Raw genomic sequence first — 137,500 nt, 5'->3', positions numbered from 1 at the left:
TATTACGCTCTACCACGGTATCGAGCACTATTTTTTGGATAATGTAATTAAGACATATATATATATATATATATATATATATATATATATACATATATATATATACTTGTCATTTTGAAACGTACAGTAAAGAGACGCTATGGGTCTGATCTACTAAGATCCAAATAAGAAGTACTATAAATAGTGTGTACAAAGTATGAATAGTGTGTATTATTAGTGTGTGTGTTGCGGGTGATCTACTAAGACTGCGTGTGTACAACTGATAACACAGTTACAAAAGTGATGCAGACGCATAAACATTGAAGTGAGAATTGTGTCACCATGGAGACACTCATTTACTGCACACACATGCGCCAATTGTGTCGTGAACCAACTTTTCTGGGCGAGTGTGATCCAGGCAACAGAAGTTATTTTTAGCGTGGTGCGTTGTTGTGACGGTAGAAAATACATATTGCGAGACGTTTTTTTTCCCAATTGGCGGTATATACCTTATATGGAAAAAATTAACAAAATAAGAAATTGTTTTAATCAGCCACTTAAATCCGAAATCATCTATGATGAGTCTAATATTTTTATTTTTGACAATCCAAATATGTCGGCCCTTAAGTCATAAATCATCTTTGATGTGTTCAATATTTTTTGACTACCGTATTTTCCGGACTATAAGTCGCAGTTTTTGTTCATAGTTTGGTGCGACTTATACTCAGGAGCGACTTATGTGTGAAATTATTAACACATTACCGTAAAATATCAAATAATATTATTTCGCTCATTCACGTAAGAGACTAGATCAGGGGTGTCCAAAGTGCGGCCCCGGGGGCCATTTGCGGCCCACAGGTCATTTTTTAACGGCCCCACGGCACATTCTAAAAATACGATGAAAAAAAACCAAAAAACATACCAGTAAAAATTTTTATAAAAAAGCAAACAGGTGAAATGTAACAAGAAAATGTTGCATTATTTACTCTAATAACACCAATCTGCCATGCGGGCGGTTTCTTTCTTTAAAAAATAATAATGAATCAAAATCAATGTCATTATGAATTATTGACCTATTCAAGGCTCCATTTACTTCACATTAAATATTCTACTTTGAGATATTTTGGGGGGGAAAATGTTGCATATTTTTTGGTTGCCATTTAAAAAACAGTTTTTTTAAAGAAGGGCCTACAAAGAACAACCAAAAAACATAAACAACAATAAAACTTATAATTGACGGATAGATCTGAAGTTGATCTTGAGACTATTCTGGTAAAAGCAAAAAAAAAATGTTGGATGTATTTTTTTAAACTTTACTGAGCAGTACCCTTATGGATCCCCAATCATTTTAGTGGGACTTTTTTTTTTTTTTTTTTTAAGTGTCATTGCTCAAAAAACTAATGAATTAAAATCAATGTTGTTATGAGTTATTGACCTTTTTAAGACTCCAATTATTATATAATCTCAAATATTCCACTTTAAAATTGCATATTTTGTGTTTTTTTTTTCCATTAAAAAAACACGGTTGTCCTTGACAAAAATGGCATACAACTTAAATCTTTAAAAGCGTTATATTGACAGATAGACCTAATGTTGATCTAGAGATTTAAACCTTGAATAATAATAATAATAATAATAATAATACTAAATAATGACACATTTGTAATATTTTTTTTGACCAAAACCTTTTGGGGTCTCCGGGATCAAGCCTGAGTGGAGGCCTATATGTATATTTTTTATACATATATTGTATTGGTTTTTAAAATAAAAAATATCAAAATGGCCCCCGCTTGCTTTGATTTTTCACTGTGCGGCCCTCAGTGGAAAAAGTTTGGACACCCCTGGACTAGACATATAAGGTTTCATGGGATTTAGCGATTAGGAGTGACAGATTGTTTGGTAAACGTATAGCATGTTCTATATGTTATATAGCATGTTCTATAACAGGGGTCACCAACGCGGTGCCCGCGGGCACCAGGTAGCCCGTAAGGACCAGATGAGTAGCCCGCTGGCCTGTTCTACAAATAGTTCAAATAGCAGCACTTACCAGTGAGCTGCCTCTATTTTTTAAATTGTATTTATTTACTAGCAAGCTGGTCTCGCTTTGCTCGACATTTTTAATTCTAAGAGAGACAAAACTCAAATAGAATTTGAAAATCCAAGAAAATATTTTAAAGACTTGGTCTTCACTTGTTTAAATAAATTCATAATTTTTTTTACTTTGCTTCTTATAACTTTCAGAAAGACAAATTTTAGAGAAAAAATACAACCTTAAAAATGATTTTAGGATTTTTAAACACATATACCTTTTTACCTTTTAAATTCCTTCCTCTTCTTTCCTGACAATTTAAATCAATGTTCAAGTAAAACAATTGTTTTTATTGTAAAGAATAATAAATAAATTTGAATTTAATTCTTCATTTTAGCTTCTGTTTTTTCGACGAATATTTGTGAAATATTTCTTCAAACTTATTATGATTAAAATTCAAAAGAAATATTCTGGCAAATCTAGAAAATCTGTAGAATCAAATTTAAATCTTATTTCAAAGTCTTTTGAATTTATTTTAACATTTTTGTTCTGGAAAATCTAGAAGAAATAATGATTTGTCTTTGTTAGAAATATATCTTGGTCCAATTTGTTATATATTCTAACAAAGTACAGATTGGATTTTAACCTATTTAAAACATGTCATCCAAATTGTAAAATTAATCTTAATCAGGAAAAATGACTAATGATGTTCCATAAATTCTTTTTTTTAATTTTTTCAAAAAGATTCGAATTAGCTAGTTTTTCTCTTCTTTTTTTCAGTTGAATTTTGAATTTTAAAGAGTCGAAATTGAAGATGAACTATGTTTCAAAATTTCATTGTCATTTTTTTTCGTGTTTTCTCCTCTTTTAAACCGTTCAATTAAGTGTAAATATCATTCATTATTAATAATAACAGAGTTAAAGGTGAATTGAGCAAATTGGCTATTTCTGGCAATTGATTGAAGTGTGTATCAAACTGGTAGCCCTTCGCATTAATCACTACCCAAGAAGTAGCTCTTGCTTTCAAAAAGGTCGGTGACCCCTGTACTAAATAATGACACATTTGTAATATTTTTTTGGACCAAAACCTTTTGGGGTCCCCGGGATCAAGTCTGAGTGGAGGCCTAAATGTATCTTTTTTTTATACATATATTGTATTGGTTTTTCAAATAAAAAATATCAAAATGGCCCCCGCTTGCTTTGACTTTTCAGTGTGCGGCCCTCAGTGGAAAAAGTTTGGACACCCCTGGACTAGACGTATAAGGTTTCATGGGATTAGGAGTGACAGATTGTTTGGTAAACGTATAGCATGTTCTATATGTTATAGTTATTTGAATGACTCTTACCATAATATGTTACGTTAACATACCAGTTGGTTATTTATGCCTCATATAACGTACACTTATTCAGCCTGTTGTTCACTATTCTTTATTTATTTCAAATTGCCTTTCAAATGTCTATTCTTGGTGTTGGCGTTTATCAAATAAATGTCCCCAAAAAATGCGACTTATACTCCAGTGCGACTTATATATGTTTTTTTTCCTTCTTTATTATGGATTTTCGGCCGGTGTGACTTATACTCGGAAATATACGGTATATGTCGGATGGATTCTCCGTCCATCGTCCGCTTTCTCACGACCGTTTGTGCGTAGCTGTGCCAGGTTGCGCCGACATTTCAGAGGCGCTGTATAAAGACGCCAAACAGTCTTGATAAATCACATGGCGAGTGCTAAATATATAGTGTGTGGTAAATACTCATGGACACTCTGCATGTAACAAAGACCAACACACCAAGTGGATTACCAGCGGTGTGGATTATTTGGGGGACACGCAAACTTGGTAGATCATCTTCGTGTGCCACCAAGTTGGCGCGTGTTTGAGTAGGTGAGACTAGAAAGATGACCCGTGTATGAAGAACTCACCACGACCACCTCACAAACTACTTCCTGGATGCTTTCCTGGCTTGTGGCTTCCTTGGCAGCCTGTAAAAAAAAAAGGAAAAAAAAGGAGGTTTGTGGATAAAAAATGGTAATAAAATTAGAATTTGAACATCTTCTTAATCTTGACTCAAATGGGAATGAAACTAGATTTTTTGAACGGATTCTGGCCTCCTCTTCAACTCGCTGGTTGGGGACTTTTGCATGAGCACGCTTGTAGTACACCACATAGTACACCACATAGTACACTGTATAGTATACAGTATAGGGCTTGATTTACTAAGACAGTATCAGTGTGTGCAATCTAAAAAATAGCGTGTACTGTTAGTGGTTGTGTGATCTACTAAGACTGCGTGTGCAATTGAAAAGTGGTGCAGATTGCCTCATTTAAATGATGGTATTGCGTGTACTATACGGGGCATCACCAGGTATTGCGTGTACTATACGGGGCATCACCAGGTATTGCGTGTACTATACGGGGCATCACCAGGTTTTGCCTGTACTATACGGGGCATCACCAGGTATTGCGTGTACTATACGGGGCATCACCAGGTTTTGCCTGTACTATACGGGGCATCACCAGGTATTGCGTGTACTATACGGGGCATCACCAGGTATTGCGTGTACTATACGGGGCATCACCAGGTATTGCGTGTACTATACGGGGCATCACCAGGTTTTGCCTGTACTATACGGGGCATCACCAGGTATTGCGTGTACTATACGGGGCATCACCAGGTATTGCGTGTACTATACGGGGCATCACCAGGTATTGCGTGTACTATACGGGGCATCACCAGGTTTTGCCTGTACTATACGGGGCATCACCAGGTATTGCGTGTACTATACGGGGCATCACCAGGTATTGCGTGTACTATACGGGGCATCACCAGGTATTGCGTGTACTATACGGGGCATCACCAGGTTTTGCCTGTACTATACGGGGCATCACCAGGTATTGCGTGTACTATACGGGGCATCACCAGGTTTTGCGTGTACTATACGGGGCATCACCAGGTTTTGCGTGTACTATACGGGGCATCACCAGGTATTGCGTGTACTATACGGGGCATCACCAGGTATTGCGTGTACTATACGGGGCATCACCAGGTATTGCCTGTACTATACAGGGCATCACCAGGTATTGCCTGTACTATACGGGGCATCACCAGGTTTTGCGTGTACTATACGGGGCATCACCAGGTATTGCGTGTACTATACGGGGCATCACCAGGTATTGCGTGTACTATACGGGGCATCACCAGGTTTTGCGTGTACTATACGGGGCATCACCAGGTATTGCGTGTACTATACGGGGCATCACCAGGTATTGCGTGTACTATACGGGGCATCACCAGGTATTGCGTGTACTATACGGGGCATCACCAGGTTTTGCGTGTACTATACGGGGCATCACCAGGTATTGCGTGTACTATACGGGGCATCACCAGGTATTGCCTGTACTATACGGGGCATCACCAGGTATTGCGTGTACTATACGGGGCATCACCAGGTTTTGCGTGTACTATACGGGGCATCACCAGGTATTGCGTGTACTATACGGGGCATCACCAGGTTTTGCGTGTACTATACGGGGCATCACCAGGTTTTGCCTGTACTATACGGGGCATCACCAGGTATTGCGTGTACTATACGGGGCATCACCAGGTATTGCCTGTACTATACGGGGCATCACCAGGTATTGCGTGTACTATACGGGGCATCACCAGGGAGACACTCATTTACCGCACGGCCATGTCATCATGGGGTGTTTTGTCATCTTTTCAAATGTGCAGGAGACATCTGCAGTACCACTTTTTATGGGCATTTTACATGCCATGTTCTACAATGAAACCACTTTGTTAAAAGTGCTCTAGGTGCATGGGAGTTAGGCCACGCCTACCTAAGTTCTTTTCCAGCAAGGAAATATTTGAATAAAATATATTCTATGTGAAAAAAAACAAACATTAAAAAAATACTAAAGGACAACAAAACGCATCAGTTGAATTTTTTTTTTATCAGCCCCTTAAGTCCTCTAGCAGTGATGCAATTATGAAATAATGTTGCTGAATAGACGATGTGTCCAGTATTTTTTTAATTTCTGACGGTCCAAAACGTAGACACTTTGCACACTTTAGTAGACCAGCTTTGCATGTGCTATCAGGTTTGCACCTGTTTTGGTATACGCACAACTTTAGTAAATCAGACCCTTAGTACGCGACATAGTACATGACATAGTACGCGACATAGTACACAACATAGTACATGTCATAGTTTACAACATAGTACACGACATACAGTAGATAACTTTACCACTAAGTGCATGCACTAGTACACAACAAAGTACATGTCATAGTTTACAACATAGTACACAACATATTACACGACATAGTACATGTCATAGTTTACACTATAGTACACAACATATTACACCACATAGTACATGTCATAGTTTACAACATAGTACAAAACATATTATACGACATAGTACATGCCATAGTACATGTCATAGTTTACAATATAGTACACAACATATTATACGACATAGTACATGCCATAGTACACAACATAGTACATGTCAGTTTACAATAAAGTACACAACATATTACACGACATAGTACACAACATAGTACATGTCATAGTTTACAACATAGTACACAACATATTATATGACATAGTACATGCCATAGTACACAACATAGTACATGTCATAGTTTACAATATAGTACACAACATATTACATGACATAGTACATGTCATAGTTTACAATATAGTACACAACATATTACACGACATAGTACATGTCATAGTTTACAATATAGTACACAACATATTACACGACATAGTACACAACATAGTACATGTCATAGTTTACAATATAGTACACAACATATTACACGACATGGTACATGTCATAGTTTACAATATAGTACACAACATATTATACGACATAGTACATGCCATAGTACACAACATAGTACATGTCATAGTTTACAATATAGTACACAACATATTACACGACATAGTACATGTCATAGTTTACAATATAGTACACAACATATTACACAACAAAGTACATGTCATAGTTTACAATATAGTACACAACATAGTACATGTCATAGTTTACAATATAGTACACAACATATTACACGACATAGTACGCAATATAGTACATGTCATAGTTTACAATATAGTACACAACATATTACACGACATAGTACATGTCATAGTTTACAACATAGTACACAACATATTACACGACATAGTACATGTCATAGTTTACAATATAGTACACAACATATTACACGACATAGCACATGTCATAGTTTACAATATAGTACACAACATATTACACGACATAGTACATGTCATAGTTTACAATATAGTACACAACATATTACACGACATAGTACATGTCATTGTTTACAATATAGTACACAACATATTACACGACATAGTACATGTCATAGTTTACAATATAGTACACAACATAGTACATGTCATAGTTTACAATATAGTACACAACATATTACACGACATACTACATGCCATAGTACACAACATATTACACGACATAGTACATGTCATAGTTTACAGTACACAACATATTACACGACATAGTACATGTCATAGTTTACAACATAGTACACAACATATTACACGACATAGTACATGCCATAGTACACAACATAGTACATGTCATAGTTTACAGTACACAACATTGTTGCTTTGACTCTTGGACCGACTCTTCCTTCATGTCTTCTAACTTGGAAGATGTTTTATTTGAAATTCTCTCTGGGATGTGACACAGTTTGAATAATTTACACTAAGTGACACACACACACACACACACACACACACACACACACACACACACACACACACACACACACACACACACACACACACACACACACACACACACACACACACACACACACAGCAGTAGGTAGTTAGTCTGAATGGATGTGGTGTCGGCACACAGATGTAACATACAGTAGATATAATGTAGATGTAACAGATATAAGATAGAGATATAAATATATAGGACATAGATTGTTCTTTTCCTTCCTCCGATGTCTTTTTTTACAAATCTTTATCTCTCTCGCTTGATGGATGCCAGAATGAGCTATCAAGATCTCTCTTTTGCGTGTGTGAGATAGCAGCAGCAGAGATATCATTCCTATCTACAGTAGATATAGATACTATACATGTATGAGAATGCCATTGTGTATTATACTGTATGTAGTACTTGTACATAAATATACTGTATGTAGTACTTGTACATAAATATACTGTATGTAGTATTTGTACATAAATATACTGTATGTAGTACTTGTACATAAATATACTGTATGTAGTACTTGTACATAAATATACTGTATGTAGTATTTGTACATAAATATACTGTATGTAGTACTTGTACATAAATATACTGTATGTAGTATTTGTAAATAAAGGCAAAGAGTGGCTGCAGTCTTCCTTCCTGATCAAATCACACTGAGATGCATTGTACTGACGTCAAGGTTATCCGCGGAAGTCGTCCCCGTGGCTCCGCCCCCTTTTGTAAATGGCGCCACGTGGCGCTTATCAGAGGTCAGACAAAGTCAGCGAGCGTTTGGCCGAGCACCAAGACGCGACTTTTGTCCGCCGTGGAATGGAAATAAAAGCTCGATGGCTGGCCCCGCGGGATCCAAGACGCGCGCCGTCTCACCTTGTTGCCGCCGGCAACACAAAAACATTCGTCTTGGCTGTCAATTTGCAAACATGTCCAACAATTCATCTTCAAACTTCCACTTTCAACGAGCTGCCTCTACACAGCACTGGGAAATATAATGTATACACTTGAAATATATACACTACTGTATATATCTACTGTATACATACACTACACTAGTGTAGTGTATGTATACAGTAGATATATACAGTAGTGTATACAGTATATAGTGTATGTATACATACATTATATATAAACTAGTGTATATATAGTGTATATATATATATATGTGTATACATACACTATATATACACTAAAGTATATAATGTATGTATACATACACTATATATACACACTAGTATATATATATATATATATATATATATATATTGTATACATACACTATATAAACACTAGCGTGTATATATACACTGTATACATACACTATATATACACTAGTGTATATATAGTGTATGTATACATACACTATATATACACTAGTGTATATATATACACTGTACATACACTATATATACACTAGTGTGTATATATTTACTGTATACATACACTGTATATACACTAGTGTATATATATTTACTGTATACATACACTGTATATACACTAGTGTATATATATATATATACACTGTATACATACACTATATATACACTAGTGTATATATATACTGTATACATACACTATATATACACTAGTGTATATATATACTGTATACATACACTATATATACACTAGTGTATATATTTACTGTATTCATACACTATATATACACTAGTGTATATACACTGTATACATACACTATATATACACTAGTGTATATATAGTGTATGTATACAGTAAATATATACACACTATATATACACTAGTGTATATATAGTGTACGTATACAGCAAATATATACACTATATATACACTAGTGTATATATATACTGTATACATACACTATATATACACTAGTGTGTATATATAGTGTGTATATATTTACTGTATACGTACACTATATATACACTATATAAATATATACATTATTAATATTTACACTATGAATATATACACTATTGTATATCCATCCATCCATTTTCTACCGCTTATTCCCTTTGGGGTCGCGGGGGTCGCTGGAGCCTATCTCAGCTACAATCGGGCGGAAGGCGGGGTACACCCTGGACAAGTCGCCACCTCATCGCAGGGCCAACACAGATAGACAGACAACATTCACACTCACATTCACACACTATATATATATATACACACTATATATAATGTATACAAACATCCATCCATCTTTTCCACTTATCCGAGGTTGGGTCGCGGGGGCAGCAGCCTAAGCAGAGAAGCCCAGACTTCCCTCTCCCCAGACACTTCGTCCAGCTCATCCCGGGGGATCCCGAGGCGTTCCCAGGCCAGCCGGGAGACACAGTCTCCCCATTGTGTCCTGGGTCTTCCCCGTGGCTTCGTACAGGGCCTAAAGTTTAGGGGGCATCCTGACCAGATGTCCGGAACCACCTCATGTGGAGGAGCAGCGGCTTTACGTTGAGCTCCTCCCGGATGACAGAGCTTCTCACCCTATCTCTAAGGGAGAGACCCGCCACCCGACGGAGGAAACTCATTTGGGCCGCTTGTACCCGTGATCTTGTCCTTTCGGTCATAACCCAAAGCTCATGATCATAGGTGAGGATGGGAACGTAGATCGACCGGTAAATTGAGAGCTTTGCCTTCCGGCTTAACTCCTTTTTCACCACAACGAACCGATACAGGGTCCGCATGACTGATCCGATCCGCCTGTCGATCTCACAGTCCACTCGTCCCTCACTCGTGGACAAGACCCCGTTGTACTTGAACTCCCCCACTTAGGGCAAGATCTCCTCCCCAACCCGGGGATGGCACCACACCCTATTCCGGGCGAGAACCACGGACTCGGACTTGGAAGTGCTGATGTTCATCCCAGTCGCTTCGCACTCGCTCCGCTACGAAGCGATCCAGTGAGAGCTGAAGACCCGGGTCAGGTGAAGCCAGCAGGTCCACATCACCCGCAAAAAGCAGAGACCTGGAAACAGGTCCCACTTACTGCCAGCGATGCGGACCAAGCTCTGACACGATCATACACGGAGTGGACCGTATATATTCAGTGCTCAGATTATCGAGGTCCAGTTCGTTGGGTGTGGGAAAGCTGGGGCACTCGTGGACAATTTCCAGTTTCTCTTTTCAACATGTTCGAAAAGGAGTAGGAAGAAGCAGAGCTTATTTAATCCCACCCCTTTTCTTTACATAACAGTTGCTCAAACTTTTTGTTCACTTCCTGTTCACAATTTATTCACAATAAACTCCATAAGTAATCACAATAAAAATAAGTAAATAAATAATAGTAATAATTCTAATAATAATAATTGGTGAAGAAAGTCATATTTCATATGATGAGATAAGTAAGATTACTTTACGAATGAATGAATGGATGGATGAAATAAATTGAGAATGTTTGTCATGGTTCTTCTTCTTTGTACTTTGTAAACACTTTAAGTTTGAAGAGTTTCTTGAAGTGGATCATTTTAGTACATTGTTTGATTGCTTTGCTTCATCCATTCCATCATTTAATTCCACATACTGATATAAAAAAAAAATGTTTTAAATTACGTTTTTCCTCTCAGATTATATTTCTCCTCTTTCTTTGAGAAGAATTGTTGTATATTCTTGGGTAGCAGGTTATAGTTTGCTTTGTGCATAATTTTAGCTGTTTGCAAATTCACTATGTCGTGGAATTTCACTATTTTTGATTCAATAAATAATAAAATTCAATGTACTTTATTACATAAGTTTTTTTTTACACTGAATTTAGGGTACTTAATTTTTTTTACATTAAATTATGCTGACATATTAATTGAAAAATAATTTGTGAGCAAAATGCGTTTGTTTTAAAATTCAGTGTTTAAAAATAAAGCGTTTTAAAATTCAGTGTACTTTATTACGAAGGCTTGTTTTGACACTGAATTTAGGGAACTGAATTTTTTTTATATCAAATTATGCTAAAAAAAATTTAATGACATTTTTAGCATAATTTGAATGCATGTCTTAAAATCCATTTTTTAAAACATCTGTGTTTTAAAATTCAGTGTTTTGAAATTCAATGTAATTTATTACGAAAGCTTTTTTTTGACACTGAATTTAGGGAACTGAATTTTTTGTGTTTGCATTTTGTGAACGGAATTTGTTTACATCAAATTATGCTGAAAAGTTAATTTACAAAAAAAATGTTAGCAAAATGCGTGTTTTAAAATTCAGTGTTGAAATAATCAGTGTTTTGAATTTAAGTGTTTTATAATTAAGCGTTTTAAAATTCAGTGTACTTTATTACGAAAGCTTTTTTTTGACACTGAATTTAGGGAACTGAATTTTTTGTGTTCACATTTTGTGAACGGAATATTTTTACATCAAATTATGCTGAAAAGTTAATTAACAAAAAAAAATGTGTTAGCAAAATGTGTGTTTTAAAATTCAGTGTTTAAAAAAATCAGTGTTTTGAAATTCAGTGTTTTAAAATTCAGTGTACGAAATTATTACGAAAACTTTATTTTGACACTGAATTTAGGGAACTGAATTTTTTGTGTTCGCATTTTTTTAACTGAATTTTTTTACATCAAATTATGCTGAAATTTTTATTTGAAAAATTTGCTAGCAAAATGCTTGTTTTAAAATTCAGTGTTTAGAAAATCAGTGTTTTAAAATTTAGAGTTTTGAGATTCAGTGTTTAAAAAAGTTGTTTAAAAATTCAGTGTTATAAGATTCAGTGTTTAAAAATTCAGTGTACTTTATTACGAATGTTTTTTTTACACGGAATTTTTTGCGTTCGCATTTTGTGAACAAATGATGCTAAAAATGTGTTAGCAAAATGGGTGTTTTAAAAAATTGTGTTTAAAAATTCTGTGTTTTGAGAAACAGAGTTAAAAAATGTTGTGTTTAAATATTCAGTGTTATAAAATTCAGTGTTTAAAAATTCAGTGTACTTTATTAGGAATGCTTTTTTTTTTTCTTGACACTGAATTTTTTGCGTTCGCATTTTGTGAACAAATTATGCTAAAAATGTGTTAGCAAAATGGGTGTTTTAAAAATTTGTGTTTAAAAATGCAGTGTTTTGAAATCCAGCGTTTTGAAATTCAGTGTTTTGAAATTCAGTGTACTTTATTACGAAAGCTTTTTTTTGACACTGAATTTAGGGAACTTAATTTTTTGTGTTTGCATTTTGTGAACGGAATTTGTTTACATCAAATTATGCTGAAAAGTTAATTTACAAAAAAAATCTTAGCAAAATGCGTGTTTTAAAATTCAGTGTTGAAATAATCAGTGTTTTGAATTTAAGTGTTTTATAATTAAGCGTTTTAAAATTCAGTGTACTTTATTACGAAAGCTTTTTTTTGACACTGAATTTAGGGAACTGAATTTTTTGTGTTCGCATTTTGTGAACGGAATATTTTTACATCAAATTATGCTGAAAAGTTAATTAACAAAAAAAAATGTGTTAGCAAAGTGCGTGTTTTAAAATTCAGTGTTTAAAAAAATCAGTGTTTTGAAATTCAGTGTTTTAAAATTCAGTGTAGGAAATTATTACGAAAACTTTATTTTGACACTGAATTTAGGGAACTGAATTTTTTGTGTTCGCATTTTTTTAACTGAATTTTTTTACATCAAATTATGCAGAATTTTTTATTTGAAAAATTTGCTAGCAAAATGCTTGTTTTAAAATTCAGTGTTTAGAAAATCAGTGTTTTAAAATTTAGAGTTTTGAGATTCAGTGTTTAAAAAAGTTGTTTAAAAATTCAGTGTTATAAGATTCAGTGTTTAAAAATTCAGTGGTTTAAAATTCAGTGTACTTTATTACGAATGGTTTTTTTTACACTGATTTTTTTGCGTTCGCATTTTGTGAACAAATTATGCTAAAAATGTGTTAGCAAAATGGGTGTTTTAAAAAATTGTGTTTAAAAATTCTGTGTTTTGAGAAACAGAGTTAAAAAATGTTGTGTTTAAATATTCAGTGTTATAAAATTCAGTGTACTTTATTACAAATGCTTTTTTTTTTCTTGACACTGAATTTTTTGCATTCGCATTTTGTGAACAAATTATGCTAAAAATGTGTTAGCAAAATGGGTGTTTTAAAAATTTGTGTTTAAAAATGCAGTGTTTTGAAATCCAGCGTTTTGAAATTCAGTGTTATAAAATTCAGTGTTTAAAAATTCTGTGTACTTTATTACGAATGTTTTTTTTACACTGAATTTTTTGCGTTCGCATTTTGTGAACAAATTATGCTAAAAATGTGTTAGCAAAATGGGTGTTTTAAAAAATTGTGTTTAAAAATTCTGTGTTTTGAGAAACAGAGTTAAAAAATGTTGTGTTTAAATATTCAGTGTTATAAAATTCAGTGTTTAAAAATTCAGTGTACGAAATTACGAATGCTTTTTTTTTTCTTGACACTGAATTTTTTGCGTTCGCATTTTGTGAACAAATTATGCTAAAAATGTGTTAGCAAAATGGGTGTTTTAAAAATTTGTGTTTAAAAATGCAGTGTTTTGAAATCCAGCGTTTTGAAATTCAGTGTAATAAAATTCAGTGTTTAAAAATTCTGTGTTTTGAGATTCAGAGTTGAAAAAAATTGTGTTTAAAAATTCAATGTATATTAAATTCTGTGTTTAAAAATGCAGTGTTTTGAAATCCAGTGTACTTTATTACCAGTGCTTTTTTTGGACACTGAATTTAGGGAACTGATTATTTGTATTTTGTGAACTGAATTTCAAATCAAATTATGCTGACAATTTCATTTAAAAAAAAATGTGTTGCAAAATGTGTTTTGCTTTTTTAATTCAGGGTAAAACATTCAGTGCTGAAAAATTCAGTGTCTAAAAATGTGCTGCTTTAAAAGCAAGTGTCACTTCTAGGATGTTAGTTAGTGTGTGGTAATAAAGAGCAAATCCAAGTGTTGAGTGACGTCTCACCAGCAGCGTGTCTTCATGGTCACAAACGCACTCGGTCCACTTCCTGCGACTCCATCCACCAAGAGAACTTTTCTTTGACACCTGCGGCACAGAGAGACTACAAAATGAGATTAGTGATGGATGACGGCGGCGAGGCCTGCGTTTGGACGATGGATGGCGGCGTACACTCATCCATTGTTACGTCATCCCTCCTGACAGCCAATTAAGGCCGGCTGGGATTGTTCGGACAAAGATGGCGACGTCAACTTCAGCTCAGCGGCCATTTTTCACCACGTTACGCAACACGTTTTGTCAGCGAATCGTCATTTTTGTTAGCGCGGGAAAATCCATCGACTTAGTCGGACATGAAATATGTTAATTTTCACAACGCAGCTGACAAATGACACATTTGAACAAGTATTACCTCGCTCTATTGTTTCATTCCATCCGTTTTTGGTGCCTTCATTAGCACGAAAAGTCAACGTTTATTTCAAGACAAAAGGTGTTATTCCAAAACTAAAAGTTTGTTATTTCAAGGCTAAAAGCTTATTTTAAGACCAAAATGTATTTCAAGGCTGAAAGTTTATTTCAAGACTAAAAAGTTTTTAATATTTCAAGATTTTGATTATTTCAGTGCTAAAAGTTTGATATTTCAAGACCAAAATGTATTTCAAGGCTGAACAGTTTAATTCAAGAGTAGATGTTTATTTCAACGCTAAAAGCTTATATCAAGACTGTAAATTTTATTTCAAAGCTGAAACTTTATTTCAAGGACAAAACGTTTATTTCAAGGCTAAAAGTTTGTATTTTCAAGGCTAAAAGCTTATTTTAAGACAGTTTATTTCAAGGCTGAAACAGTTATATCAAGACCAAAAGTTTATTTTAAGACTAAAACTGTTATTTCAAGGCTGAAAAGTTTATTTCTAAGCAGAAACTTTATTTCAAGACTAAAAACTTTTTAATATTTTAAGACATAGTTATTTCCGTGCTAAAAGTTTGCTATTTCAAGACCAAAATGTATTTCAAGGCTTAACAGTTTATTTCAAGAGTAAAAGTTTATATCAAGACTGAAAAGTTTATTTCAAGACTAAACGTTTATTTTAAGGCTAAAGGTTTATTAAAAGTTGATTTCAAAGCTGAAACTTTTTTAAATGTTTTTTTCAAGACTAAAAGTTCGTAATTTCAAGGCTGAAAGTTTATTTTAAGACAGTTTATTTCAAGGCTGAAAAGTTTATTTCAAGACTAAAAGTTGATTTTAAGGCTAAAGGTTTATTAAAAGTTGATTTCAAAGCTGAAACTTTTTTTCAAGAACAAAATGTTTTTTTCAAGGCTAAAAGTTTGTAATTTCAAGGCTGAAAAAGTTGTTATACCAAGACCAAAAGTTTATTTTAAGACTAAAACTGTTATTTCAAGGCTGAAAAGTTTATTTCAACGCTAAAAGTTTATATGAAGACTGAAAAGTTTGTTTCAAGACAGAAAGTTTGTTATTTTAAGGCTAAAAGTTTATATAAAGACAAAAAGTTGATTTCAAAGCCGAAACTTTATTTCAAGGCTGAACAGTTTATTTTAAGAGTAGATGTTTATTTCAACGCTAAAAGCTTATATCAAGACTGTAAATTTTATTTCAAGGACAATACGTTATTTTCAAGGCTAAAAGTTTGTATTTTCAAGGCTAAAAGCTTATTTTAAGACAAAGTTTATTTCAAGGCTGAAACAATTATACCTAGACCAAAAGTTTATTATAAGACTAAAACTGTTATTTCAGGGATGAAACGTTTATTTCAAAGCAGAAACTTTATTTCAAGACTAAAAAGTTAATATTTCAAGACTTAAAGTTAGCTATTTCCATGCTAAAAGTTTGCTATTTCAAGACCAAAATGTATTTCAAGGCTGAACAGTTTATTTCAAGAGTAAAAGTTTATATCAAGACTGAAAAGTTTATTTCAAGACTAAACGTTTATTTTAAGGCTAAAGGTTTATTAAAAGTTGATTTCAAAGCTGAAACTTTTTAAAATGTTTTTTTCAACGCTAAAAGTTCGTAATTTCAAGGCTGAAAGCTTATTTTAAGACAGTTTATTTCAAGGCTGAAAAGTTTATTTCAAGACTAAAAGTTGATTTTAAGGCTAAAGGTTTATTAAAAGTTGATTTCAAAGCTGAAACTTTTTAAAATGTTTTTTTCAACGCTAAAAGTTCGTAATTTCAAGGCTGAAAGCTTATTTTAAGACAGTTTATTTCAAGGCTGAAAAGTTTATTTCAAGACTAAAAGTTGATTTTAAGGCTAAAGGTTTATTAAAAGTTGATTTCAAAGCTGAAACTTTTTTTCAAGAACAAAATGTTTTTTTCAAGGCTAAAAGTTTGTAATTTCAAGGCTGAAAAAGTTGTTATACCAAGACCAAAAGTTTATTTTAAGACTAAAACTGTTATTTCAAGGCTGAAAAGTATATTTTAAGACGAAAAGTTTATATGAAGACTGAAAAGTTTGTTTCAAGACAGAAAGTTTGTTATTTTAAGGCTAAAAGTTTATATAAAGACAAAAAGTTGATTTCAAAGCCGAAACTTTATTTCAAGGCTGAACAGTTTATTTTAAGAGTAGATGTTTATTTCAACGCTAAAAGCTTATATCAAGACTGTAAACTTTATTTCAAGGACAATACGTTATTTTCAAGGCTAAAAGTTTGTATTTTCAAGGCTAAAAGCTTATTTTAAGACAGTTTATTTCAAGGCTGAAACAATTATACCTAGACCAAAAGTTTATTATAAGACTAAAACTGTTATTTCAGGGATGAAACGTTTATTTCAAAGCAGAAACTTTATTTCAAGACTAAAAAGTTTTTAATATTTTAAGACTTAGTTATTTCCGTGCTAAAAGTTTGCTACTTCAAGACCAAAATGTATTTCAAGGCTTAACAGTTTATTTCAAGAGTAAAAGTTTATTTCAAGGCTGAAAAGTTTATTTCAACGCTAAACGTTTATATGAAGACTGAAAAGTTTGTTTCAAGACAGAAAGTTTGTTATTTTAAGGCTAAAAGTTTATATAAAGACAAAAAGTTGATTTCAAAGCCGAAACTTTATTTCAAGGCGCAAAAGTTTATTTCAAGACTAAAAAGTTTTTAATATTTCAAGACTTAAAGTTGGTTATTTACCAAAATTAATTTCAAGGCTTAACAGTTTATTTCAAGAGTAGATGTTTATTTCAACACTAAAAGTTTAAATCAAGACTGTAAGTTTGTTATTTTAAGGCTAAAAGTTTATTTCAAGGACAAAATGTTTTTTTCAAGGCTAAAAGTTTGTAATTTCAAGGCTGAAAGCTTATTTTAAGACAAAGTTTATTTCAAGGCTGAAAAAGTTGTTATACCAAGACCAAAAGTTTATGTAACGACTAAAATTGTTATTTCAAGGCTGAAAAGTTGATTTCAAGCTAAAGTATATTTAAAAGCTGAAACTTTTATTTCAAGGCTAAACGTATATTTAAAGACTGAGAGGTTTATTTTAGAACTAAAAGTATGTTATTTCAAAGGCTAAAAGATTATTTCAGGAGTAAAGGTTATTTAAAGACAACAGGTTGGTTATTTCAAAGCTGAAAAGTTATTTCAAGACACAAACTTTAACACTAAAATTTGATTTCAAGACAGAGATTTATTTCAGAACTAAAGGTTTGTCATTTCAAAGTTTATTTCAAGGCTTAAAGATTTTTATTACTATACTAAAAGTTATTTAAAGACAAAAAATGTTATTTCAGACCTGAAAAAAATATTTCAGGGCTAAAAGTTTTGTCATTTCAAAACTAGAAGTTTGACATTTCAAGACTAAAAGTTTATTCCAAGACTTAAAGTTTGATATTACAAGACGACGTTTATTTTAAGATTAGTTTGATATTTGAAGACTAAAAGTTTATTTTAAGATTAGTTTGATATTTCAAGACTAAAAGTTTATTTTAAGATTAAAGTTTGATATTTGAAGACTTTTTTTAAAAAGTACATTTTAATATTAAAGTATGATATTTCAAGACAAAGTTTATTTTAAGATTAAAAGTTTGTCATTTCAGGACTAAAAGTTTATTCCAAGACTAAAAGTTTAATATTTCAAGACCAAAAGTTTATTTTACAAACCCCGTTTCCATATGAGTTGGGAAATTGTGTTAGATGTAAATATAAACGGAATACAATGATTTGCAAATCATTTTCAAGCCATATTCAGTTGAATATGCTACAAAGACAACATATTTGATGTTCAAACTGATAAACTTTTTTTTTGTGTGCAAATAATCATTAACTTTAGAATTTGATGCCAGCAACACGTGACAAAGAAGTTGGGAAAGGTGGCAATAAATACTGATAAAGTTGAGGAATGCTCATCAAACACTTATTTGGAACATCCCACAGGTGAACAGGCAAATTGGGAACAGGTGGGTGCCATGATTGGGTATAAAAGCAGCTTCCATGAAATGCTCAGTCATTCACAAACAAGGATGGGGCGAGGGTCACCACTTTGTCAACAAATGCGTGAGCAAATTGTCGAAAAGTTTAAGAAAAACCTTTCTCAACCAGCTATTGCAAGGAATTTAGGGATTTCACCATCTACGGTCCGTAATATCATCAAAGGGTTCAGAGAATCTGGAGAAATCACTGCACGTAAGCAGCTAAGCCCGTGACCTTCCATCCCTCAGGCTGTACTGCATCAACAAGCGACATCAGTGTGTAAAGGATATCACCACATGGGCTCAGGAACACTTCAGAAACCCAGTCAGTAACTACAGTTGGTCGCTACATCTGTAAGTGCAAGTTAAAACTCTCCTATGCAAGGCGAAAACCGTTTATCAACAACACCCAGAAACGTCGTCGGCTTCGCTGGGCCTGAGCTCATCTAAGATGGACTGATACAAAGTGGAAAAGTGTTCTGTGGTCTGATGAGTCCACATTTCAAATTGTTTTTGGAAACTGTGGACGTCGTGTCCTCCGGACCAAAGAGGAAAAGAACCCCCCAGATTGTTATAGGCGCGAAGTTGAAAAGCCAGCATCTGTGATGGTATGGGGGTGTATTAGTGCCCAAGACATGGGTAACTTACACATCTGTGAAGGCGCCATTAATGCTGAAAGGTACATACAGGTTTTGGAGCAAAATATGTTGCCATCCAAGCAACGTTACCATGGACGCCCCTGCTTATTTCAGCAAGACAATGCCAAGCCATGTGTTACATCAACGTGGCTTCGTAGTAAAAGAGTGCGGGTACTAGACTGGCCTGCCTGTAGTCCAGACCTGTCTCCCATTGAAAATGTGTGGCACATTATGAAGCCTAAAATAGCAGAAGGGAGACCCCCGGACTGTTGAACAACTTAAGCTGTACATCAAGCAAGAATGGGAAAGAATTCCACCTGAGAAGCTTCAAAAATGTGTCTCCTCAGTTCCCAAACCTTTACTGAGTGTTGTTAAAAGGAAAGGCCATGTAACACAGTGGTGAACATGCCCTTTCCCAACTACTTTGGCACGTGTTGCAGCCATGAAAATCTAAGTGAATTATTATTTGCAAAAAACAAATCAAGTTTATGAGTTTGAACATCAAATATGTTGTCTTTGTAGTGCATTCAATTGAATATGGGTTGAAAAGGATTTGCAAATCATTGTATTCCGTTTATATTTACATCTAACACAATTTCCCAACTCATATGGAAACGGGGTTTGTAGTTTAATTTCCCTGAGGGAACTCTCCTGTAGGACTCAATAAAGTACTATCTATCTTAAAAATGAATAATGACATCAGTGACGCAATCACCAGTCACTGGAAATGTTGGGTGGTGGTCCAAAGTCTGAATGAGTGGGGACGGGGTCTGCGCCAGGAAGGACATCTTACCTAAAAAATAAACATGACACAAAAAGCTGGACAACAAAAAAGATCAACTGTATGTACACTACCGTTCAAAAGTTTGGGGTCACATTGAAATGTCCTTATTTTTTAAGGAAAAGCACTGTACTTTTCAATGACGATAACTTTAAACTAGTCTTAACTTTAAAGAAATACACTCTATACATTGCTAATGTGGTAAATGACTATTCTAGCTGCAAATGTCTGGTTTTTGGTGCAATATCTACATAGGTGTATGGAGACCCATTTCCAGCAACTATCACTCCAGTGTTCTAATGGTACAATGTGTTTGCTCATTGGCTCAGAAGGCTAATTGATGATTAGAAAACCCTTGTGCAATCATGTTCACACACCTGAAAACAGTTTAGCTCGTTACAGAAGCTACAAAACTGACCTTCCTTTGAGCAGATTGAGTTTCTGGAGCATCACATTTGTGGGGTCAATTAAACGCTCAAAATGGCCAGAAAAGGAGAACTTTCATCTGAAACTCGACAGTCTATTCTTGTTCTTAGAAATGAAGGCTATTCCACAAAATTGTTTGGGTGACCCCAAACTTTTGAACGGTAGTGTATATTTAAAGTCACTCAAATAAACATTTAAATGATTGTTTTTAATAACAATGAATTTATGCAAAGTTCAGAAAAATATCAATTTTCCAACAGATACAAAAATGTTTGACTCATATTTAAATAGGATATTTCAAAACATTGGACTTCTGCATGATGCTATGATCTGCTGTGATACCCTCTCTATTCTTGCCTTTTGACCAATAAGAGAATATTCAGCAGTGATTAAAAACCATCAGTGTTTCTGCTCCGGCCTCCAAAAGATGAAGTAAAAGTTGCACGGCACACAAAAGGTGCATGCAAAGTATTTATTGTGTTTCCTAGGAATGATGGCGTTACAAGGTCAGCTGATGGAAAAGTAAAGAAAAAAGCTATTGTTGGCGTCCATGTGAGATAAAAAGAAGGATTTAAATTTGTCCTCCAGCACCTTTTTTCTTCTTCTTCTTCTTCTTGTCTGGCTGCGTCTTGCTCTTCTTGGCCGGGCCTCCCTGCGACGCCGCAGCGCCATCCGCCTTTCGCTTTTGTTTTCTCTTGTTGTTTTTGCCCTTCTTGTTGTCTCCTCTTGGCGCCGCTGGGCCAGAGGTGCCCCCCTCCCCCGCCGCCGCCGCCATTGCCATTGCAGGCTCCAAGACGGGCTGCGGACGTTTTTTCCTCTTTTTGCTTTCTGGCAGGAAGCCCTTCCGCTTTTTTTTGGCAGGCGGTGGCGGCGGCGTCGGCTGGCTGGCGTCCTTGACGGGCTTTGTCTTTTCCGCCTTGGGCTTTCTGTGCATGTGGGAGATAAACACGGTGACTTTGAAGGCACCTTCCAACCACTCAGGGTCTGCAGGGCAAGAAGATGACATCATCCACTACGCTTCTGCCGCAGGCCAAAGTGGCACAAATCAGATTATTGATTTATTTTTTAAATCTGATTTTTTTCCCAGCTGACCGTTCACACTGCAAGTAAAATGTGATCTTTGTCAGACTCCCGTGCAAATTAAGGCCCGGGGGCCACATGCGGCCCGTTAAGCTTTTCAGTCTGGCCCGCCGGACATTCCCAAATCATTTTTTTTAGATCTTTAAGTTAAAAGTTAAAGTTAAAGTACCAATGATTGTCACACACACACTAGGTGTGGTGAAATTTGTCCTCTGCATTTGACCCATCCCCTTGATCACCCCCTGGGAGGTGAGGGGAGCAGTGGGCAGCAGCGTAGCCGCGCCCGGGAATCATTTTTGGTGATTTAACCCCCAATTCCAACCCTTTTCCAACCTGTTTAAGATGGAAAGTGTAGCTGCCATTATGATGTGCAGTAGGGATGTCCGATAATATCGGCCTGCCGATATCATCGGCTGATAAATGCGTTAAAATGTAATATCGGAAATTATCGGTATCGTTTTTTTTATTATCTGTATCGTTTTTTTTGTTGTTGTTTTTTTTTAATTAAATCAACATAAAAAACACAAGATACACTTACAATTAGTGCACCAACCCAAAAAACCTCCCTCCCCCCATTTCTTTCTGTTATTAATATTCTGGTTCCTACATTATATATCAATATATATCAATACAGTCTGCAAGGGATACAGTCCGTAAGCACACATGATTGTGCGTGCTGCTGCTCCACTAATAGTACTAACCTTTAACAGTTAATTTTACTCATTTTCATTCATTACTAGTTTCTATGGTTTACTTTCTTTTTTATTCAAGAAAATGTTTTTAATTAATTTATCTTATTTTACTAATTTTTTTTAAAAGTACCTTATCTTCACCATACCTGGTTGTCCAAATTAGGCATAATAATGTGTTAATTCCACGACTGCATAAATCGGTTGATATCGGTATCGGTTGATATCGGTATCGGTAATTAAAGAGTTGTACAATATCGGAATATCGGATATCAGCAAAAAGCCATTATCGGACATCCCTAATGTGCAGTGATGTTTTGTAATGACCGTAAGTCTGCAACTATACAAAGTATTTCAGTGGTTGGAATCTGCACTTTTGCATGATATAAATGATAAATGGGTTATACTTGTATAGCGCTTTTCTACCTTCAAGGTACTCAAAGCGCTTTGACACACACTTTGACACACTGATGGCGGGAGCTGCCATGCAAGGCGCTAACCAGCAGCCATCAGGAGCAAGGGTGAAGTGTCTTGCCCAAGGACACAACGGACGTGACTAGGACGGTAGAAGGTGGGGATTGAACTCCAGTAACCAGCAACACTCCGATTGCTGGCCCGGCCACTCCACCAACTTCGCCACGCCGTCCCCGGCGTTACTATGGTAATCTAATTAGTTACGATGGTCATCTAATTAGTTACTATGGTCATCTACGTCACAGCAGCTCAGACGAGGCACCAAGCAGTGTGGGCTAGGGATGTACGATAATGGCTTTTTGCCGATATCCGATATTCCGATATTGTCCAACTCTTTAATTACCGATACCAATATCAACCAATACCGATATCAACCGATATATGCAGACGTGGAATTAACACATTATTATGCCTAATTTGGACAACCAGGTATGGTGAAGATAAGGTACTTTTTAAAAAAAATTATAAAATAAGATAACTAAATTAAAAACATTTTCTTGAATAAAAAAGAAAGTAAAACAATATAAAAACAGTTACATAGAAACTAGTAATGAATGAAAAGGAGTAAAATTAACTGTTAAAGGTTAGTAATATTAGTGGACCACAATCATGTGTGCTTACGGACTGTATCCCTTGCAGACTGTATTGATATATATTGATATATAATGTAGGAACCAGAATATTAATAACAGAAAGAAATGGGGAGGGAGGTTTTTTGGGTTGGTGCACTAATTTTAAGTGTATCTTGTGTTTTTTATGTTGATTTAATTAAAACATTTTTTTTTTTTAAACGATACTGATAATAAAAAAAACGATACCGATAATTTCCGATATTACATTTTAACGCATTTATCGGCCGATAATATCGGCAGGCCAATATTATCGGACATCCCTAGTGTGGGCGGGAAGCGTTTCCACAGACACGGAAGGAGATTTTCACAACAAAGTTCTAAAGCTTAGTGATGTATCAGATTGTAGGTGGGTTTATTTTGTACCCTTCGCGTTCATATTTCACTGTTTGTTGCATTTTTGTTGCGTTTCACTTGATTGTAAAATGTGTCGATCGAAAGGGGGTGTGACGTTCATTCTTGGTCAATATTCAATGTTTTATCCTTCATAGAAACATTTAACATTCCATTACGTTTTTTAAGGCGTTTTTTTAGCATTCAATCAGACATTATCGTGAGGTTTTGTATTAGTGTTCCTAAAAATAGATATACCGCCCCCCCAGATACATTTTTTTTCTCTAAATGTGCCCCCCAACCCCCGAGTCAAAATAATTGCCCAGGCCCGCTCCAGTGTAAACACGCATGTGGCCCCAATGTGGCCTCGACGTCACTTGCATGCGCACTTCGATGAAATGCGAAAACAAAAAAGTTGACCGGAAGGAAGTTGCTACTACTACTACAAAATAAAATAAAAGTAGTGGGTTTTTTTACATGAAAATACATGAAAGTAATATAATGTATGAATGGACAATGTTGGCGTTAACGCACTTTTTGTGTCTTTTTACGCATCGAAATCAGAAAAGATGCACATTTCCGGAAGTTTTTTTCTCTCAATCAGCCTTTTCATATAAAGCCATAAAGGAATGGAACGACCTCACAACAACAGATTACTCTTCATTCACAATTGAAGTTAAAAGGTGGCTTTGGAGCAATCAAAGCTGCTCACACGGTCACTAAGGTGGGCATTATGTTTGACACATCAACCTAATGTGTATTAGATTCATCCATGAGAGCATTTTTATTGCAAATTGTGAGGTGTGTGTGTTAGAATCATGGTTGTTTTTACAAATGATGACAGATGTGAACAAAAGCATGCATTGTCTTTGTGTGATGATGTAAATGAGGTGTGGTTGTATTGTATATTAAGTATGTGTACATGAAAGGGCATTTTATGACTTTTCTTAATTTAAAAACATGCTATAGTATGTTTTTATTGTCATAATTTTATTGCATGCTTTTTGTACCCCTTTAATTTAGGTAGCCAGAGACTGCAGATGGAAATGAGCTATTCAGCTATAATCTGGTACAGAACATATCTGTCTTTGAGCTTAATGTTTCTGTGCATTGTCCCTTCAAATAAAGACTTAACTAAACTAAACTAAGTCCGCGCGTCCCTGGGACCCTGCCTTTTCCAGGTCAATACTCCGGTTTGCTTGTTTGTTTTTTTTAAATCGATTATCGCTTTCCACCAGTGTATTGTTTAGTTTAAATTTGCCGGTGTTGTGCCAAAATGTGATTGCTTGCCAAAAAGTGACTTCCTTCGCAGGAGCGCACACCGCTCACTAAACCTGCATTGTTAAAGTTAAGTTAAAGTACCAATGATAGTCACACACACACTAGGTGTGGTAAAAATGTGTCCTCTGCATTTGACCCATCCCCTTGTTCACCCCCTGGGAGGTGAGGGGAGCAGTGAGTAGCAGCGGTGGCTGCGCCCGGGAATCATTTTGGTGATTTAACCCCCAATTACAACCCTTGATGCTGAGTGCCAAGCAGGGAGGTAATGGGTCCCATTTGTATAGTCCTTGGTATGACTCGGCCAGGGTTTGAACTCACGACCTACCGATCTCAGGGCAGACACTCTTAACCACTAGGCCACCACGTATTACGTGTGAGACAAACACTTTATCTTCGTGGTTATTGTAACGCTACATGTTTGACATTATTTAAGCCTTTATCGTGTCCGGAAAAATGACAGTTTGCCTCTTCTGTGGTATTAAGGAGATTTAAAGGAGTGTTAGTCCGATGTTGATGTGATAAAACCTCTTAAAACTGGCATAAAACTTATTTCTTCAGGCACATGATAAATATTTATAAAGTGTTTGGATGTGTTCATTTATGTAACATTTTCATTAAATGTAATATTGCCTGACAAAAAGTGATTCAATGTAATATTTTGATATTTACACATCAAATATTTACACACATATTTTACTAGAATACCCTTATGAGTAGAGATGTCCTATAATATTTCAAGGTGTGGCGGTAATAAAAATGCAGTGGCGGCGCGCCACGTTCAATTACATTAAGGGGACACCCTGCATCATGTTGACTGCTGGTGTCACCATACTTTGACAATGCCACCATTTGGAGCGGTGGACGGACACACTGGCCGACATGACATCTGTAAAGCCGTAGTAGAAAGACCAAGTGCTGCTACGGATTAAAATGCTGAGAAATGTCAATCATTTACTTTATTCCATACTAGTGTCAGCAATCGGAGGGTTGCTGGTTACTGGAGTTCAATCCCCACCTTCTACCATCCTAGTCACGTCCGTTGTGTCCTTGGGCAAGACACTTCACCCTTGCTCCTGATGGCTGCTGGTTAGCGCCTTGCATGGCAGCTCCTGCCATCAGTGTGTGAATGTGTGTGTGAATGGGTGAATACTGTCAAAAGCGCTTTGAGTACCTTGAAGGTAGAAAAGCGCTATACAAGTATAACCCATTTATCATTTATTTATTAATCCAGGGTTTCTACAGGTATTAGAAAATCTAATTTAATGCTTTCAAATCCCATTTTTATAGCCATGTCCTTCCACATATGGTTATTAAATAGTCAAAATCTTAAACTCTGCATTTAACAATGATAATCTTGAATAGGTGAAAAGTTTAACTGTTACTTTCTAGTGAATTAGACTTGGCTAGAAAGACTTTTTCATCTCAGAATGTATTTATTAGAGATGTCCGATAATGGCTTTTTTGCAGATATTCCGATATCGTCCAACTCTTAATTACCGATACCGATATATCCAGTCGTGGAAATAACACATTATTTTGCCTAATTTTGTTGTGATGCCCCGCTGGATGCATTAAATAATGTAACATGGTTTTCCAAAATAAGAGAACAACTTCAACTCAAATTATGGAAAAAAATGCCAACATGGCACTGCCATATTTATTATTGAAGTCACAAAGTGCATTATTTTTTTTTTAACATGCCTCAAAACAGCAGCTTGGAATTTGGGACATGCTCTCCCTGAGAGAGCATGAGGAGGTTGAGGTGGGCGGGGTAGGGGGTAGCGGGGGGTACGTATTGTAGCGTCCCGGAAGAGTTAGTGATGCAAGGGGTTCTGGGTATTTGTTCTGCTGTGTTAAGGTGCGGATGTTCTCCGGAAATGTGTTTGTCATTCTTGTTTGGTGTGGGTTCACAGTGTGGCACATATTTGTAACAGTGTTAAAGTTGTTTATACGGCCACCCTCAGTGTGACCTGTATGGCTGTTGACCAAGTATGCTTGCATCCACTTGTGTGTGTGAAAAGCCGTAGATATTACGTGACTGGGCCGGCACACAAAGGCAGTGCCTTTAAGGTTTATTGGTGCTCTGGACTTCTCCCTACGCCCGTGTACACAGCGGCGTTTTAAAAAGTCATACATTTTACTTTTTGAAACAGATACCGATCATTTTGAAACCGATAATTTCCGATATTACATTTTAAAGCATTTATATCGGACATCTCTAGTTGTGAGAATTGCCTTGTTTGTCCATTTCAGGCCACCAAAGTTGCTAATGCTAGCCAAGTTAGCTCATGTGTGTAGAACTGCAGACTGAAATAAAGGAGTCGTGTGTGAAACAAGCTCAGCTTCCTCTTTAACATGACATGGTGTCACAGTTCAGGCCTACAGTCACCAAAGAATGGCAACGCCGTTTGATTTAGTGGTGCAGCGGAGTGGCCGCTATGGAGGCTGCGCTTTTCATGCTTCGGACCTTGCTTACAAGATCTCTTGTATCCAGTTTGAGAGCTAGAGACAAAAAAAAGAAACACGCGGACAGACGCAGCAATTTACCGATGACCGCAACGTTATTAAGTTCAGTTTCATTTATCGTTTGATTGATGGATGTATTGACTATCGGCCCAGTCCTATCGTATCACAGTTGTAATGCCTCTGGGCATCGTATTTAATGCTTTTAAGGCCTTAGTTTTTGCACAAACAATTTAATGACTATTAATACTTTTTAATACCCGGCGGAAACCCTGTAATCAACGCTTTGGCATCAATAACTACTCTCTGCAGTTTAGTGCCAGGTCCCTGTCTACAGCACTCACATGACTCCAAGGTGTTTCATCACAGCCCAGTACGTGTCCTCCAGCGTGCCCGTGTTCTTGAAGGTCAGGACGTTGGTCATGGGCTGCAGGACATTCTTGAGAGTTTCCAGGTCCACAGAGAGAGTCTAGATACACACGGCACACGTAGTCAGCTCCTTTTTCCAATTTTACTCAGGGAAATCAGGCCACCTACCTGCTGGCGGACGTGTTTGACGAGGAACTGACACAGCTCCAGCAGCTTCACCACCTTGTCCCTCAGCACCTTGTTCTCCGTCTGGCCCGAGAGATCGAGAGCCTGCAGTGACAAAAAGTAGAAGAGGATAAGGCTGCAAATGTATGTGTGTAGACACAAAAGTATAATGTTTCAACTGTATCAATCAAGTATATTGTTGTTTCAAGTGTGTATCAATAAAGCATAATGTCGTTTGAAATGTGTATCAATGAAGTATATTGTTGTTTCAAGTGTGTATTAATAAAGTATAATGTTGTTTGAAATGTGTATCAATAAGGTTTAATGTTGTTTCAAGTGCGTATCAAAGTGTAATTTTTTTATTTTTTAATAAAGTATAATGTTTAAAGTGTGGATCAATAAAGTTTAATTTTGTATCAAGTGTGGATAAATTAAGTATGTTGTTTTACCTGTTTAATAATAAAATATGTTGTTTTAAATATCAATAAAGTATAATGTTTTAAGTGTGTAAAAATAGTGGGTAAATTAATGTAAATTGTTTTCAATGTGTACTTGTCAAGTTTTAAGTGTGTACCAAAGTGTGTTGTTGTTTTAAGTGTAGACATAAAATATAATGTTTTGATTGTGTATATTAGTGTGTTGTTGCTCTGAGTATCAATAAATTATGCTTTACGTGTGTGTGTGTATATATATATATATATATATATATATATATATATATATATATATATATATATATATATATATATATATATATATATATATATATATATATATATATACACACACACATATATATATATATATTGCTGCTTTGAGTATCAAAGTAAGTATTATGTGATTTTAAGTTTGTATCAAAAAAGTATAACGTTGATTTAGGTGTATAGATGAGGTATGTTGTTGCTATGAGTGTTTAAAGTGTATCAATAAAGTCTATTTTTGTTTTAAGTGTGTATACATTTTGTTTTTTAAGTGTTTATCAATTAAGTGTGTTTTTGTAAATGTGTATGTATAAAGTTGTTTTGAGTACCAATAAAGTATAATGTTTTGACAGTGTATCAAAAAATGATAATATTTTAAGTGTGTATGGTTTAAGTATGTTGTTGCTTTGAGTATCAATACAGTATGTTGTTTTAAGTGTGTATGAATAAAGTATAATGTTGCTTTAACTGTGTATCAATATAGTAAAATGTTGTTTTTAGTATATATAAAAAATCGCCTTCCGCCCGAATGCAGCTGGGATAGGCTCCAGCCACTCCCGCGACACCGTAAGGGACATGCGGTAGAAAATGGATGGTGTGTATAAAATATGTATGTTGTTTTAAATGTATATCAATAAAGTATGTTGTGTGTATCACATATATATTTTCCGATATTTTTTATTTATTAGCCTTATTTAACCAGGTAAAATCCCATTGAGATCAACATTATACTTTATATATGTACATATCAACATACACATTAAAGACAACATACTTTATTTTTACATACTTAAAACAACATTATATATACACACTTAAAACAACATTATACTTTATATATGTACATATCAACATACACATTAAAGACAACATACTTTATTTTTACATACTTAAAACAACATTATTTATACACACTTAAAACATTTTCTTTTATATATATATATATATATATATATTATATATATATATATATATATATATATATATATATATATATATATAAAATAAAATGTTTTAAGTGTGTATTAAAACAACATTATTTATACACACTTAAAACATTTTATTTTATATATATATATATATATATATATATAAAATATATATATATATATATCTATAAAAGAAAATGTTTTAAGTGTGTATAAATAATGTTGTTTTAAGTATGTAAAAATAAAGTATGTTGTCTTTAATGTGTATGTTGATATGTACATATATAAAGTATAATGTTGTTTTAAGTGTGTATATATAAATTATTATGTTGTTTTAAGTTTGTATATATGAAGTATGTTGTCGCTTTAATTATAGTCTGTTAATAACATTTTATAAAATAATACAGTAGTTTTTGGAGGAATTTCTATAGTGTTTAGACAAGAAGTGAAAAACAATCCAAAGGTTTCAGTTTTTCTGTAGGGGTCACAATAATAATGATAATAACTCACCACAACCAGCTGAGCCACCACCTTGGTGCAGAACGCCACCCACGGAGCGCCGCTCATCAGCTGCTGCACTTCCTTGTTCTGCATGGCCCGCAGCACCAAAACACACGCCTGGCCCTGCAGTCACGCATACGCACACTTTAACACGCTACAATACAATACAGATCTGCATGAAGCAGTCAAGAGAGTGCAATGGCTTTCCAAAGTTCAAGTCTCGGTTGACTTGTCCAAGTATCACCAATAGATGTATTCAACCACTAGGAATTAAGTTGTTAGCTCTCTCAACATACAACAAAGACAAGTATACATTCAATGGGCAAGCAAGTACTGTAGGTGTATACTTTACAGCAAGCAATTATGAGTCGAGAAGAACTGTCCAAATTTAAATGTGTTGATCAACAAATACAAAGTGCACTGTTGACACTTAGAATGACAATAGAGCTATGATAAAAGTATAAAATGTATACTTTGTAAAATGAAAAATAGTGTAGGTTCAATGCAAGGGATGTCTTTTTTTCCCCTGTGCTAACATCAACCATAGACTAGAATTAATAAAGTACATTAAGATCCTTCTAATTTTGTATTGTCAATAAATGTATTGTATTCTTTTTACAGTTTGCTGATTTCAATCAAAACACTTTAGAATGATGTCTTTTACCGTATGTTCTTTCATTTGTTCACAGCGATGCATTCAAAGTCCACTTTTTCCACCATTACTACCGTATTTTCCGCACCATAAGCCGCCCCGTGTTATTAGCCGCACTTTCAATGAATGGCATATTTCAAAACTTTGTTTACCTATTAGCCGCCCCGTGTTATTAGCCGCACCTACGCTGCGCTAAAGGGAATGTCAAAAAAACAGTCAGATAGGTCAGTCAAACTTTAATAATATATTACAAACCAGCGTTCTAACAACTCTGTTCACTCCCAAAATGTAATGTGCAAATGTGCAATCACAAAAATAGTAACACTCAAAATAGTGCAGAGCAATAGCAACATCAATAACTCAACGTTGCTCGAACGTTAATGTCACACAACACACAAAATAAACTTTTTAAGCTCACGTTCTGAAGTTATTACTCATCCACAAATCCCTCGAATTCTTCTTCTTCTTCGGTGTGCTTCACTTGTTTTTTGACACCATCTGTGAAGTGGACGCGCATGCAGTCGTAGATCAACAGGGACGGAGCTGCGTGGAAAAAGTCACCCGGTCTCTTCGCTCATCTTTTCTTCATCCATCCATCCTTTCGAGTTAGCTTTTATGACGACGCCGGCTGGAAAGTTCTCTTTTGGCAAGGTCTTCCTTTTGAATATCGCCATGGGTGGAAGTTTCTGGCCGTTAGCATGGCAAGCTAACGGATATTCACCGTACGTGCTCCCGTTGTATCCACAGTGCGGTTCACAGGAATATCAAAAGTCAGTGGAACCTTGTACGCGTGTCTCTTAGTAGGAGCCATTTTGTGGTCTTTACAGAAACACACAAATGAAATTAAACGTAATATCCGCGCGCTTCTTCTTCTACGGGGGCGGGTGCTCACCTTGGCGGTTGCTTACCGTAGAAGAAGAAGCGCTTCCTCTTCTACGGGGAAAAAAGATGGCGGCTGTTTACCGTAGTTGCGAGACCTAAACTTTATGAAAATAAATATTAGTATTAATCCATATATAAAGCGCACCGGGTTACAAGCCGCACTGTCAGCTTTTGAGAAAATTTGTGGTTTTTAGGTGCGGCTTATGGTGCGGAAAATACGGTAGTCAAATGTTTTGTCAACTTTTTGAGGAAAAAAATATAAATCTACATACATTTACATTATAAATAAATATATTTTTTCCATTTGGTTTGAATAAAATGTTTTGCATCATTCCATTATTTTGCATGGAGAAGAAAATAGAAACGAGTTTCCTTGTAAGCAGGAGACAATGAATGAAATAAATACAATATGATCATGTGATGACTTTTTTTCTACATTTAAAACCCTTTCTTGTGGTCTACATCAGTGGTCCCCAACCTTTTTGTAGCTGCGGACCGGTCAACCGTTGAAAATTTGTCCCACGGACCAGTGGGGGGTGGTGGGGGGGTGTATTTAAAAAAAAAAAAATTATTTTACATAAATAAATACAATCATGTGTGCTTACAGACTGTATCCCTGCAGACTGTATTGATCTATATTGATATATAATGTATATATTGTGTTTTTTATGTTTGATTTCATAAAAAAAAAAATAAAAAAATAAAAAAAATTGTTTTGTTTTTTTTTTAATTTCTTGTGCGACCCGATACCAATCGGTCCGCGGACCGGTACCGGGCCGTGGCCCGGTGGTTGGGGACTACTGGTCTACATAACATGTAATGGTGGTTCTTTGGTCAAAATGTTGCATACATCATGTCTTACAGACCGTCTTCAAGCTGCTTTCTGACTCTCTCTTCAGAAAGCTCCCTTTTGTGGGCGCTCTTATTTACATGCCACGCCCCCTTCGACTGTGTCATCACACTGTCAGTCATGTTGTAGTTTGGTTAATTTATTTCTTATTTTTCATTTAATATTTTTATGACTTATGGGGACCCCAAACACACAAAGTCAAGTGCCAACAGGTATTAAAAGTTGGTTTTGCATAACAGAACCCCACTAAAAGAGTAAAAGTATGAAATGATAGCAAACATTACCTGCTGGTGCTCTCTTACTCCTGTTGTGATGTTTTGTACAGTCGCATCTAACAGGTTGACACACAAAACCTGCCAGTAACACACACACAAATTTGGATCAATGAGCGCCGAAAGTGTGGCGGCATCTGTCGGCATGGCGACGGCGCGCTCGCTCACCGGGAACCTGTTGAACAAGTCGGCGAACATCTGGCCGGTCAGCGCGCTCTTCCTGCGACTCATGAAGGAGCCCAGCGCCGCCCTGAAGATGGCAGAGACCTTCTCCACGTCCACGTTGCCCATGAACCGTGTCTAAAACACAAGAGGGTTCTTACTTTATTGCTATGGTGGTTATTGCAGTGATGATGTACCGCATGGTTTTTAACAGCTTTGTCTTTACTTTGCTGTTTTTTCAGCGATGCTTATGACCCAATGCATTATTTCCATCCACATTGGCAAAATATAATTTGTTGCAATCAATTGTGACCTTTCACCTAGGGCTTGACTATTGATCAAACTTAACGATTTTGGCTTCTTACTCATTAAAAACAAGAGAAACGTCAACAAGCATTCAGTTTCCTGAGCTTGTCACGATGAAATGGATGAGAAGCGAATGAGTGGAAAAAAGAGCATGTCTACAAAGTTTGGATTTCAACATAGTTGCTACCAATCAATAATCAGTAAACCCAACCAAAACAATAAGGCATTTCCGCGTTAACATAATCACAGATGGAGTCATAGATTTGGCCAATAAAACAGAATCCGCTGTTAAACGCAGAATATCAGGGAAATTGACATAAATATGAATAAAATGTTGTCATTTTGAGGAGAAGGAACAGTTTTTTGGGAAAACAATGTGTCCAGTATCGCTCATTCATCCCTGAAACACGTCCTGAACTAAACAATGTCCAGACGGCCACTTGAAACAGCGACTGCTAACTATGACGCTAAAGCTAACAACACATCTCATCTGCTTGTGTTGTTGTGAACGACATCATGGATGTAAGATCAACGTACAAACAGGACAGCAGTCGCAACTTAAAGCACTTAATGCGTTTACACAATTATTTTGCCTTGACTTAATATACTGGTCAAAATTGTCCAAAGATGTATTGCACCAATAAATGTGAGGGTTGATGCACTCAAACATTTTATTAAATGTTATTAATGACACAAAAAGCACACAATATATGGTGGTAAAATAAGTGTAAAAAGTATAATATGGAATTCCCCTAAATATTAAACGGAAATTTAAAAAAATTTTTGCTATTATTTTAATTTATTGTTGTTACTATTATTTTTTACCAGGTTTTTTTTATTATTATATTTTAAATTTTGTTGGTGCAATAAGTACATATGCTTTCAAATCAATGAATAATCGTGTTATTGATCGTTATTTACACAATTATTATGCTTTGACTTTAAATGCTGTTCCAAAATTGGATTTTTGCATTTAATTATCATTATATTATAATTTGACACAAAAAGCACACACACTCTGTGGTAAATTAAAGGGAAACTTCGGTTTTTTTCAACCTGGGCCCTGTTTTCATAATTTTTTCTGTATATGTGAGTGCTGGATAAAACATTTTTTGAGGTCGCGCCAGTATTGAGCAGGGCAGGCAGCCTCCAGCCCAGCTAACGCTCGTACACAGGGCAACTGGCTCTCGTCAAAATTCGGCCTATAAACATGCATTTTTTTCACACTGACAGGCTCAGATAGTTACAATGAGTGTCCGACAACATACTAGAAAGGAGAAATTAACGTATGTCTCTACCTTTAGCTGGAGATCGCTGTCAGGTAACTGTTTTTCCACCGGTGTTTTGTCGCGAGTTATCGCGAGATTTCGGAACGAGATTTGTAGCGTGGTGAGATTTGGACACAGCTCACAACAAACAGCGATCTCCAGCTAAAGGTAGAGACATACGTTAATTTCTCCTTTCTAGTATGTTGTCGGACACTCATTGTAACTATCTGAGCCTGTCAGTGTGAAAAAAATGCATGTTTATAGGCCGAATTTTGACGAGAGCCAGTTGCCCTGTGTACGAGCGTTAGCTGGGCTGGAGGCTGCCTGCCCTGCTCAATACTGGCGCGACCTCAAAAAATGTTTTATCCAGCACTCACATATACAGAAAAAATTATGAAAACAGGGCCCAGGTTGAAAAAAACCGAAGTTTCCCTTTAAGTATAATAGGAAAATACTAATTTTAAAAAATTAAAACGGAAAAATGTAATAAAATGTTTTCATATTGCTATTGTTATTCAAATGTATGGTTGGTACTATTATTATTATTTTTCTTAACTTGTTTATTCATTACTAATTTACATCCAATTTTTCTTTTTAATTATATTTAAAGTTGAGTTTTGGTGGTAGAATAAATACTCATGTCGTGTTATTACCGTAAATCCCGCAACTTTTTTCCTACACACTGAACCCTGCGGCTCATAAAGCGGTGTGGCTAATTAATGGATTTTTCTTCGCTGATGGCCATAATTAAATAGTTTTTCAAAAACAACCAAGCAAATACTGAGAAGGTATTTTATTGTTTGTCTGTAGTAGTGTTTTCACGCACATTTGTGCATGCCATCGTGATGTAATGACGCTAGCGTCGTTAGCATCTGTGTTACTATATTAGTATTACTTACAAAAGCATTCCTTTTGTATGGTTTCAGTTTCACAACTTCCTCAGTAAATTCACCAAGATGTCACTGTGGAGTTATTGAGTCTGTTTAGCTGATTGGAGGGCTAGCTTCCACAGCTAGTGGGTTCTTGACGATGACTTCTGTTTTGTTTGATCAGCTGTTTTACTGCCGCGTTACAGGCACCGTTTGGAAACAAATAAGGTATGTAAATAACATTTACAAAATATTTCTATGTATATAACTTATTTCACAACTTTTATGTATCTGCGGCTTATAGTGCGGCTAATATATGGAAAAAATTTTTTACAATATCCAAACATCAATGATGTAGCATAGTACCAGAAAGCACCCTGCATATCAAACGACACTCCTACAATTAATAACTTTTAAATGTGTATGTGTTAAATTGTTAAATGCATTGTCACTCAATTTATCTTACTTTATTCGAGAGTATTTTTGTTTAGCATGATTCTTAATTTATTATCTGTTACCTAGTTTTAGGCTACACAGGTTTATTTTTTTAACTTATTTATTTTCAAAATATAAGTGATATATAGTGATGCCCCCATGGTAAAAGTACATTTTTAATGTTATGTGCATTTATAAAAAGAAAGAATAAAGGTCATCAGAAATATCCCTGTTTATTACAACAATTTCCCCTAAAAGACGCAGTGAGGCTAGAAAGTGTTGTATTGGATTACTTGATTATTCAAACAACCTAATCCACATATTACTTGATTAATACAATAATCAACAGCTGTAGCCTTCTAACCGACAGTTAAAATTTATAGACACAGTTTTGTTTGATCAGCTGTTTTTACTGCTGCGTTACAGGCACTGTTTGGAAACAATTAAGGGATGTAAATAAACGTTTAGAAAATATTTCTATGTAAATAACACATTTCACAATTTATATATATCTGTGGCTTACAGTGCAGCTAATATATGGAAAAATATTTTTCGTCTTCTAAAATTTAGTGGGTGCAGCTTATATTAATCTGGGCAATCCGGTAATCATTAGGGATGTCCGATAATATCGGACTGCCGATATTATCGGCCGATAAATGCTTTAAAATGTAATATCGGAAATTATCTGTATCAAAATGTAACATTTATGACTTTTAAAACGCTGCTGTGTACACGGACGTAGGGAGAAGTACAGAGTGCCAATAAACCTTAAAAGGCACTGCCTTTGCGTGTCGGCCCAGTCACATAATATCTATGGCTTTTCTCTCTCTCACACACACACACACACACACTGTGTGAGAGAGTGTGTGTGTGAATGAAAGGCATACTTGGTCAACAGCCATACAGGTCACACTGAGGGTGGCCGTATAAACAACTTTAACACTGTTACAAATATGCGCCACACTGTGAACCCACACCAAACAAGAATGACAAACACATTTCGGGAGAACAGCCGCAACGTAACACAACAGAACAAATACCCAGAACCCCTTGCAGCACTAACTCTTCTGGGACGCTACAATATACTATACTACCACCTACCCTCCCACCCCCACCTCAACCCCGCCCACCTCAACCTCCTCATGCTCTCTCAGGGAGAGCATGTCCCAAATTCCAAGCTGCTGTTTTGAGGCATGTTAAAAAAAAATAATGCACCCTGTGACTTCAATAACAAATATGGCAGTGCCATGTTGGCATTTTTTTCCATAACTTGAGTTGATTTATTTTGGAAAACCTTGTTACATTGTTTAATGCATCTAGCGGGGCATCACAACAAAATTAGCCATAATAATGTGTAAGCCTGCAACAACTAATCGATTAAAATCGATTACCAAAATAGTTGGCGATTAATTTAGTCATAGATTCGTTGGAACTATGCTATGCGCATGCGCGGAGGCTTTTTTTTTGTTTTGGTTATTTTGTTGTTGTTGTTGTTTTTTTGTTTTATAAACCTTTATTTATAAACTGCAACATTTACAAACAGCTGAGAAACAATAATCAAAATAAGTACAAAAACAGTACAAAAGCTGAGGCTACGTCTCATGAGGTGGCGTAAGCTAGCCAATGATGTGTCATGTGCAGCTCACGTGACGACGGCGTCTCCTTTGCTGGAAAAATTCGAAAAATGGCGCAGGAAAACACGACCGATAGTTTAGCGGAGAAACATCTTGAGGTTATTGCTTCAATGGAGAAAAGTGTACGACCTAAGTCGTCAAAAATGTGGGAACAGTTCACTTTAAAGACTTCAAAGAAGACCGTTTCCTGCAAAATGGCACGGAAGTACAACATTGCTTCAGGAGCACCTGAAGAAGAAAAATTTTGGAAAAATGGATATAGGGAAGAACTCACAGTACGTAACTTTTTAAGTCCATAGTGGCAACAAGCATTCATGAGTTCAGCTTTTTTGTGAGTAACGTTAAAGTTATGCCTTTGTTGCAACGCGGGGCTGATAATGTGTCTCCGGCACATTGGACTCCGTTTTGAGAGAGAAAACGCACGGTTACCAATTTGGAAATAAACGTAACGGACAGAAATATCTCAGGTTGGTTTCATAATGGATCAATGTATCAATGCTGATAAAGCTATATAAATATATTTAGATTTGAGCGACGCTTTAGTATAACTAAACGTTATGAAGGTGCTGGAATATTTCATGCTATTATTCAGAGGCAGCCTAAAATGAATCCTTTATTATTCACAACAGAAACGTGTACAATATCTGATTCAGTTCTGATGAGTTACATTTCTGTGTTATTATTGGTGTATGCTGCACCCCCAATGTCCACAACATGGTGCCAGTATGCTGGTTTTTTTCAATAAAATACTGGAAAGGATAGAAATGTAGTTTGTATCTTTTATCCGATTACTAATCGATTAATCGAAGTAATAATCGACAGATTAATCGATTATCAAATTAATCGTTAGTTGCAGCCCTAATAATGTGTTAATTCCACGACTGTATATATCTGTATCGGTTGATATCGGGATCTGTAATTAAGAGTTGGACAATATCGGAATATCGGATATCAGCTAAAAAGCCATTATCGGACATCTCTAGTAATCATGATTTTTATTTTTGCTGTAATGGTCCAGCTCTATTTTCACCTCATCATGTTCACAATGCTCCGCAATTAGCTAAAAATGTAAGTCTATTTATTCATCTGTTCCCAAAGTGAATGCAGTGCAGTGAACATACCTCAGCGTCGGCAGGCGCTCCTCGCAGCACTTTGATCAGGTAGACAGAGGCGCTGCAAACAAGGCAGAGGGATAAGAATCACCCGATGAGGGAAATGAAGACCGGTATGAAGTTGTACCTAAAGTAGTAGAGGCAGACGGAGGAGTCTGCCAACTTCTGCGTTTTTTCCATCAGCTTCTCCAGCAGGTCGTGGAGCTCCCCCTGTCTGTCGGCGGCGGTCTTGCAGTACACCTTGGACCTGCACAGCTGGTTTCTGAACATCAAACAAGGTCAGAAGAAATGACACATGCTTTAGTTCAGTATTATAATTAGAGATGTCCGATAATGGCTTTTTTGCCGATATCCGATACTGTCCAACTCTTAATTACCGATTCCGATATCAACCGATACCAATATATACAGTCGTGGAATTAACACATTATTATGCCTAATTTTGTTGTGGTGCCCCGCTGGATGCATTAAACAATGTAACAAGGTTTTCCAAAATAAATCAACTCAAGTTATGGAAAAAAATGCCAACATGGCACTGCCATATTTATTATTGAAGTTACAAAGTGCATTATTTTTTTTAACATGCCTCAAAACAGCAGCTTGGAATTTGGGACATGCTCTCCATGAGAGAGCATGAGGAGGTTGAGGTGGGCGGGATTGGGAGGGGGCGGGTTTGAGGGGGGGGGGGGGGGGGTGTTAGCGGGGGGTGTATATTGTAGCGTCCCAAAAGAGTTAGTGCTGCAAGGGGTTCTGGGTATTTGTTCTGTGTGTTCATGTTGTGTTACGGTGCGGATGTTCTCCCGAAATGTGTTTGTCATTCTTGTTTGGTGTGGGTTCACAGTGTGGCGCATAAGTTCTTTATACCTCAGTGTGACCTGTATGGCTGTTGACCAAGTATGCGTTGCATTCGCTTGTGTGTGTGAAAAGCCGTAGATATTATGTGGCTGGGCCGGCACGCAGAGGCGGTGCCTTTAAGGCACGCCCCCAATGTTGTTGTCTGGGTGGAAATCGGGGGAAATTCGGGAGAATGGTTGCCCGGGGAGATTTTCGGGAGGGGCACTGAAATTCGGGAGTCTCCCGGGAAGTCAAGTCAAGTCAACTTTATTTATATAGCACATTTTCAACAACTTTTTAGATTGAATCAAAGTGCTTTACAGGTTAAAAAAGCATGGAGAAAAAAAACAAAACAAAAAAAAAACCAAAAAAAAAAACCTAAGCAAAACAAAAAAAAAATAAAATAAAAAATAAAAAAATCGTGAGGGTTGGCAAGTATGACTGGGATTTCCCATATTACATTTTAAAGCATTTATCGGCCGATAATATCGGCAGTCCGATATTATCGGCCATCTGTAATTATAATGATCATTTTAAAGGGGCTAACTGCACAGGCGCACACGTGCTAGACTCACTTGAAGATGTCGGCGGCCCTGCGGAGGAACTCCTGCTCCTGCTGCTCGCTGCCTGAGTTCATCCCTCGGTCGATGATTGACAGCAGAGGCTGCACCAGGCCAAGAACCAGAGGACTTCCGGCCTGCCGGGAGACAAACACCTCCACCAGGTCCAACACCTACAACAGCAGGAGGGTTTCTTGTTTCAGCTTCACGGACATGATGCTTGCTGTGCTAAAATATGCTAAGCTAGCGCTTGACAAAGCGAGTACCTTGATCTTGAAGTCGCGCACAAGCGTCTTCTCCTTCTGCAGCTTGGTCTTCTCGTCCTTCTTGGCCTGCATCTTCTTCTTCTGCTCCGAGAAGAGCGCCGAGAGACTCTTGTCCAGTTTCATCATGGAGTCGTCGTCCATGTCATCGTCATCGTCGCTGCCATCCTCCTCTCTGGCCTGAATGCACGTTTTAAGAAAACACTTTAAAGGCCTACTGAAATGAATTTTTTTTATTTAAACGGGGATAGCAGATCCATTCTATGTGTCATACTTGATCATTTCGCGATATTGCCATATTTTTGCTGAAAGGATTTAGTGGAGAACATCGACGATAAACTTTTGGTCGCTGATAAAAAAAAGCCTTGCCTGTACCGGAAGTAGCGTGACGTCACAGGTTGAAAGGCTCCTCACATTTCCCCATTGTTTACACCAGCAGCGAGAGCGATTCGGACCGAGAAAGCGACGATTACCCCATTAATTTGAGCCGGGATGAAAGATTTGTGGATGAGGAACGTGAGAGTGAAGGACTAGAGTGCAGTGCAGGACGCATCTTTTTTCGCTCTGACCGTAACTTAGGTACAAGCTGGCTCATTGGATTCCACACTCTCTCCTTTTTCTATTGTGGATCACGGATTTGTATTTTAAACCACCTCGGATACTATATCCTCTTGAAAATGAGAGTCGAGAGCGCGAAATGGACATTCACAGTGACTTTTATCTCCACGACAATACATCGGCGAAGCACTTTAGCTACGGAGCTAACGTGATAGCATCGAGCTTAACTGCAGATAGAAACAAAAGAAATAAACCCCTGACTGGAAGGATAGACAGAAGATCAACAATACTATTAAACCATGGACCTGTAACTACACGGTTAATGCTTTCCAGCCTGGCGAAGCTTAACAATGCTGTTGCTAACGACGCCATTGAAGCTAACTTAGCAACGGGACCTCACAGAACTATGCTAAAAACATTAGCTATCCACCTACGCCAGCCAGCCCTCATCTGCTCATCAACACCCGTGCTCACCTGCGTTCCAGCGATCGACGGAGCGACGAAGGACTTCACCCGATCACCCGTGCGGTCGGCGGTTAGCGTCGGATAGCGCATCTGCTATCCAAGTCAAAGTCCTCCTGGTTGTGTTGCTGCAGCCATCCGCTAATACACCGATCCCACCTACAACTTTCTTCTTTGCAGTCTCCATTGTTCATTAAACAAATTGCAAAAGATTCACCAACACAGATGTCCAGAATACTGTGGAATTTTGCAATGAAAACCAAGCTTTTTGTATTGGATTCAATGTGTCTGAATACTTCCGTTTCAACGATTGACGTCACGCGCATACGTCATCATACATAGACGTTTTCAACCGGAAGTTTAGCGGGAAATTTAAAATTGCACTTTATAAGTTAACCCGGCCGTATTGGCATGTGTTGCAATGTTAAGATTTCATCATTGATATATAAACTATCAGACTGCGTGGTCGGTAGTAGTGGCTTTCAGTAGGCCTTTAAAAAACGTGTAACAAATATGGTCGTAGCGCCCCCTCTTGCTTTGGCATACGTCTGCCTTCCATGCGCGCACACACCCACTGTTAACTAGGGCTGCAACGATTCGTTCGATTAGAAAGAAGCTTTGATTTCTATTGTGTCCTTGGAGATTCATTTAATGAGTAAAAAATTGTTTCCACAAGACACATGTGAGCCGTGCACCTATTGGTGATGCTGCTTGTACTGCGAGTGATGTGGCCTGTGTGTGGTAGGGAGTGCCGGCTCAAGGAGAAACAATAAGGTGGAAAGAGAGCAAAAGGCCCAAAGACGACGAGAGAGAGGTTTTGTGACCATTTCAAAGTGATTAAAGAAATGTTTGCACTGTCAAACAGAGCTAACATTTTTACAGAATCAAAACATCAATGTGTAGCATACTACCAGAAAGCATCCTGCATTTTTTAAAGAGCAGAAACAATTTGATATTAAACATGTGAGGACATGTTAGTATTAACAGTTTGTATGTTAATGCTAACCAGTTGTTTGTCCAAAAATCAAACGACACTCCTACAATTAATAACTCAAAAGTGTATGTGTTAAATTGTTAAATGCATTGTCACTCAATTGATCTTACTTTATTAGAGAGCATTTTTGTTTAGCATGATTCTTTACTTATTGCCCATTACCTGGTTTTAGGCTCTACAGGTTTTTTATATTTATTTATTGATGCTCCCATGGTAAAAGTACATTTTTAATGTTATGAGCATTTATTTTTTTTTAAAAGAATAAAGGTCATCAGAAATATCCTTGTTTATTGCAACAATTTTCCCTAAAAGACGGATTGAGGCTAGAAAGTGTTACTTGATTATTCAAACAACCTAATCCACAGATTACTTGATTAATACAATAATCAATAGCTGTAGCCCTCTAATCGACAGTTAAAACTAGGGATGTCCGATAATGGCTTTTTGCCGATATCCGATATTGTCCAACTCTTTAATTACCGATACCGATATCAACCGATACCGATATCAACCGATATATGCAGTCGTGGAATTAACACATTATTATGCCTAATTTGGACAACCAGGTATGGTGAAGATAAGGTACTTTTTTAAAAAATTAGTAAAATAAGATAAATTAATTTAAAAAAAATTCTTGAATAAAAAAGAAATTACAACAATATAAAAACAGTTACATAGAAACTAGTAATGAATGAAATTTAGTAAAATTAACTGTTAAAGGTTAGTACTATTAGTGGACCAGCAGCACGCACAATCATGTGTGCTTACGGACTGTATCCCTTGCAGACTGTATTGATATATATTGATATATAATGTAGGAACCAGAATATTAATAACAGAAAGAAACAACTCTTTTGTGTGAATGAGTGTAAATGGGGGAGGGAGGTTTTTTGGGTTGGTGCACTAATTGTAAGTGTATCTTGTGTTTTTTATGTTGATTTAATTTTTAAAAAAACAAAAAAACCGATACCGATAATAAAAAAACCGATACCGATAATTTCCGATATTACATTTTAACGCATATATCGGCCGATAATATCGGCAGGCCGATATTATCGGACATCTCTAGTTAAAATGTATAGACACAGTTTTGTTATTAAATAATGTCTAACATGCACATATGTTAATTACACACTTAAATGATGACATCTATTTTTATAAGAAAGAATGTTCCACTATGAAATCTTGGGTAAGTATAAGCACCTAAATCAGGGGTGTCCAAAGTGCGGCCCGGGGGCCATTTGCGGCCCGCAGCTAATTGTTTACCGGCCCGCCACACATTCTGGAAATTCTATTGCAAAAAATAAAAAACAACATTAAAAAAAGTGGAATGAGGTGAAATCTAACGAGAAAAAGTTGCAATGTTGACACAAAGCTGCCATGCAGGCTGTTTTTTTTTTCTTCTTTTGTCTTTCTTTATTTTTTGCCATTGCTCAAAAAGAAAATGACAAAAAAATCCAAGTTATAATGAATTATTTTCAAGGCTCCAATTACTTCAAATATTTCACTTGAAAAGGTTTTATGTGGTAAGTATTGCATTTATTGTGTAGTTGCCATATTAAAACAACGTTTTCTTTGACAAAAGAGCATAAAACAAACAAAATAATAGTTCAAACGTAAAATCGACAGATATATCTGAAGTTGATCTCGTAACTTAAGTGTTGAAAGTAAAAAATAAAAAAAACCTAATAAAAATGTATCACTTTATGAGTGGGGCACCTTTTGGATCCCAAATAAATTTTAGTCGTATTTTATTTATCTTTTCACTGTGATGACTTAAAAAATATTAAAGAATTTAAATCAATGGTGTCCTGCATTATTGATCTTTTAGGGTTCTAATTACTAAATACTGCATATTTCAGTTGTACTATAAAAAAACAAAGTTGTTTTTGACAGAAAAGCCATAAAACCTTTTTTTTTTTTTTAAAGTTGATATAGAGATTTACTGTAAGCGTTAAATAAAAAATAATAATACAAATTAGACTTATTTTTAACATTTTAATAACTGAGACCCTTTATGGTGCCCGGGACCCCTAAAGGTAAAATAAAATAAAAAAACGCATATATTTTGTTATGGTTTGAAAATGAAAAATATCAACATGGCCCCCACATGCATTAATTTTTCCGTGTGCGGCCCTCAGTGGAAAAAGTTTGGACACCCCTGACCTAAATAGTTAAGTAGGCTGCTAACTTTTTAACAGATCGATCCATATATGAATTTTTCTATATAGTTTCAGTATATGATCAATTCTATTACTATTTTCTAGATAATTTAGGTTTCTTTCGTTGCAATTTACTTAAAAAGCTTTTGACAATGTGCGGATTTAAACATGTAAAACTAATCGCTCACTAGTTAACTTTTAAAATAACCCGAGAGGTTATGGCGCCCCACTGTGGAGTAAATGTGAACTGACACTCACCAGAGCATTGTTCTTCTGCAACACCTTCATCAAGTCCATTTTGAATTTTTGGTCAACCTCCTGCTCCTCCATCTCTTCATCCTCCTCCTCCTCATCATCCTCCTCCTCCTCCTCATCATCATCATCATCTGACGTGTCAGACTCCTCATCCTAGCAGAGGTTTTGTAAAAATAAAACGAATGAAAGGCGCACACAGGCTGAATGACGACATTTTTAGAAAAGAATCAAGCACCATCTCTTCATCTTTGTCAGCTTTCTTGTTGTCCTCCACAACGACTACGGTGCCTTCCTCCATGCTGTCTCTGTCCGGGTCCAGGACCTACGCCGCCCGCCCAAATGCTTATTTAAGTATAGCCAAAATCAAATGTTGTCATGCGAGGTTGTTACTTACATCCAAGATGGCGGTGAGGGCGGCGGCGTTGACGTGGGGGCAGATGGAGGTGAAGACGGTCTTGCACACCTGCCTAATGTGTCGGCTCGGCTGAGAGAGAAGGGACAGCAGGATGTCCACCAGCACCTCCACCCACTCTGGCTCCGCCTCCTCCTGCTTGCTGGCTACGACCAGGAAAATGATTGTGATCATTTAATGACATTTGATGATAGTTTGTACTTTTGTATTGTTTTCAAACAGTATTTGTTTTCTAAAAGTTAGCTTTATCTTTTTAAAACAGCCTGTTGCATGTTAAAATGGTGGTGTTGTGGGGCGCCAGGTACAGATTAAATTCATTTAAATTATTTTCAATGGACGAGGCTGCTTTAAAATACAAGTATGCTGATTTAGGAGCTTGGTGGTGGAATGCCATGTGCTCGTAGGTTCAGGTACTAATGCACATTACTAATAAGTATATCAATACAGCTAAAATAATAAATAATAAATGTATTATGCACCTAAAATCATCAATAAATAAAGTAAAAATATCAATACATCTAAAATGATCAATTGAAAAAAAAAATCAATGGAGCTAAAATTATCAATGAAATAAGTAAAATACAAATATCAATAAATATGAAGTGATCAATTAAATGATAAAAAAAATAAATTCAGCTAAAATTATCAGCTAAATGATTTAAATCAAATAGCAAAAAATATAAAATGATCAATTAAATAAAACCCATCCATCCATTTTTTACCGCTTGTACCAATTTCTATAAATAACTGATTTTATAATATATGAAATATAAACTTAATAATTACATATCAAAACATCTAAAATGGCGGCGGTAATAAAATGAAACAAAATGATCAATTGAATAAAAAAAAAATACATATAAAATTATCAATAAAAATTCCAATAGATATAACAAGATCAATCAAATGTTAAAAAATAGATAGATTTTTGTATTTATTTAAATATAACAAAAATATCAATAATTTTATAAAATAATCTATTAAAAAATAAATAGAATAAAAATATGAAAACATTTTAAATAGTCCATAAATCAATAAAACAATCGATAAATAAATGACAAATAAGAATATCAATAGGGCTGTAACTAACGATTATTTTGATAGTCGATTAATCAACGAGTATCTTAACGATTAGTCAGATAATAAAGCGTACACATATTTAATGGCCCGAATATTTCCATTGACTTCTAAATACAGCTTAAGTTATTTAAGGCATGTGTCTACTAAAAAGAAAATCAATAGAATTAAAATTATCAATTAAATAAGAAAAAATACAAATATCAATAAATATTAAGTGATCCAATAAATGATAAAAAATCAATTCAGCTAAAATGTTCAACTAAATAAATAAAATCAAATATCAATAAATATAAAATGATCAATTAAATAAAATCCATCCATCATCCATTTTCTAACGCTTGTATCAATTTCTATGAATAATATTTGAGTATATATGAAATATAAAATGAATAATGAAAATATCAAAACATCTAAAATGATCAAGTTAATAAAATGAAAAAACAAAAACATACCAATAGATACAGCAAGATCAATTAAATGTTAAAATAAAAATATAAATACCGTATTTTCTGCACTATAAACCGCACCTAAAAACCACAAATTTTCTCAAAAGCTGACAGTGCGGCTTATAACCCGGTGCGGCGTATATATGGATTAATATTAATATTCATTTTCATAAAGTTTAGGTCTCACAACAACGGTAAACAGCCGCCATCTTTTTTCCCCGTAGAAGAGGAAGCGCTTCTTCTTCTACGGTAAGCAACCGCCAAGTTAAGCACCCGCCCCCGTAGAAGAAGAAGCACGCGGATATTACGTTTAATTTCATTTGTGTGTTTCTGGAAGACCTTGCCAAAAGAGAACTTTCCAGCCGGCGTCATCATAAAAGCTAACTCGAAGGGATGGATGGATGAATAAAAGATGAGCGAGTGGTTGAGAGAAGTTTACGCAAAGAGACCGGGTGGCTATTTCACGCAGCTCCGTCCCTGTTGGTCTACGACTCCATGCGCGGCCACATCACAGATGGTGTCAAAAAACAAGTGAAGCACACTAATTCAACACTCGCCGTCATACCGGGTGGATTAACCAAGGAACTCCAACCGCTGGATATTGGTGTCAACAGGGCATTCAAAGCTCGACTGCGAACGGCGTGGGAACAATGGATGACCGAAGGCGAACACACCTTCACTAAGACAGGGAGACAGCGCCGGATGACATACGCCAACATCTGCCAGTGGATTGTAAATACCTGGGCAAATATATCGGTCTCAACTGTGGTCCGAGCTTTCCGGAAGGCAGGATTCACGGAACTGCTGGACAACAACAGCGACACTGACTCTGATGACTTCGACGAGACGGAGCCGGCCATTTTGGACACCGTATTCGCCCAACTTTTTAATTCAGACACCGAAGAAGAAGAATTCGAGGGATTTGTGGATGAGTAATAACTTCAGAACGTGAGCTTTAAATGTTTATTTTGTGTGTTGTGTGACATTAACGTTCGAGCAACGTTGAGTTATTGATGTTGCTATTGCTCTGCACTATTTTGAGTATTACTATTTTTGTGATTGCACATTTGCACATTACATTTTGGGAGTGAACAGAGTTGTTAGAGCGCTGGTTTGTAATATATTATTAAAGTTTGACTGACCTATCTGACTGTTTTTTTGACATTCCCTTTAGCGCAGCGTAGGTGCGGCTTATAACACGGGGCGGGGCGGCTTATAGGTAAACAAAGTTTTGAAATATGCCATTCATTGAAGGTGCGGCTTATAACACGGGGCGGCTTACGGTGCGGAAAATACGGTAGATAGAAAAATTACTTAAAAAATACAACAAAATTATTAATACATTTATAAAATGATCTATTAAAAAATAAATAGAATACAAATATGAAAACATTTTAAATAATCAAAATTATGATAAATATATATCCATAAATCAATAAAACAATCGATAAATAAATGACAAATGATATCAATAGGTCTGCAACTAGCCATTATTTTAATAGTCGATTAATCAACGGGTATATTAACCAGGCATGTGATTTGACCACAATGAAAAAGACTGAAAAAATTTCCGGGGGTCTGGGGGACGAAGGCCAGGTCCAGGGGGGACAAGGGGGGCAACGCCCCCCCGAAGCTCCTGGTTTTTCACCAATTTAACATGCTAAAATGAACAAAGACAGCACCATTTGAAGAAAATATTTTAGTGTTTAAAGACATGAAAACATCATTAATAGAACATACATAACCCAATGATCCTAATGAATCACTGTATATGGTTCAGTCCCAACAGTATTTAGTCACTAATATTTACATCTTGTGTTCATTTCACATCCACAGGTGTCACATTGATCAGTGTTATTATCTACAGTTTATTTACAGTATTACCACATTACTTCAGTTCATGTAATGTAATGTAAACATTTCATTCTTTTCGCCAAAATAGGATATACATTTATGAAAATAATTAAACATGTTTAGTATTGTTTACTCATATTTGAAAATAGCAAATAATAATAATGTGAGGACACTGACATATTGCATGAAACAAGTGTGAAAATATTTACCTTCAAGATTGTTACACCACTGACAATAGTTTCAACAGACTACATAAGAACTTAATATTACAAAATAGTATTATATGCAAATTTATTTCAAATAAATTGTTAACTAGAATCAATAATGCCACTCTTTGAATTTCTGTAATTTCATAATATATTTTCACGTGGCTTTTTATTTTGAGAAAAAAACATTTATATTTCGCAAAGCAATAATTGGTTAATATTTAAAACAGACATGCGTATTTCGCAAGCAAATATTTTTTAGCTTACCTCATTATTAACAACCCTGTCTGCAACTGAAGTGGGTGGATCTTTCCTCTCCATGTCTACGGCAGTTGTCGATGTAAACAAAGGATGAAGTCCGTAAGGTTTGCTCACTTTCGGTTGACATCCAAAAGTACCAGCTAGTGAAAAGTTTGTTTTCCTTGCTTAGTTGTTTCATATGTTTTTGGCGTTTCGCATGTACTTCCAAAGCCTTGAAACCTCGTGATCCATAGTCAATATTATCATGACACCGCGTGCACAAAACCTTTCCGGGACGATCGATTTTCCGAATAAAATCACCGAACAAAGTCGTAACTTTCTTCTTCCCAACAGTATCAGTGATTTCCCTTTCCATCCAGTCCCATCGAAACTTATTTTTGACATGTTTATCAATTTCTTTTACTCGTAAAGCGTCCTTTCTCTCGAGAACCGACATTGTTTACATATGGAAAATGGCCGTAATAACCATTATGAATGATGACGTTATTAACGTCATCATTCATAACAGATGTCCTGATTGGTCACAAGGAACATATCGACCAATCAACTACGGCGTAATATAAACTACGTCTCGAATCTTGATTTGGGGTAAGAAAAAAAAAGGTAAAAACGGGAGATAATTTTTTTTTCTTCCCGAGATTAAAAAAGACGTAATTCCGACTTTAGACGGAAAAATCACATGCCTGATTAACGATTAGTCGGATAATAAAGCGTATACATATTTAATGTACATGTGCTTACTAACAACAAAGACGACTAATTCATTCATAAATATTTATTTAGACTGTAACTGTGCTGCTCATTAAGTTGTTACAAAAATTAAAATGACTATTAAAATGTTGTTAATTTAAAAGAAAGGAAAATCAAATTGCTAAAAAAAAATTAACCTTGTTTATGTATTTAAAAATCCAGTTAAAATAGCAGCAATGAAAACAAACAACAAAACACAAAAACTTCCTCTAAAAGAAAAGCATTTTGTGATGTTTAAAGATCTGCACACTGGTATATTGACTATTGATTAACTCTTGGCAGTTTTAGCACTCTAATAGACTCAGTGTGTAGAATTGTATTTTTGATTAAGTCTTAAAATGTTGGCTATTTCATAGATTGCATTTTTAACCTTATGGTACCTTCGCATTGGTGCCTGTCAGTCTCTGTGTGTGCGCAGTTTGCTATTGTGCCCTTTTTACAGCATTGCAAATTGACTTTGCTTTAAAGGTACTTGAATTGACGCAGACACATTTTAGCTGGCTGACTTTGGCTAAAATGATAGTTAAATCTATTTTTCACACAACTTTGTCTCACTCTTGTTAGCTAGCTAGCAAGGCACGAGCTAACAACCTTATAGTGGCTGAGTCCGCATCCTCCCTCCAAATGTCCGACATCTTGCCTCCACTTTAAATGCTCGCGTATCACAGATGTACTGCCATAAAAACAAGGTCCGCTTTGCAAAATGAGCAAGATATTCATGTTTTTAATACAAATAAGAGGGAATGTTCTCACACTTTACATGTTATAACTGACAATGTTTTTGTGAGTGGCGGTGCGCACCCGCTTCCGCCCGGAAAAACCCGATTTACGACGACATGATTATTGTCGACGACAAATTTTATTGTTGACATTTGTCCACTGTGTTGACTAATCATAGCAACCCTGAATATCAATACATCTTAAAACATGATAAATAAAACTTACCGTATTTTCCGCACCATAAGCCGCACCTAAAAACCACAATTTTTCTCAAAAGCTGACATTGCGGCTAATAACCCGGTGCGCCTTATATATGGATTAATATTAATATTCATTTTCATAAAGTTTAGGTCTCGCAACTACGGTAAACAGCCGCCATCTTTTTTCCCCATAGAAGAGGAAGCGCTTCTACGGTAAGCAACCGCTCCATAGAAGAGGAAGCGCTTCTTCTTCTACTGTAAGCAACCGCCAAGGTGAGCACCCGCCCCCGTAGAAGAAGAAGCGCGCGGATATTACGTTTCATTTCGTTTGTGTGTTTCTGTAAAGACCACAAAATGTCTCCTACTAAGAGACACGCGTACAAGGTTCCACTGACTTTTGATATTCATGTGAACCGCACTGTGGATACAACGGGAACACGTACGGTGAATATTCGCACCACAGGCAATGAGAAGTCGTCCTTCACCGTGAGCTAGCTAGCTTGCCATGCTAACGGCCAGAAACTTTCACCCACGGTGATATTCAAAAGGAAGACCTTGCCAAAAGAGAACTTTCCAGCCGGCGTCATCATAAAAGCTAACTCGAAGGGATGGATGGATGAAGAAAAGATGAGCGAAGACACCGGGTGACTTTTTTCACGCAGCTACGTCCCTGTTGATCTACGACTGCATGCCACTTCACAGATGGTGCCAAAAAACAAGTGAAGCACACCGAAGAAGAATAATTCGATGGATTTGTGGATGAGTAATAACTTCAGAAAGTGAGCTTTGAATGTTTATTTTGTGTGTTGTGTGACACTAACGTATGAGCAACGTTGAGTTATTGATGTTGCTATTGCTCTGCACTATTTTGAGTGTTACTATTTTTGTGATTGCACATTTGCACATTACATTTTGGGAGTGAACAGATTTGTTAGAACGCTGGTTTGTAATATATTATTAAAGTTTGACTGACCTATCTGACTGTTTTGTTGACATTCCCTTTAGCGTAGCGTAGGTGCGGCTAATAGCACGGGGCGGCTAATAGGTAAACAAAGTTTTGAAATATGCCGTTCATTGAACGTGCGGCTAATAACACGGGGCGCCTTATGGTGCGGAAAATATGGTAGATAAACAAAAAATCAATAAACCAAAGAGTTCATGATAACTAAATGATCAAACATGACAAATAAAATAGTACCACATATCAACAAAAGTTCAAATAAGCAATAGCTATCATAAAATAAGACTTACCTTGTTTCGCCTTCTTCTTCTTGGTCGCCAGCTGGGCTTTGTTCACGCAGCTCTGCAGGTCCCTCATAATGTCCAGGAGCTCATCTGGAGCCTGCACAAACAATATTTTTCTTAATCCGTGGGATTGACTTCCTAAGTGTGTTCTGTGCCTTGAAGTACCTTGAAGAGGTGCAGGCCGACCAAGAGGAAGAGCTGCTGGAAGGCGCGGCTCTCAGCGGAGTGTCCTTTCTTGGCTTTCTTCTTCAGGCTGGCCACCGACTCCAGCATGCTGCAAGAAAAGCTCCACTTTCAACCACTTGCTACGGTCACGGGACAGGTGAAGACCGACGCACTCCCACCTGTCCCAGGCCTGCCTCTGCTCAAGACTGAAGGTCTGGGCGCTCTGCACAAGTTTTGGCTTGCTGAGCAGGACTTGGGCGTACTCGACCAGGTGGTAGATCCACAAGGTGCCATCCGCCGTCACGCCCAGAGTGCGCTTGTGGTTCGGCGCCTGCTCTTTCGCCGTGTCGTCAGCCAGCGGCAGGTTGTGCATGGACATCAGCAGTCTGGGTCATACACACATCACAAAAAAAACTTATTGGTGGCTGTAGGCAACCTCCTGTTGTTGTTTTTAATTCCCTTGGGGAGACCTGGGACCTTTCTAGGTCCTCATATTACCTCAGCAAATGACATCACGCAACAGAATGTTCATTTTAAAGGTTAGTGGGATGAAATAGGAGTTGTAAAGGCATTCATTTTAAAGTTATTTTGAGCACAAGCTATTGAGTGAGTATACACTGGAGTTCCCTGGGACCCTTTTGTCCCCCATTGACTCCCATTTATAAAGGCCATTTTTCAATATACTATAAGCCTCTTATTTTACAACGCTTTTTCCGTGAAAACCAAATGAATCCAAGCATTTCCCCTTTGAAATACGTGCAAATCCTGTTAAGTGTACCGTATTTTTCGGACCATAGGGCGCACCGGATTATAAGGCGCATGCCGATGAATGGTCTATTTCAGGGGTCGGCAACCTTTACCACTCAAAGAGCCATTTTGGAAAGTTTCACAAATTAAAGAAAACAATGGGAGCCACAAAAAAATTTTGAAAATTTAAAATGAAAAACACCGCATACAAAGCTTAAATTGCTTTGCGCTATGTTAACCAGGGGTCTCTGACACACGCACCGGCACGCATCTTAATAAGGAAATTTAATGTTAGTGCGGCCCGCGACTTTTAATTGAATGGCGCTTGATAGCGTCTTTCTTGCCAACTCTCTCAATTTTCCGGGAGACTCCCAAATTTCAGGACGTGCTGGCACTGCTTTTAGCGCCCTCTACAGCCTGCCCAAATAGCGTACCTGCTTGGTTACATGTTGAATGTAGCTTTTGCTAGATCACGTAAGTGCCAGCAAGGCATACTTGTTCAACAGCCACACAGCTTACACTGACGGTAGTCGTACAAAAACAACTTTAACACTGTTACGTTACAAATATGCGCCACACTTTGAACCCACACCAAAAAAGAATGACAAAGACATTTCTGGAGAACATCTGCACTGTAACACAACATAAACACAACACAACAAATACCCAGGATCCCATGCAGCACTAACTCTTCCGCTCAACCGACGCACGGAGAGGGGGGTGGGGGGGGTGTTGATGTGTGGGGGGGGTTTGGTGGTAGCGGGGGTGTATAATGTAGACCGGAAGAGTTAGGGCTGCATGGGATTCTGGGTATTTGTTGTGTTGTGTTACGGTGCGGATGTTCTCCAGAAATGTTTTTGTCATTCTTTTTTGGTGTGGGTTCACGGTGTGGCGCATATTTGTAACGTAACAGTGTTAAAGTTAACTTTTTAACTTTAACTTATACGGCCACCGTCAGTGTAAGCTGTGTGGCTGTTGAACAAGTATGCCTTGCTGTCGCCTACGTGTGCAAGTAAAAGCAACATATAACATGTGGCCGGGCTGGCACGCTGTTTGTAAATGCTATAGAGGACAATTAATGCAGTGCCATTAGGGCACGCCCTTGATTAAGTAATTAGAGTGAAAATAGGATAATATTTACCCTGGGAGATTTCTAGGAGAGGCAGTCTGCTGGGAAAACCGGGAGGGTCGTTGGAAAACCGGGAGGGTCGGCAGGAAAACCGGGAGGGTCGGCAAGTATGCAGCTGAGCCGCATCAGAGTGGTCAAAGAGCCGCATGCGGCTCCGGAGCCGCGGGTTGCCGACCCCTGGTCTATTTCGATCTTTTTTCATATATAAGGTGCACCGGATTATAGGGCGCATTAAAGGAGTCTTTTTTTTTCTTCTAAATGTAAAACACTTCCTTGTTGTCTACATAACATGTAATGGTGGTTCTTTGGTCAAAATGTTGCATAGATTATGTTTTACAGATCATCTTCATGCCGCTTTCTGACAGTCGAGCTTATTTATTATCTTATTTACGTGGCTCACCTTTGGCAGCGTCTTCTCCCCGTCATCTTTGTTGTAGCGGTGTAGCGTGCAAGGACGGGTGTGCAATAAGTGTCAAAAGATGGAGCTAACTGTTTTAATGACATTCAGACTTTACTTAAATCAATAACGGAGCAACATCTCCTCATCCGGAAACAACAAGGCCGAAAATGTGTCCCGTGAAAAAGCGTCCGACCGGAACTCTCTTAATAACTAAAGTTTCTTGGGTGAATAATGTAAACTCACTACACCGGTATGTTTTAGCGCTTTCATGGCGAGTTTACTGACAGATATAAGTTAGAATTTCACACTACTTTATATTAGAAATGGCAACAGCAGAGGATGAATGTCCCATAACAAGAAAATAGAGAAAAAGAAGAAGCTCATCGACTACGGTGTGCGCAACTTTTCAGCATTTATGCAGATCCCAAATACAAAAAAAAAGGCGAAATGACTGAAAACATGTTTTATATTCGATTTTCTTCAAAATAGCCACTCTGTGCTCTGATTACTGCTTTGCACACTCTTGGCATTCTCTCGGTGAGCTTCACGCACACCCGTGAAGTGAAAACCATTTCAGGTGACTACCTCTTGAAGCTCATGGAGAGAATGCCAAGAGTGTGCGAAAAAGTCCCCCATACCTGACTGCCATTAATCAGAGCAAAGGGTGGCTATTTTGAAGAAACTAGAATATAAAACATGTTGTCAGTTATTCCACCTTTTTGTGTTAAGTACATAACTCCACATGTGTTCATTCATAGCTTTGATGCCTTCAGTGACAATCTACAGTCTAAATAGTGATGAAAATAAAGAAAACGCATTGAATGAGAAGGTGTGTCCAAACTTTTGGCCTGTATTGTATGTATGTATGTATGTATGTATGTATGTGTATATATATATATATATATATATATATATATATTTATTTTTCATTTTTTTTATTTTTTAATATATATATACACTACCGTTCAAAAGTTTGGGGTCACATTGAAATGTCCTTATTTTTGAAGGAAAAGCACTGTACTTTTCAATGAAGATAACTTTAAACTAGTCTTAACTTTAAAGAAATACACTCTATACATTGCTAATGTGGTAAATGACTATTCTAGCTGCAAATGTCTGGTTTTTGGTGCAATATCTACATAGGTGTATGGAGGCCCATTTCCAGCAACTATCACTCCAGTGTTCTAATGGTACAATGTGTTTGCTCATTGGCTCAGAAGGCTAATTGATGATTAGAAAACCCTTGTGCAGTCATGTTCACACATCTGAAAACAGTTTAGCTCGTTACAGAAGCTACAAAACTGACCTTCCTTTGAGCAGATTGAGTTTCTGGAGCATCACATTTGTGGGGTCAATTAAACGCTCAAAATGGCCAGAAAAAGAGAACTTTCATCTGAAACTCAACAGTCTATTCTTGTTCTTAGAAATGAAGGCTATTCTACAAAATTGTTTGGCCACATTTTTTTAACCCAATGTGGCCCCCGGGTCAAAAAGTTTGGTGACCCCTGAGCTAATGCAACAAAACTTTGTTCTTATCTGTACTGTAAAGTTCAAATTTGAATGACAATAAAGGAAGTCTAAGTCTCTAGACCTGAATGTGATCTACAGATTTAAGCGCTGAAAGTGAAAACAAATATTTATGGCTAAAACCCTTTTAGGTCCCCAGGACCAATAACATTCACTCATTTAGGGGATCTCACAGGAATAAGACGGCGGTATAACAACATTAAATTAAAGAGCCCTCACCCAAAGAAGAAATTGACCATCGCTGCTCTGGTTGCGGCGTCCAGCGGGACATGGAGCTGCTCCTCCGTCTCTGGAATGTCGGCGCTCGCCTTCTTGGTGCTGAAGAAGGCGTGGAAGAAGATGAACCTGAAGAAGATAAAGAAAGCGCTTAAGATGATGTCCTCCTTCATGGGGGAGGGAAAAAGTCTGCGTCTCCGACCTGGCCACTTCCATGATGGTGTCCTCGTCCTTCTTCACCTGGTGGTTGTCCACGATGGAGGTCAGTCTACCCAGGATCCACTTCCTCAGGCGGGACGAGTCTTTCCTGATGAGGGAAGTGAGAGGTGAGGCGTCTCATCTGGGGTCACAGGTGATCGCTGGTGACGCTTTACCAATCCTGCTCTTCCTGCCAGCGCTCCTTCTTCTGCTCCTTCTTCTGCTTGCGGACGCTCAAGTGCAGCAGCCGCTCCATCCTCGGGTCCAGGAAGTTGCTCTTCAGCCACGCCACGTAGCTCCGCAGCGCCGGCGGCCGCAGGTGCTGCACCACGCGCCACACGCACGGCACCACCGGGGAGCCCCGGTGGGCGAGCGAGGAGAAGGCCACCATCACCGCCATCTGCTTGTCGGCGTCCTCGCAGCCCTGCAGGAAGTCTGACACGTACGTGTCCATCTCTGGCGCCAACTTGAAACGATCTTGTTTCTGCAACGGACAAAATTGTAATATTCATGTTTATCATTATTTTTATACCAATACTTTGTTTAACATTATCAATGAAAATACTTCAAAAAAAATACCAATGTTTAACATTATTTAAACTATTTTGAAAACATAAAAGTTCAACAGAGAGCGCAGAGTATTAAAATATTTCATGTTTTATCTAAGAGCTTTCTCCAATAAGAACATTTTACTTGATAATTTAGAAGTAATGTACATGATATCGATAATGTAGTAAAAAGTAACATCTAATAAGAAAACTATGATATTTAAATTGTAAGTGTAAGAATTTTGAAGTTGTGTATTTCTTCAAATAGTGTGAGAAGACGTGTAGAGGAGTTCAAACATCAATAATAGCTTGCTGTATCAACCGTTAATACCAAAACTTTTCTCACAGCGCTTTCATTGGCGGACTTTTGAAGTGAACACTGCCTAGCAACAAATGACGCCACAAAACAGGAAGAAGAAGCCCAGCCACGTTCATTAGCACCAGCGATGTAGCAAAGATGTAAATATCGGGACGTAAACTGACCTGCAAACGTTCTTTAGCGTTAGCTATGTAGCACAGATGCAAATATTAAAATGTAAACTGACCTGAAAACATTCATTAGCGTTAGCGGTGTAGCATAGATTTACATATTGGAACGTAAACTGACCTGAAAACATTCATTAGCGTTAGCGATGTAGCATAGATTTACATATTGGAACGTAAACTGACCTGAAAATGTTCATTAGCGTTAACAATGTAGCGTAGCTCTAAACTGACCTGCAAATATTTATTAGCATTAGCAATGGAGCATAAATATAAATATTGGAACGTAAGCGGACGTGAAAACGTTCATTAGCGGTAGCAATGTAGTATAGATGTAAATATTGGGTTGTAAACCGACCCAAAAACATTCATTAGCGATTTAGCATAGATGTAAATATTGGGATGCAAACCAACCTGTAAATGTTCAGGTTGGTTTACAGTGTTAACAATGTAGCATAAATGTAGATATTAGGAAGTAAATTGACATGAAAATGTTCTTTAGCGTGAGCGTTGTAGCATAGATGTAAATATTAAAATGAAAACTGACCTGAAAACGTTCATTAACGTTAGTGATATCGCATAGATATGAATATTGGAACGTAAACTGACCTGAAACTGTTCATTAGCGTTAGCTATGTAGCATAGATGTAAATATTGGTTTTACATTTATTTTCGTTTCATTAAATAAGTGTTTATTACTTGGAACTAGGGCTGCAACTAACAACTAATTTGATCATCGATTAATCTGTCGATTATTACTTTGATTAATCGATTAATAATCGGATAAAAGAGACAAACTACATTTCTATCCTTTCCAGTATTTTATTGGGGGAAAAAACCAGCATACTGGCACCATACTTATTTTGATTATTGCTTCTCAGCTGTTTGTAAATGTTGCAGTTTATAAATAAAGGTTTATTTTAAAAAATAAAATAAAAAAATTAAAAATAAGTAGCCTCTGCGCATGCGCATAGCATAGATCCAACAAATTGATGACTAAATTAATCGCCAACTATTTGTATAATCGATTGTAATCGATTTAATCGATTAGTTGTTGCAGCCCTACTTGGAACTTTACAAAAAACAATTCATTTGGAATAAGAAACAGTTAAAATAATTCCGACATTTATTGAATTAATGAAAATGTGTGCAAAACTGGACCGTAAGATCCCGATAATAAAGGAGCCGCCGTCAGCTAAATTTTAGAACGGTCTGCATTACTTTATTTACAATGAATAAATAGATTATTGACGTTTACTAATGGATTCTATAATCGTCCATGTCTTAATTGCTATGCATCTAAAAATCGATTATTTCTACCCCCACTATTAGCTATGTAGCATAGATGTAAATATTAAAACGTTATCTGACCCAAAAATGCTCATTAGCGTTAACAATGTAGCATACATTTAAATATTGGAACTAAAACTGACCTGAAAACGTTCATTAGCATTAGCTACGTAGTATAGATGTGAATATTATAAATAAATAAATAAATGGGTTATACTTGTATAGCGCTTTTCTACCTTCAAGGTACTCAAAGCGCTTTGACAGTATTTCCACATTTACCCATTCACACACACATTCACACACTGATGGCGGGAGCTGCCATGCAAGGCGCTAACCAGCAGCCATCAGAGGCAAAGGGTGAAGTGTCTAGCCCAAGGACACAACGGACGTGACGTAATCTGACCTGAACACATTAATTAGCCTTAATAATGTAGCAAAGATTACAATACTGGGATGTAAACTGACCTGAAAATGTTCTTTGGTCTTACAAATGTAGCATAGTAGTAAACCGGCATGCAAATGTTCATTAGCGTGAGCTATGTAGCACAGATGCAAATATTCAAATAAACCTGAAAATGTTCATTAGCGTTAGCGATGTCGCATCGATGTAAATATTAAAATGTAAACAAACCTGCAAATTTTCATTAGCATTAGCAATGTAGCACAGATGTAAATATTAAAATGTAAACAGACCTGCAAACGTTCATTAGAGTTAGCTATGTAGCATAGATGTAAATATTAAAAAGTAAACAGACCTGAAAACGTTCATTAGCGTTAGTATCGATGTAAACTGACCTGAGCAGACGCCACCAAGTGCTCGCCGTATTGCTTCATCACCTTCCCAGACAGCACCTCTTTGAGCTGGGCCAGCGACAGCAGCGGCAGAGCGCTGCCCAACAGGCGGAAGCTGATGTAGCTGCTCACCAAACACATAATGCTGAGACATGCCTCTAAGGACGTTTAATCAATCAATCAACATTCCATTGGCACTCACTGTGCGGGTCCTGGCGGCTGCCACAACATTCCATCCACGATGGCTCCATTCCAGAAAAGCTGGAAGCTATTTTCCCTCAAGGAGAGCTTGAGCAGGTCCATGAAGACGGCAGGAAGGACACACTCCTTCTTCACGTACTGAACAGACAGCTTCAGAACCTCAGTCAGCCTGAAAGAGAAGACCCTGGTCATGGAAAGGACCAAGAGGGCTGACCCTGGTCTTCTTCCTCTTCTTACTTGGAGATGTTGTCGTCGTTGATGATGTTGGAGGAGCCCAGCAGCTTTTTCAGCTTTTTGGGCTTGAGGCTTTGTGGGAAGCGCTCCAGCGCCACCAGCAGCAGCTGCAGCTGCTCCGGGGTCTTGAAGGCCGACTCCAGGTCAGTCTTCAGGGCGCTCAGCAGGACCTCCTCAAACACCTTCTCGGGAACCTGCACGCCACACACACATGCAGCAGGTCAACACTACTGCTAAGCATGGGATATATAGGTGTAATGGAACCAGAACAATGATGCTAACAAACACAAAACCGACATGTAAGCAGTTTTTTTCTTAAAAAAACAATCAATTATTGTACTGCTTTTGAAACTGGAACATATCAAAATCAGTGTTGCCACGGTTACCTTGAAAAACTAATCTGATTAATGACTACCGATTACTCCTTTAGAAAGTAACTTAGTTACTTTACTGATTAGTTGATTTTAAAAGTAACTAAGTTAGATTACAAGTTACTTTATTAGTTACATTCAGCAATGCAGCTACCGACATTACACCCGCCGCCGCAACATAAATATGACAAGCGGTTTTGCCAATCACTTTATTTAACATCAACAAGTGCACTTAACATTAGGGGTGTAACGGTACACAAAAATTTCGGTTCGGTACGTACCTCAGTTTAGAGGTCACGGTTCGGTTCATTTTCAGTACAGTAAGAAAACAACAAAATATACATTTTTGGGTTATTTATTTACCAAATTTGCAAAGTCTTCCACCAAAAATATTTTTCTTAGAGGAATATTTGATGTGAAGTAATGGGAACCTTGCATAGGTCAATAATTCATAATAACATTGATTTTGATTCAATATTATGTTTTGAGCAATGACAGTTTGAAAGAAAAAAAAACAGCTTTGTTTTATTAGTCAACATTGCAACTTTTTATAAATTACATTTAACCTTTAAGCTTTTTTATTTCACTTTTGTTATGTTTTTGTTTATTTTAATAGTATTTTTAGAATGTGCCGTGGGCCTTTAAAACATTAGCTGTGGGCCGCAAATGGCCTCCGGGGCACACTTTTGACACACCTGCGAGAGATAATAAAAAATTGAATCTGATAAATCTATGGATAAAAAGCAGAGCCTGGCGACGCATGCGCGTTTATCATAACTCTCTTGCTCTCTCGGTCTCTGCCCCTCCCTCACAAATGCTGCTGCCCGCACAATTTGTGTTGTTTTTAACCCCTTCTTAACCCTGAACGTACATTGAAAATACACGCAACCCTAACTCAAAATGCCGGACATTCGAGGCATTTAAGAAACTCCGCCCTGACAGCTCCGCAAAAGAGGACATGTCCGGTGAAAAGAGGACGTATGGTCAGTCTATCGTAGCCCGTTAGCTGCTAGCATGCCGTGTGTTGTGCCTCGGTGTGCACTGTTTACACAACGTGCGTTACGCTACTTAATATGTCTTTGTGGAAACTCGTTCGGTACACCTCCGAACCGAACCGGAACCCCCCGTACCGAAACGGTTCAATACAAATACACGTACCGTTACACCCCTACTTAACATAAATACTTGTTTTACATATTAAAAAAATAAATAATGACAGTCTTTCTTTACTGGACATAAATACTTGTTTTATCTATATATATTTAAAAGAAAAAAAAAAGTTTTTCTTTACAGCAGTTGACAAATTATTTTTCATAAAATAAAATACTGTCTTTTTTACCTGACTGTTAATACTGCAATAGCAAAACCTACAAATATAAATGTAACTATTAAATTATGTTGAACTTTTCTTATGAACAATGAACCTGTTGTTCACAACATCAGAACAGCTAGGCATGGTTTTACAAAACAGTGTATATAACACCACGTTAGCTGTAATTGTTCTATTGTTATAATCAAGTTACGAATCAAACAGTGGCATGTGGTTGTACCTCATTAACAAAAGCCTCTCAAACCTCTTGTCAGAAAGTCTACTCCTCATTCAGTGCGGCTTTCAGGTTGCTCTCCATCACCAGGTAAGACTAAAAGGATGTTCTGTGAGGCAAGTCCGCCTCGATCGTAGCGAGGATCTTGTTTATTATGGCCCGAAACGAGGGCGAGTCAACTGTGCTTAAAGGCAGCATTTCCTCGACGACATACTGTCCGACCAACTTCTGTAACTCGAAATAATGACTGTATTTCCAACTTGAAAACACGCTTCTCTCTCCGCCCTCCATTGTTGTTTACTTGGGTGTCGCACACGTGTGTCATCCTCATGCTAACGTGACTTGTCGCTTACGTGACGTCACTTTCCAAGACTTGGAAATACATTTTTACAGGGGAAAAAATTAAAAATAGTAACGCACAGTGACTTGGATTAAATAAACTTTAATCTGACTACTGGTTTGGAAATAGTAACACGTTAGATTTGTCGTTAATGAAAAAAGACGCCATATTAGACTAACGCGTTATTGAGTAACGTGCTACCGGCATCAGTGATCAAAATGTTGTATTGGGCTGCTTTTGAAAGTGAGAAACATGAAATGATGTACAGCTTTTAAAAATAAAAAATATCAAAATTAGAACTCGACTGATTATCGGCGCCATTATTTTGGCATTTTGACGTGTATCTGTCTTTTTATTTTTATTTTTTACAACTACCGTATTTTCCGGACCATAGGGCACACCGGATTATAAGGCACACTGCCGATGAGCGGGTCCAGTCAGGTCTATTTTCATACAAAAGGCGCATTAAAGGTGTCATTTTTTATTATTTTTTTATTTTTTCTAAATGTAAAACACTTCCTTGTGGTCTACATAACATGTAATGGTGGTTCTTTGGTCAAAATGTTGCATAGATTATGTTTTACAGACCATCTTCAAGCTGCTTTCTGATGCGCCGTTTTGTGGGCGGTCTTATTTACGTGGCTCACCTTCAACAGCGTCTTCTCCCCGTCATCTTTGTTGTAGCGGTGTAGCGTGCAAGGACGGGAGTGGAAGAAGCGTCAAAAGATGGAGCTAACTGGGAGGGAGGGGGGGCGGACCGGTACTTTTCAGAGGCGGTATAGTACCGAATATGATTCATTAGTATCACGGTATTATACTAATACCGGTATATAAACATATAATATAACATATCAGTATATATCCTATACCAGACCTGGGCATTCTGCGGCCCGTGGGCCGCATCCGGCCCTTTGTGCGTCCCTGTCCGGCCCGCGTGAGGCCAATTATAAATTACAAAATACATTTTAAAAAGTATCTATGTCGAGTGTGCAATACAACGGTGCTGCTTTTGTTTTGAAAATCGTTATTTGTATTACTTCCGTGTGGACGTATGCGTGTGCGTGATTGTGAGTGAATGTGAACAGCTGCAATCACAAATTACAAAATAAAGTTGAAAAAACACCTATGTCGTGCGCGCAATACAACTGTGCTGCTTTTATTTTGAAACTTATTATTTATGGGCGTGTGTCCGTGTGTAACCTGCGAGTGAAGGTGCACATGCAGCGACAAGTGATGCACGGTTTACACCCGAGACGCTAAAAAGAGAAAAGTTGATGACGAATGGCGTGTTTCCAACAAGACATGGACTGCCAAGCAACGTTCCCTCTAAGGTGCGTGCCTGCGCAATTGCGCACTGCTCAAGCGTCCGCTGCGCACAGCAAATATATGCCGCGCACCAAATCAAATCCCATCTGAATTCTAAACAAAATAAACACATTTATTCTGTGTAATATTGCAATGCAACTTTGAGTGACAGTGACAACAAGCGGCCCTAATGGTGTTCGTCAACACCGTTCAATTGAACACCGTTCAATTATTGTAACGTCTATCGAGATGCTTCGAGGACAGGAGTTATATCGATCACTTTATTGAGCAAAACTGTTTATATTCGGACATAACCACACCAAAAACACGAGTAAAACCCTTCTATCTCGAAAAACTAGTCATTTTCTGCCGTACAAACCAGGCCAAAACCAACTTGTCATCTGTCACCAACACGCATACCACTAAGCCACTGGTGCGTTTATGGCCACACAAAAAGTCGGACAACTCAAACACCACACAAAGTTACACTATGACTCCTCAGTCATACGTGTGCTTATTTTACTGTCATTTATTATTAATTTTAATTTATTTATATTAGTCATGGAATGCTGTTACACACACTATGTTGAAGTATTACTATTATTAATTATTATTATTATTATTAATCTTACGGTATATATAAAAAAAAATATTGAGCAAAATTTAATTGAAATATTGTCGATGTGGCCCTCCAGCAGTGCTCGGGTTGCTCATGCGGCCCCCGGTAAAAATTAATTGCCCACCCCTGTCCTATACTGTACATATGTTATGTAAATATTACGTATATATGTTATATTTTATATTGCTTTTAGTCTATTTTATACCTGAATTGTCCTTTCCATCTTTTGTAACTGAGCTACTGTGTGGAACAATTTCCCTTGTGGATCATTAAAGTTTGTCTAAGTCTAAGTATATCGTACAACCCTACATTGCAGTGTGAAAGCCGATGTGTTTACTTTAAGTAAACATAGTCTCAAAGAAATATAATCTGCGGGGGAACTTTCTGACAAAACATCCACATTTCGATGTCCGGCCCCTGAACCCTTGGGCTCTTGAAACTGCGGCCCTCTTCATGATGTAGTTGAATATCCCTGCTTAATTTCAATATTTGCTTGTAATTATTTTACTGATTTTTTTCATTTTTTTGGGAGGTGGAAGAACATATGATTTATATTGTGTTGTATTTCTATTTTGTCAAAAAATATCAATAAACAGATGTTAGAAGAAGAAAAAAAGCACTGGCATAACAGTCATTCTATGACTGCTACGTCCCACGCTTGCCGGTGTGCGTGGGTCTACCTCTTCCAACGGTGCCAGAGAAAGGGGCTTTGACGATATACTGTAGGATAGGACTGGCGTTGTAAAGTTGTTACCTCAGTGAGGATGTCCATCATGGTCTTGTTGGGCAGGTCCTTCACGTGTTGCCTGTGCTGGCTGAGGTTCTGCAGGAGCTGCACACAACCCAACACCACCAGCGGCTCCTGCACGGACACAACATGTCACAGCTTAGTTCCATCTGCATTAGGTAGAAAATATGATGTAGTATTTTTCTTTCAGTCTGGGTGGACATGACATAAGACAGGAAAGTATTTCAAGCTTAAAGTGTTCCACATAAGAGCTGTCTCTCAGCTGATTGTCATGCTTTCGGTTGTGAGATGTGATCGCTACTGCCTAGTTTCTCTTGTTATATTCTTATTTTACTGTTATATTTTTATTCTCATTTTTGCTTTTTATTTTTATTCTTATTGTAATATTTTTCTGTTTTGTTTCCATTTATACCCCCATTGTTTACTTTTTAAATTTGATCTCAATTCTGTACACTGCTGCTGGACTTTTAATCTCCTGAGGGAACTCTCCTGAAGGAATCAATAAAGTACTATCTATCCATCTATCCCCACCACCACTAGTCGGTGTAGTGAAAGTCACAATGAAGATCTGCCTATCTTACTCGCTAGCATTAGATTATAGCTAGAGAAGGACATAACTTTGTTTTTACAAGCATGAAAAAGAAGGACGTGAGTGCGAACGACAGTGCTGAGAAGAAGTGGATGATATTCCTTGAATTCAAGAAAGAAATCATGACAAACATGATGAAGCAGTTGGAGCATAGCACTGTTAAGTCTGCATCACACTGAAGCCAAGGATGTCAAAATAACATTGAAACATTTATCCATGAAAAACAGAAAAAGCTGCCATCTTAATGCAGAGAGACTTATTAGGGATGCAACGGTACACATTAAAATACTGGACCGGTTGATATCGGTATCGGTAATTAAAGAGTTGGACAATATCGGATATCGGCAAAAAGCCATTATCGGACATCCCTAGTTAGTACTATTAGTGGACCAGCAGCACACACAATCATGTGTGCTTCACAGACTGCCTCCCTTGCGGACTGTATTGATATACAGATATATAAGTTAGAACTTGACACTATTAGAAATGGCAACAATGGAGGATGAATGTTCCACAACAAGAAGATAGAGAAAAAGAAGAAGCTTATCGACTACGGTGTCGGCACGGACAACAAAGGCGGATGCGCGCAATTTTTCAGGATTCATGCAGATCCCAAATACAGATCAGCAGGTACCAGAAAGTAAGAAAAGTTGCTTTTGCATAATATTGAGAAACAAAATGCCAGATAACATGTCTTACCTTATACACACACCATAATAATACTCGTATGTTTAATAAGCAGACAGTCCATCAAGCGGTGCGGCTTCATAGCTTACCAAAGTTGTACTACAACATTTTGATAGATTTTTGAGCGCCATGTGTAATGTTCTATATTTTCAACTTTCAATTTTCAATGGAACATATAAAATGTTGTTGTTTACTTGAGTCATATTACCATCATAATGCAGACGACACTTATCTCTTATGTTTGACTGCCATCTACACTTATCACTATACCATATACCAAATAAAATAACTACGAGGTCGGCAAGCAAAACCAGAATTATTCCGTACATTAGGTTATAAGGCGCACTGTCGAGTTTTGAGGAAAGAAACGATTTTGCGCCTTATAGTCCGAAAAATATGGTACTTGTTAAAGGCCTACTGAAATTAATTGTTTTTATTTAAACGGGGCTAGCAGATCCATTCTATGTGTCATACTTGATCATTTCGCGATATTGCCATATTTTTGATGAAAGGATTTAGTACAGAACAACGACTATAAAGGTCGCAACTTTTGGTCGCTGATAAAAAAAGCCTTGCCTGTACAGAAAGTAGCGTGACGTCACCAGAGGAAGGACTCCTCACATTCTACCATTGTTTACAACGCAGCGAGAGAGATTCGGACCGAGAAAGCGACGATTACCCCATTAATTTGAGCGAGGATGAAAGATTTGTGGATGAGGAAAGTGAGACTGAAGGACTAGAGAGGCAGTGCAGGACGTATCTTTTTTCGCTCTGACCGTAACTTAGGTACAAGCTGGTTCATTGGATTCCACACTTTCTCCTTTTTCTATTGTGGATCACGGATTTGTATTCTAAACCACCTCGGATACTATATCCTCTTGACAATGAGAGTCGAGAACGCGAAATGGACATTCACAGTGACTTTTATCTCCACGACAATACATCGGCGAAGCTCTTTAGCTACGGAGCTAACGTGATAGCATCGGGCTCAAATGCAGATAGAAACAAAATAAATAAATCCCTGACTGGAAGGATAGACAGAAGATCAACAATACTATTAAACCATGGACCTGTAACTACACGGTTTATAATTCCCAGCCTGGCAAAGGTTAACAAGGCTGTTGCTAACGACTCCATTGAAGCTAACTTAGCAACGGGACCTCACAGAGCTATGATAAAAACATTAGCGCTCCACCTACGCCAGCCCTCATCTGCTCATCAACACCCGTGCTCACCTGCGTTCCAGCGATCGACGGAAGGACGAAGGACTTCACCCGATCATCCGTGCGGTTGCCGGCTAGCGCGTCTGCTATCCAAGTAAGTCCTCCTGGTTGTGTTGCTACAGCCAGCCGCTAATACACCGATCCCACCTACAACTTTCTTCTTTGCAGTTTTCATTGTTCATTAAACAAATTGCAAAAGATTCACCAACACAGATGTCCAGAATACTGTGGAATTATGAAATGAAAACAGAGCTTTTTTGTATTGGATTCAATGGTGTCCGAATACTTCCGTTTATCTAGTGACGTCACGCGCATACGTCATCATACATAGACGTTTTCAACGGGAAGTTTAGCGGGAAATTTAAAATTGCACTTTATAAGTTAACCCGGCCGTATTGGCATGTGTTGCAATGTTAAGATTTCATCATTGATGTATAAACTATCAGACTGCGTGGTCGGTAGTAGTGGCTTTCAGTAGGCCTTTAAATAAAACCTGTGCCTTGTTTATAATGAACACTTAGGCCTACTACGCTATTGCATATAAATGATGTTAAGTGTTTTCAGAGGTAGTACTTGGTGTAAACTTAGAGAACCACTGTACTACAGTATCAACATGGCACACTAAGACTCACTTTACAGAGGCGACCAGACTGATGAAGAGCGAGGACCCCAAACAAGCTCCCGAACGCAGCAGTTCTGATCAATTTCTGAAAGACAAGCCAACACATTTACACTTTTTCCAAAGGAGAAGAAAAATACAGAAATATTATTCACCTTTTTGGCTGTTTGCAAGTCGTGCTTGTCGGTGATCCTGTGGAGGATATCCTGCAGAGGGAGCTCCTCAAAAGATTCCAGGAGCTGGAAAACAAGTGTTTTATTATTTCCCATTCGAGCTGCTTGCGAGTTCGACGGTCACACACCTGACCCAGAGCCAGGCTGAATCCGGGCCTCGCCGTCTCCCGGGTGTGAGCCAGACCGTCCACCAGCCTCTTGATGGCGTACTCCAACTCATCCTCCTGTGCACAACACAGCCCTCTTTTCAGCCACGTCTTGCTAATAGCAAACTGTCAAGAAGACTTGGATGTTCCTTGAAAAAGGATCAGTATCAGAGATTTTTTTGCGGCTTCTCTTAAATCGCGCGCGTGTGTGTGTGTGTGTGTGTGTGTGTGTGTGTGTGTGTGTGTGTGCATGCGCTCCCTGTGCGTGTGTGTGGACGATGCAAACACCAATTATTTTATATGGGCCGGTAAAAAAAATAAATTACATAAACTTTGTAAATGAAATATTTTGACTCAGGGGCCACATTGAGAGAAAAAAAGTGTCTGGGGGGGCCAAGGTGTATGTGAGAAAGAAAAAAAAATACACCTTTAGTTGTAAAAATCTGCCGTACAGTATGTGTGTTTGGGTCCCTTTTTTTTCAGGAACACTAAAAAGTCACAATGTCCGATAGAATTCTAAAAACATTATGACAGACCACCTCAAAAAAACGGAATGGAATTTTGCAGTTTTTCACTGAAGTGGGATTTACAATATTAACTTTGAACAATAAAACACTGAATATTAACAACATATGAACGTCGCTCCTCTTTTACTTCGGACCAGCTCCTCCATAGTTGTGTATGTTTTACAAAGCGAAACAAAAATGTAAAAAAAAAACCCAGCAAAATATGAATGCAAAGTGTAATAAATACCTACAAGTGTCATAAACCTACGAGTCATACCAAAGACTATAAAAATGGAACCCATTACCTCCCTGCTTGGCACTCAGCATCAAGGGTTGGAATTGGGGGTTAGATCACCAAAAATAATTCCCGGGCGCAGCACCGCTGCTGCCCACTGCTCCCCTCACCTCCCAGGGGGTGAAAAAGGGTGATGGGTCAAATGCAGAGGACAAATTTCACCACACCTAGTGTGTGTGTGACAATCATTGCTACTTTAACAATATGATGTTGATGTTAAAGGTCTAAAAAATAAATATGTAAAACGTCCATCGGACCGGATTGAATATTTTAACGGGCCGCATGTGAGAGGACATTCCCTGGGACACACGCACCCATTATATAGGCATGATGTTAATGTTAAAACTGTACTTTGTTGTACTGAGAGTTGCTTCTAATGTTAGTTGGCGTCATTACATAACTGCAAAACAATATAGATTATTTTTAAATGATCAATAGCTATTCATTTCCAAGTGACCATGCAAGCTCTTGTGATTTAGCTAAACAGATTGTTATGCTATCATTAGCCAATCCATTTTTTGCATTTAAAAATCTATGCGCTGTTTTTACTAGTAAAGTTCTACCTAAACAAGCCATTTTTTACATTTATAAAACTCTAAGCGCTGTTTTTACTAGTAAATTTCTACCTAAACAAGCCATTTCTTGCATTTAAAAAAACTATGCGCTGTTTCTACGAGTACATTTCTACCTAAACACGCCATTTTTTGCATTTAAAAAACTCTATGCGTTGTTTTTACTAGTAAATTTCTACCTAAAAATGGCATTAAAAAACTATGCGCTGTTTTTACTAGTAAATTTCTACCTATACACGCCATTTTTTACATTTAAAAAACTATGCGCTGTTTTTACTAGTAAATTTCTACCTAAATACGCCATTTTTTACATTTAAAAACTATGCGCTGTTTTTACTAGTAAATTTCTACCTAAATACGCCATTTTTTGCATTAAAAAACTGCTAGGTTTTTACTTGTAAATTTCTACATAAACACGCCATTTTTTACATTTAAAAACTCTATGCGCTGTTTTTACTAGTATATTTCTACATAAAAAAATGCAATTTTTTGCATTAAAAAACTATGCGCTGTTTTTACTAATAAATGTATACCTAAACACACCATTTTTTGCATTAAAAAAATTAAGCGCTGTTTTTACTATTAAATTTCTACCTAAACACGCCATTTTTTGCATTTAAAAAACTCTATGCGTTGTTTTTACTAGTAAATTTCTACCTAAAAATGGCATTAAAAAACTATGCGCTGTTTTTACTAGTAAATTTCTACCTAAACACGCATTTTTTGCATTTAAAAAAACTATGCGCTGTTTTTACTAGTAAATTTCTACCTAAACGCGCCATTTTTTTGCATTAAAAAAAAACCGCAATTTTTTGCATTTCAAAAACTATGCGCTGTTTTTACTAGTAAATTTCTAACTAAACAAGCAATTTTTTGTATTTAAAAAACTCTATGCTAGGTTTTTACTAGTAAATTTTGACCTAAACACGCCATTTTTTGCATTTAAAAAAAACACAATTTTTTGGATTTAAAAAACTATGTGCTGTTTTTACTAGAAATTTCTACCTGATTTTGATTGATTGAAACTTTTATTAGTAGATTGCACAGTACAGTACATATTCCGTACAATTGACCACTAAATGGTAACACCCGAATAAGTTTTTCAACTTGTTTAAGTCGGGGTCCACTTAAATTGATTCATGATACAGATATATACTATCATCATAATACAGTCATCACACAAGATAATCATCAGAGTATATACATTGAATTATTTACATTATTTACAATCCGGGGTGTGGGATGTGGAGGGGGGAGGGGTAGGTTTGGTTGATATCAACACTTCAGTCATCAACAATTGCATCATCAGAGAAATGGACATTGAAACAGTGTAGGACTGACTTCATAGGATATGTACAGCGAGCAGTGAACATAGAGAGAGAGATCAGAAAGCATAAAAATAAGTATCTACATTTGATTATTTACATTTGATTATTTACAATCTGGGGAGGTAGGATGTGGAAGGGAGGGTGTTAGTTTAAACACGTCATTTTTTGCATTTTAAAAAACTATGCACTGTTTTTACTAGAAATTTCTACCTAAACACGCAATTTTTTGCATTTAAAAAAACTCTATGCGCTGTTTTTACCAGTAAATTTCTATCTAAATATGCCATTTTTTGCATTTAAAAAACTCTATGCGCGGTATTTACTAGTAAATTTCTACCTAAACATGCCATTTTTTGCATTTTTTCCCCCCATTTATTTATTTATTTCAGGCAATGACAAAGAAGTACAAGTTGACAAAACATAATAATATAAATTAATATAGTGCATTTAAAAAACTATGCGCTGTTTTTACTAATGGGTGAGGGCCGACATCCGGGCAACTGAGCTACATACGGGTTCTTCAAGCCATAGCAACCAGACTGGCGTTGAAAACAAACCGTTGCCATTACTCTTTAACCTGTCGACCTACGCTGGTTAAACCCGTCATTCTGCCTCCAAAATGCCGAAAAACTGTGTTGTTTTTGGTTGTGCTAACCACAACTGGAAAAAGGGAAAACAAAGGTTGTATTATGTTCTGCCAAAGCGTGATAAAAGCCCACAGAGACGAGACAAATGGCTCGCAGCTTTACACTGTGAACACGAGGACGGTTCTCACTGGAGTCCCCCAAAGTCCCGGGTCGTGTGTTCGGATCACTTCGTTTCTGGTAAATATAAGGAACAAAAATCCACATTCTTAACCACAACTTGGCTATATGTCCGTGCTAATGTTGTACTTGTTGAATTTGTACCTTATAACGTTCGACAGCTGAAGTTGTTGTTGTACAAAAATAACATGCGGTATATACTATATAGTCTATAGCCTAGCTAGCTATTTTCGAAAACCGGACAACGAGAGGATACCAAAGGCAGCGTTAAGTTGGACACCACCGGGAAAATGTAAGCCAGGGCGGCCAAAGAACACCTGGCGAAGAACAGTTGAAGGGGAGCTGAAAGAGATGAAGCTTACATGGGGCGAGGCACAGAGACGAGCACAGCAGCGAGATGAATGGCGTCGAGTCGTCGAAGCCTTATTTCCCATCCGGGAAGAAGAGGATTAAGTTAAGTAAGTAATATACTATATAGTCTATAGCCTAGCTAGCTATTTTCGAAAACCGGTTTCGTTTAAATTTGCACTTAACAGTTGGGTTTTTAAAAACCAATAAACCCTATAATTTTCATGTTGCCATTCAATACATGTAGCCCTCAAATCTCTCAATATTTTATACACTAACACTTGATCTTGTTGTTGATAACTTCCGCGTCTCTTTCTTAGTAGCGCGCAGGCTAAGCTAACTAGCAAGCTAAGCTAAGCCTGAGAAGCTTTAAAGTTCACTGAGACGAGTCTGACGCAAATAATACATTTTCGTATTTTCACACGATATGCGAATAAGTAAAAATGCGTAAATGAAGGATTTAACGCCGACTTCCAAGCCACAACGCTCGTTAAATGCTTTTTCTGTCAATGCTGTGTTCGCTGTGAGCTGGTTTGTTTTCAACGAATTCCCGGTTGCTAGGGGATTGGTAGGCGGAAGTGACGTAGGTCCGCCCTCATCCATAGATTTCTACCTAAACACGCCATTTTTTGCATTTTTTTCCCACTTATTAAATTATTTTAGGTAATGACAAAGAAGTACAAGCTGACAAAACATAATAATATAAATTAATATAGTGCATTTAAAAAAGTATGCGCTGTTTTTACTAGTAAATTTCTACCTAAACACGCCATTTTTTGCATTTTAAAAAACGCAATTTTTTGGATTTAAAAAACTATGCACTGTTTTTACTAGACATTTCTAGCTGAACACGCCATTTTTTGCATTTAATAAACTCTATGCGCTGTTTTTACTAGTACATTTCTACCTAAAAATGGCATTAAAAAACTATGCGCTGTTTTTATTAGTAAATGTCTAGCTAAACACGCCAACTCTCCCGTACCAATGCGACATGTGGCCCCCCTCACCTTGTTGCTGTTTTTCAGGTACTTAATGAGCTTTTCCACCGCCCTCAGGCGGATCTCCTGGTCGGGTTTCACCAAGTCCCAGAAGAAGTCGAGGAATTCCCGGTTCTGCTGAAGGATTCCGAGCGTCCGCGCCGGCTCGGCCGCCTTCTCCTGGAGCTCCACCATGCCTGCTAGCATCTCACAGCACACGTGACGTCTATGCTTGGGGAAGACACGTGGGAGTTGGCGCAGGCGCGGTGGAGTATTTCCGGGTCAGCAAGTTTGAATGGGTGCAACTTTATTGAGCAACGCTAACGACAACCAGGAAGCGGTCTTTTTTTTTTTAAATAACACGGTACATGTTTACTACTCCGGATACTTTTACAAATAGTTACTTATTTACAGTATTGTTAAAAAAAATAAAACGGGCCAGTTGAAAAGCCACAAAGTACAGTCGTGCGAAATGTTATCACATTTTCATAACTGTTTAAAGCAGTGTTTGGGCTGGGTTTTGTACTTTGAATATTTAATGTTGTTACTTTACAATATATTTGTTATACATTTGTATTTCAATGCTTAGCTGTGGTCCTAAGAGCTGCAGCGGTACAGTTGTAATACACTTTTCCACCACTTGTGGCAGGAGTGACAATAACAAACAGGCAAAAGAAGTCTGGAGCTAAAGTCATTGAAGTTTCTTAAGCACAAAAATGATGACCAAAGTGGTGAAGCTGTATTTTCAATTGCATTTACATTTCATTGACAGTTTGGTTAACATATTCATTATTACTTATTTTAGCACCACACAATTGTAATTTGTTGTAATCAGTTATGAATCATTTTCTTATGCATTTGGTCAGTACTTATTTTTGTAATTAGCCTAGGTCGAAGGTTTATGTTATGTTACTAATAATGTTTGTAATTTATACATGCTTTCATATATTTTGACAAGGTTGTAAACTAAGTAGGTTAGATGTGATTATTGAATACTGATTCTGATAGATTCCTGAGCACAGCCACCGCTGCTGCTCACTGCTTCCCTCACCTCTCAGGGGGTGGAACAAGGGGATGGGTCAAATGCAGAGAGTAATTTCACCACACCAAGTGTGTGTGACTATTAGTGGTACTTTAACTTTACTATAAGATGACCAATTCCTTTGTAGTGTAAAAGTTAGGCCCTGCGGCCAAAAAGGTTAGGAGCCCTTGGTTTAGAGCAGGGGTCCCCAAACTATGGCCCGCGGGCCTGATTTGGGACTTCCAGCGTCCAAAATCAGGCCCGCGGGAAGTCCCAAGTATAAAAAAAATTAAAAATATATATTTTTAATTTTCTTATCTACTTTGTACAGCTTGCTACTCATGGTGTCTCCTAGCCGCTCAGGCAAATCATATTGTCTAAAAATGCATTTTCTCATCGATAACGTGACATAATCGCGCACGCGGAAAGTGCGCTATATATATCTAATATATATATATATATATATAGCTAATATATACACTACCGTTCAAAAGTTTGGGGTCACATTGAAATGTCCTTATTTTTCAAGGAAAAGCACTGTACAATGAAGATAACTTTAAACTAGTCTTAACTTTAAAGAAATACACTCTATACATTGCTAATGTGGTAAATGACTATTCTAGCTGCAAATGTCTGGTTTTCTACATAGGTGTATAGAGGCCCATTTCCAGCAACTATCACTCCAGTGTTCTAATGGTACAATATGTTTGCTCATTGGCTCAGAAGGCTAATTGATGATTAGAAAACCCTTGTGCAATCATGTTCACACATCTGAAAACAGTTTAGCTCGTTACAGAAGGTACAAAACTGACCTTCCTTTGAGCAGATTTGAGTTTCTGGAGCATCACATTTGTGGGGTCAATTAAACGCTCAAAATGGCCAGAAAAAGAGAACTTTCATCTGAAACTCGACAGTCTATTCTGGTTCTTAGAAATGAAGGCTATTCCACAAAATTGTTTGGGTGACCCCAAACTTTTGAACGGTAGTGTATATATCTAATTATATATATATATAGCTAATATATATATATATACACAGCCCGGCCCCCGGCCAAATTGTTTTAACCCAATGCGGCCCCCGAGTCAAAAAGTTTGGGGACCCCTGGTTTAGAGTGTACTTTATTTTTCTGCAATTTTATTCATTAAAAGTGTGCAGAGACATCGCTCCTCTCATACCGCAAACACAGATTCAATTTAAGGGTTACCCATAAAAATCAAACTGTGATTTAAGTGAATGAATTTCTAACATTTCATCTTGCTATAAAAAGATCCTCTTTTATTAAAACTTCATTCCCCTCCCAGCAAACAGAGTGCGACAGGGGGCGTTCAAAAGCATCAGTCATTGGACAGGAGCAGCCAGCACGGCGTCCAGGGCGTTCTGAGCGTCCATGATCTGCTGATGCAGCCTCTGCTTCATGGCCTCGTTCTGGGCCTTCTTCAGCATGTCCCGCATGTCACTGATGGCCGCCCGGTAACCGGGGGCGTTGTGAAACACTCGGATGGCTTTGTCGCCGCTGCACGCCAGGAAGCGGCCGCTGACGTCGAACCGGAGGTCCGTGATCTCCTCGCTGTGCACGCCGAGCAGCAGCTCCTCCTGCTGCCCGGTGGAGGCGCTGTACATGGTCACGTTGCAGCCGTCGCTGATGGCCGCCACCCGGCCGTCGGGTGACAACGCCGCTCGGCTGCCCTCCGACGTCTTGCATGGAACGGTTCTGAGGAGGTAAGGATCCTGCTGCTTTTTGTACTCCACGTTCGTGTTCCACAGCTTCCACGTTCCGTCTTTGGACACGGTCAGCATTCTGAATAATGAGAAGAAAGTCTGATGAGGTATGTAACGATATAAACATTTCATATCACAGTTATTGTATGTGCTCAAAAAGTACTTATACACTAAAATAGATTTCACAATGTGTTTTTTTTTAAATAACTAAAATTAGGGATGTCCGATAATATTGGGCTGCCGATATTATCAGCCGATAAATGCTTTAAAATGTAATATCGGAAATTATCGGTATCGGTTTCATAATTATCGGTATCAATTTCTGAAAGTAAAATGTATGACGTTTTAAAACGCCGCTGTGTACACGGACGTAGGGAGAGGTACAGTGCCAATAAACCTTAAAGGCACTGCCTTTGCGTTCGTGCCGTCCGAGTCACATAATATCTACCGGCTGTTTTCATCACAAATTAATGCAATGCATACTTGGTCAACAGCCATACAGGTCACACTGAGGGTGGCCGTATAAACAACTTTAACACTGTTACAAATATGCGCCACACTGTGAACCCACACCAAACAAGAATGACAAACACATTTCGGGAGAACATCCGCACCATAACACAACATAAACACAACAGAACAAATACCCAGAATCCCTTGCAGTACTTACTCTTCTGGGACGCTACAATATAAACCCCCCCGCTACCCCCTACCCCTACCCACCCCAACCCTGCCCACTTCAACCTCCTCATAGTCTCTCTCAGGGAGAGCATGTCCCAAATTCCAAGCTGCTGTTTGGATAGATAGATAGATAGTACTTTATTGATTCCTTCAGCAGAGTTCCCTCAGGAAAATTTAAATTTCAGCAGCAGTGTACAGAATTGAGATCGAATTTAAAAAGTAAAAAGTAAATAATGGGGGTATAAAGGCAAACAGAATGGAAAAATATTACAATGAGAATAAAAATAAAAAGCAACAATGAGAATAAAAATATAACAGTAAAATAAGAATATAAGAGAAACTAGGCAGTAGTGACCATGTTATGAAAAAGTATAGCACTTTTATTGTTTTGAGGCATGTTAAAAAAATAATGCACTTTGTGACTTCAATAATAAATATGGCAGTGCCATGTTGGCACTTTTTTCCATAACTTGAGTTGATTTATTTTGGAAAACCTTGTTACATTGTTTAATGCATCCAGCGGGGCATCACAACAAAATTAGGCATAATAATGTGTTAATTCCACAACTGTATATATCGGTATCAGTTGATATCGGTATCGGTAATTAAGAGTTGGACAATATCGGAATATCGAATATCGGTAAAAAAGCCATTATTGGACATCTCTAACTAAAATAGATAAACTGTTAGAAAACCCTCCATTTTGCATGTTTTGTGTTTCTTATTATTCACTAGTCCTACTCTGTTCAGGGGTCCAAGAACGCACCTTAAAAACAAGTATAAAACGATCTCTCTCTAGTTTCAATGTACACAATCAAATATCTTAGCTGCTCAGACAGTAATGTGTTCATATGAGTTGAGATTGGGGCATGTCGTTTTTTTAAATGGAGAAAGACGTTAATGTCTCTTGTGTTCATGTTAGCATTTAAGCTAGCGAGCTGGCGCCAGTCAGTCTGTGAGCAGTGTGGGTCATCTTCCCTTAAAAAAGTAATTAAGTAATTGAGTTTGTAACTCAGATAAGTCTTTGTAAGAGTAATTAGTTACTCAGTAAAGTAACTGATGTTATTTTTCCTTTCGTTATTTTATACGCTATTAAGTCAAATAACACCTTTAACGTCAAAGATGTTTATACAACCTATTGAAGGATAACACCTCCCACCCACTACACTCGGACCTTGCAGAGAGAATGAGCACGTTCAGTGGAAGGCTCAGACTCCCAAAATGCGACACGGAACGACACAGGAGGTCCTTCATACCGACAGCCATCAGACTGTATAATGCACATGTTCCTTGACTGCACTTAAATGTAGAGTATATGTAGAATATATTTATATATTATATATATATTACATTATTTATAATTACTATTGTCTATTGTGAGCTAACTGTGGTGCTGAATTTCCCCCAGGGATCAATAAAGTACTTTCTATTCTATTCTATAAAAACACTACATACGGTATTTTAGAACATTTGGCATTTATCTGAACTGTGCCATATGATAAGCATTGAAATAAAAATGTATAACAAATATATTGTAAAGTAACATTAAATATTGAAAGTACAAAACCCAATTCATAAAAAAAACACAAAGGAACATTTGGCCTTGAAGTAGTACAATTCTCCGCACATGTAGAGCAAAATACAGCCTGAAAGAACTTATATAAAACTGAGCAAGTTTTGGGCAAATAAATGACATGCATTCAAGTAAAATGTTTAAAAAGGTTCCCGGATGACATTCTGACAATAAAGGTGATACTAACTGTCGGGAGTAATACCGCAAGTATCAATATTACCATTTATGGTTGCATCCCTAGTCTGAATAAACACGTCATCTGAAAAACTAATATGCTCTTCGGCAGGGCTGTTTTTACGTCCAACGCCAGCTACAGATCCATCGTGGAGGATGTTGGTCGATATCAAATCGTTAGACCCCTATTGCACACATACCACCATTCATAGGTAACAACTAAACAAAAACACCATCTTAACCCCCACATAAACCGCGGCAACGGCCTGCGCAATGTTCCACACCATCGTCCGTTGGGCGGCCAGAGACAGGAACAGACCCAACAAAGAGACCCAGGGAGCCCACTCCGTCCTAGGCTGCCCACCAGCCCAACGCCTGGTCGGCACGGATTAGTCAGCATATTAGGGATGTCTTCCGACGGTCAAATTATCAAAAAAAAACGTGATTGATAACTGCACTTTGATGAACTCACGGACTGACTAGCACCAGCTCGCAAGCTTAAATGCTAACATGAAAACAAGAGAAATTAATGTTTTTTTTTCCTTTTGGTTGGCGACCCTTTGGGACTGTGTGACAAGTAGAGATGTCCGATAATATCGGCCGATAAATGCTTTAAAATGTAATTTCGGAAATTATCGGTATCATTTTTTTTTTTTTTTATGTTTTATTAAATCAACATAAAAAACACAAGATACACTTACAATTAGTACACCAACCCAAAAAACCTCCCTCCCCCCATTTACACTCATTCACACAAAAGGGTTGTTTCTTTCTGTTATTAATATTCTGGTTCCTACATTATATATCAATATATATCAATACAGTCTGCAAGGGATACAGTCCGTAAGCACACATGATTGTGCGTGCTGCTGCTCCACTAATAGTACTAACCTTTAACAGTTAATTTTTCTCATTTTCATTAATTACTTGTTTCTATGTAACTGTTTTTATATTGTTTTACTTTCTTTTTTATTCAAGAAAATGTTCTTAATTTATTTATCTTATTATATTGTATACATTTTTAAAAAAAGGACCTTATCTTCACGATACCTGGTTGTCCAAATTAGGCATAATAATGTGTTAATTCCACGACTGTATATATCGGTAACGGTTGATATCGGTATCGGTAATTAAGAGTTGGACAATATCGGAATATCGGATATCGGCAAAAAGCCATTATCGGACATCCCTATTGACAAGGGGTGGCACTTTTGTGAGTTCTGCGGTGCTTTTTTGTGAACTTCTGGATCTGCCTCCCGGGAGCCTTTTGGCCATGGAGACCAGCTGCTGGGTCTCTGTCACACCAAAGTCCGTTTGGAGAGACTGGAGGAGATGTGGAGGAAGAGACGCCGGGAAGGACGGGCTTCACAGTGTCTCGGCTGAATGAGCATGTATCGGACACCTCGGTCTCCTTAGACGCATCCTCGCTCATCCATCCATGCGGACTGGACACTGGCCTAGAGTTGGTGGGCGGCCGAGGGTGGAGTCGACTCTCTTGGTTGCTTTGTTGGCTCAGCTCCTGTCTCTGGCCATGCTCCCCCCACCCCTGCAGACGATGGCGTGGAACACCGCAGAGGACACCACAGTGTATACACTACCATTCAAAAGTTTGGGGTCACATTGAAATGTCCTTATTTTTGAAGGAAAAGCACTGTACTTTTCAATGAAGATAACTTTAAACTAGTCTTAACTTTAAAGAAATACACTCTATACATTGCTAATGTGGTAAATGACTATTCTAGCTGCAAATGTCTGGTTTTTGGTGCAATGTCTACATAGGTGTATAGAGGCCCATTTCCAGCAACTATCACTCCAGTGTTCTAATGGTACAATGTGTTTGCTCATTGGCTCAGAAGGCTAATTGATGATTAGAAAACCCTTGTGCAATCATGTTCACACATCTGAAAACAGTTTAGCTCGTTACAGAAGCTACAAAACGGACCTTCCTTTGAGCAGATTGAGTTTCTGGAGCATCACCTTTGTGGGGTCAATTAAACGCTCAAAATGGCCAGAAAAAGAGAACTTTCATCTGAAACTCGACAGTCTATTCTTGTTCTTAGAAATGAAGGCTATTCCACAAAATTGTTTGGGTGACCCCAAACTTTTGAACGGTAGTGTATGTTATATATTTTTAATTTTTTAGTTGTTTTACTATTGTGGCTGTGTGTAGAAGTGGCTGGTTGCATCAGCTCTGCTCTTCTAATGTCCTTTTTGTTCTTTGACGTTTCCCTCTTACACACATGTTTTTGTGTGCTATGGCTAAGAGGTTCTTTTTTTCTTCCTTGGCCTCAGTCTGGACCTCCTCTCCAGGGGCCCAGGCATAGACTGCATTTTTTTCTCTCACCTCCCCTTCCTCCCTGTTTTTTCACCATTTTTGTAAGGGGCGCCGGAAGTTGGCAGACCCGTCAGCGATCCTGTTCGGTCTCCCTGTAATGTTGGTCTGATCTTGAATGGGATTGTGCTGAAAATGTTAATTTCCCCTCGGGGATTGTTCAAGTATTTCTATTTCTGATTCTGATATAAACACATTACTGTTGGAGTAACTAAGATATACAATTGGGTACATTAAACCTGAGTGATCAAGGATTACGAGACGGAGGTGTTTTTACGGTGCGTTCAAGGACTGTTGAACAGAGTAGGCTGCACAAAGCCTGCCAGAAATAAGTAATAGATTATATTTGTTACATTACCTTTGAGAGTCATTGGAGAAAGCAAACGCGTGGACTCCCGCCGAGTGTCCCTTCAGTTCAAAGGCTCGCGCCACCTCTCTGAACTCGCCCGTCTTCCCGAAACACACCTCCCACACTTTGACGTCAGGCGTGAAGCCGCAACACGCCACAAACCTGCGCACGGCAGAGGACGAGGAGAAGGCGGTGGTGGTTAGGAGGCAATACGAAAACCGACCTGCCACACGGGGAAACAGCGGCGTAAGAATTGGTCATCTGGTTGGTGTTGATGGAGGCCAGTAATTCTCCTCTCAGGTCCCAGATGTTGATGTTGGTGTCGCATGAGGCGCTCATGATGAAAGTGCCTGCAGGAAACGAGACGGTCAGAAGGTGTGAAATATTGAAATATTCTCTCGGTTTTTACCCGTCTCTGCGATGCCGATGTTGAGGATGCAGGCCTTGTGTTTGGGCGGGAAGTCGTCGGCGGCCCCTTTGAAGCCCATGGTGCCGTCCTCCTTCCGGCTCATCTTGAAGACTCGGATCGTGTCCCCGTTGGCGAGCCAGGTGATAAAGGCCTTGGAGTCCGGGCTGAAACGGACCAGCGTGGCGTGGTCAAAGTCCACGTTGGCCCGCATACACTTGTGCTCTCGCTCCAGGAAGTCTTTGGTGCTCCAGATCCGCACGGTGCGGTCGTCGGCACAGGACGCTAAGTACTTGCCGTTGCTGCTGAAATCCAGGCACGTCACATTGCCGCTGTGGCCCTGAAGGACGCAGATAGTTGACTTGAGCTTATCACGATACAGGCCTGGGCGATACATCGATTTTGTTGATAAATTCCAAGTTTTTTAGTTGCAGACGATTAAAAAAATACTTTTTCTCCTCCCCACGAACTTCCGTAGCCATTGCCCAACCCCTTACTTCCTTAGAGGAGATTCAAAATGGTAGAGCGAGACGTTTATTCCAAAGAAAAGAAAAGTGTTGTCAGTAGTTTGGTTTTGCGGCAACAGGCGTGGAACAACTGAGTGCACGCTGCAAAGTTTGTTTCAACAGGGCAGCAGCACAAACTTATTCCAGCATCTGAAACCGAAGCCTTCAGTCGAGTGCGGGAAATACAACTCTTTAGGAGGCGAACAAGATCGCAACAACAAACTCCAATTAAAAAGCATCTCACTACAGAGGAATCATTTATACAGGATAATACCATGTATGATGAGAAAGAAGCACAATGCACAGAAGGATTACTAAAGCAGTCGCTCTGCACACCACCAAGATGTGTGAATGGAAAAGCCTCCGTTTATCCACTTACTAAAACTATTACATTGTCTTATCAATGTTTTACTTGATTATTTATTTGCATACAAGGTATACTACATTTTTATTGACAGAAGTATTTAATTTAGAGATGTCCGATAATATCGGCCTGCCGATATTATCGGCCGAAATATGCGTTAAAATGTAATATTGGAAATTATCGGTATCGTTTTTTTTTTATTATCGGTATCGTTTTTTTTTTTTTTTTTTATTAAATCAACATAAAAAACACAAGATACACTTACAATTAGTGCACCAACCCAAAAAACCTCCCTCCCCCATTTACACTCATTCACACAAAAGGGTTGTTTCTTTCTGTTATTAATATTCTGGTTCCTACATTATATATCAATATATATCAATACAGTCTGCAAGGGATACAGTCCGTAAGCACACATGATTGTGCGTGCTGCTGGTCCACTAATAGTACTAACTTTTAACAGTTAATTTTACAAATTTTCATTCATTACTAGTTTCTATGTACCGGTAACTGTTTTTATATTGTTGTACTTTCTTTTTTATTCAAGAAAATGTTTTTAATTTATTTATCTTATTTTACTAATTTTTAAAAAAAATACCTTATCTTCACCATACCTGGTTGTTCAAATTAGGCATAATAATGTGTTAATTCCACGACTGCATATATCGGTTGATATCGGTATCGGTAATTAAAGAGTTGGACAATATCGGAATATCGGATATCGGCAAAAAGCCATTATCGGACATCCCTAATTTTATTCAAGACAGAAGTTTTAAGTTTGCACTTTATCAATCTCAATGTTGGAGATGAGTATATTTATTTGTAGGGCTGCAACAACTAATTGATTAAAATCGATTATAAAAATAGTTCGCGATTAATTTAGTCATCGATTCGTTGGATCTATGTTATGCGCAGAGGCTACTTTATTTTTTTATAAACCTTTATTTATAAACTGCAACATTTACAAACAGCTGAGAAACAATAATCAAAATCAGTAAGGTGCCAGTATGCTGTTTTTTTCTCAATAAAATACTGGAAAGGATAGAAATGTAGTTTGTCTCTTTTGTCCGATTATTAATCGAAGTACCGGTAATAATCGACAGATTAATCGATTATCAAATTAGTTGTTAGTTGCATCCCTATTTATTTGCATGCAATGTGCAATGTTTTTGTTTTTAATCCAAGACAGAACTATTTCTTCCCAAGGGAAGCTTTTAATTTAGTTATTTTGAAAATTATTTCATAAAAAGTACAAATTCATATCTGGTATTACAATTTGCTAAGAGTAAGATGCAGTGATATTTCAAATTACTAGTTTCGGATATAAAAAACCCAACCTGTTTTATTTAAAAAGTACGGGGGAAATGTTGAATTTTTTTGTGAATAAAATTGGAGATTTTATTTTTAGGCCGTATCACAATAATATGCAGTGTTCGTGAAAGGAAGGTTATGTATGCTATTTGCTGTGCATGCAGCGTACCTTCAGTGAGGCGGCCAACAGTGGATGGCTGAAGTTGTGCTGTGAAGGCTTCTCTTTACGACTGCGCTGCTGCTGCTTGTCCTGCTTTTGTTTCTTTGCCGCAACACTCTTTGTGACGCTGACTTCAGCTGGAACACAAAACACAGCAGGTCTCACGGTTTTATTCACATTTGTCACACGTGCGGAATAAGTATAATTTTTTACACATTTTTAGTTTTTTTATCATTTATGATTTTTATGTTAAAGCGTCTGAATAAGTATAATTTTTTACACATTTGTAGTTTTTTTTATCATTTATGATTTTTATGTTAAAGGTTTTCACTTTTTGAGGCTGTATGTAGAACTGGCACAGCTGAGGTGGCAGCAGGTTGCATCAGCTCTGTGCTACTTTAACGTCTCCGATGTCCTTTGTCTTCTTTAATGTTTCCCTCTTTTGTTCTTTGTGGACTTTTGGACGGAAGGATCGTACTGATTACAGCGCAGATTAAATGGCGGACTCGCGCATAGGGATGATGTTCGTTAAGAAATTATCGATGTTGATGCCATTATCGAATCTCTTATCGAATCCAGATGGGTTGTTGTGTGTGCACCTTGTGTGTGCGCTGAGTTCCAAAAGCCGTAGATGTTATGTGACTGGGCCCGCACGCTGTTTATATGGGAGGAAAGGCGGACGTGACTGAGGACAGCATGCGGACGTTAAAGAGTGAAGGTTTCAGGTGAAAGACGACGCTAAAGGCACGCCCCCAGTGAGCATATAGTGCTGCGAAGTGCGTTGTAAATAAAAAACAAATACATCACCAATAGAGATGTCCGATAATATCGGACTGCCGATATTGTCGGCCGATAAATGCTTTAAAATGTAATATCGGAAATTATCCTTTCCATCTTTTGTAACTGAGCTATTGTGTGGAACAGTTTCCCTTGTGGATCAATAAAGTTTGTCTAAATCTATTAGTTTGTTTGTGTTCTTAAGTTGTACTTGATATGCCTAAATATACTGTAACTACGAAGACCCGATTGTGTAAATAAACTAACGTCATATTAAGTTCTAGTAATAAATAGTGATTGTTGTTCCAATCCACCGCATTTTCACTGTGGATTTCCACTGCAGAAACTAAAAGCTTAAAGGCCTACTGAAATGAATTTTTTTTATTTAAACGGGGATAGCAGATCCATTCTATGTGTCATACTTGATCATTTTGCGATATTGCCATATTTTTGCTGAAAGGATTTAGTAGAGAACATCGACGATAAAGTTGCAACTTTTGGTCGCTGATAAAAAAAGCCTTGCCTGTACCGGAAGTAGCGTGACGTCACAGGAGGAAGGACTCCTCAAAATTTCCCATTGTTTTCAATGCAGCTAGAGCGATTCGGACCGAGAAAGCGACGATTACGATACCCCATTAATTTGAGCGAGGATGAAAGATTTGTGGATGAGGAACATTAGAGTGAAGGACTAGAATGCAGTGCAAGACATATCTTTTTTCGCTCTGACCGTAACTTAGGTACAAGCTGGCTCATTGGATTCCACACTCTCTCCTTTTTCTATTGTGGATCACGGATTTGTATTTTAAACCACCTCGGATACTATATCCTCTTGAAAATGAGAGTCGAGAACGCGGAATGGACATTCACCGTGACTTTTATCTCCACGACAATACATCGGCGAATCTCTTTAGCTACTGAGCTAACATGATAGCATCGGGCTCAAATGCAGATGGAAACAAAATAAATAAATCCCTGACTGGAAGGATAGACAGAAGATCAACAATACTATTAAACCATGGACATGTAACTACACGGTTAATAATCCCCAGCCTGGCAAAGCTTAACAATGCTGTTGCTAACGACGCCATTGAAGCTAACTTAGCAACGGGACCTCACAGAGCTATGACAAAAACATTAGCGCTCCACCTACGCCAGCCCTCATCTGCTCATCAACACCCGTGCTCACCTGCGTTCCAGCGATCGACGGAAGGACGAAGGACTTCACCCGATCATCCGTGCGGTTGGCGGCTAGCGTCGGCTAGCGCGTCTGCTATCCAAGTAAGTCCTCCTGGTTGTGTAGCTACAGCCAGCCGCTAATACACAGATCCCACCTAGAGCTTTCTTCTTTGCAGTCTTCATTGTTCATTAAACAAATTGCAAAAGATTCACCAACACAGATGTCCAGAATACTGTGGAATTTTGAAATGAAAACAGAGCTTTTTTGTATTGTATTCAATGGGGTACCAATACTTCCGTATCAACCGTTGACGTCACGCGCATACGCCATCATATCTAGACGTTTTCAACCGGAAGGGTGGCGGGAAATTTAAAATTGCACTTTATAAGTAAACCCGGCCGTATTGGCATGTGTTGCAATGTTAAGATTTCATCATTGATATATAAACTATCAGACTGCGTGGTCGGTAGTACTGGGTTTTAGTAGGCCTTTAAGTGCTTTTTTCCACACGGATGACAACATTATGGCGTCCTTGGTGCTATTTGTTAACATTAAAAAAATATCCTTAATAGTATTATTAAACTTGAATACATCTGTTTTAGACTCACCATAGTTGAGCCTAAAAGTCATACCAAAGCCTACAAAAAAATGGCACCAATTACCTCCCTGCTTGGCACTCGGCATCAAGGGTTGGAATTGGGGGTTAAATCCCCAAATGATTCCAGAGCGTGGCGCATACTGCTGCTCACTGCTCCCCTCACCTCCCAGGGGGTGTACATGGGGATGGGTCAAATGCAGAGGACAAATTTCACATTTCAATCTTTGGCACTTTAACTTAACTAAACTCAAACTAAAAGAGTCAGCTTGTGTAGAGCGATAACAGCCCCTACCACCCAGAAAGAAATAGAGCTTTTGTTCTAAACAGATAAGGCTTTCTCCACAGAAAGGGAGTACATTATACTCCCAGTAGACATTCCAGCGCCTTCAAGGTGAAACATAGTTTACTAATTAACATAAGGTAAAAACCCAAAGTGTACATTTGGGAAAATAATAGCAGCTTTAAACATGACCATGGACAACTAAATAACACTTAATATATGCATTCTCCACAAACCCAACAACATTTAGCAACATTGTCTAGCTGACGATGAGATAAAATATGAACTTCAAACAAATTACAACAACGCCAGATAAGAATTGTAGATGACAGACAAATATTTGTACCAGGAAATCAACATAATGTCTCTGTCCTTTGTGTTTTTTAATGTTTCCATAAGTTTGAAGTGGGGATGTCCGATAATAATTTTCACACACACAAGTGAATACAAAGCATACTTGGTCAACAGCCATACAGGTCACACTGGGGGTGGCCGTATAAAGAACTTTAACACTTGCAAATATGCGCCACACTGTGAACCCTCACCAAACAAGAATGACAAACATTTCGGGAGAACATCCGCACCGTAACACAACATAAACACAACGGAACAAATACCCAGAACCCCTTGCAGCACTAACTCTTCCGGGACGCTACAATATACCGCCCACCTCAACCTCCTCAGAGCAGGGCAGATTGAGACCAGTTTATAATTTCCTGTTATACAGTATGCCAGGCAGTCTTGCACTAAATGAGGACTATGTTATTGTTTACTTTATTACTCTGGTATACTCTGGACTGAAGCTGTGTGCCTTCATTGTTTTTGTAGCTGTTGTTTTGAGGCATGTTTAAAAAAAAATTAAAAATAATGCACTTTGTGAAAGTCAAAGTATAGCATTTCCCATAGTTGTAGTGGGTATCAGGATTATTTCAGGGAGAGCATGTCCCAAATTCCAAGCTGCTGTTTTGAGGCATGTTAAAAAAAATAATGCACTTTGTGACTTCAATAATAAATATGGCAGTGCCATGTTGGTATTTTTTTCCATAACTTGAGTTGATTTATTTTGGAAAACCTTGTTACATTGTTTAATGCATCCAGCGGGGCATCACAACAAAATTAGGCATAATAATGTGTTAATTCCACGACTGTATATATCGGTATCGGTTGATATCGGAATCGGTAACTAAGAGTTGGACAATATCGGAATATCGGCAAAAAAGCCATTATCGGACATCTCTAGTTTGAAGTGAAAGCCATTCAGTTGACTACCTCTTGAAGCTCATCGAGAGAATGCCAAGAGTGTGCGAAAAAGTAATCAGAGCAAAAGGGACGGCGTGGCGCGGTTGGGAGAGTGGCTGTGCTGTCCTAGCAACCTGAGGGTTCCTGGTTCGATCCCCAGCTTCTACCAACCTAGTCAAGTCCGTTGTGCAAGACACTTCACCCTTGCTCCTGATGGGTCGTGGTTAGCCCCATCAGTGTGTGAATGTGTGTGTGAATGGGTGAATGTGGAAATAGTGTCAAAGCGCAGTATCGAACACAGGACCTTCGTATTGTGACGCAGATGCAGTAACCCCACCGTGCTGCCAACTAATTAGAACAAAATTGTAGATGACAGACAAATATTTGCACGAGGAAAACAACATAATGTCTCTGTACTTTGTGTTCTTTAGTGTTTCCCTCTTGTTTCCATAAGTTTGTGCCTTGTTCTTTGTGGACTTTTGGAGCCTGCACTGCAACCAACTGAAATGTCATTGTTTTATGATCGAGCTACTGTGTGTCAAACAATGTCCCTTGTGGATCAATAAAGTCCAAACAATATAAAAATATGAACACCACATCAACAAAAAAACATTATACTGGTGAAAGTGATCAAAAATATCGTTACACTGTATGCTTCCACCTGTAAGGACTTTTTATATTTGCACATTAAAAAGCAAATAAGCTACTTTTAATTTTGTTGAATGTTAAAAGTTTTAAATGTTTACATTGTTACAGAATATTTAGTCATGTTGTTGTCAATGTTGACTGAGTGGCCATACTTCTTTTTTTTTTGTAAATAAAAGCCATGCCTTTTGAAAAAACTGGCCTACATTTATTTTTTCATATTCATTTTGAATAAAAAAATAATCTATAGATTAACCGATTAATCGAAAAAAAATAATCTATAGATTAATCGATAGAAAAATAATCGTTAGCGGCAGCCTTAATGAATACCATGAATTGATTAACGTGGACCCCCACTTAAACAAGTTGAAAAACTTATTCGGGTGTTACCATTTAGTGGTACGGAATGTGTACTGTACTCTGCAATCTACTAATAAAAGTTTCAATCAATCAAAAACGCTAGTATCGGCCTATAAATCGCTATCATCTGTGTGGTATGGAAACAATCTGGAATTTATTATTTGAATTTTGCAACGATTTTCCCAAAAAGGCAGTTTTATGTTACTTCGTCTTGTTAGTTAGTCAAAGTTAATTAATATGGTTAAAATCACTCGGAATAATTTGATGACGGGCATATTCCAACAAGCTAACGTCACAACAACAGCTAGCTAGCCTAGCTAGCAATAGCATGGCTCGTACCGGCACACTCGCTCGTCTGCTCCGCTTCCTCTCGTAGTTCTTCTTTCCTTTTCCCCACGGCGAACGCCACCAACACCACCAGAGCGCCCAGCAACAAAGTCAACGCGACCAAGGCGACCATCTCCATCTCTCTGCACTTTCTTTCTGCCACGTAATTTGATTCCAGCCGCCAACGAGCTCTTTAAGGACGGTTAGCTGTGTCGCCACCTGCAGGCCCGGCGGATAACTGCACGGCAAATAATGAGTAGCTCATCTGTAATATAATAATAATAATAATTAGAGATGTAAAGTGTAATATCGGAAATTTTCGGTATCGGGTTTTTATTATCGGTATCGTTTTTTGTTTGTATTGTTTTGTATTAAATCAACATAAAAAAACACAAGATACACTTACAATTAGTGCACCAACCCAAAAAACCTCACTCCCCCATTTACACTCATTCACACAAAAGGGTTGTTTCTTTCTGTTATTAATATTCTGGTTCCTACATTATATATCAATATATATCAATACAGTCTGCAAGGGATACAGTCCGTAAGCACACATGATTGTGCGTGCTGCTGGTCCACTAATAGTACTAACCTTTAACAGTTAATTTTACTCATTTTCATTAATTACTGGTTTCTATTACTGTTTTTATATTGTTTTACTTTCTTTTTTATTCAAGAAAATGTTTTTAATTTATTTATTTTATTTTATAATTTTTTTTAAAAAGGACCTTATCTTCACCATACCTGGTTGTCCAAATTAGGCATAATAATGTGTTAATTCCACAACTGTATATATCGGTATCGGTAATTAAGAGTTGGACAATATCGGAATATCGGATATCGGCAAAAAGCCATTATCGGACATCCCTAATAATAATGGATTCGATTTGATATCGCCCTTTTCTATTATTAGATACTCAAATACAGTAGGATGGGTTTACTTGTGTGAAGTGTCCAAATCTCCCAAAACTTGTCCCAATCGTTTGTGCTGCAAAAAATGTTTTGAATTTAGTACAATCAATCAATCAATGTTTATTTATATAGCTCTAAATCACAAGTGTCTCAAAGGGCGACACAAGCCACAACGACATCCGCGGTGCAGAGCCCACATAAGGGCAAGGAAAAACTCACAACCCCAATGGAACCTCGATGTGAATGACTTTGAGAAACCTTGGAGAGGACCGCATATGTGGGTGACCCCCCTCCCCTCTAGGGCAGACCGGATGCAATGGACGTCGAGTGGGTCTGACATAATATTGTGAAAGTCCAGTCCGTACAATAATTCTTTCCTAATCCATTCCATCATTTAATTCTACGTACTGACATGCTAAAGGTCTCAAGTGTTGTACGTGCATACAAATGTTACATTTTTCTCTGAGGTTATAATTCTCCTCCTATGTTGAAAATAATTGTTGTACATTCTCGGGTTATAGTTTGCTTTGTACATCATTTTAGCTGTTTGAAAACGCACCAAGTTGTGTGAATTTCAATATTTTGGATTCAATAATTAAAGGGTTTGTATGTATAAATGTATATATATATATATATATATATATATATTGATGTATATGTGTATATATACATACGTCTATATATATACACACATCTATATATATATATATACACACATCTATATATATATATATATAGATGTATATATATATATATATAGATGTATATGTATATATATATCTATATACATACATCTATATATATATATGAAGTGAAGTGAATTACATTTTATATAGCGCTTTTTCTCAAGTGACTCAAAGCGCTTTACATTGTGAAACCCAATATCTAAGTTACATTTAAACCAGTGTGGGTGGCACTGGGAGCATGTGGGTAAAGTGTCTTGCCCAAGGACACAACGGCAGTGACTAGGATGGCGGAAGCGGGGATCGAACCTGCAACCCTCAAGTTGCTGGCACGGCCGCTCTACCAACCGAGCTATACCGTATAAAATATATACATTTATATATATATACACACACACACATATATATATATATATATATATACATATGTATATATATATATATATATATACATATGTATATATATATATATATATATATATATATATATATATATATATATATATATATATATATACACATACATACAAACCCTGTTTCCATATGAGTTGGGAAATTGTGTTAGATGTAAATATAAACGGAATACAATGATTTGCAAATCCTTTTCAACCCATATTCAATTGAATGCACTACAAAGACAACATATTTGATGTTCAAACTCATAAACTTTTTTTTTTTTTTTGCAAATAATTAACTTAGAATTTCTGAGGAGACACATTTTTTAAGCTTCTCAGGTGGAATTCTTTCCCATTCTTGCTTGATGTACAGCTTAAGTTGTTCAACAGTCCGGGGGTCTCCATTGTGCTATTTTAGTTAAGTTAAGTTAAAGTTAAAGTACCAATGATTGTCACACACACACTAGGTGTGGTGGAATTTGTCCTCTGCATTTGACCCATCCCATTGTTCACCCCCTGGGAGGTGAGGGGAGCAGTGGGCAGCAGCGGTGCCGCGCCCGGGAATCATTTTGGTGATTTAACCCCCAATTCCAACCCTTGATGCTGAGTGCCAGTATTTTAGGCTTCATAATGCGCCACACATTTTCTACGGGAGACAGGTCTGGACTACAGGCAGGCCAGTCTAGTACCTGCACTCTTTTACTATAAAGCCACGTTGATGTAACACGTGGCTTGGCATTGTCTTGCCGAAATAAGCAGAGGCGTCCATGGTAACGTTGCTTGGATGGCAACATATGTTGCTCCAAAACCTGTATGTACCTTTCAGCATTAATGGCGCCTTCACAAATATGTAACTTACCCATGTCTTGGGCACTAATACACCCCCATACCATCACAGATGCTGGCTTTTACACTTTGCGCCTATAACAATCTGGATGGTTCTTTTCCTCTTTGGTCCGGAGGACACGACGTCCAGTTTCCAAAAACAATTCGAAATGTGGACTCGTCAGACCACAGAACACTTTTCCACTTTGTATCAGTCCATCTTAGATGAGCTCAGGCCCAGCGAAGCCGACGGCGTTTCTGGGTGTTGTTGATAAACGCTTTTTGACCTCCTGAACCCTGATGAGCATACAATTATTGAAGACTTCATAGACACAAGTTACACCCTGAGTTTATATCCTAAAATCACAAGACCAAGTAGAATCACAGTGCAATGTGCCACACTTATTGATAATATTTTACTAATGATTTTGATAATTATACAACAAGTGGTTTGCTTATATCTGGTATAAGTGATCATCTACTGTCAGGTTCAAACACTGATGACATCTCAAACAGAGACAGAATTAAATTTGGCTCAATGAGGAGAAACGCGTACACCAGTACCCTTGTACAGTGTTCCACGCTCTGCCGAAAGATTGTACACCTCTTTTATTTGGACTTTCCCTGATTACATGGCAACAGCTGTTTCTAAAGGGACGGGGGTCGTAAACAGCCATCGCCTTTGATTACAAAACAGTTCAAAGAAAAGGTCGCCTGGAGGGGAGTCAGGTCCTGCTTCCTCTTCACTTTGTAGATCTCGGGTCAAGACAACCTCTTTCTGTGGATTACAATACATCAAAGAAACAGAACACCTTCATGTTGCTTCCCATCCTAGACAGGGGAGTTTTACAAGCCTTCTTCTTGGTAGGATCAAAGACAGCTTTTGTCTTCTCGCCGGGAACTCATGACAACACAAGGTTTTGTGATCTACCGGTTTTCATAATCTATGAAGGAAACTACAAGAAGAAGAACGTTGACGACAAAAATTCATTTTGAAGAATATGCACAGAAAAAAGTCTGGTCTGAGATCAAAGTTGGGACAACGTGTACTCTGAAAATTATGTTGGTGATGCTTGTGATCATTTTTAAATGCTTTCATGATACTTAATGACATTGTTCATTGAAACAACTTTGTAAGAAGCAAAAGAACAATCAACCATGGATGACAAAAGGGTTAAAAAATGCTTGTAATAAGACGAAAACATTATATAGAATATAACACAAAGACCTATAGAAGCAGAAAATAAGTACAAAATGTATTAAAACAAGCTAACTAGCATACTACAAACATGTAGAAAGCAATATTGTAGTCAATTATTATAGGAACAAAAATAACATGAGAGCAACATTAAAAATGGTGCCAAGTGGGATTACCCCACAATACTTCTTAAACGTAAAAGTAAAAAATGTCAATATGACCGAAGTAGTTGAAAGCTTCAATAAGTACTTTGTGATTATTGGACCAAATCTCGAGGACAAGATTCCAGATCCAGGGTCAGTTGAGGATATGAATGACACCATAGACCAGGGGTCCCCAACCTTTTTGAAACCAAGAGCTACTTCTTGGGTAGTGATTAATGCGAAGGGCTACCAGTTTGATACACACTTAAATAAATTGCCACAAATAGCCAATTTGCTCAATTTACCTTTAACTCTATGTTATTATTAACAATTAATGATATTTACACTTAATTGAACGGTTTAAAAGAGGAGAAAACACAAAAAAAATGACAATTAAATTTTGAAACATAGTTTATCTTCAATTTCAACTCTTTAAAATTTAAAATTCAACCGAAAAAAAGAAGAGAAAAACTAGCTAATTCCAATCTTTTTGAAAAAATAAAAATAAAAATTTATGGAACATCATTAGTAAATTTTCCTGATTAAGATTAATTTTAGAATTTTGATGACATGTTTTAAATAGGTTAAAATCCAATCTGCACTTTGTTAGAATATTTAACAAATTGGACCAAGCTATATTTCTAACAAAGACAAATCATTATTTCTCCTAGATTTTCCAAAACAAAAATGTTAAAAGAAATTCAAAAGACTTTGAAATAAGATTTAAATTTGATTCCACAGATTTTCTAGATTTTCCAGAATATTTTTTGGGAATTTTAATCATAATAAGTTTGAAGAAATATTTCACAAATATTCTTCGTCGAAAAAACAGAAGCTAAAATGAAGAATTAAATTAAAATGTATTTATTGTTCTTTACAATAAAAAAAATTAATTTACTTGAACATTGATTTAAATTGTCAGGAAAGAAGAGGAAGGAATTTAAAAGGTCAAAAGGTATATGTGTTTAAAAATCCTAAAATCATTTTTAAGGTTGTATTTTTTTCTCTAAAATTGTCTTTCTGAAAGTTATAAGAAGCAAAGTAAAAAAATGAATGAATTTATTTAAACAAGTGAAGACCAAGTCTTTAAAATATTTTCTTGGATTTTCAAATTCTATTTGAGTTTTGTCTCTTTTAGAATTAAAAATGTCGGGCAAAGCGAGACCAGCTTGCTAGTAAATAAATAAAATTAAAAAAAAATCGAGGCAGCTCACTGGTAAGTGCTGCTATTTGAGCTATTTTTAGAACAGGCCAGCGGGCTACTCATCTGGTCCTTACGGGCTACCTGGTGCCCGCGGGCACCACGTTGGTGACCCCTGCCATAGACAGAAATCCCAACTCCATGTTCCTCAATAATGTGACAACAGAAGAAATCATCAAAATTGTAAAGAAATGTAAACCCAACACCTCCACTGACTGTGACCAAATAGATATGAAAGCCATAAAAAAGTTATTGGAGAAGTTTCGGAGCCTTTAACGTATATCAGCAATCTATCATTTCAAACAGGCAAATTCCCAAATAAAATGAAAACGGCCAAAGTTGTTCCGCTTTGTAAGACTGGAGACAAACACCAATTAACAAACTACAGACCTTTTTCTTTACTTGCACAATTTTCTAAAATCATTGAAAAATTGTCTAACAACAGACTGGATAAATTCATAAATAAAAATGCAACACTCACAAACAACCAATACGGATACAGAGCCAACAATGTCAACACTCAATGGCATTAATGGAAATAACGGAACAGATCACAAATGCAGTAGATAACAAAAAATTTGCTGCTTCAGTTTTTAAGGATTTAACAAAAGCATTTCACACAATCACAGTATCTTAATAAACAAATGACAAATGTATGGAATCAGAGGGTTGGTGTTGAACTGGGTAAGAAGCTACTTAACCAACAGAAAGCAATACGTGAAGCGAGACAAACACGCTTCTACAGAGCTGAAAATATCTTGTGGCGTACCTCAGGGTTCAATATTAGGACCAAAATTGTTCAATCTATATATAAACGACCTTCGTAAAGTCACAAAGGACTGCTTTTTGTTGAGGGGAAATCACACAGAAGCTAATACAAATAATAAAAGAAGAAATTAACACGTTAAAAAGGTGGTTTGACAAAAACAGACTATCTCTGAATCTCAGTAAAACTAAAATAATGCTATTTGGTAACAGTAGAAGGGAAAGTCAAACACAAATACAAATAGACGGTGTTGTTATTGAAAGGGTAAAAAAATATAGTTTGGGTGTAATAAATAATAGATGATCAAATAAACTGGAAATCTAATATAAAAAATACACAACACAAGCTAAATTTGTTCTAGACCATGGGTGTTCAAACTATGGCCTGCGAGATCTCATGAATTTATTAATGAGGAATTTGGCCACAGGGAGATGGCAATTATTTTAAAAAGTCTTTTAAAGTAAAGTCAATCTGTCACCATCATTTGGATAGTGTGAATTATGCAGGTCTACAACAATGAATGCTTTGAATAGTATCAAAATCGCAGCATTTAGTTAAATTACCCGATGCAAACAACCTTCCCTAGTCATGGTGAAGGAAAAAAATCGAACCAACACAAGAAGAACAATAGACACGGTCACACATAACACACACAATTTGTGAATATTATTTAAATACGTCCATGCACCATCAAAAAAATTCTAAATTACACCCATTTCAAGCCATTACAAAGCATGATGGGAAATATTTAAAAAAATACCATCTCCACACTTATCCATGTTTGGCGCATTTTAGCTACTTGATATTTCTGATGACAAAACTTTAAGGAGGTCGTCACGGAAGTAAACAATGTAGGAGTCAAACTTTCACATATTCTTAATATCCAATTATAATTATATATCCATTATATTAATAAACATAATATGTACACATATATATATATATATATATAGATGTATGTATGTATGTATATAGATATACATAGATGTATGTATGTATGTATATATATTTATATATATATATATATATACACATCTATATGTATACACAGCTATATATATATATATAGATGTATGTATATATATATATACATACATCTATATATATATACATTTGTATACATATATATATATATATATACACATCTATATGTATACACAGCTATATATATATATATAGATGTATGTATATATATATAGATGTATGTATATATATATATACATACATCTATATATATATACATTTGTATACATATATATATATATATATATACATATATATATATACATATATATACATATATATATATACATATATATATATATAGATGTATGTATATATATATACATACATCTATATATATATATATATATATAGATGTGTATACATATATATATATATATATATATACATATACATATATATATACATATATATATATATATAGATGTAGGTATCTATATATATCTATATATATGTCTATATATATCTATATACATAGACATACAGGTGTATATACATATACATATATATATCTATATCTATATATATATACATACATATACATATATATACACATATATATATATATATATTAGGGGTGTGGGAAAAAATCGATTAGAATTGCGATTCTCACGTTGTGCGATTCAGAATCAATTCTCATTTTTATACATATATATATATATATACATATATATATATATATACATATATATATATATAGATGTAGGTATCTATATATATCTATATATGTCTATATATATCTATATATATAGACATACAGGTGTATATACATATACATATATATATCTATATCTATATATATATACATACATATACATATATATACACATATATATATATATATATTAGGGGTGTGGGAAAAAATCGATTAGAATTGCGATTCTCACGTTGTGCGATTCAGAATCAATTCTCATTTTTAAAAAATCTGTTTTTTTTTAAAATTAATCAATCCAACAAAACAATACACAGCAATACCATAACAATGCAATCCAATTCCAAAACCAAACCCGACCCAGCAACACTCAGAACTGCAACAAAGAGCAATTGAGAGGAGACACAAACACGACACAGAACAAACCAAAAGTAGTGAAACAAAAATGAATATTATCAACAACAGTATCAATATTAGTTACAATTTCAACATAGCAGTGATTAAAAATCCCTCATTGACATTATCATTAGACATTTATAAAAATAAAAATAAAAGAAAGAACAATAGTGTCACAGTGGCTTACACTTGCATCGCATCTCATAAGCTTGACAACACACTGTGTCCAATATTTTCACAAAGATAATTTAGGGATTTCACCATCTACGGTCCGTAATATCATCAAAGGGTTCAGAGAATCTGGAGAAATCACTGCACCTAAGCAGCTAAGCCCGTGACCTTCGATCCCTCAGTCTGTACTGCATCAACAAGCGACATCAGTGTGTAAAGGATATCACCACATGGGCTCAGGAACACTTCAGAAACCCACTGTCAGTAACTACAGTTGGTCGCTACATCTGTAAGTGCAAGTTAAAACTCTCCTATGCAAGGCCAAAACAGTTTATCAACAACACCCAGAAACGCTGTCGGCTTTGCTGGGCCTGAGCTCATCTAAGATGCACTGATGCAAAGTGGAAAAGTGTTCTGTGGTCTGACGAGTCCACATTTCAAATTGTTTTTGGAAACTGTGGACGTCGTGTCCTCCGGACCAAAGAGGAAAAGAACCATCCGGTATGTCATAGGCGCAAAGTTGAAAAGCCAGCATGTGTGATGGTATGGGGGTGTATTATGTATACTCGCTGGAATAAAAAAGACAATATAAGATACATCCATAAACGTGGACGCATGTGAAAAAGTGCAATATATTTATCTGTACAGTAATCTATTTATTTATATATATTTATTTATGTCATATATACATTATTTATATATATTTATGTATTGATATATGCACCTTATTGCTTTTTTATCCTGCACTACCATGAGCTTATGTAACGAAATTTCGTTCTTATCTGTGCTGTAAAGTTCAAATTTCAATGACAATAAAAAGGAAGTCTAAGTCTAAGTCTATTAGTGCCCAAGACATGGGTAACTTACACATCTGTGAAGGCGCCATTAATGCTGAAAGGTACATACAGGTTTTGGAGCAACATATGTTGCCATCCAAGCAACGTTATCATGGACGCCCCTGCTTATGTCAGCAAGACAATGCCAAGCCACGTGTTACATCAACGTGGCTTCATAGTAAAAGAGTGCGGGTACTAGACTGGCCTGCCTGTAGTCCAGACCTGTCTCCCATTGAAAATATGTGGCGCATTATGAAGCCTAAAATAGTACAACGGAGACCCCCGGACTGTTGAACAACTTAAGCTGTACATCAAGCAAGAATGGGAAAGAATTCCACCTGAGAAGCTTAAAAAATGTGTCTCCTCGGTTCCCAAACATTTACTGAGTGTTGTTAAAAGGAAAGGCCATGTAACACAGTGGTGAACATGCCCTTTCCCAACTACTTTGGCACGTGTTGCAGCCATGAAATTCTAAGTTCATTATTATTTGCAAAAAAAAAAAAAGTTTATGAGTTTGAACATCAAATATGTTGTCTTTGTAGTGCATTCAACTGAATATGGGTTGAAAAGGATTTGCAAATCATTGTATTCCGTTTATATTTACATCTAACACAATTTCCCAACTCATATGGAAACGGGGTTTGTAAATCGATTCATCCATCCATCCATTTTCTACCGCTTGTCCCGTTCGGGGTCGCGGGGTTGCTGGAGCCTATCTCAGCTGCACATGGGCGGAATGCGGGGTACACCCTGGACAAGTTGCCACCTCATCGCAGGGCCAACACAGTTAGACAAAGTTCACTCACATTCACACACTAGGGCAGTGGTTCTTAACCTGGGTTCGATCGAACCCTAGGGGTTCGGCGGAGGTCAAGACACACCCGACTCATCGTGTAAATAAAAACTTCTCCCTATCGGCGTATTACGGATACGGCAACAGCAGAAGTCAGACTGATTTGCAGGTGTGTAAATTGTTGTGAGTTTATGCACTGTGTTGGTTTTGTTGTTTGAACAAGGTGATGTTCATGCACGGTTCATTTTGTGCACCAGTAAAAAAACATGGTAACACTTTAGTATGGGGAACATATTCACCATTAATTAGTTGCTTATTAACATGCAAATTAGTAACATATTGGCTCTTAACTAGTCATTATTAAGTACTTATTAATGCCTTATTCGGCATGACCTTATTATAACCCTAACCCTCTAACCCTGGCCCTAACCCTAACCCTAACCAAATAACTCTAAATTAAGTCTTTGTTACTTAGAATATGTTCCCCATACTAAAGTGTTACCAAAAACATATAATAACATTGTCTTGAATTTGAAAAAAAAGGAGGGTTCTGTGAATGCGCATACAGTATGAAAGTGGTGGGGTTTGGTACATCCAACAAGGTTAAGAACCACTGCACTAGGGACAATTTAGTGTTGCCAATCAACCTATCCCCAGGTGCATGTTTTTGGAGGGAACCCACGCAGTCACGGGGAGAACATGCAAACAAAAAGATCCCGAGCCCGGGATTGAACTCAGGACTACTCAGGACCTTCGTATTGTGAGTAGGGATGTCCGATAATATCGGCCTGCCGATATTATCGGCCGATAAATGCGTTAAAATGTAATATCGGAAATTATCGGTATCGGTTTTTTATTACCGGTATCATTTTTTTTTGTTTTTTTTATTAAATCAACATAAAAAACAAGATACACTTACAATTAATGCACCAACCCAAAAAACATCCCTCCTCATTCACACAAAAGGGTTGTTTCTTTCTGTTATTAATATTCTGGTTCCTACATTATATATCAATATATATCAATACAGTCTGCAAGGGATACAGTCCGTAAGCACACATGATGGTGCGTGCTGCTGGTCCACTAATAGTACTAACCTTTAACAGTTAATTTTACTCATTTTCATTAATTAATAGTTTCTATGTAACTGTTTTTATATTGTTTTACTTTCTTTTTTATTCAAGAAAATGTTTTTAATTTATTTATCTTGTTTTATTTTATAATTTTTTTTTTAAAAGTACCTTATCTTCACCATACCTGCTTGTCCAAATTAGACATAATAATGTGTTAATTCCACGACTGTATATATCGGTTGATATCGGTATCGGTTGATATCGGTATCGGTAATTAAAGAGTTGGACAACATCGGAATATCGGATATCTGCAAAAAGCCATTATCGGACATCCCTAATTGTGAGGCACATGCACTAACTCCTGATGCACCGTGCTGCCTAAATCGATTCATAATTTTCAAAAATCAATTAAAAAAAACAAAAAATACTTTCACTTTTTAAGCCTGAAAGAGCGTTCTGACCTGTATTGAAAAAGTTTCATTGTAATTACGATACCAAATGATATATTGCGAGAATCGTGTTGAGTCGATTCTGAGTAAAATCGCCCGCCACCCCAAGATTCGGATCGAATGGTTAAGTGCCCAAAAATTCACACTCCTAATTATGCGGGGGGGGGGGGGGGGGGGGGGGGGGGGGGGGGGACGGACGGACGAGTTTATTACTTAAAATATTGATACGTTGGTGGAGCACAAGAGTAAAATAATCAGTTTGTTTGTGTACATCCATCCATTTTATTACAGCAACATAAAGCAATGGGCGCTGCATCACATGTTTTGACTGAGGACACCATTTGTTCTGAAAAACTGAATCATTGTAGCTGATTTTGACGTAAAATAACAAAAACCTGCAGGGTTAGGGATTCAATGGAGGTAGTCCGACAACAAGAAAGATCACAGCAACTTTTTGAATTTTAATGAAAAGTTCTTGTCGCAATTCAATTAGTCAACGTGTTGCCATCTTTGAAATGGTTCTAATGGCAGCGCTTTAAAAAAACACACGAAAAAGAAGCGGGAATGTTTGCAGTTAAGAAAGAAGATCACAAACAATATCTCTGCTTGGCAATCAAAAATCAGTTAATTTACACGGGCAGGCACCTAATTAAAAAAATAATCCAAATTTGCAAAACAGTCGTCCTCCATTGTCGCTCGCAAACATCCCTTCAATGTACAAATCAGTCCCAGCGTAAAAAAATAAACAGTGTGAAGCCTTTTCAACACCTGGATAAGACTTTTGTTAGACTCTCGTCGTGTTGTCAGGCCGCACCCAGGAAAGTGTTTTTTGACCGTCAAAGAAAAAAAGTGTGGCTTGGAACGTAACGTCGATAAAAAAAACTCACAGCGGTGACTCGCAGTCCTCTTAAAAAGGTCACTTCATGTTCTTCCTGTTGTGTTGCCTGCGCGCCTGCAGCCTCTGCCGCGCCCCGCTGGGCTTGGAGCCGGCCCCGATGGAGAAGGAAGGAGCCGCAGGGGAACCTGACAGGCAAACACACGAGTTAGGGTATGTCCTGGTTCGGGGCATGAAGGTGTAGACGCGGCCTACCGAAAGGAGCGGCGTTGAAACCCTGCAGCGGCGTTCCGGGGCTTCCGAAGGGAACTGCGGCGGCGCTCTGGCCAAAAGATGGCGTGGATGTCCCTGTGAGAAGACCAAAGATTCAGAAGTTTGAAAACATTGACAAGGAGTTTTTCCGAATTTACAGCTTTGCAGGGGCCCGTCGCACATTTTTAACTATTATTAGCATACCTTTTTTGCAGATATAAACCTCAGCGTCAAATATTTTGTTACTTGACGAATGACACCTGTTAGCATGCTAATGTTAGTATGCTAGCTTTTTTAAATGTTGTAGCTGTACACCTCAGTCATATTTTGGTATTTGATGCGTGCTAACATTTTAAAACACATGTTTCAGGTACACCCCTCAGAGTAATATAATTTGATACTTGACGCATGTCACAGTTAGCATTTTAGCATGCCAACATTAGCATGATACCATTTTTACAGGTACACACCTCGGTGCAATATATTTTGGTATTTCACTAATGCTTAGCATGATACCATTTTTACAGGTACACACCTCGGTGCAATATATTTTGGTATTTCACTAATGCTAACTGTAAGCATGCCATTGTTAGTACACTAGCTTTTTATTTATTTATTTATTTTGTAGGTATACACCTCAGTCACATCTTGGTACTTGATGCATGCTAATGCTAACATAATAAAAAAAAATCTTTAGGTAGGTTAATTTCATAGTTTAAATGGAGTGCTAAATAAGTAGATTGTTTACCCTCCAAACTCAGCAGTTCTAGACCTGCCAATGTTGTTTGTGCTGTATTGTGTATGTTTATTTTGATTCCTGGCTGTCACACATGGATTTGTTTACTTTTTTGTAAACGTTGAACATAAGTCGCTGCTGTCAACAATAATGAAATTAAAATTCAGGGCATTTTATATATTCGTTTATACACAACTTTAATAAAGTTTACTACAAGTTATGTCACACGCTATATGATTGTCTATTTCAATTTATTGACATTTGATTTTTTGTATATCATGTACTTGTGTGCGTGTGTGTGTGTGTATGTATATATATTTATTTATTTTGAGGGAAAGGGGGATAACAACTGGGCACATGACCCCTAGACCGACAGGTAGGCCGGCTAAGGAGACACTATGCCCATTTTTTTTAGACTTTTGCCTATTGTTCACAATCATTATGAAAGACATGACGACAGATGCATTTTCCAATGCATTCTAAATATTAAATAAACGTAAATAAAAGTCTGCTTACAGCGGAGCCGATGGGAGCGTCACTATTCCGCCCATAAAATCCAATAAATAACCATTCATAAAGCAGCAACAGTACTCCATTTAAAATTTCATGACTTGAATATTAACCAGGTATTAGTGATATTAATATTATAAGCGTTAATGCAGACGAACTATTTATAGCGGCGCCGTGATCACGTCCTGTGGGACGATGTTGACATCATCGACTGATCAGCTGCTTCCTCGTTTCAATGCTCCCCGTTAGTTTATTGTAGATCATAAATCTGGCCTCTAATCCGAACAGAAGACGGCTGGTGATATAATCCAACAAGTTGGGACGCGTTGACAGCCATATATGATCTGGAACTGGCGAGGACAACATAAAAAACACTGGCAACTGCTTACGGTTGATCAAAGTTTTTCAGTGGCCACATTTTCTGCGCATCACTCGTCAATCGTGCTTGAATAATTTATGCTATACTGTATATCCATTCATTAGGGGTGTAACGGTACGTGTATTTGTATTGAACCGTTTCGGTACGGGGGTTCCGGTTCGTTCGGAGGTGTACCAAACGAGTTTCCACACGGACATATTAAGTAGCGCAGCGCACGTTGTGTAAACAATGCACACCGAGGCACAACACACGGCATGCTAGCAGCTAACGGGCTACGATAGACTGACCATACGTCTTCTTTTCACCGGATATGTCCTCTTTTGCGGAGCTGTCAGGGCGGAGTTTCTTAAATGCCTCAAATGTCCGGCATTTTGAGTTAGGGTTGCGTCTATTTTCAATGTACGTTCAGGGTTAAGAAGGGGTTAAAAACAAAACAAATTGTGCGCGCAGTAGCATTGGTGAGGGAGGGGCAGAGACAGAGCGAGAGAGAGAGTTATGATAAACGCGCATGCGTCGCCAGGCTCTGCTTTTTATCCATAGATTTATCAGATTTAATTTTTTATTATCTATAGCAGGTGTGTCAAAAGTGTGCCCCGGAGGCCATTTGCGGCCCACAGCTAATGTTTTAAAGGCCCACGGCACATTCTAAAAATACTATTAAAATAAACAAAAACATAACAAAAGTTAAATAAAAAAGCTTAAAGGTTAAATGTAAATTAGAAAAAGTTGCAATGTTGACTAATAAAACAAAGCAGTTTTTTTTTCTTTTCAAACTGGCATTGCTCAAAACATAATATTGAATCAAAATCAATGTTATTATGAATTATTGACCTATCCAAGGTTCCGATTACTTCACATCAAATATTCCACTAAGAAAAATATTTTTGGTGGAAGATTTGGCAAATTTGGTAAATAAATAACCCCAAAATGTGTATATTTTGTTGTTTTCTTACTATACCGAAAATGAACCGAACCGTGACTTCTAAACCGAGGTACGTACCGAACCAAAATTTTTGTGTACCGTTACACCCCTACCATTAATACAATATGTTACTTTAATTTGAAGAAGAAAAAAAAATCCTCATTTTTAAAACGGTGTGGCAGCTTCAATTCAGCTGTGGCAGCGTGCCACAATCAGATACATGTAGTAAAAACCATGGAGTATGTTGTAATCAATAAACTGGTAAATTTCACACACTGTCATCATAGAAATTAAAATAGTAAAATAATGTATTGTTGTCATTTCATTCATGCGAGCAGATGAGAAATTGTAAATGTGCAGAATTTACATAGAAAACGTGTAATTAAGGTAAATAATGTAAGGCTATAAGTTTAATACCAAAGTATAGATATGTTTTGTATGAAAGAAATCTTCATAAGAATACAATCATAGAAGCAAGGAGTAGCATTAAAAAAAAAACTTACCAAAAGCAGGTTTGTCAGCAGGAGCCCCAAAGTTGAAGCCGCCCATCTGGGGTTGCGATACAGCGGCGCCAAAGTTAAACCCGCCAGATGCAGGCTGCACGAGGCCTGAGGGTGTCTGCTGAGGAGCGGTGACACCAAACGCAAAGGGCGTGCCGAGCGATGCGCCCTGCGCCTGGGCAGCTTGTCCAAAGTTTGGCGCTGCAGATAGCGCGCTGGTGGCGCCAAAAGCAAAGGCGGCTGAGCCGCCTCCGAACGCCGGCTTAGTTGGCGTCACAAAGCTGGATGGTGCCGTGGTAGCGGTGGCGGCTCCCCCGAAGGGGAAACCCGACGGGGTGGGGTTGGGCGCAGGCGCAGGTGCAGGCGTTGCTATGCTACCTCCAAATGTAAAGGGCTTTGGTGCGGTGGCTGCTGTGGAGCTGAAGGTGGACTGCGAGGCTGGCGCTTCAAACGACGGCTTACCAAATGAAAACGCAGACTGTGCCAAAGAAGTGGCGGGAGCATTAGTGGTGGCGGCAGCAGCGGGGGCCGCATTGGCCATGGCGAAACTTCCGAAAGTCGGTTGCGTCGCGTTCTGACTGACAGCTGTCTGACCAAAAGCAAACACCTTCTGGTTGGCGGCTTGGGGCTGCGGCGGCTGAGCGGCGCCAAACGCAAAGGTGTTGGTAGCCGTGGTAGCCGGGGGGGCGGCAGCAGCGGTGGTGGCTACAGCTCCAAACTGGAGGGTGTTACCAGCAGCGGGAACAAACACCGGTGCTGAAGACGTACTGGTGCCAGTTGAAGCTGGTGCTGCCCAGGTTTCAAACATGGACTTTATAGCGGGCTGGACTGCAGGATTGGTGGTGGAGGCGGAAGGGATTGTTCCAGTGGAAAGTGATGATGTAACAGTGGTGCTACTCGCTGAGGCACCAAATATTGAAGAAGTCAAAGAAACGGTGGCAGATGTTGCAATGGAAGCCGTGTATGGGGGCGGGGCAAAGCTAAGTCCTGCGGTGGCGCTGCTGGCAAAGATGGGCTTGAAGTTCTGGGCAAGAGGTTTGCTTTCTGGGGCTGACATGGTCGGTGGCTTGGAGGGAGCGTTGGTGGGAGCAAAGATGGGTTTGAACCCTGAGGCGAGCAGAGGGTTGGAGTGACTGAGTGACACCGGGCTGCTCATTGCGGCGGCGGCGGCGGGGGCGGGGTTGGAGGTGGTGGACACGGCGGGGCTGCTGCTGATCTGACCAGACAGTCCAAACAAGCTGGTTCCAGCTAACGATGGAGCGCTGCTGCTGGCAGGCTTGGAAACCGGGGCCAGAACCTGGGTGAAAGCGGAGGGCTGGCCCACACCTGCCAAAGTGGCCTGGGACTGTGAGGCAGGCGGCGGCTTTGGGGCGTCCGTTACAGTGGACATCTTGGGAAGTGCCAACGTGGTCAATGCAGACACTGTGCACACAGAGAGGCCAAAAATGAAGAGAAAACTATGGACACACCCACAAATAAATTCCTGAGATGATGAGCCTACCTGTGGTGGTGCTGGCCGCAGAGCTTGCGGGACTCTTCATCTTCAGGGCCTCCAGCAGGGGATTGGGGGCCACAGGTGCCGGGCTGGGATCCAGGTTGATGACGGGCGGGGCCGAGCTGGAGGTTATGGGCAGAGGGGCGGCCAGAAGGCTGCTCAGAGTGAGGGCCGTGCTGGCGGGAGCAGTGGTGCTCGACGAGGCAGGCGTGGTGGAGGTCAGAGGAGAGGTGGACTTTTCGGGTTCGGGAGCTTGAGAGTCACAAGTCAGGGTTTAGGCAGAGGTTGAAAAGGTCACAAAACGGTGCACGTCAGTCTTATCTTCATATCTGTACCAACTCACCAGGTGTCTCCAGGACCTTCTGGATCTTGCTGATGGCGTCTTTCTTCTCATCATCCAGATCCTTCACAGTGATCGTGTAGCCCAGCTCGGGTGGTGGAGGCTGCAACACAATCATGGGGAGTCAAAGAGGAGAATACGCAGGCTTTTGTGTGAGGGGAAGGTGGAAAGTGCAATGATAACCGTAGAAAAATGCAGTGGAACCCGCTTACATCGACAACTCATCAAGTCTCGGTCCACCGTGTTCTTATTACTCAAAAGTGCCCTCTTCTTAAGAAATATATTCACTTGAATTCAGCTTCATTTCAGAGAGGTTAATTTATTTTATTGTTTTTGTACACTTGTATGACAATTAGTGTGTAAAAAAAAAGAGCGTGTCAAACATGGAACACTGATGACAGCGGCTCATTGTTTTTGGCGGAACATAAACATTTACATTGTATTGAAATGCACAAAGTAGTAGTCCTGAGTTCAATCCCGGGCTCGGGATCTTTCTGTGTGGAGTTTGCAAGTTCTCCCCGTGACTGCGTGGGTTCCCTCCGGGTACTCCAGCTTCCTCCCACCTCCAAAGACATGCACCTGGGGATAGGTTGATTGGCAACACTAAATTGGCCCTAGTGTGTGAATGTTGTCTATCTGTGTTGGCCCTGTGATGAGGTGGCAACTTGTCCAGGGTGTATCCCGCCTTCCGCCCGAATGCAGCTGAGATAGGCTCCAGCAACCCCCGCGACCCGAAAAGGGACAAGCGGTAGAAAATGGATGGATGGATGAAAGGCATTACCGCTCGTTAGTGGAGATGTCCGAAACACACAGAAACATTCAGTTGAGTGGCCTTCACAATAAAAGGCACACTCTGTTCACCAAGATAAAATGCAAAAACTATTTTTTTGTACGGTTTCCGAGGGAAAATTATTTCCAAATAACATTTCTCCTTAATAGTGAATATTCATAATTAGTGTCACATTAATGCAAAAATAACTCACAACATCCGCAAATATAAGGAAGTAGCAACAAAAGCACAATTTATTAATTATTAGAAAAAATGGCTGTTTGAGAGTGAACATTGTAATCAATGGTTCGGAGCAGGATATATATATATATATATATAAAATTTTTGACAATATGATTTGCCTGAGCGGCTAGGAGACATTGAGAGTAACAAGCGGTAGAAAATTGATTAGAAAGGACAGATTTTTAAAAAATAATAAAAATTAAAATACATTTTAACTCATTTATTTTTTTAACCTACTCAGTGGCCTAGTGGTTAGAGTGTCCACCCTGAGATCGGTAGGTTGTGAGTTCAAACCCCGGCCGGGTCATACCAAAGACTATAAAAATGGGACCCATTACCTCCCTGCTTGGCACTCAGCATCAAGGATTGGAATTGGGGGTTAAATCACCAAAAATTATTCCCGGGCGCGGCTATGCTGCTGCCCACTGCTCCCCTCACCTCCCAGGGGGAGATCAAGGGGATGGGTCAAATGCAGAGGACAAATTTCACCACATCTAGTGTGTGTGTGACAATCATTGGTACTTTAACTTTAACTTTTTTACTTGGGACTCACGGCGAGCCGGATTTTGGACGCTGGCGGGCCGTAGTTTGGGGACCCCTGGTTTAGAGGATACAGCAAAGGTTTAGGGGTGTATTAATGAATATCATTTTCAAAATGTCATTTACAACAGCACCTTTGGCACTTTTACATTTGAACATTGCTTAATGGTGTGTAATTGTAAGCATTTGACAATTATATTCTTGAATAGTTGAAAAGTAATAGTAAGCATTTGACAATAATAATGTTGTGTAGTTAAGTGTGGCAAATGCATACTTGCTCGTTCGACAATGCTGATAGGCTCACGTTGCTCATTTAGTTTTAGGATGAAATATTTCCACACAGGCTTAACACTCATCTTTTTTCCTCCTAACGTTTGTTACTTAGTAGTGCTTCTCACTAGCAAGTCACGACTAGCGACAATTAGCATTCATTGAATTACTATCAGCTCAGGCCTACAGTTGTATAGTTTTTTTACTGCCTCTGGACATCGTATTTAATGCTTTTTTAAGCTGTTTAAGGCCTTAATTTTCACGAAAAACATGACTTAATGCTCTGCGGAAACCATCAATACATTGCAAGAATGGAGTTGTATCGAGTACTGATTCTGAACAGAATGGTCACCCCAAGAACCGGCTCGAACCGTAAGGTGCCCAAAGATCCCCACCTCTACTATACATGATTTAAAAATCTGGTGTTAACTTTTACAAACTTCCGAGGTGATTGAGCAGAAGCTCAGTAGCTAGCTTAGCTGTCTTTAAGCAAGCGCTGTGTTACTGAAAGCAGTTCCTCTGTGTTAGCTCTACAAATAACATGTCTATGGATGTTCTCATTTATCCAGGTCATTGTAATCTCAGGGCGTTCAATCGATCGCAACTGGACTGTTTGGTTTGTCCTCGAAGACGTTTTGCCTCTCATCCGAGTAGGATTCATCAGTTCATGCCCATAAACTTAGATTGGTCACATCTTGTCTAGTGGCTGGTGCCAATACCTCAGTAGGCATCATCTGTTAATGAGCATGAACCGATGACATTGGCACTAGCCGCTGGACTAGATGTGACCGATCTCAGTCTAAGACTGGATCTGACCAATCTAAGTCTAAGACTACAACTGACCAATCTAAGTCTATGAGCATGAAATTCTGAAGCCTACTCGGATGAGAGGCGAAACAACTTCTAAGACAAACCAAACAGTCCAGTTGCGATCGATTGAATGGCCTGAGATCTCCAATAACAATGTCGCTATAGCTTGGTTAATATGCAGGTCACAGCATGTAAACAAAACGTTGTTTGTGGATTATAGGTGTTATTACACAAAATAGTTTAACCTCATTACCTACATTGTTATGCGCCTCGTACTAGCAGATTTTGAATATTTAGAATTCAAAGAAAAGGGAAAGACGTGTTCTTTTCTCACAAAAGGATTGTGAATGATGGGCAAAAATGCTTCTTTTATAATCACAACATTGGAGGTTCCACAGTAGATATATTTTCTCCTTACCAGCGAGATGTGGTCGTCCCGGTTGGCGGACACAAGGGGGATCTTGCGTTTTCTGTTCCCACCACTCCCAGTGTAGTCCATTGAGGTCGTAACTGGGACTATGGCGGCTGGGGTGTGCTTGGCTGAAATGCATTGCGACCTGAGTACACGACATCCTCCTTTTAGACTACAAGACTGCAGCGTCACACTCACAAGTCTCAGGTGCTTTTTCCGAGGCCGTCTTATTGGACCTCACCGAGGACGCAGAGCTTGGAGAAAGACCGTCATCGCCTCTGGTGAAAGAGAACCAACACGATACAACCAGTAACATTACCATTTATGTGAATCCAGGACTGACGGGGAGAAATAAGACCAGCATAAAAACACACCTTGGTCTCTTGGAGGCTGCTTCTGGTGTCTGGGAGCGAGAAGAGCCCAGGCTGGACGTAGGTGAGCTTGGTGCTGATGGCTTCAACTGTCAGAGGAGGTAAAAGTCTAATCATCTTCTTGCTGCTGTAGTAGAATTTCTGACCTTTTGACCTATATTTCTTGTCTTTTAAGAATGTCCGCTCATTTTCAATACTCTTGTATTTTTGTGCCATTGAATGGACCAGTTGTGGGACAAAAGTGAATATTAAGTCGTGCCAACCTGTCTATAGAATGTGTTGACTGTCTAAAGCAGGGGTCTCAAACACGCGGCCCGCGGGCCAATTGTGGCCCGGGAGACGTTATTTTGCGGCCCCCACCTTAATATGAAAGTTTAATGTTAGTGCGGCCCGCGAGTTTTAAATGAATGGCGCTTGACAGCGTTGTGTGCGGAGCTGAAGAAATCTACCAATCACGTTGTGGTATGAGGCTCTCGACAATATCGAGGGCGTGCCGTGATGGCACTGTCATCAGTGTCCTCTAGAATCTGTCACCGCATCATCTTTTTCTCCATACTAACAGCGTGCCAGCCCAGACACATGTTGTATGAGGCTTCTAGAGACACACGCAGGTTATTGCAAGACATACTTGAGGAACAGCCATACATTTCACACTGAGGGTGGTCATATTTTATTTTATTTATATTTTAACACTGTTACAAATATGCGCCACACTGTGAACCCACACCAAACAAGAATGACAAACACATTTCGGGAGAACATCCGCACCTAAACACAACATAAACACAACAGAACAAATACCCAGAATCCTTTGCAGCCCTAACTCTTCCGGGCTACAAAAACACCCCCGCTACCCCTAACCCCGCCCAACTCAACCCCCCCCATCTCCCGAATTCGGAGGTCTCAAGGTTGGCAAGTATGCATTGATGTCACTTGCGTAATGCAAGCAGAGAAACATTTTGCCGCTTTTCTATGACACACGCTCTTCCTTCCTCCCTCCCTGCCTCCCTCCCTCGCCCGCCTGCTCGCTCCCGCCCCCGTTGTAAACAGTCCGGGCGGGGAAGACGAGCACTCCGCCGAAGGAGCGAGCGACAATACAAAAGTGTGGTGCACTGGACCCCAGCGCTGATACAGACGTGGTGATGTTAACCCGTTCGGGGCTAATTGTGCTACCGTAACTGTAAACTCCACCCCCCACCCTCCTCCCGTTGGCTCCAGACAGAGACGATTTTTGATGCAATATTTCTTTCACAGGGGCACCCCGACGTGTCTTATTTCATTTCATTTCATTTTTATTTATCTCCTTCATTGATGTGCATCTTTGATCGATAGACAATTATACCTCAATTTTTAAATTATACATTTACACACCAATGCCTGAGAAGGAGCAGGATGAAGAAAAATCTTATATTTTTCTGCCCCCTTCAACATAGTACGTAGTCTTACTTAATGATATCATATAAACAAACAATTACATCCAAATATAACGAAAACAAACAAAAAAACACAAGAAGTGCAAAACTTCATGATGTACAAAAAGAACAAAAAAAACAAAATAAGTAGTATACACCTCACAGGATGATACAAAACAAATACAAAACTAGGCAAAAAATAAGTAAAATAATAAATATAAAGCAAAATGTAAACAGTTATGGCTGTCCATATGATCTCATTGTTCTGTCCTTATATATTTTTTCAATTGGAATATATTTTTACAATCTTTTATCTCTTGTAAAGAGAATTCCATAGTTTAACCCCCACCACTGATATACACATTTGTTTTAAAGTTGTCCTTGAATACTGATGTTTGAAATGACCTTTTCTTCTATGCTCTTCATTCTCAGAAGTGATGACAAACATTTTTTGTAAATTTGCTGGTAATGTTTTACTTTTAGCCTTAAACATGACACATAATGTCTGTAACTTTACTAGCTCCTGTAGTTTCAATAAACCCGAATTAATAAATAATATGTTAGTGTGTTTTAAGTAATCTACTTTATGAATAATCCTTATAGCTCTTTTATGTAGTTGATACAGAGAAAGTTGCGTTGCACAAGGAATACAATTTGAAACGTCATTATACAACTAGACATGCTGAGGACTATGCAAAATACTAGGGGAGTGAACCGGGTTGCAAATTTTAAAACCAGTCTACTGAGGCAACAAGATTTCGTCAAGAATTGAAATGACCTTTTCTTCTATGCTCTTCATTCTCAGAAGTGATGACAAACATTTTTTGTAAATTTGCTGGTAATGTTTTACTTTTAGCCTTAAACATGACACATAATGTCTGTAACTTTACTAGCTCCTGTAGTTTCAATAAACCAGAATTAATAAATAATATGTTAGTGTGTTTTAAGTAATCTACTTTATGAATAATCCTTATAGCTCTTTTCTGTAGTTGATACAGAGAAAGTTGCGTTGCACAAGGAATACAATTTGAAACGTCATTATACAACTAGACATGCTGAGGAGTATGCAAAATACTAGGGGAGTGAACCGGGTTGCAAATTTTAAAACCAGTCTACTGAGGCAACAAGATTTCGTCAAGAAAGCAAGCGAAAAGAGCGATGCAGCAGTCAAAGCTAGCTACATGGTGAGTGAGATGGTTGCTAGGGCGGGAAAGCCATTCAAAGGAGGTGAATTCATTAAAAAGTGCATGTTAGATTTTTTTTAAGAAATCTTTTCTTGCGGCCCAGCCTCACCCAGTTTCTGCATCCAGTGGCCCCCAGGTAAATTGAGTTTGAGACCCCTGGTCTAAAGGATTCGAGTTGTTATGGAACAGATAGGAAAAGCAAAACAAGACATTGACGCACTCGATAAGGAACGATGACGCACAACAGACATATAAAAAATGGCAGAAGACCGGAACTCGTGAGTGATTTTGGCTTGTGTGTGTCTTGTTTGCTCCGGAGTAACTTGTGGTTTGTCTGCACGACCAACTCAATTCAACCTGCACTTCTGATAATGGGTAAATAAATTTGTTGTACTAAACTACTTTTGTTGCCTGCTTAAGCTTCGGACAATCCACTACACTGCCACTTAAACAACGGTGACACGTAGATGGTGTAGGTTACCTGCACGAAGCCCCCCAGTGACGAGCTGTAGGAGCTGTGGATGGGGTTCCTCTTGGATCCAGGGGTCCCTCTGGGGGCGTGGAGTCCGTTGGCGGAGCTTATGGAGGACGTGCGAGACCTCTTCATTAGGGACTCTTCCGCCACTGAGGTCATCCCTCTTTTTAGGCTTCCTGGTCTAAAAGAATAAACAAAAACAGAGGGAAGCTAGTACTATAAACACCAATGGACAGCAAAGTTTAGACTCACTTAGGGACCAGTTGTGACGGCGCTCCATTGGGCAAAAGAGGCTCAAAAGCGGAGTGTGCGCTTCCTCCACTGTTGTTACGCCTGGGAACGGATTCAAAACAAGCAGAATAAATCAGGGATGCAAAGGGATGGGAATCGTCCAGTGTAGGGATGTCCGATAATATCGGACTGCCGATATTATTGGCCGATAAATGCTTTAAAATGTAATGTCGGAAATTATCGGTATCGGTTTCAAAAAGTACATTTATGCCTTTTTAAAACGCCGCTGTGTACACGGACGCAGGGAGAAGTACAGAGCGCCAATAAACCTTGAAGGCACTGCCTTTGCGTGCAGGCCCAGTCACGCATAACTTGAGTTGATTTATTTTGGAAAACCTTGTTACATTGTTAAACACATCCAGCGGGGCATCACAACAAAATTAGGCATAATAATGTGTTAATTTCACGACTGTATATATCGGTATAGGTTGATATCGGAATCGGTAATTAAGAGTTGGACAATATCGGCAAAAAAGCCATTATCGGACATCTCTAGTCCAGTGTATCAATTCCTTGGGATCGCCTTTTTTATTTTATTTTAGACGTTCCCTCATCGATTCTTTCGGGTGGGGATGACGTCATTACACAACGTGCGTAGTGACGCCAGATCTCAAAATGGCAGTGCCCGGGCGCAACAAGCACTCTAAAGTTGCTTACATTTTACAAGAAAAGACTACAACAGCGCTACTTGTAATAATTATAAGGCAGCTGGTTCACCAAGAGGACATACGAGCAATATGCTGAAATATTTGAACACAAACATAACGTTAGCACGTCATCTGAACACAACAGGTACTAACTCACACCTCCTATCATGTTAGCACTATTTGTTCCATTTGAATGAATGCCTTCTCATTTTGATGAGCGTGACAAGAGACATTCTGACTGGGCAGGACTCGCCCCAGTTCACGTCTTCTGCTCGACGAATGTCACAGAGCAGCGATTAAGTTTGTGGTCAAAAGTTTGCATTTTCTGTAGGTGACTGTTCAGTTGTAGTCAGAAAAAGGTTGCATGTTTTCCTGCAACCAGATTTCCTCTCAGTCATTATATTCTACAGGTGAAACTGGTAAAATTAGAATATGGTGTAAAAGTCAATGTCAGCAATTAACTTCAAATATGAAACTAATCTGTGACATTAATTGATTACATGCAAAGTGAGATATGTCAAGCCTTTATTGGTTATAATTGTGATCATCATGGCTTACAGTTTTTAAAACCTTACATTTTAAATTCAATGTTTTCAGAAACTGTACGCCATAATCATCAAAAAATATAACCAAAAAAGGCTTGACATATCTCAGTTTGCATGTAAAAAGTCAATATCACATGTTACTAAATGTTACATTCTTATGTAATGTGTACATAATTAAATTCTACAGAAGAATATTCATTTTTTATATTTATTTACAAATAATTTTTTTCCCCCTATTGCTCTGTGCTCTTGAGACCTCACTGTAGGCTTTGTAAAGTCATGTTACCTCTAAACTAAACACAATTGATGATAATCCATTCTTATTTCTCTTTTTTTTCCAAATAAGAATCGATAAGAGAATTGTTAAGGAACCAAATAATCAAGCAGAATTGAAAGTCGGAACTGGAAAAATCTTATCAATTTCTATCCCAAATGATGCAGTAAGTGTATACTTAAAAAAATCTTATTTTAGCAATACAATTGTGATTTAATTGCTGTACATGCTTGGGTCCCTTAGTTTAGGAGTATTTGTTTGACTATACTGCATGCTAAAATGGTTCCACCACAATAAAACAGACCAACTGGTGAAAAAGTATTGAATTTGACAAGTTTGTATGGACATCAAAATGTACATGAAAAAAAGACTATATTTTCCAGTATGAACTTATATTGTCCCAATGTTAAATGTATTTTGATACTTTTCAAAATAAAAGGGGACCACACAAAATATTCATTATTGTCTTAATTTTAACAGAAGGTTTTATGACACATTAAACATACGTTTCTTGCTGCAAAGAAACATATGTTTAATGTGTCATAAGTCATACAGTGAGGTCTTAAGAGGCACGTAAAGAACTATTTAGGCATCAAATAACACAGTGAACATACTAGACAACTTCTCTTTTAGTAGTAAGTAAACAAACGGGATACAAAGGCTCCTAATTTGGCTGCTGACGAATGCAGTAACATATGGTTTTGTATATTATTGCTTTGTATTTACTTTATAGTAAAATAATTGACCTAATATTGTCTGTTTATTTACATGGTATCAGTATAGAAATATGCTAAACCACTGCTCCATACGTCATCAGCCTGATTTGTATAAACTCCCCTGAACTGTGAAATGCAGTGGAAACAAAAACCACAGACTTCTACAGGAACCTATATATCCAGGAACCACATTTTCCTGAGCTTTTGGTGGAAAGGGCCTATTACCAGCAATGTCACCACATCGCGCCATCATGTCCATGGAAGAAAAAAAAAAAAGTCCCGGTATTTTTCCAAAACAGCATAGTACCTTTTAGTACTGCAGTTCTTAATTAGTACCGGTACACAGTACAACCCTAATAGTATGTAAACGCCGCTTCTTGTTTACGTCACAGGCGACATGTTTTGCAATCAAGCAAAAACATGGAACAAATGTGTCCAACAAGGCAAGACATGAAATCACAGGGGAAAAAAACAACAACAAATGTTTCGGCAGAACTTTGTTGTAAAAAGCTTGTTTTTCTGTCTCGCTCTGTCACACAGACTTCCACAAGCGAACCCCCATTACATTGTGTTGACGATAGTCACGATTACTGTAATGACCTGTATTTCAAATTCCATTGCCAGCTGCAGGTTCAATGTTATAGGTTTAAAACTGCAGTTCTGCTTTTTGTTTACCTTCTTTTGCTCTTCTGCTCATTGGTGAAGCTCCTGTCCTCATCTTCAACCTCTCTCTTGCGGCTATCCTTCAACACCTTGAGGACACTCTCCCGGGAGCAAGGGTCAACAGGGTCCCTGGGGACCCCAGCGCAACTCAGGTGGTTCAAACTAGACAGGAAAAGATTCCAATCGCGGTTAGGTCTCTAGTAACAAAATCCTCATTCCCCATGATATATTTCCTATGTTGTGTGTGAAAGGAAACCTGGGGCTGGGGTGGTCCGGCCGGGCGATCTTCATAGTGACAGGACTTTGAGCAGCTGGGGAATTTCGAGGGGTGAGGACGCTTTTCTTCCTGAATCCGTCCCAACTGACGGGAGGCAGAAGGCCCATGGAGGAGGCGCCTGGCTGCTGAAGGGGGTAGTGACGCTGGGGGGTGATGTTGAAGCGTCCGGCTGAGCCTGGTGGCTCCCTTCAAAAGTAGTAAAAAAACACACCTTCAGATTAAAAGTTCACTCACTCTCTTTACCAGTTTATTAGGTACACCCATGTAATTCAATGAGATGTAAAAGAAAATGTTCTTTCAGATATTACAAAAGTATGTCTAGGATATTGAGAAGCTTATTAGTTAGTAGTGATGGGACGAAAAGTGCAGAGGCTTCGAGTAATGTAGGGGGCATTTCCGCGAAGTGCATATTAAGGCTTGCTTCATGTAGGGGGGGAGCCCAAAATGATGACGTGTGAAGCCTCAGTGCCAGGCTGATTAGGGACGGGGTTCTGATTTTGCCGGGAGATTCAAAATCGCATAAACCGCCCACGCACCATTTAAAATGCGGGCTTATGTTGGGGTCAGTTCGGAATCTGGATAGAGAATAAACTTTTTTTTTTTTAAATGCCACTCAAATCAAAGAATGACGGCAAATGTAATCCAAACCGGCTACCGCTATGTCCTGAATATCAAATAGCTAACTTGTGTTGCACTTACCAGCGCACGTTGAGCGTAATGGTTCGTGCTAATGCCTTTAATGCCACATGACGTGGGTTCGATTCTCTGCAACCTGAGTTTTTGAAACATGTTTATCACTCTAAACATTACCTTTGATGAAGTAACGCATTCTGCATGTATTCTTTTTAACCAGCCACCGGAAAGGATGATAGAGAGGTTTTGTCAAGGAAAAAAAAAGAATCGCTTAAAACTAAAAAAAATATATATAATAAAATAAAATATAACTACTAAAATATAGGGATGATACTCGAAACCGGTTTTCCCGGTTGTTCGATAAGAAAAGAACCGAGTCCTCAGACTCAAATCCCTTTTTGAGAACCGGTACCCGTTATCGAGACCATTATAGTAAAGAAAAAGAGTTGGTTCTTTATTCGAATCACTTGGAACGAATCCCGTCCCGACAAGAAATGCCCCATGTGACATCACAAGAAATGACGTCACGTAGCTCAGTCATTTGTCACGGTGGGGTGCAGCGTGCTGCGGTACGTTCCCGGGACGCAAAACTGACGGCTCCGGACGAAAGCGTGCAGGTAGGTGATTTATTTCTCATAAATCATACACATTACAACAGACAGGAACGAAACTAAAGGAAAGCGTGCCGTTCGCACGAGAAGCTAAAGCAAAAACTTACTTAGCACAGGAATATTAGAAGCTAAGGTAACTTAGCACAGGAATCATGAGCTCGAAAACCAGAATGCCAACATAACTGTTGCAAATGCAAACAATGAAGCCACGACGAGTGACCGGAAAAGGCAGGCTTAAATAGAGTCTCTGATGAGCAACAGGTGCGCGTACAAGGCAGGTGAAAATCATAAATAACCATGGTGACTAAAACAAACCCCCGAAGTGCACAAAACAACTAAGGAAGTCCAAAACTAACAGAACATAACTAAACAAAATATGATCCGACCACATCATAATACATCACAGTTTCATATAATTTCACTTTACAGGAGTAGGAAGAAGTAAAGCTCATTTAATCCTTCCCCTTTCCCACTTCATACAAATATATACATAATTTACTGACATTTTTATAATAAAATATCTGTGAATTATTATATACAACAGTTTTGTAATATGTAATTAATTAATTCAGTCAGTATTAATATACTGAGATGAAGAATATCTTATTTTCGATAAGGTTGAAAGTATTTCTCATAATTATTCTTCTTTGTACTTTGTAAGCACTATTCATTTGAACAACCTCTTAAAGTGGATCATATCAGTACAATGTTTAACTTCTTCACTTAATCCATTCCATCATTTAATTCCACATCATTTTAGCTGTTCGCAATTTTACCAAATCATCAAACTTTAATATTTTTGACTCAATAAATAAAGTGTTTGTATGTTCTCTATATCCAACATTATGTATCAGTCTAATTGATCTTTTTTGTAACACGGTTAACGAATGTAGCGCACATTTGTAGTTATTTCCCCACATTTCTGCACAATAGCTCAGATATGGTAATACTATAGTAGCGAGCAGTAGAGAATGTGAAGTGATTTGTTAAACCAAATATTGTGTGTTTTTTTCCATATACAACAACCTATCTGGACTCGATAAGAGAATCGATAAGGAATCGGTTCAATAAGAGGATTCGATAATAGGCTCGAACTCGATAATTTCTTATCAAACATCATACCTACTAAAATATATATATATATATATATATATATATATATATATATATATATATATATATATATATATATATATATATATATATATATATATATATATATGTCTTAATTAGATTATCCAAAAAATAGTGCTTGATACCGTGGTAGAGCGTAATATGTATGTGTGGGGAAAAAAATCACCAGACTATTTCATCTCTACAGGCCTGTTTCATGAGGGGTTTACCTCAATCCTCAGGAGATTTTAAAAATCTCCTGAGGATTGAGGATTGATTTTAAAAATCTCCTGAGGATTGAGGTAAACCCCTCATGAAACAGGCCTGTAGAGATGAACTAGTCTTGTGATTTTTTTCCCACACATACACATATATATATATTTATTAGGGCTGCAACAACTAATCGATTAAATAAAATAGTTGGCGATTAATTTATTCATCGATTCGTTGGATCTATACTAGGCGCATGCGCTGAGGCTACGTTTTTTTTTTTTTTTTTAACCTTTATTTATAAACTGCAACATTTACAAACAGCTGAGAAACAATAATCAAAATAATAGGGGTGTAACGGTACGTGTATTTGTATCGAACCGTTTCGGTACGGGGGTTTCGGTTCAGTGCGGAGGTGTACCGAACGAGTTTCCACACGGACATATTAAGTAGCGTACAGCACGTTGTGTAAACAACACTCAAAATGCCGGACATTTTAGGCATTTAAGAAACGCCTCAAATGTCCAGTATTTTGAGTTATGGTTGCGTGTATTAACAATGTACGTTCAGGGTTAAGAAGGGGTTAAAAACTAAACAAATTGTGCGCGCAGCAGCATTCGTGAGGGAGGGGCAGAGATAGAGAGCGAGAGAGTTATGATAAATGTGCATGCGTCGCCAGGGTCTGCTTTTTATCGATAGATTTATCAGATTTAATTTTTTATTATCTATAGCAGGGGTGTCAAAAGTGTGCATTTTTGTAACATTTTCCTTGTTTTATTTGGCAAGTTGAAAGAACATGGCGCCAGTATATTGTTCTTTTTCAATAAAATACTGGAAAGGATAGAAATGTAGTTGGTCTCTTTTATCCGATTATCAATCGATTAATCAAAGTAATAATCGACAGATTAATCGATTATCAAATTAATCGTTAGTTGCAGCCCTAATATATATATATATATATATATATATATATATATATATATATATATATATATATATATATATTAAGGGTGTAACGGTACGTGTATTTGTATTGAACCGTTTCGGTACGGGGGGTTCGGTTCGGAACGAAGGTGCACCGAACGAGTTTCCACACGGACATATTAAGTAGCGCACCGCACGGACGGACATAAGCAGCGCACCGCACGTTGTGTAAACAATGCACACTGAGGCACAACACACGACATGCTAGCAACGACCGGGCTACGACAACATGTAAAAGCCAGAGCTGGAAGACCCTCCTGCCTCGTTAAGATCTCCCGTTTGGGAACACTTCGGCTTCGCGGTGCGATATAACAATGGAGGACGAGAGGTGGACAAAGCGAAAGCGGTTTGCAGACATTGTTCAGCAGCAGTAGTGTATGCTTCTGGCAACACGTCAAACATGCTAACCCATTTGAAGCAGCACCACCCCCAAGTGAACATCGCTTCAACGAAGAGAAAGACGAGCGTGGTGCAAACACAGCTCCCCATCGCATTCAAGCAGCCTCTCCTCAGCGAGTCAGACAGGGCTAAAGCAATAACAAATGCCGTTGGTGTTTTTATAGCAGCAGATTTAAGACCATATTGCATTAAAAACCAGATTTTGACCCACTTCTATGGTGGAAGAACAATGAGCCCATACATCCTCTTACTGCCAAGTTAGCCAGGCACTACCTCGCCATACCTGCTAGCTCCGTGCCCAGCGAAAGAGTGTTTTCCACAGCGGGAGACATTGTAACTGAAAGCAGGTCTGCTCTTTCTGCAGACAATGTGGATAAACTGATTTGTCTGGCAAAAACCATGAAGATTGAGTGAAAGTCACCAGGGTTAAAGGCTGGGTGGGAAAAAGGAAAGTTAATCTGAGGCTGAGTTGACTTGAAACTGTTAAATGTTGCACTTTTTATATGTAGAAGAAAAGTTTCGTCATTTTATTTAATCTGAGCAACAACTTGAAGCAGTTTAATGTTGCACTTTATATGTAGAAATGTTGCACTTTATATGTAGAAAGGTTTCGTAAGAAAACAATTCTGAGCCTCATCTTATTTAGTTTTTATTTTATATATGTTGACCACATTAACCCTGGAAATGGACCCTGTGTGTATATGTATGCTATTGTTATGCTTAGCATTCATGACTGCCTGCTGTTGCACTGATCAGCCTAGTGGTGGCTCACATCCATCACACACACAGCTATTTCTATTTTTGGGCAGAATTATTATAGTGTTCCCAATGTTAAAAGGATAAAGCCATTGTTTACAAATTTGGTAAATAAATAACCAGAAAATGTATATTTTGTTGATTTCTTATTGTACCGAAAATGAACCGAACCGTGACCTCTAAACCGAGGTACGTACCGAACCGAGATTTTTGTGTACCGTTACACCCTTAATTGATCATATGATTAACTACTGTGTTGATTGAAGAGTGATATATTTTTCTAAAACAGTGGTTTTAAAGTTTTTTTTAAATGTGTGAATGGAACTGGAACATTTTAAGGAATCATCCAAGCTGTTCCACAGATGAACCTCCCTGACTTTTTAAGCTAGTTCTTATGTTTCCTTTCTGAAAGACAGCTGAACCTGAGGTCATAGGGACTCTCTCTGGGTTTGAACCTCTCCTGTAGACAGCAGTGTTGAGGTCAACAAGATTGTGCAGTTTTAATGTTTTTAATTTAATAAACAGAGCATTGGTTATGGTCATAATAATCCGCATAATTTACAATTCTAATGGATTTCTTTTGAAGTAAGAACATAGAGTTGATGTTTGATTTGTAATTGTTACCCCAGATTTCAACACAATAATTGAGATATGGCCATGATATTACATATCATGGCGCCGATGAAGGCTGCTTCGGTGCTCTCTGTTTTGTTTGTTTTTGTGCATAAATTGTGTTTCTGGGTGCTCTTACACCCGCGAAGAGCTATTGAACATCAGATCCATCATCCCTATGGACTTGTTACCAGTCATTTTAGCGTCAGCTGCGGATTTGGTCCATTCTGTGATCAAAAGAGGGAGAGCGCACCGAAGAGGGAAACGTGCGGGCGCTCTTGTCCGTCTTCGCGGACGGGGATTACGCACGCCTCTACCAGGCATCTTCCTCTCCAACGTCCGCTCACTTGCCAACAAGATGGACGAGCTAGCGTTGCTGATGAGAAGGAACAAGGACTTTTCCTCATCTTGTGTGTTGTGCTTCACGGAGACATGGCTGAGCGCGAATGTCCGGACAGCGCGGTTGCAACTGGATGGCTTTCATCTCCTCCGCGCCGTCAGAGACGCGGCGCTCTCCAGCAAAAAAAGAGGCGGTGGAGTCTGCTTCTTTATCAACAACAGCTGGTGTACAGACGTGACAGTGATTTCAAAACTCTGCTCCCCTTCTCTGGAATATATCTTCATCCACTGTAAGCCCTTTTACTCACCGCGTGAGATTGTTTCATTCATTCTCGTGGCTGTTTACATCCCGCCCGGCGCGGACGTGCGTGACGCTCAGCGCGCGCTTGCAGGACAGATCTTACATGTGGAACGGTCTTTTCCCGACTCTCTTGTTATCGTGCTTGGTGACTTTAACAAGGGAAATTTGAGCCAGGAATTACCAAAGTATAGACAGTTTATTAAATGCCCGACCAGAGAGGAGAACACGCTGGATCACTGCTACACTACATTGAGCAAGGCTTTTCATGCAGTCCCGCGCGCTGCTCTTGGTCTATCAGATCACGTGATGGTGCACTTAATCCCTTCATACAGACAGAGACTGAAACTGGCTAAACCGGTTATGAGGACCATTAAGTGTTTCACCGCCGAGTCTGTGGACGAGTTGCGTGCTTGTTGGGAGACGACAGACTGGGAGGCAATTGGAGCGGCCACGAACAATCTGGACGAGTATACGGACACTGTGACCTCATACATACAGTTCAATGAGGCGCGCATCATTCCAACGCGCACCAGGGTTTGTTATAACAACGACAAGCCCTGGTTCACACCCAAGCTCCGACAGCTGCGCAAGAAAAAGGAGGCTGCGTGGAGAAGCGGGGACCGAAGTACATACAGAGAAGCGAAGTACCACTTCAACAGGGAAGTGGAGAAAGCTAAATCTGTGTACTCTAACCGTCTACAGGAAGTTCCGCTCCAATGATTCTGCGGCAGTTTGGAGAGGTCTAAGGGCCCTTACGAACTATAAGCCCAAAACCCCCCAGGCCCTGAATGACCGGACTCTCGCTCAAGGCCTCAACACACATTACTGTCGTCATAAGCAGCCTTCAGCTCATCAAAGGCATGCTCCCCCCACCATCACCCTCCCCACCAATGCCAGCATTTCATTAGAGGAGTTAAAGGACTCAAATGACATCACAGGACTCCAAAAACATCATAGGGCTGTAAAGGCCCTCTTCATCAAAGAAGAGGATGTACGCCGGCAGTTCTTGAAGCTGAATACGCGGAAAGCCCCCGGGCCGGATGGTGTCTCCCCCTCCACTCTCAGACACTGTGCGGACCAGCTGGCTCCTGTCTTCACTGACATTTTTAACACCTCTCTGGAGCTATGCCGCGTGCCGTCCTGCTTTAAGACCTCCACCATTGTCCCTGTCCCCAAGAAAGCACGGATCACAGGACTAAATGACTACAGGCCGGTCGCGCTGACGTCTGTGGTCATGAAGTCCTTTGAGCGCTTGGTCCTGCCCCACCTCAAGGACATCACCGCCCCCCTCCTGGACCCGCTGCAGTTCGCCTACAGAGCCAACAGGTCTGTGGATGATGCAGTGAACCTGGCCCTCCACTTCATCCTGGAGCATCTGGACTCCCCAGGAACCTACGCTAGGATCCTGTTTGTGGACTTCAGCTCTGCCTTCAACACCATCCTCCCTGGACTGCTACGAGACAAGCTCTACCAGCTCAGCGTGCCCGACTCCCTCTGCAGTTGGATCAATGATTTCCTGACAAACCGAAGACCGCACGTGCGGCTGGGGAAGATTGTCTCGGACAGTCGAACCACAAACACTGGTACTCCTCAAGGCTGTGTACTCTCCCCCTGGCTCTTCTCCCTGTATACAAACTGCTGCACCTCCAGTCACCAATCCGTAAAACTGCTCAAGTTTGCGGATGACACCACCCTCACCGGGCTCATCTCGAATGGCGATGAGTCCGCCTACAGGAGAGAGGTGGACCGGCTGACGTCCTGGTGCAGCCTCAACAACCTGGAGCTGAACGCCCAGAAAACAGAGGAGATGATCATGGACTTCAGGAAAGTCACAGCCCCACCATCCACCCTCACACTGATTGACTCTTCCACCCCCGTCCCCATTGTGGACTCCTTCCGTTTCTTGGGCACCACCTTCACCCAGGACCTCAAGTGGGAGCAGACCGTCAGCTCCCTCATCAAGAAGGCCCAGCAGAGGATGTACTTCCTGCGGCAGCTGAGGAAACTTAAGGTGCCAAACAGAGATGCTGGTGCAGTTTTACTCAGCCATCATAGAGTCCATCCTGACATCCTCCATCACAGTGTGGTTCCCCGGCGCCACAGTCCAGGATAAGAATAGACTGCAGCGCATCGTACGTGCTGCTGAGAAGGTGATTGGCTGCAAGCTCCCATCCCTCCAGGACGTGTTCTCCTCCAGGACCAGGAGGCGTGTGGGTCGGATCACAGCTGACTCTTCTCACCCTGGACACACACTATTCTCCCCTCTCCCCTCAGGCAGGAGACTACGCTCCATCCAGACCCACACCTCCCGCCACCTGAACAGTTTTTTCCCCCTCGGCCATCAGGCACATGAACAATAACTCCTAACAGTAGCTCCTTGAATTCCTTCTAAGTCTATCTGATAGCTCAGTTACAGCTCTTTTTATTACCAAATATGTGTTTTATGTTGCACGATTGCACCAAGAAAAATTCCTAGTTTGTGAACCCGTTCTCAAACAATGGCAATAAAACTATTCTGATTCTGAGTATGGAAGAATTATATAACATGTTAAGAGCCTTTTGATTTACAGAGTTTGTAATTTGATGTAACATAGCAATCATTTTTGCCATCTTTGTCTTGAGTATATTTATGTGCAGTTTCCAATTTAATTTGTCATCTACACTACCGTTCAAAAGTTTGGGGTCACCCAAACAATTTTGTGGAATAGCCTTCATTTCTAAGAACAAGAATAGACCGTCGAGTTTCAGATGAAAGTTCTCGTTTTCTGGCCATTTTGAGCGTTTAATTGACCCCACAAATGTGATGCTCCAGAAACTCAATCTGCTCAAAGGAAGGTCAGTTTTGTAGCTTCTGTAACGAGCTAAACTGTTTTCAGATGTGTGAACATGATTTGCACAAGGGTTTTCGAATCATCAATTAGCCTTCTGAGCCAATGAGCAAACACATTGTACCATTAGAACACTGGAGTGATAGTTGCTGGAAATGGGCCTCTATACACCTATGTAGATATTGCACCAAAAACCAGACATTTGCAGCTAGAATAGTCATTTACCACATTAGCAATGTATAGAGTGTATTTCTTTAAAGTTAAGACTAGTTTAAAGTTATCTTCATTGAAAAGTACAGTGCTTTTCCTTCAAAAATAAGGACATTTCAATGTGACCCCAAACTTTTGAACGGTATTGTACATAGACTCCCAAAAATGTTATTGAATACACCCTTTCTATCTCCATATTAGTGCTGGGCGATATGACGATACATATTGTGGGCACGATAGAAAAATGTCTATTGTGCCATTTCTATTTTCATCGTTTCAAGCAATAGGCTGTATTTTATCCATAGGGCTTTTGCCATCAGATGATTCATAGTAACAACAACAATAATTGCACATTCAGTAAGTGTATTTGGTGTCAGACGGGAGAGGAAACAATATTTTCTTACAAAGAAAAGGATGCGTTGACATGTAGGCTCGCATATCTCTTTCGATTTTTGCGACATGACGCCGCTTTACGTGCACTCTTTGTGTCCAGCGTCTCCGGCCGTTGCGGGTTACCTTGGTTACACACATGAGGGGATCATTGTATGTAAACATGCGAGACAGGACGGGTAGGCGATGCACTGGCGGAAAAAGAAATTGAACCCCCACAATCAGCAGAGACGGAGTCCCAGGACGAACTCCTACCCAAACAAGGGGGTAGCTCGTCAGTCCGGCTTTATTTATCGCTGCCTGCAAACTACTTATTTCCCAGAGGATCACACCGGAGCCGCGATAGCCCAAGGTATGTGTGGCAGGTAACGTTAATATTGTTTTGTTTATCCATGTTTCTTATGTCGTTTTCTAACATACCTCTGAATAGAGTGTAAGGGTGTACCTTTGCATGCAGTATCTCGTTTATTATTAAACTGTCCTGTCAGGCTTTGTGTAGTGTTAGTGTTCATGTGGCTGTGTGTGGCAGTGAATCCTGAAAAATGTGTTTTGTTGCTATTGTTGTTTGCTATACCAAATGTATTTGTTTATTTCACTTGCAAATAAAGTGAGAAAAAAGGTAAGTGGTCATGTATGTTAAATATTTCATAGACCTGAAAGCGTACCATAGCTGTATCGTTATCGTGATATAAAATGATCCATATCGTGATATACATTTTTTTTCCATATCGCCCAGCACTACTCCATATCATCAATTCTTATGTGACACTGTATGTTATTTTTCCTATTTCCAAAAATTATATATTGTTTTATTTAGGTTGATTGATTGTTTAAATTAGTTTTTTTCTCAAATTTGTGCAGCCCTGTCAATTGTTACACTTTTTTTTTTTTTTTTTACCATTTTGAGAAGTTGTAGATTATATAATGTGTCATATTGTATCTGTATACATGTTTGAAATGAACTTAAACCATAACGATCATTCCGTTTAATGGAAACATTTATTTTATCATTGTTACATTTTTCATAGAAATGAAAGCGTACCATGGCTACCGTAATTTCCCGGACTATAAGCCGCGCCTGACTATAAGCCGCACCAGGTAAATTCAGGGGAAAATACAGATTGCTCCATATATAAGCCGCACCCGACTATAAGCCGCAGGGTTTTGATGTGTAATTACCGTAGTATATAGGGGTTCCTGCTACCACGGAGGGGATTGTCGGGACAGAGATGACTGCAAAGCGTCCCATTTATTAACAATAAATCTTTCAATCATTCAATCAAACTTTCACATCTTTAACATGGCGAACAGCATTCGTGCAGAGTACAAATAATACAACGGTGCAAATTAATACAAAGTGCTCGCCTGTACGTTATCAAAACAACCAGCCTACCGGTATATGAAAAGTCAGTCTTTAATCATTGTGTCATCGTCTTCCTCCTGCGTACTAAAACCACCGAAATCCTCTTCGTCAGTGTCGGAGAAGAACAGGCCGTAAATAAGCCGCACTGTTGTATAAGCCGCAGGGACCAGAACGAGGGGAAAAAGTAGCGGTTTATAGTCCGGAAATTACGGTATATCGTGGAATATCGCTATCGTGATATAAAATGATCCATATCGTGATATACATTTTTTTCCATATCGCCCAACACTACTCCATATCAATTCTTATGTGACACTGTATGTTATTTTTCCTATTTCCAAAAATTATATTATTATATTATTTGGTTGATTGTTTCAATTAGGTTTTTTCTCAAATTTGTGCAGCCCTGTCATTTGTTACACGTTTTTTTTTATTACCATTTCTAGAAGTTGTAGATTATATGATGTGTCATATTGTATCTGTGTACATGTTTGAAATTAACTTAAACCATAAACATAATTTCGTTTAATGGAACATGTATTTTACCTTTGTAGCACACTGTTCCATGTTGAGTATAAATACCATCAAAACATTGTAAATTGAAAGTAATGTGGTACCTTATTTTGGTAAAAATGGAAGAAAAGAAATAACAATACCCAGCAAATGACAGCCTCCTATTGGGGGTGTAGACAGCATGGTTGGGTCTGGACAAAGTCTCCCGCAGTTGTTCCCGATGGTTCCGAATGACTCTCGGCCTCCCAAAGTCGCCAGTCGGACTTTCGGGTTTGCCGATGTAGCTCCCCATCAGGAAGTCCCGGGGACTGAACAGAAACGAGTCACTCGCCAAGTGCTCCCCACGATAGACGGCATTAATGCCCGCTCGTGTCTGTCTGAAAGGCCGCTGTGCTTCACGTCCCTCGCCGCCGAGCTTGGTCCTCCTCTGCGGCACCACCGACACGTCGCTCACCCACCAGTCCCAAATGCGAAGGAGGTATCCGGCTAGAGCGACCAGTCCAGCCCGAGGACTGAGGCCTAATGTGGCGGGAAGCGGCGTTCCGACACAAAGGAGCCACGACACACCACAGAGCGCTAAGGTGGCAGCAACGTATCGGAACGAGGGTGTGAAATAAAGGAGTAGACACACTAAAGCGAAAGCAGAAAGAAAAGCTAAGTTTCTGTCTCTAGGTGACATGGCGGCAGCGCGCCCATCATGCTGCTCTGTGCTACTCCTTCTGCGGCCGATGCCATCGTGCTTCACCTTCACATGTGGTGCAGCAGCTCCCCCAATGGATGGACGTGACATCGCAGTAAAAATAACCTGCCAAAGTGTGGGGAAAAATTGATTCGAATTCGAATCGCGATTCTCACGTTGTGCGATTCAGAATTGATTCTCATTTTTAAAAAATCCATTTTTTTTTAAATTAATCAATCCAACAAAACAATACACAGCAATACCATAACAATGCAATCCAATTCCAAAACCAAACCCGACCCAGCAACACTCAGAACTGCAATAAACAGAGCAATTGAGAGGAGACAAACACGACACAGAACAAACCAAAAGTAGTGAAACAAAAATGAATATTATCAACAAGTATATACAAGTACAACCCATTTACCATTTTTTACCATGATGTCGATCCACCTTTTGCAGCTATTACAGCTTCAACTCTTCTGGGAAGGCTGTCCACAAGGTTGCGGAGTGTGTTTATAGGAATTTTCCACCATTCTTCCAAAAGCGCATTGGTGAGGTCACACACTGATGTTGGTCGAGAAGGCCTGGCTCTCAATTCATCCCAAAGGTGTTCTTTTGGGTTCAGGTCAGGACTCTGTGCAGGCCAGTCAAGTTCATCTACAGCAGACTCTGTCATCCATGTCTTTGATTTGATTTAGATTTTTATTAAGGATCCCCATTAGCTGGTTGCCACAACAATCCACTAGTCTTCCTGGGGTCCACAAACTCAAAACAATTACAAGTAAAAGCATATAATTATAACTACACAATACAGAAAAAAAGCATCAATAAGAAAAAAAGCAAACAATTTACAGTCACAGAATAATAATTACCATATAAATACAACTACACAATATAAAACCAAACAAAATCATCAACAAGCAAACTAATTTAAAGACTCAGATAAAATATTACTTTCTTTTTAAAAACCTGTTTACTTTCAATGCCGGTGAGAATTTGAGGCAGGTTATTTCACAGCGATACAGATCTATAAATAAAAGATTTCCGCAAAGCATTCTTCCTGGGACGAGGGAGTACAAAATGCCCCTCACTGGATGCCCTGGTATTAGGATTATGTATAGTGCTACTGTGAACTATTTGGGCCATGAGAAAAGCAGGAGTTTTACTACCGGTTATTGATTTGAACAATATAAGAGTATTAGCTGACAACCTGTTCTGCACTGTTAGCCAGGAAAGAGAAGCATGCATTTGGTTAACATTGGTTCTTAGTGAACAACCCAGAACCAGCCTTGCTGCTCTATTCTGGACAATCTGGAGTTTACTGATCTCACCAGCAGACGCCCAGACTGTAGAACTATAGTTCAGATGACACAAGACTAAACTCTTAACAATCTGACAAAGAAGAGGTGGATCAACAAAAGCAGCACATTTCCTGGAAATACCAACAGGCCTTCCCATCTTTGTAACTACATCACTGATATAATTTGACCAGGATAGAGTGCAGTCCAGCATCACTCCAAGGAGCTTGGCACTTCTGACCTGTTGAACTGTTGAAATACCTAGCCTACCTTGCCTAGTCCCCAATACAATACTTTTTGTTTTTGAGATGTTAAGGACAAGTGTTTTACATACTGTCCAGTCATGCACAGCTTTTAGTTCCTCACTCAATACTACATTAAGTACACTGCATGATGGTGCAGCATGATATAAGGTTGCATCATCAGCATAAAGAACCAATTTGGCACGCCCGGTAGCCCAAGGTAAATCATTGGTGAATATAGAAAAAAGTAAAGGTCCCAGGCAACTTCCCTGTGGAACACCACAATCCACAATCGGGCTCTCGTGGCAGTGTGTGGTGGTCCGTGGAACCCACTAAAGGGCAACCTCTACAATTTGGCGCCCAACGCGGGGCCCGGATTTCAGGGTACAACACTGTTTTATTTTCATAAATGTTGAGAGGCTTTTGCTTTTCAGCAAAATGTCTTTTTCTTAGTCCGTGTCTCTCTCTCTGGCTCCCACTCCAACTCCAACTACTTGTCTCGTTCCGGCTTCTGCTAATAAAGGCGACAGGTGATCAGATAACAAGACACAGCCGGGCAATCTACTCACCTCTCGCTGTCTTCGAGGCCGGTCCTTGCACACCCTGTTCCGCGGCAGGCCCGCAGGCCACGCCCCCTCCACAATATATATATATATATATATATATATATATATATATATATATATATATATATATATATATACACATATATACACAAATATATATATACAGTTATGTTCATAATAATAACAGTGTGTTTAAAAAGCTGTGTAAACCTCAAAATTCTTCAAATAAATTGTATTTTAATGAACACAAATGCATTGGAGAGACTGCACATTCAATTTCAAAGCCAGAAAATTGGAAAAAAGTAATTCAATTTGACAATATTTTACAGAAAGTCAAGAAATATAAAACAAAAAAATAGCAGTGTTGACATCTTTCTTTATAAAACTCAAATGTACTGTATAGACTAAGAAAGGCTTGCAGATTCAACTTTCCTTAGAATTATTAACTATAATTTAGTTGCATAACCACGGTTTCTGATAACTGCTTCACATCTGTGGCACATGGAGTCGACAGGTATTGCAGCCCAGGACAATTGTACTACGTTCCACAATTCCTCTGCATTATTTGGTTTTGCCTCATGAACAGTATTCTTTATGTCAGCCCACAAGTTTTCAATGGGATTAAGGTTCGGGGATTGTGCTGGCCACTCCACTACTTGAACTCTGTTTGTCTGGAACCATGATTTTACTCGCTTGCTGGTGTGTTTGCGGTCATTGTCTTGTTGAAACACCCATTTCAAGGGCATTTCCTCTTCAGAATACGGCAACATGACTTCTTCCAGTATTCTGATGTACTAAAACTGATCCATGATCCCTGGTACACGATGAATAGGACCAACACCATAGTACGAGAAACATCCCCATATCATGATGCTTGCACCACCATTCTTCACCGTCTTCACTGTACTGGGGCTTGAATTCAGTGTTTGCAGGACGTCTGACAAACTGTCTGTGGCCCTTAGACCCCAAAAGAACAATCTTACTCTCATCAGTCCCCAAATTTTACGCCATTTCTTTTTAGGCCAGTCAATGTGTTTTTTGGCAAATTGTAACCGCTTCAGCACACGTCTTTTTTTTTAAACAATGGGACTTTGCGGGGGTTTCTTGCTGCTAGCTTGGCTTCACATAGACGTGGTCTGATTGTTACAGTCCTCACAGGCCATCTTAGATCTTCTTTGATCGTCCTGGAGCTGATCATTGGCTGAGCCTTTGCCATTTTGGTTATTCTCCGATCCATTTCAATAGTCGTTTTTCTTTTTCTTCCTCGTCTTTTTGGTTTTGGCTGCCATTTTAAAGTGTTTGATATCATTTTAGTTGAACAGCCTATCATTTTCTGCACTTCCTTATAGGTTTTCCCCTCTTTTATTAAATTCTTAATCAAAGAACACTCTTCTTCTGAACAGTGTCTTCAACGACCCATTTTACACTGTTTTTCCAAGGACAAATGCACAGCCAGCATATGCAGCGTCATTTGCCTTGATCCTAAAATAAGGGCCACTTGTTTAACATGTTTTTTTTTTTACACATAATCAATGATGTCACTTATGGAACGCAGCACTGCTATTTTTTTTAACACGACCCTTTCAGTAAATGATTCAGTTTCACAGAATCAGCAGCATGCACATCATTCCTGTTGGGTCTGTTGGTTTTCTATACCTTTACTAAACCTTCTAGAAACTTACTTGCAGTGTAGAAGTTGAAATTCTAACAAAAACAGTGATTTATCTTGCTAGTGATGTGGGACTGCTATTATCTTGAACACAACTGTATATATATATATATATATATATATATATATATATATATATATATATATATATATATATATATACACACATATATATATATATATATATATACACACATATATATATACACACACATATATATATATATATAGACACTCATATACACACATTTCTATACATATATATACACATATACATATATACACACACATACATATACACACACACACACACACACATATACATATATATATATGTATATATATATATACATATATATACATATACACATGTATATACACAACGCAGCTGAGAGAGTGAGTACACGACCGCCAAAATGGTGCCGTGACCCGGATGAGAGGGAGGTTCAGGGGGGTCAGTGTAACACAGGCCAGTCGTGTACGATGGCAAACCTCACTCTTTGAGAACCTCAAGAGCAGTTCTGGCTACTAGGTTGATAGCTTGGGATTTAAGTTCTATAGCTAACACGCTCGTCTCTCATGCGGACGACCCAGGTTCGAGTCCCAGTAGGGACAGAAAAAGCAAGGGCTGAACCAGACCAGTTAGATATACCTGTATGTACAAAGAGAATAGTTTTCTTGTCGTGACACAGATAAAAGGAGATCTCTCCGGCTAGAATGGGAGGTCTGGCTCTATCGCATTTCTCCTGTCTCTCTCGCTCAGATTCGACATCTGGACCTGGAAGGTTTTGTCAAACGCGCCGTAGTCCACGCGAAAGGCGCCCTTCTCCAAGGAAATGCACGACTCAAAGCGGTGACCCCACAGGATCTCGTCCTCCGTGTAGGACGTCCTAGCCTGGCACGTCATACCTGCAGAAGGACGACACAAGTGTCACCTGAGTGACTGTGTAATGGCAAAACTCACATTTTAGGAATCTCCTGTTTAAACCACGATTGTAGTCAAAGTGTTTGTGTCGTGGCTTCTTTGCCTTAACTGCCTGTCCTGGGTTTTTTCAGAGAAAAGACAGTTTTTTGGCCTATGCTTTTTTGGAGCCCATTTGGGATATCTGCAAACCCCCACTGTCTCCTAAGGCTGTTGTGATGTTGGTTGATCACTCATTTATGTTGTATTTTTCTTTTCAGTCAAATGTTACTCTCCGAATAGGTTTTTTTTATGATTGATGTTAACTGCCTTAATGCTAGGTTCACACCAACGGCGCTTTGACGGCGCGTTAAAGCGTAACAAAGCCTGATTAAAGCGTGAGGGTCCTAATGGATCTTGGGAAAGCTTGTAGTGAAGCGGGACATGCGGCAAGTTCGCCAAAAATTTTTAAACGGTTTAAAAAAATTCTGCGCTCTGTCAAGAATGGAATAAAGCGCCGAGAGCGCATCAAAGCGTGACAAAGCCTGACAAAGCTCAGCAAAGCTTGACTCAAAGCGTAGGAAAGCTTAACAGATCTTGGTTCAAAGCGCAATAGGAAGTGACTGATATTGACTAGTGACATTGAAACTTTATGTAAAACCAACACAGGATTACAAATCCATTCCCTTTTGCATCACTGCCTTTTTTATACGATGATCATTGTTTCTGTACTTCTGCTGTTTGATGTTGCAGTTTGACATTACTGTCTATAATTTTTCTGTATGAAAATGTTAATAAAGAGAATATGTTACGTTTAAAAGAAATGCTTTTTATTATTGTCAACTAGCATAAGAAATGAAAGATAGATATTTATTAAGATGACAAAGAAATAAAAGAAATGAAGATATAAAACATAATATAACGAGAAAAAAAAAGAGAAATTGAAAAAATAAATGAATATAAAAAATAAAAGAAAAGCCTTTTATTTTTGTCAACTAGCATAAGAAATGAAAGATAGATGTTTATTAAGATGACAAAGAAATAAAAGAAATGAAGATATAAAACATAATATAACGAGGAAAAAAAAGAGAAATTGAAAAAATAAATGAATATAAAAAATAAAAGAAATGCCTTTTATTATTGTCAACTAGCATAAGAAATGAAAGATGGATGTTTATTAAGATGACAAAGAAATAAAAGAAATGAAGATATAAAACATAATATAACGAGAGAAAAAAGAGAAATTGAAAAAATAAATGAATATAAAAAATAAAAGAAATGCCTTTTATTATTGTCAACTAGCATAAGAAATGAAAGATGGATGTTTATTAAGATGACAAAGAAATAAAAGAAATGAAGATATAAAACATAATATAACGGAAAAAAAAGAGAAATTGAAAAAATAAATGAATATAAAAAAATGTGTGGAAAACAGTATACTGAGTTTAAAAAATTTTTTTTTACTTATTTGTTTATCATATTTCTCTTTTTTATTACATTATGTGTTTTATCCTGTATATAATAAAACAAAAAGAGAAATCAAATAAATAGATAAATCTAAAAAAATGTGGGGAAAACTTAGTATACTGAGTTTTTCACATTTTTTTCTTATTTTTGTTGTAACAATGCACAACAGAGCTTGATAATCGTGTCAGGGCCTGATTTAAAGCGTCAGGATCGCATCAAAGCATAATAAAGTTCAATAAAGCGTAATAAAACGTATCAAAGCGTGATTTAAAGCGTATCAAAGCGGGATCAAAGCGGCATCAAATCGTGAGGAACGGTAACAAAGCGGCAACTAATTCGTATCAGAGCGTATCAGAGCGTATCAGAGCGTATCAAAGCATTACATTACTTCGGAGATCGGGATATTCGTGGAAAAATTGACAAAAATGACGGCGCTTAGCTCGCCGCTTTAAAGCGCGGCAAGCGCCGTTGGTGTGAACCAGGCATAACCAAGGCTTAACCAATACATTCCTGGTTTTTGCAAAAATCTAAATCACAGAAGTGTGTTTTGCTCTTCTCTCTCTCCCTCCCAGGAGACAGGGGCCTTCGCACCAAACCTTCCTTCTGTTATTCCCGAAAGGTAAGTTATGAAAGAGTTCTTTGTCTCTCTCCTTCTTGCTCTTCTCCTTTCTGTAGCAGCGAAAACCCTTTCTTTTTTTGTAATATGATTTTATTTGAGTACTCAAATAAATACTTGGAAAGATCTTAGTCTTTTTCTGGACAATTCTATGTGGAATAAGAACAATTTCAAAAGCATAACAGACACGCACCTGAGGCTTCCACGATACCCTCCAGAATGATGATGATCTCAAAGGTCTCCGTCTTCAGACGCTCGGCGCCCACCTCCCAGAAGGGGCTGCTTCGGTCGATGACGTGCGTGACGGTCTGCGGCTCCACCAGCAGCAGCCGGTCTGCGCCCGTGTCGTAGCCCATGTTGATCTCGGACTGTTCCAGCGGGATGAATTCTCCTTCTCTGGTCTGCCTGGATCTGATGAGCTTGGCTCGGATTTTTGCGTCCACCATGTGGCTCTCCCTGAGGTCTCCGATGCGGAAGAGCATGCAGAGCTTGTCATCCCGCTCGCATATGACACAATGTTTGCTGAACACGAGCGTTTGGGCTCTCTGCTGGGGCCGGGAGATCTTCACAAACATGCAGCCCACCATCAACGCGTCAATCATGGAGCCCAGGATGGACTGAACCATCAGGACCACCACGCCTTCGGGGCACTTGGCCGTCACCATCCTGGAGCCGTAGCCGATGGTCCTCTGGCTCTCCAGAGACAGAAGCAGGGCCGACAGGAAGCCATCCACGTTCTCATAGCACGCCTGCCAATGCGGGTCGTGCACGTGTGCGGTGTCGCCTCGCAGCCAAGCGCCAAGGAAGTAGATGGCGCCAAAGGCCACCCACGTGAGAATGTAGCACATGGTGAAGACCAGAAGAAACCAACGGTACTTAAGGTCCACCAGCGTGGTGAAAATATCTGAGAGGAAGCGGCTTTTGTCCTCGATGGGCCCCAAATTGACCCTGCACTTACCGTCCTTGGTCACGTAGCGCTGGCGCTGGTTGGCGGCGGTCAAGCGCACAGGGTGGTCGTCGCCAAGAAGCTTGCGGCGCTTCCTTTCCGTCTTGGTTGCTTGGACAGCAAAGTTGTGTCTGCTGATGGAAACCCTTGATGGCCACCTGGAGCTGAAACGCTTGACTTTACTGTTCGGCCGAGGCTCTGGGGTCTCCTGGGTGCTTTCTAACAAAGTGTGCTCTAGTACGCCCAACGCTGGGGCATGGCTGCAGGGGCACTGGATCTGGGGGTCTTCCTGAGACGGTAAGTCACTTCTTGTGGTGGTCATTGCGGAGGGAATGACGACGGCCTGAAATGAAACAAACAAAACCATGCATCTTCTGCTTATGGTTCTCAGGATGGTGAGAAGAATCCGTACCGTACAGCCGTTGGATTCAGGTTGGGATCTGGACAGGTGAGACTTCATCCAAGGGATGGAATTCCTGCGAGGCTCCATCCTGACCGGGCTCCTGTCCAGACTGTTGTTTCGGACCGAGGCTGTGTCGCCGCACACCACAGTGGAGATCATCTCTGAGGGCTTCGAGACGCTCCGAGCGGATAGTCGGGACAATGAAAATGAGAATTGAGGATCGAGTGCCAGATGGTTGGTACGGCTGAGCGTCCGTATGATTGACGAGCGCCGTGTCTCACAAACACTTCCATCGTTCAGGGTTCCACCACACTGGGGGATTATCGCTAATCCTCAATGTCCATCTGAGAATTGCCGAAGAAAACGTTAGATTGGAAAAAGATTAGCAGATGGCTTAAAGAACACTTTGTCTTAGATGTGAACTGCTGTCACAGGATTTATAATGAACTCCACACATTCCTTCACTTTCAAAAATCCTTTTAAGATGAACTTCAACACCCAGGAAACGAGCTACAGCAAACTAGAAGTACTCTCCCAAATGGTGGGATATGTTTTTGTCATTTGTTTGTGTGTATATATATATATATATATATATATATATATTGTTGCATTGACCAGCTCTTCCTCCTCTGGATTTTAAGGTGCTGGTCACTCCCAAATTCTTTTTATGGCAATAAGCTGAGGTTAAATTCATCACCAGGCAGTAGTTGGTATTTTGTGGTTTATTCTCAAAGCTTAGAGGACAAACATGAGACCAAATCCAG

The 137,500-nt window shown here is 38.6% G+C and overlaps 4 protein-coding genes and 1 long non-coding RNA gene across 5 annotated transcripts in view; 1 reads left to right on the top strand and 4 right to left on the bottom strand.

Annotated features, from left to right (window-relative positions):
- Nucleotides 1-3,902: 3,902 nt before the first annotated feature.
- LOC133649876 (uncharacterized) lies at nucleotides 3,903-5,140 on the top strand. Its single transcript, XR_009826165.1, has 3 exons — nucleotides 3,903-4,404; nucleotides 4,963-4,993; nucleotides 5,087-5,140. It is a non-coding gene; the product is annotated as an uncharacterized LOC133649876 (long non-coding RNA).
- Nucleotides 5,141-21,354: 16,214 nt separating this feature from the next.
- Nucleotides 21,355-73,567, bottom strand: mybbp1a (MYB binding protein (P160) 1a). The gene is made up of 27 exons (XM_062049064.1): nucleotides 73,329-73,567; nucleotides 68,491-68,586; nucleotides 68,345-68,428; nucleotides 68,203-68,277; nucleotides 65,078-65,185; nucleotides 60,148-60,338; nucleotides 59,912-60,079; nucleotides 59,713-59,833; nucleotides 56,773-57,080; nucleotides 56,601-56,705; nucleotides 56,402-56,527; nucleotides 52,559-52,765; nucleotides 52,380-52,488; nucleotides 52,221-52,311; nucleotides 45,435-45,598; nucleotides 45,276-45,362; nucleotides 45,044-45,193; nucleotides 40,613-40,789; nucleotides 40,362-40,519; nucleotides 39,080-39,214; nucleotides 38,962-39,013; nucleotides 33,335-33,466; nucleotides 33,179-33,247; nucleotides 30,520-30,633; nucleotides 28,383-28,484; nucleotides 28,190-28,314; nucleotides 21,355-21,822 (listed from the first exon to the last, which is right to left on the bottom strand). Exons 1-27 carry the CDS (start codon nucleotides 73,503-73,505, stop codon nucleotides 21,468-21,470), a joined length of 3,786 nt encoding a protein of 1,261 aa, XP_061905048.1. The 5' UTR covers nucleotides 73,506-73,567; the 3' UTR covers nucleotides 21,355-21,467.
- Nucleotides 73,568-75,412: 1,845 nt separating this feature from the next.
- On the bottom strand, nucleotides 75,413-89,514 carry tbl2 (transducin beta like 2). The gene is made up of 6 exons (XM_062046558.1): nucleotides 89,310-89,514; nucleotides 83,904-84,031; nucleotides 81,557-81,893; nucleotides 81,371-81,497; nucleotides 81,157-81,309; nucleotides 75,413-76,117 (listed from the first exon to the last, which is right to left on the bottom strand). The coding sequence occupies exons 1-6, from the start codon at nucleotides 89,434-89,436 to the stop codon at nucleotides 75,658-75,660; spliced, it is 1,332 nt and encodes a 443-aa protein (XP_061902542.1). The 5' UTR covers nucleotides 89,437-89,514; the 3' UTR covers nucleotides 75,413-75,657.
- An 11,569-nt stretch (nucleotides 89,515-101,083) lies between these two features.
- Nucleotides 101,084-128,736, bottom strand: pom121 (POM121 transmembrane nucleoporin). The gene is made up of 13 exons (XM_062046688.1): nucleotides 128,090-128,736; nucleotides 116,664-116,870; nucleotides 116,420-116,569; nucleotides 113,524-113,604; nucleotides 113,278-113,452; nucleotides 110,204-110,289; nucleotides 110,028-110,107; nucleotides 109,836-109,957; nucleotides 106,789-106,888; nucleotides 106,452-106,697; nucleotides 104,954-106,372; nucleotides 101,907-101,999; nucleotides 101,084-101,839 (listed from the first exon to the last, which is right to left on the bottom strand). Exons 1-13 carry the CDS (start codon nucleotides 128,734-128,736, stop codon nucleotides 101,733-101,735), a joined length of 3,513 nt encoding a protein of 1,170 aa, XP_061902672.1. The 3' UTR covers nucleotides 101,084-101,732.
- A 3,954-nt stretch (nucleotides 128,737-132,690) lies between these two features.
- Nucleotides 132,691-137,500, bottom strand: part of LOC133651113 (G protein-activated inward rectifier potassium channel 3-like) — a 9,859-nt gene continuing 5,049 nt past the window's right edge. The window contains exons 2-4 of the mRNA XM_062049063.1: nucleotides 136,746-137,080; nucleotides 135,581-136,676; nucleotides 132,691-133,312 (exon numbers count right to left, since the gene is read on the bottom strand). Of these exons, the coding sequence (XP_061905047.1) occupies nucleotides 133,116-133,312; nucleotides 135,581-136,676; nucleotides 136,746-136,895 (1,443 nt within the window). The 5' untranslated portion in view covers nucleotides 136,896-137,080 and the 3' untranslated portion in view covers nucleotides 132,691-133,115. The remainder of the gene's footprint in view (nucleotides 133,313-135,580; nucleotides 136,677-136,745; nucleotides 137,081-137,500) is intronic.

Source organism: Entelurus aequoreus, linkage group LG05 (genome assembly GCF_033978785.1).
Source record: "Entelurus aequoreus isolate RoL-2023_Sb linkage group LG05, RoL_Eaeq_v1.1, whole genome shotgun sequence".
Taxonomy (NCBI): Eukaryota; Metazoa; Chordata; class Actinopteri; order Syngnathiformes; family Syngnathidae; genus Entelurus; species Entelurus aequoreus.
This window is presented reverse-complemented; position numbering and strand designations above follow the sequence as displayed.

Bases quoted from the DNA above. Each gene is read 5' to 3' on its own strand.
- mybbp1a (XM_062049064.1), bottom strand. From the start codon at position 73,505: ATGCTAGCAGGCATGGTGGAGCTCCAGGAGAAGGCGGCCGAGCCGGCG. The intron at 56,528-56,600 runs GTCGGAGACGCA...TATCTTCTTCAG, and splicing joins ACCATCATGGAAGTGGCCAG to GTTCATCTTCTTCCACGCCT. The intron at 28,485-30,519 runs GTGAGTTATTAT...TTGTCACTGCAG, and splicing joins TGGTGGCTCAGCTGGTTGTG to GCTCTCGATCTCTCGGGCCA.
- tbl2 (XM_062046558.1), bottom strand. From the start codon at position 89,436: ATGGAGATGGTCGCCTTGGTCGCGTTGACTTTGTTGCTGGGCGCTCTG. The intron at 84,032-89,309 runs GTACGAGCCATG...TTTGTGTTCCAG, and splicing joins GCAGACGAGCGAGTGTGCCG to CTGAAGTCAGCGTCACAAAG. The intron at 81,310-81,370 runs GTCGGTTTTCGT...TGCCGTGCGCAG, and splicing joins GCTGTTTCCCCGTGTGGCAG to GTTTGTGGCGTGTTGCGGCT.
- pom121 (XM_062046688.1), bottom strand. From the start codon at position 128,736: ATGTCACGTCCATCCATTGGGGGAGCTGCTGCACCACATGTGAAGGTG. The intron at 113,605-116,419 runs GTAAACAAAAAG...ATCCGTTCCCAG, and splicing joins GAGCAGAAGAGCAAAAGAAG to GCGTAACAACAGTGGAGGAA. The intron at 113,453-113,523 runs GTGAGTCTAAAC...TTATTCTTTTAG, and splicing joins CCGTCACAACTGGTCCCTAA to ACCAGGAAGCCTAAAAAGAG.